This window comes from Psammomys obesus, unplaced genomic scaffold (assembly GCF_907164565.1).
Source record: "Psammomys obesus unplaced genomic scaffold, mPsaObe1.curated_primary_1811, whole genome shotgun sequence".
Lineage (NCBI taxonomy): Eukaryota > Metazoa > Chordata > Mammalia > Rodentia > Muridae > Psammomys > Psammomys obesus.
In genome coordinates, this window is record NW_026596088.1 from 7,930,277 (window position 1) to 8,074,455 (window position 144,179).

The following is a 144,179-nucleotide window of genomic DNA, read 5'->3' on the forward strand; positions in this document are numbered from 1 at the left end:
GGGCTGAAATCATGAGACGACACAGACCTTCCTGCCTTTAATTTGATGTTTCCACAACTACTGGCTACAGCAATGCAAGTCTAAAACTCAAAGCCCTGCGTGGATTCTGACAATGAAAGTCTGAAATTCAAGGCCCCACGTGGATTCTAAATTATCCATGTTTATGTAAATTACATGTTTATGTTTATGTAATTTAAAAAGGAAGTGAAATCTCTGCATGAGATTTTTTTAAATTAACCACACATAGATGTCATGATACAAAAGAAAAACCTTTCTATAACCCCACCACAGTAGTATATAGAAAGATTGTATGACCCGCCACCCCCAAAGAAACAGTCTAGACAGGAAGCCATTGAAGAGAACTCTTAAAAATTGTGATAGGTATCCTGAAGTGTAGCTCTGGTGGGGGTTTCGGAGGTGGGGGAGGACTCAGTTTTCTTTAAGAAGCTGGCCACTGAGAGTTTGACCATGTTCCTGTGAGTATATGGGCAACACAAATTGAACCTGATATGTTTTTTTCTTTTTCTTTTTTTCTTGGTGGGGGGGAAGCTCACGAGACTGTGTGAGTCTAGGAGGCGTTGGAAGTGAGTATGATCAGGGGTGCATTATGTGAAATTCCCGAATAATCAATAAGAATATTATGTTGAGGAAAAAAAAAAACTATCTAGGCAGAGCCAAGCCATATGAAGGTCTCCCGGGGGTGGAGATGTTGAGAGTCCCAACATCTTGCAGGAGAAATCAGGAATGTTGACCATGAGGATTGGGAGGCCCAGTTCACACATGCTCTGACATGGTGCGCTGAGGAAGACGTAACCATCCTTCCTGGGACTACAGTCAAATCCAGTTACTCTAAAGGAGAACTACAAAGAAAGACCCACAAGTCCAAAAATTGAGCTGTATTCTGCAAAACAACTGGCTTGCGTGTTTTGAAAATGCCGTTGCCACGCAGAAAGGTCCGAAACACTGCAGATTAAAGAAGATGGAGCAGGTCTGCTAACTCATACAATGCACGGTTCTCGATCGGATTTAAAGAGAAACTGGCTCTAAAGGATATTGTCTGGGCAATATCCTTGTGTATGAGTAACTATACACACGGATGCCAGCCTGTGTCATAACCTCGCTGTGAGTTTGTGAAGGGAACGTCTTGGGTTTTAGCAGATTTTTTTTTTTAATGTTCCTTTGCTCACAGGTACCTGTAGGTTTTGCAACATCCACCACAGATTCTGAGAGAAGGGATGTACTATGTTCAGGAGGCATGATACTGTGTTTAGGGCATGTTAGTAGTGGAGTGTTAGGGGAGGAGGAAGAAGGTGTGTGAATACATGTGACTGGGAGAAAGAGACAGCCTTGAAGGATGGGGAAGGGATGGGGAAGAGACAGTTTTGTCTCCATCCTGGTGGGGAGGGAGGGAGGCTTCCTCCGTGGTTCCAGCATAGAAGCCAAGGCTGGAGCCCCAGAGCTTCGTCTGTACCAAGCTGCGTCCACGGCACCTACCGCCCCTGAGCCTGATGGGCCGCATGTGAGTCACTGACCTGTTCGAAGGCAGCCTATTGTCACCAGCCACCACTCGGGCACTCGAGGCAGAATCAAGGCCAGGCGGTCTCCCTGCCGCAGGCCACAAGACTGCTCAAAGGCATTGGCAGCACGGCGGGTGACGTCCCTCAGATCTCTGAAGCTCCACTTTATCTCCTCTCCTTGGCCATTCACCCACCATAGGGCTGGACTTGGGCCTCTCTTGCCCTCCTAGTTAAGATAATATAGCAAGCATTACTCCTGCTTTCAAGGAAAGGACAACCCGTCTCCACAATCACATTCCAGTGAGTCTAGCGCTTGAGACGTTAACAGACTCCAGGGAAGAAGGGAATGGCTTGGGCACCACTCCCAATTCATGAGTGACCATGAATACTCTTCAAGCTTTCCCACTGAAGACAAACAATTCTGTTTCTCCCTTGGTCTGCTCTAGGTTCACATAGACAGTGAGTTTCTCTTTTCACTAAGTTTCCCCATCCCTGAAATGGGGACAACAATATTGCCTAAACAACAGTAAACTTTAGACAAATAATTCACATTGACAGTGTTTGGCACAAAGTAGTTGTTCAATGAAATAGCACCATAACAAAAGAAAAATAGTAGTGGCTGAATGTTTGGGTAACATTTTAAAATTCAGGAATTTCTAGTGGTTAGGATATGAAGACAGAATAGCGGGTAACCTGCAGGTTCTTCTTTCCTCACAGAGACATGGAACAAACAATGACAGAGTAACTCAAGTAGCTTTACGAGAACTCTAGAAACCAGCAAAGGGTCTGCAACATTGTAGCCGCTGCCCACGGCTACAGCCACACTCAGAAGGCAGGGCAATCCGTGCCACCCTTTCTTGCCCTTGCTCCCATGCACGTGAGGTGCTGCCGCGCTTGGCGGTGTGGCGGGGCGCAATCCAGGGGAAGCCATCCAATTCCCAGCTCATGGAAAAGACTGGCTCTTTTCTGCAGTGTCCTGTCCCGTTCGGGAGCCACTGGATGGACTGCTTTCTCTCCTGCCTGATTTGAAGGTCACAGGGAAGCAGCACCATAGTTTGACTCTCAGGTCGGATATTTCTGTGCTGCTGGCGGGAGAAGAAGCACGGGCAAAAAGGGGAATCAGGGTTAGTATCATCGGCCATGTGAATGTGAAGATTGGTACAGCTGAGAGGACACACAAAGAGGACCAGGGAAGGAAAAGCAAATGTCAGAAAGGCTTACGATGGCGTTAAGCCCTCTCCTGGCCACATTAGTGACAGTCTGCCCTTCCATGAGCTAGTCTGAATGACTGGGAAAAAAAAAATGAGCTTCTTCCCCACATGTCCATCTTTCAACCAATGACCACAGGGCATAGGAAAAAAACCAAAACAGAACAGAGAGATGCTGTCTATTCAAAGGGACAAAACAGATTCCCAGAAACAAGCTCCATGGACTTTGGTTATTAGATAAAGTTTTGTTGTTTTTTTTTTTTAATCTGTTAAATTTGCTGGAACAGCTAACAAAAGACACAAAGATCAAAAGGAGATCAGAAATGCTCCGAGTGAATCAAATGTCAATATCAACAGAGGGGCAACCTTCTAAAAGAGAGAAGTTAAGTTCTAGGACCAAAAGTAGAGCAATTGAAGGAGCATGTGCTAGAGAGTATAGAGAGAGTTTTGGTTTCCTCAAAAGCCCAGTTACGTTATGTGAATGTGCTTTTGTTTTAACCCCAGGCGTGGGATACAGGGATGCTTCAGTTTGTCCACAGCTGTTAACGATGATGGTCAACTGCTCTAGCAGCCCTGTGAGTTTGCCACCACAGAATTTGGAATTCTGGGGACTCTGGGGAGGGTGCTGGTGTGTGAACTCACTAACCAGAGCTTTATGAAGAAGGCACAGAACAAGCTGATACCACTTTCTTCTTATCACTAGGCTCTTCTTTCCCAACCCATCTCATGCTTCTGATGGTCTTAACTAGACTTAGGGTCTGGGCAATGAAGAAAGCCCGTTCATCATCTCTGAGGCAGAGGGGCTTTGGCCTCTCAGATGGTGACACTAGGCTAAATGTTGGACTGTAGAATCAGTCAGCCTGGATCCAAATCCTATTCTGTTTGTTAGATAGAGAGGAGATTCCAGCAGGTCACTTAAGCTCTCGGACCCCCAGTCTCCTCATCTGGAAAATGGGAAGAGCAGAAGATCAATGCAAAATGGCTGCCTTGGGACAGAAGCATGTTCTCCACGACAGGGCTGTGGTTTTATTTTTATTTTTGGCATTGTCGTGGAAGTTCTGAGGGAAGAGGGTAGCAGAGAGAGGAAGATGGGGAAGGAGGCAGTATGGACTGTGAGGCAGTGACCTAGGAGTACATGCTCATTTGGAACGTAACATTTACAGCTCCTCTCCAACTTCACTTCAGGTGAATTGTGTCTGTACAAAGATGGATTCTGGGTGAGTTTTCACACAGTAGCTCAAAATGTCACAACTGTGTACCGAAGCGCCCAGTGTCACTACTACTTTTCTATTCATCTACGTCTTGGGAAAAGGCAGACCAAGGTGGATTTCCTGCAGAGATGCCTGGTGCCTCGAAGGCCACAGAGACTACTTCTCTGGAAGAATCCTCTGGACGCCACCCTCAAGATGTAGCTGATCTGGAGGATCCAGGGGAGACCTGCCACCTTAATAAGATGACAGAAGAAGCTGTAGGCCCCTCTATCTCTCGAGAATCCATGCATCCCTCTGCACCTCCTTACCTAGTTAGAGTAAGATAAAGCCACTAGGCCACTCCAGTCCTCTCAGCTCCATCACCATGCCCTCTTACCTCCTCCATTTGAGCCCAGTCGTCCAGCACATCGCTTGCAAAGTTAAATTCCTCAGGCGAATCATAGTCATTCCATCTTTGTGTTCTAACTCCTGAAGAAGACCTGCTGTGCAGCCGGAGGGGGCTCAGGGAGAAGCTGTGGATGAATTTGCAGATGCCCCTGGAGATCTGGATTTTCATCAGCCACTGCATACTGAGGCGATCCTCCGGCACAAGACACGGAACCTTCAAGTCACTGCCTGCCTCGAGAAAAGGTGGTTTACAAGCCAATCAACCTGCAGGAACTGTCCCTGAACAGTGTTGCTCTGTGATCCTGATTTGTTGCCAGAATTACCTCTTGCTTCACATGAGGATTTCTCTACCCAGCTCAGGAACCACAAGGTGTACAAAGTGCCAGTGAATGGCTGCTATTGCTACATTAGATTGAGACACATGCTTGGAAGACTCTGGAAACTCCCTCTGGTTTGACCCAAGGGTGGTAGGCATGTGGCCATCCCTTTTGCAAATCCTCACCATGGGGCAAGTTGTCTCGAGTCTGGAATCCTTTCTTCCTGTCAAGCCTAGTCTTGAGGTTTCCATGGAAATTGTCATATCTTCATCTAAAACCTATCCCCCCAAATCTGAATAATCATCCCTGTGATGTTTAAACACAAGTTAGAGCTACCAAAATCCTCAAAATTGTGTGTATGTGTGTACACCCGTGTGCACATGTTTGTGTCTGTGTGTGTGTTCGGTAGCAAAGAATAGCTCACACTGTCTCCCGCTGGAACCACCATAAAGAGAAGAGTTGGGAAAGAGTCCTGAGGTTATTATTTCTATCATGTGAAATAAATGAAGCCGATGCCCAGAGACATGGAGATAAGGGTAGCAAGAGTCTTGGAGCTATTCAATCTGGCTAGCGCTGTTGCCAAGGCCCCTCTGCCCCTCTGCTATTACTGCCTCCCCCTGGGTTTTGTGGGCTTCTGTATGGATTCCTACAGCCATACACCCACGCTCAGATCAGACAGTGCTACTGTCTCAGCCTCTTCCTGCTGATGCTGTGTGGCCCCAAGATCCTCCCTAGGATGCGTTCCCCACCCACCAGAGTCAACACAGGGGATGGAGCACCACTGACATTTCAGTGAGATTATGAATGCAGGGACAGCCTAGATAATGAAACCAGTCCTAGAGCAAACAGTGCTACACAGCAGTATCCCCTCTCCAAGCAAAAAAAAAACAAAAAAAACAAAAAAAAAAACAAAAAAAACAAAAAACCAAAACAAAACAAAACAAAAAACAAAAAAAAACACCCCAAAAAACAAAGCCCAAAACAAACCCCAAAACAAATAACCCTGAATCTTGTATGGGAGAGATTACATAACTGGAGGTTGAGATTCAGTGTTCAAGACTGGATGGAGTAGTCTCAGCTGATGACTACACAAAGTTGTTGGTCTCTTGGGAACTGCAGCAGCCTTTCATCCACCCCCCACAGAAGTGAGGTGCGCTGCAGGTGCTGGGTGCAGTCTCCCATTGGCTGTTTTTATCTAAAATGGCTATATTGAGACATAGATGTCTGCACGACCTCTGGGTCTTCCTTAACTATTAACGGCTTTCCTCACAGGCAGGGCAAATGGCCACGTAAGAAGCAGCTCCGTGATGGGACACTTGTCTGCCCATGTGGCCATGAGTACTGTCGCTAGCACTGCAAAATAAATAGGCAAAAATATATAAGGAGTGGCTACTGACTTAAACAAAAGTGTGGGCTAGAGCAAGAAAATATAGGGACTATTTCTGTGCCCCCTTCCTGAAGGTGGGAGTACCGACCCCAATATTTCTCAGTATGACTATATTTTCAAAAAGCAACTGAGTTAAATATGAGACCATTGGAGCATAACCGAATACATTATGGTTGGTCTCCCTTTTCACAAAGGAAGTAGACATTGGTAGTGCACATCTTTAATCCTAGCACCCGGGAGGCAGAGGTGAGTGGATCTCTGTGAGTCTGAGGCCAGCCAGGGATACACAGTGAAACAGTGTAAAAAAAAAAAATTAAAAACGAGATTAGCATCCAGACACAAGGTGGAAGTGAATGCTGTATGAACATAGAAACAATCATCTCCAAAACCAAGAAAAGAGGCTTCAGACAAGTAACCTTCATCCTGGACTTTCAATATGCAGAGATTTGAGAAAACAAATTCTGTCAAGTCACTCTGTCTGTGATCATTTTCCATGGCAACCTTCTTGGTCAAATAAGAATAATGCTGGCACTATCTCACAAATAGTTTGCAGTTCCAATGTAATGTTTGACGTGTGAGTTGGCCAACACAAGGGTACCTGGACGAGGACAGCTGTGGTAGCTGAGAGGGCAGCCTTTAGAGATAAAACAGCACAGGTTCAAATTCCATTCACCCTTCGCTCACCATTTGTGCAACTGGGAGCAATTTACTTAACCTCTCTCTTAAACACAGATCGACTCACAGCCCCTATTGGCGCAAGCAAGAGTGGTGATGGACATTCTGCATTCTGCAAGAATATGCTGATGTTCTGCAAGACACAGCACAGGTAAGTACTCTAGAAACAGGAGCTATCGATGGCTAACTCTCTCTCAGAGAAATGGGGTAATTGAGCCGGGTGCAAAGAAATGGTGTCTTCACTTCTGCAGCAGGGTTAGAGGGACGATGTGGGGATTAGGGCCTGAAATAGATAGTTCGGGGCAGCTTATGCATGGATATATAAAGACACAGCACGCACGGCAGTGCGTGATACAGCTTTCAGAGACACCCACACCCTTGTTTCCGTCTGCCCTCCTGAGGTGCAGATCTCTCTCTAAAGCTGCATCTATTTCTACATATCAATATTCAAACTTTCATCTCTCTCTATCACTCTCTCGAGCTGTATATCTACATAGTAATAATTATACCAGTGCTATTCTCTGCACAGATGACTATCTAGCTTTGCATCACCGTGTTTGTTGATGGCCGCTAAGGATTCAACATAATGTTAGGTTCTTCTTTTGTCTTATTTAAAAAACAAAAACAAAAACAAACAAAACTAGGAGATGAAAGGTGGATGGAGAAAAAATCTATTGTGTCCAAAGAATGTCTGAATTACGGAACAATTTCTCTTTCATTTATGAAACACGTTATCAGGGTTCCGCATGTTCTTTTAGATTTTATCAGCTGGAGGAATGTCTACCCTCCTGGAGGATGTACTCTGAAGTCACGATGAAGTGATTTTAGAGCCCAGGATTTTGAAGTGTTTAAAAGTGCATTCTGGAAGCAATTTGGCCGTGTGTAGTGGAGGTCCAGGACTCTAAACTCATGCATGGAGTGCACTGAGAATTAAACCTGTTCAAGAAGCTGATGGACACAAAATGTTACTTAACAGACTGACACATTTAATGTGTTCTAGGGGAACCCACAGTCACGCGATCAGGATTTGATTGTTTTGCCTTTGCCTTTACCACCCACCAGTTCTGTGGTTTGGGGCCCTGGTTTTGAGGTTACAAGGATGACACCTCCCACCCTGAGCCCCATGATAAATGGCAGCATAATCACTATGCCAGCATTGAACCTAGAACAGACGAAGAACTTTTAAACGTTGAGGTACCTTTCAATTGCCAACAGTTCTGAATCTTTCTCTCTCCCTTCCTCCATCTCTTCTTCTTCCCCTTCCTCTCTCCATTCTCTCCCTCTCTTTTCCCTCTCCCCCCTCTCTGCGTTTGCATGCACACGCAGGTGGAGGTCAGAAAGCAACATCAGATATTTCCCTCAATACCTCTCTGCTTTAGGGATAACATGGTTTGCCTTTTTTTTTTTTTTTTTTTTTTCCTGTGATAAACACCAGGACCAAAAGCAGCTTGAAGAGAGAAATGTTCTGTTTGGCTTCTATGTTGTGATCATGCTCAGCCACTGAGGGAGGTCGGAGCAGGAACACAAACAGGAGCAGAGGCAAGAAATTTGAGGAATGCTGCTTTCTCATCTTGTTATTAGCACTGGCCAAGGTACCCAGGAGTGGAACCTCCCACAGTGAGTTGAGTCTTCCCACATCAATCATTAACCATGAAAATTATCTAGACTTGCCTTACTGGTTAGTCTGATAGAGGTGCTTTCTCAGTTGAGGTTCCTTGAGCTTGTGTCAAGGAAACACAGAAAACCAACAACTTAAGGCACAAGCCATGGAGTACGTTGCCTGGGCTTCTCTATGGGTGCTGGAGATCAAAGGCAGGTCCTCATGCTTGCCGGCAAGTGCTTCACAAGGGAAGACCTATTCGTTTTAAGGAATGTGTTGTTTTCTTTCAGTGACTCTCCTTCTGTCTCCGTCTTCTCTACTCATTCCCAAGCACATCAGTCCCTGTCTACGAGCCACTGTACCAAACACAGCTCATGTACATTTCCAGATGTTTCTCTCACCAACATGCTCATCATTAGATTGCAGTTAAAGAGAGGAAGTGTCAGAGAAGTTCAGTGGGTTGACCAAAGCCATACAATTCGTCAGTGGTGTTCCCAGAACTTAAAACTGGATTCTCAGGTTTAAGGCTTTTGAGAAAGAGTTAAACACACACAGACACACAGACACTCATGTGCACACACAGAGCTGGGGGTGAGGTGGGAGTGGGGGGGGGCTTTGTCTTACCTGGTACTGTGCAGGACAAAGGTAGGCTATGGCTAGGAGAGAAAGCGTGTAGGGTCTGTTCTCTGTGCGTAGTCCTTCCCAGGACTGGCAACACATCTGTGGAACTTGTCCCCTGGCTGAGGAAATGTTGAACAGATAACTTCAAGAATTGGATGCTGCTGCGTGGGGGTGGGGAGGAGGAGACAGGAGGGCAGAAAGCAGTGCCGGCTTCCAGATGGGCCAGTCAACTAGGGAAAAGGACTGTTGTAGAACCTTCCTGGTTTCCATAGGCTACTCAAAGCAGGACAGGATAAGAAAAGTGGAGTCTCCATAAGTTCTCTGCAGCTAAGCTGCTTCCCTTTCCTAGTCTGCATCCTTCATCATTGTCATCCATCTGCAGCTGAAGGGCCACACAGCTTCGTAGCTAAGAGCCATGCTCCAGGGCATAAAGATCTCAGTGCAAGCCTCAGCTCTGCCTTCAGCACGTGTCCCTTTCTGGTTGAGCCCTGTGCTCCATTCCTCACTTCATTTGTATAATAAAAATGATAAGTTCTAAGGAGGTTGTTTGCTTATTAGTGCAAGACTGCATAACTCCTGAGAGGCTTATAAAACACAGTGATAGGCTCTGTTGGCTGTTTAATTCTAATTAAACGAAACAGCTCTGTGTGCGGGCAGAAGGTGGGGTCTTTGCAGTTTCAAAGGTTTAGGCTTAACTCCTGGATCTGCCACTTGTAAGAGGAAACCCTGGGTAAGACATAAGGTCCTTGAATTGGGGCAGCTCATCACTAAATGCTGTTGAGGAAGTTTCTGTAAGCTTAGTTCTATGAGATCATGGAAAGGATTATGTTGGTCAGTAGAGAACCCCACCCAGACCACCATACACGGTACCTTTAGTAGCCTTTTCCTATCGCTCTGATTTTGGGGGGTATTGTTAGAGAGTGGATGAGCTCCAGGGTGATGGCCTGGATTTCCCAACATTCTTACCCTCCTAGTCTCAGTTGAACCTGGGACAGAAATGCCTTGGCTTAAAGTTAACACGAAAGAACACAGAGTGGAGGGTGAGCCTGCCCGGTTATGCTTTCCAGCTGATTGGTTTATGGTGAAAGTTTAAGCACAGGGCAGGCTATGCTTTGGGAAGAAGGCTTGGTGAGAGGGCAGAGTGAGGTGACTGGCCACAGTGAGCTACAAGTTAAATGTCAGAAGTGCCATAGTGCAAAAGTCCCCGAGAATGAGGTAGAAGGGGTGGTCATTTCTGCGCAGTGCAGCAGGACCAGGCAGTAGAACCCAAGAGGTGTATTCTGAACTCAGCAGGTGTCTGTTGAGCAACTAGTACATGGCCAAGAGGACAGGCCTTAGGGCCTGACAGTCTGAATATGACTCTATATTTCACCAATTAGCAGCTTAGTGGCACTGTGAAGGTTTCCGTCCCTCTGTTCCTCCATTACAAGAGGGTCTGGAGTGGAGAAAAGATTCTGAAGACTCCATGAAGACTGACTCCTCTTCCACACCAGCCTGCCTTAATGAAAGTTCTAGACAGCGAAATCCAGGGTGAACACAAGTCACGTATGTTCTTGGGCATAGAAGGGCGTACTCGCTAATCTGTACCCTCTTCTGATTCAGTCCTGCTTGGAGCCGCACAGAAACGTGGCATCATAAAGTGGTAGAGACGCTCTGAATCATCTTTTCTAGCCTTGTGTAGCGGATTCTCCATCCTGGATCTTCATACAGACTAACTTCCACATCCTATGACGAACTCCTGATTCACTCACTCGCCATTCGCTTCGTCACACACACTTACTGAGCATCTTTTAGGAGCAGGTGTGGCTTTGAATGTGCCAGACAAGAACTTTCCATGCCCTGTGATAGACAGGCCAAAGACAACCAGCAAACACCTCAGAGTTCTGTGTTTGGCAATGATATGCACAGTGGATCATGATTTATACACAGAGAAACAGATGCTGAGGCTCTTCTAGAGACATTCCCAGAGTCAAAAAGGACATTTTATACAACACAGGACAGGACTTTACTGTTTTTTTTTATTATTATTATCATTAATCTAAGCTAATTTTTCCTTCTCAGTTCTCTCAATAATATTCTGTTTCTATGGTGTCTGATGTGCCTCTGTTTCTGGTTCTAGTTTTATCACCTAGGGGATATATATGAGCTGGTTTACTGAAGTTCTTCTCCTGAGGAAATGTGTATTGGTTGGAAGGAAAGAAACTTTCATTGTCTGGTCATTCTTATCAACCATTTCTCGGGAAAATTGTCTGGAATGCTGCCAAATCTTCCTGTAGTTTAGCTTTTGTGGTCCCCGTAAGAAGGCATCAATGGCTTCCTCATTCACCTCAGAACGATGTGGAATAAGGTTTGGAAGACAAATCCCAACACCTAGCACAAAGCAAACACTTTTCCTTCTTTCTTCCTTCCTTTCTTTCTTCCATCTTTCCTTCCTCCCTTCCACTATCTGTCTGTCTGTCTGTCTATCTATCTATCTATCTATCTATCTATCTATCTATCTATCTATCCATCCATTTTTGGTTTTTAGAGACAGTTTTTTTTTTCTGTGTTTTTTGTGTAGCCTTGGCTGTCCTGGACTTGCTTTGTAGACCAGGTTGGCCTTGAACTCACAGAGATCCACCTGCCTCTGCCCTCCCCAAGTGCTGGGATTACAGGCGTGTGCCACCACAGCCTGCAGCAAGCATTTTCAAGTGGCAGTTCTCATTTTACTTCAAACCAGATGTACAGGGCTGCAGTCAGTGTTCTATATGGGTCCCCCGTGTTACTATGCAAGTGTTTCTATTTCCTTATTTGAAGATGTGAACAACAGAATAGATTCCCCATTATTGCTGCGGTAATTATCAGTTATATGTACACTACCTAGAGAAGTGTCTGGAGTGTGCTAAGCGTGCTGTTATTGTTAATTATTAGGAGAGAGGAATAGAAGAAAGAAGACATGGTTAATTCTTTTTATTTGTCTTTTTAGGTGTATTCGTGCAACAGAGGCAGATAGTTGACCTAAGATGCAGTAAGTATTACTCACATCAATATCTTTGATATAGAGATCTATGAGATTTAAGATTTTCATTATTTAAAATTTATTATTTTCTCTCTCTCTCTGTGTGCTCACAAGAGCACGCACGCATGCACACACACACACACACACACACACACACACACGTATGAGATGTGTGAGTGAGGGTGTGTGCATGCCAGATGACATCAGGAGTCGGTTCTCTCCTATTGAGTTAGGCTGAGTCTCTTGTTTCTGCTGGGCTGGTACTTCAGGATAACTCACCTCCAAGCTCTAGCAAATTCCCTTGTCTTTGCCGTCCATCTAGCCTTAAGAGTGTTGGAATTACAGATGCATGCCATCAAATCCTAAACTTTTTACATGGGTTCCAGGGATCAGACTCAGGTAATCAAGTTTGCGTGGCAAGTACTCTTACCCACTGAGCCACTTTGATGGCTCTGTATGGCTTTTTACATCCCCCCCCCGTCTTTCTTTTCTCAGTGCTGGAGACCGCTCAAGGTCTTGCAATTGTGCAATCAATCACTTCACCACTAAGCTGTATCCCCAGCCTGATTACTTCTGGAGGGCCTCTTGCCTCAACGAAATTGTAAACCCAGCCTTATTTAAACATGTAGCAAAGCCTCAGGTCATATGCTTTTTTCTTTTCATTGACTGTCTTATGTATGTATGTATGCATGTAAGACACCATGACCAAGGCAATTTATAAAAGAAAGCATTTAATTTGGAGCTCATAATTTCAGGCAATAGTAGAGTTTTTACCACCATGGTGGTGAGCATGGCAGCAGGTAGGCAGGCATGGTGCTGAGAGCTTATATTGGATCCACCAGGAAGAGGCAGAGAGAGGATTTGGAGGAGACTCTGGGCCTGATTTGTGCTTTTGAAACTTCCAAGCCCTACAGACACATCTGTTCCAACAAGGTCACACTCCCTGACTCTTCCCAGATAATTCTAGTCTACCAACTTGCGACCAAGCACTCAAATATATGTCTATGGGGGACATTTTCATTCAAACCATTAAAACCCTGTCTTAAAAACAAACATTCAAGCAAGCAAACAAGCAAGCAAAAGATCAACATTCCAACACATATCAATGATTAACCATTAATAAACTGTTTTTCTTGGTTAATATCAGAAGATACTAATGAGAAACTAAACCAAACAGAAATTAGTGTCATTTTCATGTGGAAAGAAAGAACAACATTAAGTAGATGTCTTATTGTATGGAGAAAACCCAGAAAGGAAGATTCAATTTCTGTGTATCATCTCATTGCCTATTTAAATAAGAAAAGAAGAGAGAGAGAGAGAGAGAAACAGAGATAGACAGAGACAGACAGAGATGCAGAGACACAGAGATTAATTCAGAAGAAGAAAATAAAACCTAAATTCTTCACTATGATGATAAGTTTCAGCACAAAATCCATAATTAAAATGGCTGAGTGTGTAGGAGAGTGTTTTCCCAGCACGTGCAAGGTCCTGGAGTCCATCTTACACACACACACACACACACACACACACACACACACACACACACACACTATAGATACACAGACATAGACACGCAGACACTAAAGACACACTACAGATATTTCAGAGTTGTTATTCAGGGGAATCAAAGAGATTCCAAGTAATGTAGGCTATTGCCAATGCCTTGATTGGCCCCACTCCACAAGGGCTTCAAAGTAAAACCCTATTGCTGAAGACACCACTTGTTTGAGACAAAAACTGAGACACAGGAACTGAGCCGGAACTGATCTGAAAGACTTCTCCCTGAGGACCAGCTCTCATGCTGTCTGAATCTATACAAACTTCCAAGGAAGGAAAGCATTCAATAGCCCTACCCAGCTGTAAACCTTGCAAACCACAACAATAACTAGCAAGATGATCCCAAGGGTGAAACAGTGGCGTTTATATCTTGGGGGCAACCACTAGCTGTCTAGTCGGACTTAAGGCCTACTCATTGGGAGTGAATTTGTGCTTAGTACTGTGAACCAGGCCCACTACCTGTGGGTGACATGCTCTTAGACTGTAGAGGAGAACCTACTTATGACACTTTCCTAAACGAGTATCACTTCTAATTACATGCTAAATACTTATCTCTGTGCTCAAAGATAAGTAGTCCTTACCCTTTATCAAAGAGGCTTCTATGGGAAGCAGATGGAGACCATTACAGAAATCCACAGCTTGTCAAACTGCGGAGAACAACTGACGGCGTGCCCAAGCCCCAGGTGATACACACGCAGCACAACTCTTACTCCTAAGGCTCAGGGAACGTTCCTGAGGAGGGGGATAGAAAGGTTTTAAGAGCAAGAGGCCCAAGCCATCTGCTGTGAGATGAGATCTTCTGTGTATGACGGGAAAAATCACATCCATGAAATCTCAAAGGTTGCCTAAACAAGACCCGTATAATGGAAACATCTGTTGACATGCCGGTGTGGGTGAGAGAATTCTTAGAGGGTCCTATTCCTAGACAAAGTACTGTAGACAAGTGCTGCTCAACCTATGGGTTGCTACGCCTTTGGGGGGTTGAACGACCCATTCACAGGGGCCCCTAAGTGGCAGAAGCCATGAAGGAAGAACGGCCGTGAACAAGCGAGCTTCCTGGGGATGGCTCACCATTTTGCATGGCTACGATGTGTTTATGTTGGAGGGGCACATCCCCAGGGATTTTGTCTCCAGGTTCTTCTTGCTGCTGCTGTGCCTTCCCATGCTTGTCATTTCTGTACTCCTCATGTATCTGGCACGGTATGGAGAGGCCCTCACTGCCTATTAGTTCCTCAGTATTTACCCACTCTGTTGGCCAATATGTACTTTCATAAAATAATGCTGTTTAGATGAACTGATGATTTTGTAATTCCTGATCATGATTTTATAGAATTCCTGATTTGATTCAAGTAACTCTAAGCCCCCTCCTGCAGATCAGCAAAGGCTGCAGAACGGAGTTCTGTGAACCTGCATATGTCACAAGCACAGAAATTGCACTAGGAAGAACAGGCTTGAGGCAAATCTATGGTCTAGGAAAACATTCATTCTTGATTAGGTCCAGAGATGGGATCATGGACCTCTGCATGCATCATGAAAACTAGTTTAAGCTATACAAGGCCTTAAAAATAAGACATAAGATAAATGGCCTCTTTCTTGGTTAAAAACCTTGCTAACCTATGACAAAAACAAACAAATAAAACAAAAACAAAAAAACAAAACAAAAACAGCCCATTGCTCTGAACTTATAATGATCTGTGGAATGAAAGACAGATAAAAATATCACTTTGAACTTGTAATGAACTTGTAGAGCTAAGAGATAGATAAAGAATGTTTTGTTAGGTGCAAGCCTTAATGGAAAGACATGTAAATGATTATCTTGTTGTAAATCCTTAAATCACGTTAACCTTAAACCTTATCAATCTATGATGCGAATAAATATTGCTGTGAACTTAAAATGAACTTATGGAATTAAGTGACAGATAAGATATATTTAGTTAGGCACAAGTAATCAATAATCTTGCTGTACGTCCCTCTGTGTAACTACTTTATCTGTTTCTGTGATAATTGCTGTTATGGCTATGTGCAATTTTTTTTCTCCTGACATAGAGATTTTTCCTTAGAAAGTATAAATGGAACTAAGAAATAATAAAAGCTGCTTTATCCACCAAGTGTGTGTGAGAATGTGTGTGCGTTTCCTCCCTTTTCTTTCCTTTCTCTATCAGCAGCTTACGCTAGAAGCCATCAGCTCTGGCTCTTCATGATCAGCAGAGACAATCAACAGGAGCTACCATCTCTGGCTGGCTGCTAAATAGTTGAGGGAGTTTAGAGTTTTTCACCAACCACAAACAGTGCTGGCTCCTTAGATGCCAGGAGCTACCTGCTTTTGGCTTCATTTGCACTCTCCGTCTCACCTTGGTTTACACTGTGTCAAAGCTGGCTTTCCATCTAAGACCATTGGAAAACACAAATATTTGCATCATGATTCATAACAGTAGAAAAAGTAGTTATGAAGTAGCAATAAAAATAATTCTATAGTTCAGGAGCACCACAACATAAGGAACTGTACTAAAGGGCTACAGCACTAGGAAGGTTGAGAACCACTGGGATAGACTAGTAATGGCTTGTGAGAGAGAGAGAATCAGAGCTGAGTTAGCTTATCTAATTCCCAGTGGTCATCTCTAAATACTTACACACAGGTCACACTAAATGGTCTCATATAAATATATCAGATAGTGTGTGAAAGAAGAATGAGGGGGTCATAAATTTGAGAGGGAGTGAGGGTGGGTGGGAAGAGTCAGAGGGGGGGGAGAAGGGGGAGAGGGGGGGAGAATGATATGAATTTAAAAAAGGAAAACATGACCCATTCTCAAGAAAAACAGGGCATCCGTGGGTAAAACTGATGACCAAGATTGGGATTACTAGATAATATCTTTATAAATGCCATAGAGCTGTTTAAGAGCTGAAGGAAAGTCTGCTAAAGAGAAACAAAACGATATTTAGCAGAGATGTATGATTTTCAATTGGTAATCATTAACTGAAAAACTTGTTCTTTTAAGTTAAAAATTAATTGATTGGACTTTCTAGTAAGGCCAATATGATCAAAGAAAGTCAGTGAACCTGAAATTGATTAAAAGAAACAGTCACTCAGAATACTAAAGAGAACTTTGAAACTGTAAGTGGAACATTGGCAGACCTTGGAATCAGTTAAGTGCCAGAAGAAAACAAACAAAGAAATAATAGCCCAAACTGTCTCTGATTTGGGTGGAAAACATAAGTTTACAGACTTTCAGAATAACAGAAAGAAGTATAAACAGAGGAAATAGAAGAAGAAAACCACTGAGGCATATAACCATATTTCTTCTTAATAAAAACTAGAGATGGAGCTGGAGAGATGGTGTGGCAGTTATGAATGTGCACTATGTTTTCAGAGACCAGATTTTGGTTCCTAATTTAAATGTTAAGGGCCTCATACAACTTGTAACTCCAGCTCCCAGGGATCTGATATCCTCTTCTGGCTTCTAAGGGCATCCCCCAAATGGAGAAAGGGTGGGGGAGGGAAAGTGAAGGAGGAGGTGGGAGAGGAAAGAAGAGAAGGGTAGAGAAAAGACGTAAAATGAACATTTTGAAAAGAGAGAAAAAGTTGTGAAAACAGACAAAGGAAAACAGCACAAGAAGACAATGTTTCTAATCACCAGGAACAGAAGGCTAGACCTTGGCAAGGTGGTTCAATAGATAGCCCTCCTTCACGTCTAACCTGTAGACAAAAGTGTGAGAGGCCCAGAAGCTCTGAGATCTAGAAGAGTGGCTTCAGTGCACACACCTGACTCCAGTGTCACACTGTGGTTCAGGTTCCAGACCTAGAAATGGCCCCATGTCCCTGTAGCCTTGGCTGAGGCCTTCTGTGGTTTTGGTTCTAACGCCAAATGCTCTGCGAAGGGCCCAGCAGTGAGTTCGCATACACTAGCACATTAGGAGACACGTCAGCTGCACTTAGTCTCAGCTGCTGATCCTGAACTGACACTCAAACATAGCCCAGCTCATTTCAGCTAGAGAGTGACACAGTCATTATTGCTCATAGGTACAGCGGGAAGTGAGCCCACATTGGTCTCCAGGGCATGCTTGTCAATTCCAGCACTGCAGTGACTCCTGAAAAGGCCTCGAAGCATGCCTCTACTCCAATAGTAAACCCCTCCTGCACAAAACTAGCTAAGACCTGCCTGGACAGATCTCTAGGGCTACTTTTACCAACTCTAGTCAAAACATAGACTCAAAGGACCCAGATCTCAAACCCTAAGCTGTGAGGTGAGAGCAGTTCTGCCATGCCAGAGCTGAGCAGAAGACATGTCTAGTTTATTTTTCAGGTCAGGATTGCTAATCTTAGTTCCTTAGTGGAACCTGGAATAGCCCAAAATCTTGGCTTCACTTTCTCTCAGATGCAAGTTGCCAGCAGATGTATGCCTCAGAGATGGGCTTAAAGACTTTGTCTCTGTAGTAGATCCCAAAGCAACCCTGCAGCTTGGTTACAGGTCCTCATAGCCTCGGATTGCATTGGTACTGTCTGACTCGGGACCCACAGAGTTTTCAGCAACAGTCCTGCTGGGAACCTTTATTAAAATCGAGGAAGAAAAGTTAAAGCGGCTGCTTCCCGAACCCATGTCTGCCAGAGTCCTTATGAGGTTCACAGAAAAAGAGATGTCGGCAAGCAGTCAGGGGACTGGTTGAACATTTGGCTGTGATCCCAAAGGCAACTCTACCATTTCAAAGACCTAAGAGAAGACCTTAAATGACTAAACACACTTTCTAAGGAATGGAAGAACTATTTGTTCCTTCAAAGGTACAGACTGATGCAACGATGAGTTGTACAAAAAAGAAATTAGACAAACAGAACACCATTAGAAAAAAAAAAAAAAAAACTAATGAAGCTGTAGCAGCCTATCACAGGAATTGTAGACCTGTGGGTTACTGGAAGGAGATTTCAAAATGCTCCTATTACAGAAGCTCAGCGAGGTGGAAGAGAACACACTTAAGAAGAAAAGTAAATGAAGTTGTGGGGAAAGTAAGACTGTTGATCATTAAATGAAATATAATAATTTTTCCAGAGACAGTCTTACAGGCAGAAATTATGAAGTGATCTAATTATTTGTGCAGAAATTAATTTATGAATTGAGAGTTAAAATTTATATATAATTTGAAAAATTATGTAGACAACTTCTGCCAATGAGCTGTCATCGTGCTGTAAATTTTACTGTACTCACATGATTCTGATAATTGGAAGGTATAGCAAAAAATAAAATTCATGAGAGTAATGAAAAAATGTATGAATACTTTCAAATCTCTATTCAATATAGTGAAGAAGTTCTGACCAAAACCAGCCAATTGAACACAGACACACTCAAATAAGAAATGATAAGTAAATGAACACTGAAGACAGTGGGATTTCTATAGAAAGCCCTGAAGACTCACCCAGCATACTTCTATAACTACTAATTTGATGACTATATAGGGTACATACTTAAACCATAAAGACTGGTGGTATTTCTACCCACTACCAACAAAATTACTTAAATAAAGCAAAGAAAGCCAAGAGAGAAGGAAACCAAAAACATAACTCCATTCATGGTAGTTTAAGAGTAAAATAAAAAACTTGAAAATCAATTTAACTACAGAGGTAGCAGACCTGTGTCCTACACACAATAAAATGTTGATGGATAAAACAGAAGAAGACACAGATATATAAAAATATATCCCGGGATCATGGATCTGAAAATTACTGTTAAAATTTTCATAGTACATACAGGGATCTGCAGATTCAATACAATACTTGTCAAAATTCCAAGTATTTGAATTGACTCATGTGACTCTGACTACCTAAAATGACCTTGAACAAAAAGAACAAAGCCAGAAGCCTTGTAGTACCAAACTTCAAAATATACTGCAGAACTTTAGTGATAAAACAACTGTGGTCCAGACTTGATAATAGATGCTTACATGAGTGGAAGAGAAGGAGATCTTAAAAATAAATCCACGTATTTGCGGTCAGTTTAGCCCAACTGACGAACCCAAAAAAAGACAATAGATCTGAAGTGCTTCAACACACACACACACATACACACACACGCACACACACACACACACACACACACGTGAGAAAGAGAGACTATGCAAAGTGATATATATGCTAATTAGCTTGATTGTGGTAGTCCACATTGTATATCTGTATCAAAACATATTGCATATACCATATATATATATATACACACACACACAATTGATCAATTTGTCTGTTATACTTCAATAACACCGAAAAGTTTCAAAGGAAGACCAATGCTAAATAAAAACTTTACTAAACCCAAACCTCTCAATAGCTTGCAAATGTAGGGTGGCCATTGTTGCAAATTCTGGGACCCATGTTCCACTTTTCACTGTCCTTGGTTGCTCTCCCAGTCCCTATATCTTGTTTTAAGTTGTGCTATATCAAAAGCGACGCAGGCTAAGAGGCTTAAACCACAGGATGTATTGTCTCACAGCTCTGAAGGTGAGCCACACCCAGCAGCTGTTGGCATGGATGGTTCCTTCTGAGGCTGGGAGGTCAGGCTCTGTCCCAGGCTCCTCTCAGTTGATGGATGTCATCTTCATGTCCACATGGACTTTTCTTGTATATGCCTATATCGGTGTTCAGATTCCTCTTCTTGGCTGAGACACCATTCATACTGGGTAAAGAAGCCCTCTTTTCTGTAGACCACTATAAGCATCAGGGAATGAAGCCCATTTCTGTGTTTCTCAGTGACCCATCTAACCATCAGTGGCCTCCTCAGTGTTCCCGCAAAGGGTAGGAAAGGTGGTAGAATTGGTTTTTGAGTGTCAGAAACAAGAAACCTGCCCAAATGCATGAAACCAGTTAATATGAGAAACCAAAGTCACTCTCATAAATACTACACATCTCATTGCCTGGAATACAGTAAGTTGGCAGTGTTTACAATCTTTGCTTAATCTTCTGCTGTCTGTTTCTCTTGACACCTACAGTTTAAATTCCATGGGGCAAAGAAACTTTATGTTATATAAAAGGTTGAGTTTATTATTAGTGACCCCCACCGCCAGTGTTCGGATACTTGTTACCATGGTGATGTGGACGTGGGTATCAAAGGACCACACTCTAGGCTTGGCTATCGCTTCCCACCTCCTTCAGGCAGGCTCTCACTTGTTTCTGCCCAGCAGCGTACTGCAGGCTAGCTGGCTGGTGCGCTTCAGGCCTATCCTCCTGACTCTTTTTCCCATCTTGTAAGAGGAGTACTGGAATTACAAATGTGCACTCCAGCCAGATTTTAGCTGCGATCCTGGGATCGCCATCAGGCTTACCCAGAAGGCATTTTTTTTTTTCAAATTACTGACCCATATCATATTGCCAACCTTATTTGTTAATCAGTACCCTCAAGATGCAAGACAATATCCAGAACTGAAAACTACTCATTGGCAGCTGAATAAATGAAAGAGAGGACTTGATCACTTGCCCTGTGGGTGGTCAGACTAGCTGTTAATCAATGTTCTTGAGCCTCACTTCCTTTCCCTCTGGGTTAGCCTGCTTTCAGCCAGAGAACCTCGCATGCCAAGAGCTATTGATTTGGGAGGAGTTCAGTAGGCATGTGGGCTTTCTGGAAGGTAATCTTGTATTTTGCAAGGTCTGTACTGTGACGCACCCCAAGAATTGCTTCCAGCCTCTGACATTCCTTCTCTTTAGGCTGCTGTATCTCTCAAATATCTGGCATGGTGTGAACCATCAGTTTCCGGGTATTAAACCCACTCTGGCTGAACAAACTTCCTACCAGATCTTTATGAAGATGCACTGCTGTTCAAATGAATAATCAATGATTGTGGAAGTCCAGATTCGATTCAAGCAAATTTAGAAGTTAAATTGTGTAAACAATATATACATTGTATAAATAATGATTATACATTGTGTAAACAATTGTATAAAATTGTATAAACAATTTTAGAAGTTTATAGCTGCAATAAATACTTTTGTGGACCTCCAGATGCCTCAGTAGGAGACAGGCTTGAGACAGATATGTGGCTTCAGATAAGCTCTAGGGGATGGCACTGCAAATCCTGATATGCACCATAAATATAGGCAAGTTGGTTTAAACTTCCCATGAACCCAAAATACAATGGGGCTACCTAAAAAATATCTAAATCAAGCATAAACCTTAACGTCAAAATATACAAACTGTTTCATTGTAATTCCTTAGACCTTGTCAGCTTATAGCATAAAATACTGTCATTCTAAATTTACTTTGTATCTTGGAATGAAAGATACAAAGATAAAATTATTGTCCTGAGCTCACTATAAACTAAGAGATAGCTGGAAAACATGTAGCTAGGTCAGTTCTAATTGAATAGATGTATATACCTTGTTGTAACTTCTTGGACCCTGTTAACCTTTAGGACTTGTCAATCTTTGTCATTCTAAACTCACTATGTACTTATGTAATAGATACATAGACAAGAAAGGCTTAGTTTTAATGAAGAAACATGTAACCGGTTGCATTTTCAGATTCATCTGTTTTTGTGATTAATTGCCTTTTTTTCACTCTGCAGTAATTCCTTTTTTGATGTAGAGAGTTTTGTCTCAGAAGAAGTATAAATTTATGACCAGACAATAAACATGGGTGGAAGTCTGCTGGCATTCACTTCAATCATGAGTTATAAATATGCAAATATGTATATAGACTTGTGTTTGCATGTGAACCCGCCCATCTCTCTGTGGTTTGTACATATGTTACGTGAATGTATGTCAGTTGTCTGTCTGTATGTAAGGAACTCCTTTTGTATCATTCATTGAATGTGTGTATGAATATGTACAGGTCTGTATGTCTGATCTTTTGTCAGTATGTATGTATGGTGGGGGGGGAGGGGGAGACCAGTTATAACAGCTGGTTGGGGAAGAGGTTTTCCCCAGGGCAGTCTGAACTTGCTGCAGTTTCTGCAGAGGAGGCACTAGCTGAAATCAATGTCATTGTCATACATAAGCTTAAGTTTGTTGACGTTTTTTAACTTCATCCACCTTTTCTTCTTGAATGCTTGTGTGTGTGAGTGGTCTATTTTCTGTCTCTCTTATTTCTTATTCCCCTGTTAATAGACTCAGGGCTTGCTGTCAACCCTCTCAGATAGCAGCAGACAGACTTTTGCCTCAGGGAGATCTCTGCAAAGAGGCCTATCTGCAGATGAAAGAGCCTTCTTTTACAACCCCTTGCAGTTTTGTCTAGAAGCTGCTTTTTTTTTTTTTTCCCAGCCCTGCCTGTAGGAAAAAAAAAAAAAAAGTAGTCAGTTTAAGTTTTCCTTGTTGGTGGCAGAGCAGCCTGCCCTGAGCTGCAGAGAGGAGCCCTTGTCTTCTTCCCTTACTGGCTGCCTCTTGTGGTCTCTAAATTTTTAAAGCTTTTGAATTTAGTTATAGAACTCGAGATAAAGACACCAGTCGAAATCTGATTGGCTTTGATTCACTGACCCTGCATTCACCTGCCTCAGTCTTTTCCTTCCCCAAATCAAGTCAAAGCCGGCTTTGACTTAACGATATTAACATTTGTGATAAACAGTGATAAGGCTGGTAACCAGAAATCAGACACACTTCTGCCCTGGACAACTGAAATCTTTGTCTGATGCAGGAAGAAATGGAGTACTTGGAAATCAGTAAGCTCACATAAACCAGACAAGTTACAAGACCAGAGCATTGAGGGAAACACTGATCTTTATGAAATTTTGCCTTCATCCCCAAACACCGAGCCCCAGCTTGAACCATCAGCTTGCTCTGGTGGGTGCACGGACCCCCTGGGGCCATGGTCTCGCAGCCGCCCATCGGTCCCCTCTGATTTCCCAGGCTGCTTCCCCTCTCCCCAGGCTTGGGTCCCTGTCCTACGGCGGGTGGCAGTGTCACTGAGAGGCACAGTGATGCAGGTCCGGTTCTGGCCGGCGACTGGAGATGCCCAGTGCAGCCCTGGAGGGACATGGCGAGGCTGCATGCGCGCGCCGGGGTGCATGGCGCTGTGCTGTCTGCGCGGTTTGGTAAGAGGGTAACCCGCTTTACCCGGGTCCCCTGGGGGGAGGCGAGCCAAAAAAAGAAAAAAAAAAGTGTGTTTGCTATTCCGCCGCCACCGCTGCCCACGCCGACAGCAAAACCCTGGCCAGCCAGCGCTCCGAGATGCGGAGACACACAGCGCAAAAATCAACTTTTCAAAACTTGGTAAAGAGTTTTTCGAAACTTTTAAATTTCCCGCGGGTCCCTGGCGGCCGCCATCTTGGCTTTGGGAGGAAATGGGCGGACCACGGCTTCACCATAGGCTTTCACGTAGCTGGCGCCATCTTTGGTTCGGGCAAAGAGGCCCTGCCTCCCGCACACCCAGCTGTCTCTCCATGAGCTCTCCCGCCCTTTCCCAAGCGGTTTTTCCATGCTTTTTTTCTCACTATTTCCAAGCTCTCTCTTCCTGATTTCTATACACTCTACTCTTATATTTTAAAATGCTTTAAATCCCTTATCTAATGCTTTATATAATTTTCTCATTGGGTTTTGCATTTATAAGTCTTAATCATAATTAACTGTTTATCTTATCTTTTAGACTTATCTTTAGACAACGAGCCTCATTTCAAGTTGGTATGGATTTTTATAAAAATTCAAAGTTACATTTTACTATCTTATTCAACCCTGCTTAAAATAAATTTTATATAATAATAACATTTCAAAGTTATGAATATCTATTCAAATTAAGTTGGTTTAAAATATGAGACTGTTACTGTCTTCTACTATATGTTACTCAAATATAATTTGAAAATTGCTTTATACTGTTCTGCTCAGGGGTTCATTATTACATACAAATTGTTTACCAATATTCTAAATTAAGATATATTAATTTTACAGGTATTTATGTTAAAACTGGATCAATTTGCTACATCTCTACTATCAAAAGGTTAAAATATACTTGGTTAATTTTAAATTTGGTTTATGCTGTTCTGCTAAATTGTTAATTTTAAATTTATAACTCAAGGGTTTGTTATATGTACAAATTGTTTACCAATATTCTAAATTAAGATCTATTAATTTTTAAAAAATATATTTATATTAAAACTGGATCAATTTACTATATATCTGCTATCAAAAGGTTAATGTAAGCTCAGGTGGCTCCCTGACTTAGCAACCTCCATAGCTCTTGCTCTGGTCTGTTTTTGACCTCAGAATGAGGTCCCATGGACATATTGCCAACTTCTGTGTTGGGAGACTTCAGGTGCCTTCCTAGCTCTCTTCATATGCAGGAGAACCAGGCCTTAAGCCTAAGTCCTAGAGCTGCTATTTTCAGGCCTAGACACAGTCCAGACCCAAGAAACAGGCCTAAATGAAACCTTTTACCATCCCTTTAGCTAAAGAACAATAAATGTTCATAGCAGTTTCAACTATGTCTCATGGTAGATAACTAAATACAAAGGTCCCTCTCAAAACATATTTGAGAGATATCTTAAGGTTAATAAATACAAGTTATACATGTTTGAGAGTCTAAAAATGTGTCTTAAGGTTGGTAATGCAACTTATAAATATTTGAGGGTTCTAAAAATGTTTTAAGGTTCAAAAATGCAAATTATAAAGGTTACAAGGTCTAAGGTGATTTAAGGTATCTTAAATAGGTAAAAAGGCTTAATATTTCTTCCTGTTGTTATGCTACTGTTGTATTGACTGTCCAGAGTTTTGACCTTTATTAATAGGGCTCTAGTTTATTAATCTAACTCTAATACAAAAACATTCCACTATACCACTATTCCACTATTATGGTCCTATGCTCAAGATTGTAAGCCTCCATAATGTGTATGCTTACACTAAAAGTTAAGACCAAGTGAGTTTCCCTTTACTTCATAAAAGGCTTTTGCATTTTCAGAGCTCACCTTAAAAAATACTTATGCTACTAACATAAATATGTATATCTACTGCTTTTTCTACAATGTATATTTCAATGCAGGGTACAATTGTGATACTAACATGTCTAAAGTTTTATCTCCTTCTTAAAACTTAAAAGTAATTCTTGTAAGCTGCAGAAAGTCCACCTAAATCCACTCTCAGGTCAATTGGACTCCAGATAAGTACTGCACTTATTGCCTATCTCAAAAGGTGGGACTCCTCCCCTTTCCCTGGTTTTGGGACTTCCTTTCCTGGCTACCAGACTGCTGTTTACTGCATGCAACCACTGGCTAGATTGGTGAGTTCACTCCATTTTCTCAGCATAAACGCCTCTCTTGGTAGGGGAAGCTTGACCGCAGAGCTCGGGCAACTTCCAACTATCTTTTGAGATGGAGGGACCCCCCCTCAGCTGTAGCCTTAACTGTCTAGGTTTGACCCTCTATGCTGACCTCCATTTTAGGGCCTCACTCTCCCTTGGGCGGTACGTCCCCTCTTGCACACGGTTCCTTCCCCTCCTTGCTCACTTGTGGGAAGACCTAGCACTAGGCAAACCGTCGTGCTCTGGCCGTGCCTCACTGGGCACCACGCCCCATCCCTGGCCAAGAGCTGATGAGCTCTTGGATAGGTAGCACCCCTCTTGCTCGGAGTCACAGCTTCCCATTGGGATGCCTCTGGAAAGTTGGTGACTTCTCTGCCCCCAATGGGAGATGCCCAGATGCTTGTGCTCCAGATAGGATCTCCTCTGGAGAATTTTAGGTTTCTACACCCAGTGCCAGCTGGCATCAGGGCCTCTAAGTTTACATGCTTCTGTAACCAAACCTTACCTCAATGACAGATCAAAAACAAAGCCTTCTTTAAATATTGCCAGTGATTGGGTAAGTAAAAGTCCCTCCAGGTAGACAGAGGTTCCCATGTATAAGCCTCATCGATCCAAACCTTTCAATGTATACCTACAGGGTTTTCTCCATACCAACTTTATCTTTTGCCTATATATGTGTTTCAGTGTCCTGCCAGACACAGATATTTCCTATAGCCACAACAGCGCCAAAGCAGCTACAGGTGTTCAACTCTGACCTCACAGACTTCCAACAAGCTGGACCTGCACCTTCCCTCCCAGCCATGGATGTTCTTGAAGACCCTGGAAAGCATCAAAGCAGCCTATTCTTCCTGGACTTGGCCAACATTTCAGCCTTTTGACCTCCCTACAGTGCCCCCAGTGTCAGCAGGAAGTAGCCAGAAGAGAATCCACACCCGTTATTCACTTGTTGTTAACAAAAGGCTGGAATGGTGTGCTTCAGGACCAGGACAAGCAGCTCCAGGTTTTCCCAGCATTCCCCAGTCCCTACCTGCTGCCTTGCATGGCTGGCAACTCTCTCTGTTGACAACCCTCTACCCTAAATTTTCCAGGGCAGAGACTTCCTTTACTCTTGACCTTGCAATCTGACCATTTTGTTGCTATAACTCTTCTCTCTCTCAACCTCTTGCGTGACAACCAAGAGCTGCTTCCAATGAGCCTAAATTTATATACTTTAACTTACCTTTTAAAAGGCAGCCCAAGTTCCCCATTTTTTAATTATAGAAAAATGGAGGAATGTTAGTATTTTGGAACACAACCTGCTTCTGGGTTGCCCAGCATCCTATGATGTCATCATATGTCGCCAGCCAAGTGGCCACACCTGGAAGGTGTGGTTATCGTGCCCCCTTAAAAGGGCCGATCCGACATGTGGTCTCTCTCTTACACCCTCTCTTTACACTCTTCTCTTTCTTCTCTTTCTCTCTCTCAGGGCACCCCTCTTTTTCCCTTCCCTTCCCTTTCCCCCTCTCTTCCCCCACCATGTCCCACTACCCACTTCCTCCATACCCCCCTAATAAATCTCTCACAGAGAATATATCAGTTGTCCCCCTGCTTCTTCTTATTTATGATTTTTAACAGTCACCATTCCTAGGTTGGCCCTGGAGCTGCACAGAACTAGCTTGTCAATGCATGGGATTTCTTGGGACCCTGTTCCATCCAGTTGCCAGGTACTGAAGAAATAATGAACTCTCTTGGAGGCTAGAGGGAGCTCCTATGGGGAGCTCATGAGTAGCATTTCCCACCAGTTTGCCTGCCACCAACTAGACCCACCCACACTCACCTCCCCGGTGATACTGTCAGAAAGAAACACCAAACATTAACATACTAATTTTAGGTGGCAAGAGCTCACAGTGGATGATGGCCTAAAATATTACTCTAGCTTCTGGAACATTCTTCATTGTAATATATTTGCAAAGGTAAATAAATGATAAAACAATGACACTGCCCCAAGAGTAGTGTCTTCTGGGAGTTCTTCGATAGTACAGACTTTAAGTATCACACTCCTCTATTGTTCCAGAGCTCAGCTTGCTAAAAGAACTGGATCTGTCAAATTGACAGTGGGCTGGGCACTTCTTCTCCTAGTCTATAGCTTTAGACGTTTCCAGTTGTCTTTTTTTAGGGCTTCTCTCTTTGTGGGCACCCCGCTCTTGTACAGAGCTTGACAATGAAAAGAGTTGGTAGGATGTGAACAGAAAGACTGGATCCTGGGGTCTATAAATCCTCCTTCTCTCCTGCCCATAGCTCCCATGTGCGAGCTTCCCCTTCAGCTCCCCTTTGCAGCAGACAGGCTCTTGTAGTGGGCAGAGCGAAGGAAGCCAACATGAGGCAGTTATTCTCTGAGCACAGCGCACACAACCTGTTAGCCACGGCTGGGTGAGGAAGCTTCCTGCTCTTCCTCGCCTGTCCCCTGCACACAGGTCTCTCACACATTTACTCCCTCCTGCTTGCTTACCTGAACCTATACAGGAACGTGCCACCTAGTTTTCACAGATGAGAAAACTGAGGGTCCAAGTGGGCAGCGTACCCTTCCTGGCAAAAGAACTAGGCGAGACGCTTACCTTCAGCTCTGCAAGTGAGAGGCTTTCCAAGAGGGCCCCGTCTGCTTCCTTTTAGGTAAGGTGATACCACATGCCCTGCCCTCTGAGCTCTTTTGGCTCTTCCTCCTTCCCAGATCTTTCTCGTTCCCTTGACCTGTTTTGACTCAAACGTTTCTTAAACTTTGGCTCAGCTGACTCACCTTTGCATTACTTCATGGTGCACGGTGCTCCTGATTCTTGCTTTACCTCTCTTCCTTTCTTTTTCCAGTGTTACAGATGGGAAGCAGATGGCTTGGTAGGGGAGCGATGTTCTAGCATCGGCTATTTCCCAGAACTCCCAACCTTTTCTTCGAAAAGGAAAGCAGTGTTAATTCAGCATAAAACCTTCTATCTCCACTCTCACTTAAAAGTGAGTTTTAAGTGCCATGAACAAACAAAACTGCATACTGTGAAAACGTTAGCATTTGTAAATCCTGTTAGGTCATGGTTTGCTGCGGAGCATTTAAGACTAGGTTTGTTAAGATGATTTTGGTCCTGCCGTAACTCTAGCCATAGTACTGGGCTCTCAGTGATTCTGATCAGACTTGTGTAGCAATGGGTGGTGGGGATGGGAAGCTGGAGAGAGAACTGAGAAATGGGGAGAACACATAGCAATTTGGAACTTTGCTCAAGCCCCTCCCCCCTTCATAACCTTGAATCTTTTTTAACTTTTGTCTTACACCATTTCCCATTCATATATATTGAAAGCACAGACAGCATTAGTGCCTTCTGTCCTTTTATGTGTCATGGCTCAGCCAACAATTATCAGTGTAACGATCCACCTGCTTAACTGAATGATGGCAAGGTGAGGGAGACAAGGGCCCGAATGTTCTGCCACCAAATGGAACGGGCCCTCTTCAGGTCTTGCTGTGGCTTTTCTCAGCGGTGAGTGCTGTGCAATTCTTTCAGGATCTTTTCCTTCCTTCCTTCTGATACTACTTTGGCATTCGTTCTCCTTAGTGTTGATGGAATCTCCCTTCTTTTTGTAACCTTTAAGCATTATTATGTCTCCTCAAGAACCTGTCTCAGTAACCTGCTATTTCTCTCATCATGTGTACCCTTCGCCCATCTCAGTAATTTCCTGGGTTGATAATTACCTAAACTTCACTTAAAGTCTTGATCTCTCTTGGAGCTTAAACTTATGTATCTGACTAATTATTTGGTTGTTGTATGTTACCATTAAATATTATTAATATTGAGCAACTAACACGGTTAACCTGAATGGGCATGGCCGCTGAGTGAAACTCAATATTCACACCTCCAAATATTCACACACCCTTCTCAGTAAGTGCTGAAACCATAGACCCCAGTTTGCTGGGCTAAACTCCCAGAAGTCATCTATCAGCACTCCCTTCCCTCCAACTCATCTCCCTTATTTAGTCACTAATTCACCAAACCCCACAAAGAAGAGTTTCTTTCAGCACTTCCCAGTTTACCCTTTAACATATTCTTTCCTCAGTCAGCAAGATAATAATTTCAAAATGCACAGTTGACTAGGTTTTTGCTCTGCATTAACTACTTTAATGATATTACTCTTCAGAACAAATCCAAATTCCTTAACACGTGATGCGGGGACCTCCTCTGTTACTGTACAAGTTGGCCATAGTTCTTAGGAAAGGTAGTCTCTGATGAGGTAATTCACCCTCTCCAGTTCTTAAGCTCATTCTCTCAGAGCACGTCTGTGACAAAACTCTGCTGCAGCTTGGCGTGGCTCTTGGCAGTCCTATTCGTCTCTCACATTGGAATTGTGCTGGGTTGCACTCTTGAGAGGAGGTGGAGCATAGAGGTGGCCAAATTCCATGCTTTTGGTTACCAGGGTCATGCTCACAGAGGGGTGTGAGATTCTGGCCTTCCTCCTTCCCTTTCTTCTCCATGGCTTGTGAGGTGACCATTTTGCTCTGTTATGTATGCTTGCCACAAGGTAGAGATGTTGCCTCACCACATGGCTGAAATAGTGAGTCGAACCTACCATGGACTGAGAACTCTGAAACTATGAGTCCAAACCAACCTTTTCTCTTGATAAGGTTAGTTCAGAGTCATTGTGGCAGTAAGGAAATTAAATGCAGCTCCAATCACAGTAGTGGAGCTGGGAAACCTAACACCACAGACACATATACAAGTGTATGCTCTTGCTTTGCCCCTGAAGCTCCTCTAGAGCCAAGGATAGAGCTTATCAATCGTTACTTGTTGACGCTGGGTATTAGTGGGCAAAACAAATATACTTTTCTACTTATTTTTAAAAGGCGTAGTTACTCTATTTTATGTGTATGAATGTTTTGCCGGCATGTGTATTCTGTGCACCACATACATCGTTGATACCTGAAGAAGTCAGAAGGAGGCATCAAGAGAAGGAATCCTAGTTGTCTGAGAAAGCGCCAGATTGATTTCCAGAGTGGTTGTACAAGTTTACATTCCCACCAGCAGTGGAGGAGGATTCCCCTTTCTCTACAACCTCTCCAGCATGTGTTGTCATTTGAGTTTTTGATCTTGGCCATTCTGGTGGGTGTAAGGTGAAATCTCAGGGTTGTTTTGATTTGCATTTCCCTCATGGCTGATGAGGTTGAGCATTTCTTTAAGTGTTTCTCTGACATTCGATATTCCTCTATCGAAAATTCTCTGCCTAGCTCTGTTCTCCATTTTTTAATTGGATTACTTGGTTTGTTGCTTTTCAGCTTCTTTAGTTCTTTATATATACTGGATATTAGCCCTCTGTCAGATAGAGGGTTGGTGAAGATTCTTTCCTAATCTGTAGGCATTCATTTTGTTTTGATGACGGTGTCCTTTGCTTTACAGAAGCTTTTCAGTTTAATGAGGTCCAATTTATTGATTGTTGCTCTTAGAGCCTGTGCTGTTGGTGTTTGTTCAGGAAGTTGTCTCTGTACCAATGAGTTCTAGGGTCTTCCCCTCTTTTTCTTCTAACGGATTTAATGTGTCTGGTTTTATGTTGAGGTCTTCCTCAAGATCTAGCTAGACCATTCCTAGGCATATACCCAAAAGAGGCTCAAGTACACAATAAGGACATTTGCTCAACCATGTTTGTAGCAGCTTTATTTGTAATAGCCAGAAGCTGGAAATAATCTAGATGCCCCTCAACTGAAGAATAGATACAGAAATTGTGGTACATCTACACAATGGAATATTATTCAGCAATGAAAAATAAGGAAATAATGAAATTTTCAGGTAAATTGTGGGAACTGGAAAGGATCATCCTGAGTGAGCTATCCCAGAAGCAGAAAGACACACACATTATATACTCACTCATACAGACATATAATATAGGATAAACCTACTAAAATCTGTACACCTAAAGAAACTAATCAAGAGGGAGGACTCTGGCTAAAATTCTCAATCCCCATCCCGAAAGGCAAAGAGGATGGACATCAGAAGAAGAAGAAAACAGGAAACAAGTTAGGAACCTGCCACAGAGGGCCTCTAAAAGGCTCTGCCCTGCAGATTATCAAAGCAGATGATGAGACTTATGGGCAACTGTTGGGCAGAGTGCATGGAATCTTATGAAAGAAGTGGGAAATAGTAAGATCTGGAGAGGACAAGAGCGCCACAAGGAGAGCAACAGAACCAAAAAATTTGAACACAGGGGTCTTTCCAGAGACTCATACTCCAACCAAGTACCATGCATGGAGATAACCTAGAACCCCTGCACAGATGTAGCCCATGGCAATTCAGTGTTCAAGTAGGTTCCATAGTAATGGGAAGAGGGACTGCCTCTGACATAAACTGATTGGCCTGCTCTTTGATCACCTCCTCCTGATGGGGGAGCAGCCTTACCAGGCCACAGAAGATGACAATGCAGCCACTCCTGATGAGATCTGATAGACTAGGATCAGAAGGAAGGAGAGGGGGACCTCCCCTATCAGTGGACTTGGGGAGGGGCATGCGTGGAGAAGGGGGAGGGAAGGTGAGATTAGAAGGGGAAGAGGGAGGGGCTTATGGGGGGATACAAAGTGAATAAAATGTAATTAATAAAAGTTTAAAAAAAGAGAGAAGGAATCCCAGGTAAGATTGGTTGTGAGCTACCATGTGGGTGCTGAGAACCAAACCCAGATCCTCTGAGCTCGCAGTGATGCTCTTAACTACAGTGTCATCTCTTTATCCCCAACACCAATGTTTTACTGATTTTTCCAGCATCTTGGGGAGATGTTAGAATGTTCTTCCCCACAGCAGTTTATTGTCTTTTTTTACCCAGAGAAGGAAGTCCTGCCGTGTGTGTGTGTGTGTGTGTGTGTGTGTGTGTGTGTGTGTTGGGGGTGTGTGTAATGTGAGAACCTTTCATCACCTTGATCGTCAGGAATGCTTTCACAGGTGGTTCAGTAGTCTGCCTGTTGGCTGTATTGTCCCCTGAAGTAACATCGAGGAGAGAGATATAGATGGTTGCTAAAATAACATGCTCCAAAGCACAGAAATTCAGTGGGGTAGGGGGCTGGCTCCTGGCCTTACTTTCCCATAGAGTCTGTGATCTGTCTAGCAGTTGTTGGTACTGTTACTCTCACAGACTGTTTGAAGGCTTCCTGTCTTATTTTACTAACTAGACCATTAATAGAAAAGCAAATTGTAACCTTGGCCTGTGTTGCTACCAAAGTGCAAACATAAAAGTACACTGAATAATGGCCTACTTCAGAAAATTTGGGAGAAAGCAATCACTTGACAAAAGCCAGGGATATTCCTTATATAGGTAAGGCAAGAACATCATAATCAAGAGACTGTAACTCAAAGTCATAATAAACCCTACTGAATTTAGGCATTGAGCTGGCCTTTCTCTCATCTTCACTCTCTCTCCTTTACATTCCCTTCTGCCTATTCCAGCTCTCTGAGCTTGCAAATCTTTCCTTTGATGATGTCACTGCCTCAGTGATGTAAGCCAGCAGTGTATCCTACGGTACTATGTTGCTGATTCATGGAGTAGGGCTCCCCTAAACACAGAATTAGACATTAATGCCTCAGAACATGACTATGCTGGGGGAAGGAGTACAGTATTAGTAGTTTTATAGCATGCCTTTAAGCTCTTTGACTCATTTCCCAGGGTGAAATAGAATTTATGTCCCTTCTAGAATCTGAGACAAGCTTAGTGGCTGGCTACTCATGTGGCCTTTGAGGGTAGGTCGTAAAAGGTGATTTAATCTTGTACATGAGCATGCAGAGGCTGGTGGAGGCTGGAAGAGAGCCTCTGTTGTAGTTACTCAAGTGCTGGAAGACAAGGTATGGCCAGGAGCTTGCCAACTAAGTTAGGCTGGCTGCCAATTAGTCCAAAGGGTCTGTCTGCCTCTGCTTCTTCCAGTGCTAGGGTAATTAACATGTTCAGTTTTCATTTTATGTAATATAGTGTTGTTATGCCTAGGTCAAGAGACCACCAGGAGCATGAGTCCAATGCAAAACACACAAAGGTCTTTATTCAAGCTCGAGCTTGGGTCTCAATCCCTCTCCACACAGCAGGTTGGGAAAGAGATCATCAGCTCCAAGGTTACAGGGTTTTTAAAGGGGAAATAGCAAACAGGGGCTTCCAAGCCTTAGTGTTATGTGATTGGACAAAGGGTAAAGGAATGAAATGCACTTTGACCTAGCTGGTTAATAGCACCTGGCCAAACCACAGAGAGGAACAGCTTGCCAAGACACTGCGACCCTGGGAACAACTTACATTTTCTTAACTGACCCCGTCTTTATTGGTCTGCCTCAGTTAGCTGCAGGCTGCTGAGAACATTCTGTGGTTTTTCTCAAAACTTAAGGGTGGGAACCAAGGTACTCTGGGGACAAGCTAACTTTGGATGGAGTCTGAGAAACAACATAGAGTTAGTTCTGCTAAGTTAACCCTTTTATTATTTGGGGATTACACTCAGACCCTCATGTTTGCAATGCAGATTCTTTGTCAATTGAGTAGCAATCCTACCATTATTTAATCTTAATTAACTATTGTCTTAGTTAGGGTTACTATTGCTGGGATGAAACATCATGACCAAAAAGCAAGTTGGGGAGAAAAAGGGTTTATTTAGTTCACACTTCCATATCGCTGTTCATTATTGAAGGAAGTCAGAGTAGGTTCCTGGAGGCAGGAGCTGATGCAGAGCCCATGGAAGTGTTCTGCTTACTAGCTTGCTCCCCTATGGCTTGCTCAGCCTGCTTTCTGCTAGAATCCAGAACCACCAACCCAGGGATGGCACCACTCACAATGGGCTGGGGCCTCTCCCACCAATCACTAATCAAGAAAATGCATTACAGCTGGGTCTCATGGAGGCATTTCCTTAACTGAGGCTCCTTCCTCTCTAATGACTCCAGCTTGTGTCAAGTTGACACAAAACAAGCCAGTACACTTAGGTATGAAGGCTGAGGCTACCTGTTGTGAGGAATTCTTACCTTATAAAAAGCACCCCCCCCTTGTTATTCAAGTCCAGTCAAGTTCCATGTAAGTGAAATTCCCCTAGAAACTCCTGAATGTATCAGTCAGCTCAGGTCACTGTACTCTTTATCACACAAGCTGAATACCAGACACTTATTTTTCACAGTTGTGAAGTCTGGGAAGTCCAACATGAAGGTGGTGACTGATTGGGTCCCTGTGAGAGCTCTTGTGCCAGGCAGACAGCTCTTTTCTTGTTGTGTGATGGGGAGAGAATGATCTCTTTCTCCCCTTTCTTACAAAGCCACTAAACCCACCACGAGGGAGCCACCATCATGACCTCCTCTTGGCCTGGATAAGAAGGCCCACTACAAATATAGTCAACGTATGAACTGGGGCACATAATCTCATCAATCAAATTCCTTCAACTTCCAAGTCATTCAACTAAATGGCCTAGATATATTGGAATACAGACATCAAAACAAAACAAAGACACCCCCCCCCCAAAAAAAATCCTCTATTCCTCTTCTTTCAAATTCTCAGCCTATAGCATTTGAAGCATAATGGAATGGTTGTGTTAATTTGTTATGCCACAGTGGGCAATCATGATAGGCTATGTGCTTGTGCATGTTGTGTGAGGGTTGTGGTTGATGTACCCTCTTTTGAGAAGTTGCTGTCAAGGCATTACTAGTAGAGAATGAAAAAGGATGGAAGGATGGGGGGGGGTCAAGCTCCATCATGTGCTGAAAAAGACAAGAGCTGGGACCTCTTCACAGCCACAGTAGACCGGTCTCTGTTAAATGTACAGGCTGCTATCAGTACTTCATCTAAGCCTTCTGCAGGAAGGATAGAGCAGAGTCAAGGAAGTCAGAGTCTAGACAGAGGGACAGCATAGATTCCTCTTAAAGGCGAAGGGCTTCCGTAATGCTCAACACCCAATGCAGAGCTCATCGGCTAGACTGAGTGTACTGGGATATAGTAAAAATCATTCTCAAGGTAGGAGTGACAGCGAAGTAAAGTGGTAGCATGTGCATGTAATTCCAGAGCTATCGAGGTGGAGACAGGAGGACCCCTGGGCCTCACTGACCAGCTAGTCTAGCCAAACTGGGGATCTCCAGGCCAGCAAGAATTCTTTCCCAAAAAATATGGATGGTGTTCCTGAAAGTGACACTCAAGATTTTCCTTTGGTGTTCACACACATGAACATTCATGTGCATGCAAACTTTCACACACACACACACACACACACACACACACACACACACACACACACCTGAATATGCATGAACATGCATCCATACACACAATCATTGTCACTACAGGATAATGGTAGTAGGCCACACGTTAAGAATGACCAGTCAGGATCAAGAGAAAAGGAGTATGGGACACAGTTAATTAGCATTGGTGTCACTCAACTGAAACTGCCCAGTGCCCTCCACTATGAGAGAGCTTTGGCTGCACAGAGATTTTTCTCTAGCCCCAGAGTTTTCATTGGATGAAGTCCTGAGCACAACCATTTAAGATCTAAGCCTTCAATCACAATTTAATGTGAGAACTGAGCAGAGAGCAAATGCACCAAGAAAAGACTTTAGAGGGAAGAGAGGCATTGAATCCTGTCCAAATGCACCTGCAAGCTTTGCAAGAGCTAGACAATCTGTGTGTAAATAGCAAGCTAACCTTAGAGGTGGACCAATGCCTCCTCTATTCTTTTTAATGATTTTATTGTATTTATTATACTTACTTATTTTAGTCTCATGTGTATGTGTATGTGTCTGTGCGCATGAGTGTGAGTGACTATGGATGTCAGAGGACGACATGCGGGTTGGTCATGCTCTCTTTCAACCATGTAGGTCACGGGGATTGAACTCAGGTCATCAGACTTGGTGGCAGGCCCCTTTTCTTCTTTCAGTTTTCTTCTAGTGCAACATGCTGGCTACCCGAAGCCATGTTTGAGTCACAAGAAGGTCAGACTCCATGTAAACAACTCACATCAGCCAATTGGATTTGATCCTCATAGACTTAAGTTGGTGACATTGACACTGGAGAATGAGGAAGCGCTCATGTTATGGTACCACTCTTAAGTTTTCACAGTGAGCAGAGAAGATGCAGACGCTCAGGTCAGGGGAAGAACAGATGTGACCATCTGCTCCTTTGCGCCCTTTACCTCCCTGTTGTTGGCTGTACCCCCATGAGTCCTGCCTGACAGTCCATGAAATGTCTCAGATCTTGAAACAGAGCACCTTTTCAAGTCTAATATGCTTATAAACTTTTGAACCCAGTGAAGCTTGATTAAGATAATAGTTACAGGAGTCCTGGACCAGGATTCATTTTTCAGATCTCACTGACTAATTCATAAGTTATTACTCTTGGTAATGTCATCTCCACAACCTTTCAGGACATGCCAGCCATTGTACGTCCCAAGTAAATGCATGAGCCCATCCTGCCTAACAGGCACACGATGTCACAGGCACACACCTCGGAGATGAACTCTCTTAAACTTAACTTCCCTTTAACACAAACATCTGGAGTTACTCAAACAATGTGTTGGGTTTTCATACTTCCTTTAGTGTGTGAGGGGGGAGGTGTTAGGTAGAGACCCTGTTTAACCTGGAAAATTCTGACCAGTACAGACTATAGAAGCTAGAGCAAGCACTCTGATGGAGTAAGGGAAGATGTTTAAAGCACGGGTGTTATTCAGACAGACCCTGTCTCTGCTATTTGTCTATTGTGTGACTAAGCTTTATTGTTTGAGCTCAGCAAGCATTGGTTTCCTCCTCTGTGACACTTAAAGAGTCAAAGGGTGATAGTGACCAGCAAGTCCTGGCAAGTGGTTTGGGAAGTAGTGTTCTGTTATCATCACTGAGTGTTCTCAAGAAGACTCACTGGCTCTTGAGGACCTTTGTTTTCATCTCGTGATTGCTCAGTTCTGCTAAGAACTCATTAACCCCAGGTCTCTAGGTTACAGGTGAGGCTTTGCCCCCTCAGCATCTCTCCTGGATCCATAGATCTGCTGATCGGTAGTCCTGGTAGCTGAACCTGTTGTTCATCACCGACAGCGTCGTCCATCAGTCTTCTAACGGTTCCCTGGTTCATGAGTTGCTGCAGATGCCCCTCCCCTCTGTCTTGCCCAAAGAGTTCCCTCGGAGTTTTGGATTTTAAAATGCTTGTATACTGATTCTAGGAAGCAGAGAGACAAACAAAGAACACGAACAACAGGAAGCAGCGTGTTTGGAGGTGCACAAGTCTAGCCTGCAGGTGTCACACAAATGAAGCAGGGTGGACCATCACCTGCGTAGGACAGTGCCTTGCGCACATGCTCCGCAAGCCATTTCCTCTGTCTTTGGACTTGACGTCCCTACGGATTGAGGCAACTTGGAGAAGATGTTATTGTCCTGCCCACACACTCCTCCCTTTTCATTTCTCTCCAGTTCCTTCTCTTCTCTTTTCTCCTCTCCTCATTCCACTTTCCCCTTCCTCCTTCCTCCCTTCCTGCCCACTTTTATTTGCAATTGCTTTCCCTTGCTGTTTTAGCCTTTTCTCACTTTACTTTTGTTATTTTCTTGCAAATCTCTCATTCCCTTTGTCTTTCTTCTTTTAGTATCGAACATATCATTGTTCTCTGACAATAACCAAGCAAAGACAGAAATCACATACATGCCCCTGCATGAATAATTTCATTTCTCCATAGGAAGACTGAGAAGTCACAGAAAATGAATGGGGAAGACAGAACCCCAGTGACAGCCTGGGGAATCTCAATGGGCTTGGGCTTGTCCCGATGTTTTTTTCCATTCTTTGGCTCGAAGCTTTGCTCGCTCAATTTTTCCTGTGATGGTCTTGGGCAGGTCTAAGACAAACTCCACCTGTTGTGAAAAATCAGATCAATGCAGGTCATTGATGACCACAGTGGCACTGGAGTCTTCAGAGGAACTGCTTTGAGTACCAGCTTTTAAGGCTGGAGGGCCCGGGTGAATGAAGACAATGCATGGGGATGTTCTAGGTTAGCTCTGTTTGCAGTAAGAACACTTATAAGGCCTCCTGAGACCAGAGCAGGAAAAAGATGTTTAGAACAGGGCAGAGAGGTTCAGAGCACTGGATTTTACAGCTGGTCATGAAGAGAGAAACAACAAAATGAACACGACGTGGCTCAGAGGCAGACATCTGAGCTCCGACATAAAACTCTGCATGCTTCAGTTTTTTACTGTCAACTTAGGCAGGTCCCGTGGCCTTCCCAGTACTCAGCTTAACCACTATGTAAGCTAAAGGACAATAACAGTGCTTTAAAGTTGTTGTGGAGATAATATGAGACTGCATGGAGTAGACAGCCATGAATATCAGCTGTGGCTATTCACCTGAACTAAAGGAGACAGCTAAAGTAGACATCAGAAAGCTGCGGAAATGGTTTTGAACTGCACCTCAATTCTTATGATCTGAATGAGTGAGTTAAACAGTCACTCTTTATCGTGGTTTGATTTTGGTGGGCTTTTATTACCTATGGTAAAAGACCTCTCCTGGTCTTTTCAGTCTACAACAATGGATGGAAAATTCTAGAAATAATTCATTAGTGTAAGTGAAGTTTTACCATTAGGTTGTTATGGTTGCTGTATTTCTGTTACTGTTAATTTCTTATTGTTTCTGCACTTTGAGCTGTATTGGTTAGAGATGTTCATGTTTAATGGTTCATCTTGTCAGCACAGATGATCTTTGTTGTAGTTACTCCAGTTTGCCCTTTAAATGCTAAGACACTAAGAGGCAATAGCATAGACCTTTCAATACAAGGCCCCTGGTGGACAAGAAACCACAGAGTGTTATAACAAGAGAAAGTTACAGACCACCATGAAAGCAAGCAGAGAGCAGACACACCTGACCAGACCCAGTCATACCAAAGCTGAGGACTGAAGGCTGAAATTCCCGAAACCACAAGCCAGCACAAATCCTTCCTGTACGGGGTGTTATCTAAGACATTTTGGTCATAGTTATGAGAAGCATAACTGATACAGTATACACAGGGGGAAAAACATAGCTTATAAAAAGTTTGCTTCTATTGAACTACCCAAAGAAGGTATGACTGGGGACTCCTCGCTTGATCTTACAAATGTCCAGTCACAATTCAAAATCCCTCATGTCTGGTTTGACTAAATGCCTTGCTTCTTTTTTAAAAGATGAAAAAAAGAATTTTTATTTTTATTATATGCATATGGGTTTATAATATTTTATTATATGCATATAGCCTGAGAAGTTAAGCAGACATGGTCTTCCTGCCACGGACTAAGGCAGTGTCCTTGCCTGAGTCCCCATAGTGAAAGCCTCTGAGATCTGAGAACCCTCTGTAGCCCATTTCTGCTACAAGAGTATCTTTTTTTTTTTTTACAATAACCTCCCATTTATCACACAAACCATATTTTGGACATGGGGAAGAACTCGCTCTCATCCTTCCTCTACTTTCTGCAAGACAACCACATGACTCAGAACTGGCCAATCAAGATAGCCCACTGTCCTGCTTTTATAGGATAGTTTAATAATGAGTACCTAAATTAGTCTAGCAAGAGATAACTTCAAGACTTGGTCATAAGTCTTTGGGGGCCGTGCATGCTACTTTTTTACTGCAGTTTGCCAAGTTGCCAAGAATGCACTTTGGAGTGAATGGCACCTCAGAGGGAGAGCATATGTCAACAATTGAAGCCAATACAGAAGGAGGGAGAGAAGAAATAAGATAGAACTCTCTGACCACATCATACACATGCCTGGAGCTAATCATAAAGAAGGTTGTGCCAACTTGTGGACTTGTCAATCATGCAAGCAACAAATTTTAAGTTATATTTCCCTCACTGCCACTGAACGCTGTATAGTTCTGAATAGTTTTGCAAAGCTCCACTGTGCAGAGGGTGAACAGAGGTCAGAAATGACTGGAACTCCCATGAAAGCATTTGGCTCTTAATTCGGAATGAGTCAAAGGCTGTGGCCATTTTTTTTTTTTTTTTTTTTTTTTTTTTTTTTATGCACCAAGACAGTGGCTGGATGGTCTCTGGGAGGTTTTTGGTCACTGCAGGGAGGACTTTCAAATGAGAGGCCTTGTCCTCGTGCCAAAAAAGAAAAACCTAACATCTGTTCATCTACAAGCATGGGGACGTGGGATGGTTGAGGCCTCACCTTCCTGGGGTACTTGTAGGGTGCTGTCACTGACTTCACGTGCTGCTGCAGCATCTTGGTGAGCTGATCTCGGTCCTGGGACAGGAACTCAGGGGCTAGGACTACAAATGCCTTCACCACCTACAGCAAAGACGGGAGCCAAGATGGACCAGAGAACCTACTCATCTCTTGGGATAAAAGCAGAATCAGTATCAAGATATCCACCGTGGCTATCACAACCAAAGACCTGTATTCATCCAAATATTAGGGCCAGGGGAAAGGAAAACATGGGAAGTGGGTAAGGACAGCCAACATTCCAACTTGTCTTCAACTGACTTTTTTTTTTTTTTTTTTTTTTTTTAATGACAAGTGAGGATAAGATACCCCAGGCTCACTTCATAACCCAGATGCTGAGAGCAAAGAAAGGAAAGCGACGACTGGGCATTCTTACTTTAAATGGCTTGTTTAACCTCTTCAAATTTGAGCTTACCCATCTGTAGGGTGGGATAAAACTTTCATATTTAAGTCGTGGGAAGTACAATAAAACCATCTACCATCCAGAGCTCAGTGGAAGTCGCCCTTTCGCTCTCTCAGTGACACTCAGTATTTCACATGCTGCATGCTCGATATTGTCAGACACAGACATCACTAAGCCTGTGCCATGCAGAAGTGCCCTGGGACTCTGATCCACCTACTCACTTAAGCCCTCTCCACACACACTAAGCTCTGCACAATCTCGCCACCCTGGAGGTACAGGGTCCTCCCTATTATTCACTCCACGGTTCAAGGGCTACATTTTCTAGACCAACTCCCTCTTCTTTCACTCTTGTCAAGAAACAGATCTTTACAGGTAGTGCTAAGCCTTGCCCCAAGCCCTTTGCAAATCTATAGCACATTTAAGGCTCATGACAATCCCTTATTTCCCAAACGGGGAAACTGAGGAAAATTGTGCTCAAGCATCTTGGTGAAGGTCATGCAGCCAATCAGCAGGTAGGGCCAATATTTAAGCCCAAGCTGAGCTGTCCAGCCTGTGAGTCTGTGTTCTTATCCGCCTTACAACACTGTCCCTGTGTTTCAATATGGCACTGTCACCTCTCCTCTGGTAGGGTCTGGGCTGCTGATCACAGCTGTCTCAGCCACAGCTGGGTGCTCCATCAATGCATTCTCCACCTCCGATGGTCCAATTCGGTACCTAAAAAAGCACATCCTTCAGGAAAGATGGGGCACATCCTTCAGGGAAGATGGGACACCCAACCTCTAGGACCTAGAACCAGGCAGAACAAAAATGCATAACATCCTCCCCGGTCCAGAAACTGTGCTCACCCACTGGAATTGATGATATCATCTGTCCGCCCCATGAAGTGGAAGTAACCTTCAGCATCCTTGATTCCCCGGTCTCCCAGAAGCCAAAAGTCTCCTCGAATATTGTCCTGTGTCTTCTTGGGATTGTCCTAGTGAGCACAGAAACTTGTCCCAGGCCTTGTATGAACAGTTACTTCTGCTTACCACTCGAGCAGCTCTACACTGTGTGGTGGGCCTGTCATGAATCTACCAACCTTGGTTTCCCCAGCCAGCCTGGACCTTCTCCATTTATTTCAGTCATTCCGCTGAGGGTCTCTCACTTACTCCCATAAATTAAAATCTTATAGATAATATCGACATAGTCATTGATCTGCTTATACGCTAGGGAGTTCCCCTCTCTATATTCCATTTTCCCTTCCAAAGACGGTTTAACCTCTGTTTACTCCACACCATCAGCCAAGGTTATTGAGTTCATTTGGCACTCCCCCCCACCCTACCCCACCCCTGCTCTTCCAAACAATGTCCATACTTCTGCCATGGCTGGGTCCTCTATTTACCTGAGCAACTAGCGTATAAGTAGGAAGGAGGCTTGAGGGCTACTCATTGTCTGGACATTTTTTATATTGTACTCAGGTATGGGGACATGGATTTTAGGTTGATGTCCAGTTACGAGGTTATCGCCATCATTTTGAATGTCCAGGGAAGTTCAGGGGGCTTGTCTGAAGCCAAACCTGATATTCTAGGTTGTAGACCTGATACCAGAAGCCAAATTTCTTAACCCCGGCTCAGAATTCTTATAGTCGTCACGCACCTTCTGCTGGCGTTACCACCATGGCCTTGAATAGATCTGCCAGCACCGCTGTACCTGTGGTGTTAGCACCCATGTCCTAGCTCCCTTGCGAACATGTGAGAACACATGGGAAAAGTGTGCAGGCAGTGTTTAGAGAAGAGTGTGATGTAGCTGTGTCCTGGTCACAGAGCCTCCGTTTCCCCTGCACAGTGGAGGTGATCATTTGGACCTGTCGTGGTCCCTTTATTTAGTACCCTTGTCTGCAGTGCCGTTCCAAGTGCTTCATAAATAACGTTATTTTTACATTCCTAATGTTATACAACATGGTACCCAAACTCACCTATGAGGAAGTGAAACAGGGGGATGAAGAGCTTGCTCCTGATCATCCAGCAACTATAGGAGTAGTGTTTGAACTTAAAGCTGGCTCTAAAATTTCACATGGTGTCTAGGGGCCTTAAATGCGTTTAAAGTATATCAGGAGTTTTAAAACAGTGCTTGCCTTAGAGTATTTACTCAATAAGCCAGCGGTTCTCAACCTTCCTGCTGCTGCTGCTCCTTAATACAGCTACTCATATTGTGGTGACCCCTAACCATCAAATTGTTTTGGTTGCTACTTTGTCACTGTGATTTTGCAGCCCACAGGTCGGGAAGCACTGCAATAAATGATGGGAAGGTCATTATTACTGTCCTTGCTCACTTATTTATCTTGGGCACAAGCCTTCAACACACATATCCAGAAACCGTGTATTTGGGGGTTGTCTCTTACGACTTCCCCAACAGCCGTGGATTTGACTGATAATGTCTGTTAGGACTATCCGACTAGTGAGAGAGCTGGCCCTACTCGGGTATTATCTGTGAGCGCCTTCCGGAGACCCAGACCCTGGATGCTGTCTGCAACACTGTGATTCTCTCCGTGGTGTGCCCAGCATGGCTCCAAATTTCCACAATGCCGTAAAGCCTGGGTCTATGCTTCCTGGGGAGAGCAGGGTGAATGCCACTGTGGGTAGCTCAGAGCTCTAACAATACTGGCATGATGTAGAAGGGTTTGTTGTTGCAAAGGCTCATGGGAAAAGGAGAGCTCACTAGTGGTTTTTTAAGTAATTGACTAAAGATGGCAAGGGAGAATAGTCTGGCTTTTCTCTTTATAAAGTACCCCTTCTTTTTTGTTCGAATTTAACACTATTGTTGGCTTCCATAGATTGAGGTGTTATCATGGAAAAGTGTAGTTCTTGAACCCTGATAACTCTGTGCATCTCATCAATAGTTTTGGGGGGTTTCATAACCTTGGACATCCCTCATCCTCTGCAGTCTAGCTCATCCTTACAGGGAACAGAGGGAGAGCATAGGTCCTCACCACATATCCAGAGAAGATGCCTATGGGCCGGATGGGCTTCACCCTGAGGGCTATGTCTCCTTCCTTGCCAGGGGGCAGGACATTGCAATGCTCATCAATCACCTGAAGGAAGAGGAAGATTGATGGATGACCTGCAGAAGAGGAGCTATCCTGAACACTGGTGTGACAGCAGAGGTGATCAAGTGCAGACCATTCTGCTCTCAACCAGAACTGGAAGTCAAGGAAAGCTGAGAGGCTTAAGCTCGGATTCCTGGTCCACCTGCCTGGCTTTGTGCCAGTAAAGCCTCTCAGTATGCCGGACCCGAGGAACCTGGGCGGGTTCAGGAGAAGTGTGTCTCCCGTTATCATCGCCAGCCTTGTGGACACAGAGACTAAAAATCAAAAGTTCTTGTTGTTCTTTTGGGTTTTCGAGACCTGATTTCTCTGTGTATCCGTGGCAGTCCTGGAATTCACTCTGCCTCCCAAATTCTGGGATTAAAGGAGTACATCATCAGTTGTTCGGCTACCTTGACCACTGACCTTCAGCTATGATGCACTAAGCCTGGACATTACTAGCTTCTCTGTAAAACAGAAACGCTTAGAGAGAACAAAGCAGAGTACTAAAAAAGCATTTCTGTAGAGCTACCATCATGAATGACTATGACCGTAGTGAACGACAGCTCATCATCACACGTGATTCAGAATTAGGGAAGTTGTCATACCTCTGAGAAACAGAATTCTACATGTAATCATAGACACATAAAGGTAAACTCTAGTTCTTAGAATTCAGCCCAAGTTAATAAAAACAGAAAAAAACTTTAGTTACAATGCAGTCACTATAATGCTAATAAAAATGAGCATCGTCATTGACAGACAATGCAGAGAGAGAGTGGTAAGTCTACGCTGTCCTATATATCACCGTGGTCCATGCTGCAATGAGTACCGAAAGATCCAGAAGAAATGGTGCCTACCTGTTAAGTTGTAAGCCCAAGTTAGGCCAAGTCACTTCTATTTTTCTTTCAAAATCACACTTAATTTTGTAACTATCCAGGCAATTTGCTAGATAAGTAAAGTGGCTCCTGCTTTCCTCCCTCTCTTCCTTCCCCTTTCCTTCCCTCCTTCCCTCCTTTTCTTTCTCTTTCTTTTCAAAATACAATTTAAAATATTACATTCATTCATGTGCACGTGTGTGTCTGTGTGTGTGCGTGCATGCATGCATGTATGTGTGTGTGTGTATACATGTAGCTCAGAGTTTGTTCTAGCCTTCTACCATGTGAGTCTCGGGGAATCAAACTCTTATACACAGAGCCATCACACTGGCTCCCCTCCTCCTTTGAAACGATTATTTTAATATATCAAGATTAAGTATTGATACTTTTAAGTTTAAATTTGTTATTTTTGAGAATTTAATACACTAGTATTTTATTTAAATCATTTCAATTCTTTCCAACTCCTCACATGTCCCCCTTCTAATCCATGACCTTTTCTTCTTTAACTCATGTTACATACATACATACATACATACATACATACATACATACATGTATGCATGCACCTGTAATAATCACACACATTCTCACACACCGTGCTGAGTCCATTTAGTGTTGCTCAAATATACTTGTGCTTAGGGTTGAGTATTTGGAATTGGATAACCAATTAGGAGGCCTGTCCCTGGAGAACACTGTTTCTCTCACTGCCAGTAGCCACTGATTTCTTCTACTTCTGCGTGTAGGTGTGGAGCCTGGCAAAATCTTCCCCATTTGCGTTGAGTAAGAGCTTATCTTGGCAACTCTATTGCTGAGATTTCTTGGGCACAGCTTCTGCTCTCACGTCTAGAAGATACTATCTCGCAGCATGAACCCTGGTCCCCTGGCCCTGTGTTCTCTTCTGACCCTTCCTTCATGATGCTTCCTATGGGGGTTTCATAAAGGATGTGTCAGCTGGGGTTGGCTACCCCACTGCCAGTTGCTCTCTGCTAACTTGTAGATCTCTGTTTATTGCAGAGAGACAGAGAGAGAGAGAGAGAGAGAGAGAGAGAGAGAGAGAGAGAGAGAGGCTTACCTATGGGTATTGAGATAAGTACTTAGACTGCAATAATGCAGTTAGAAATTATATTGGTTTAGGAAAATGGCAGTAGTAAATTCTCCTCTAGGATACATGTTCTGTCATATAAGCCAGCCATGAGTTTCCTCCTATCGTACCAGAAATGAATTTCCTTCTATCGAGCAGGCCATAAGTCTAATTCTATATTTATTGGTTACCTCTAAGATAAAGCTGTGATTTTTTGCACCATTGGGGATAGCTTGCTGGGCCAGTACTTGTACTTAGGCTTGACAGCCGAGTAGGACTATTGATTCCTTTTCTCCCTGCTCACTGTGCAGAGCACCTTCCAATACTGTGATATTTTCAGGTCATTTCCAGCTCAAAATCTCCAAGTCCTGTGTCCAAAGTATGTGATGCCTTCACCAATAGGGTCTTATCTTCAGGTCTTGGGAGACAACTAAGGGCAATGGCAATAGCTTATATTGTTTGGGGGAGTCTCTTAGAGCATCACCCACAATCAACAACTCTTAGGGAGGTTTGCCATGCCTGGCATTAGGATTTGGGGTTTTGTTAGTCTATATGGCTCCTGGAGGAAGCTTAACACCCATGTAATATAACTTCATTTAAACTATATATGTACACACACAAATACACATGCACACACTCACACACATTGTATGTAGTCTAAATGAACTTATGAAATATTGTGTTTCCCTTTGGCTTTTAAAAACATCCTTAGTATTATTTGTCTCTCTCTCTCTCTCTCTTTTTACCCTCTCTCTGTATGATCCTTCACTTTCCTCCCCATTTTTCTCTTTCCCTCTTCACATCACCCATGTGCTATTTCCCCATTTCCCTCTCTAGAATTTATTCTACCCCTCTGTCTGCATGATCTCTTTCTACCTTCCTGGTTTCTGTGGATACGCCATGCTATGTACTCAAACTGAAAAATTCAGAGCTGGAATCCTGAAATAAGAGAAAGCACAGCATTTGTGTTTCTGGGTCTGGGTGATCGCACTCAGCATACCATTATCTATCCATTTACCTGCAAAGGTCATGATTTCGTTTTTCTTTATAGCTGAAAACTATTTTATAAAGTACACATGTTCATTTTCATTGTCCATTCATCATTTGAAGGGCATTTGCGTTGTTTCCATCCCTGGCTGCTGTAATGAATGCGGCTGAGCAAGTATCTGTGGATGTTGGATCCTTTGTCACATGCCAAGAAGTAGTATAGCTGGGTCACATGACTGATTTACCTCTGTCTTTCTGTGAACTCTCCACCTTGATTTCCAGAGTAGATCACCATTTCACAGCCCTATGAACCATAAACGAGAGTCCCCCTCTCCTTGTGTCCTTTGACAACATTTGTTGCAAGTTCTTTGCTTGGTCCTGGCCATTCTGACTGGGGTGGGATGGCGGTGCAAAGTAGTTTTCGTTTTGTATTTCTCTAATTGCTAAGGGAAGATGAACACCTTTAAATGTTTCTTAGCCATTTTATCGTTTTTTCTTTTGAGAACTCTCTGTTCATATCCGTATGACTTTTAAGATTTTTTTCTATTTCTGTGGAAAATTGGACTGTGTTGCATCTATGAACTGATTTTAGTAGAATGGTCATTTTTACAATATTAATTCTACCAATCCACAAATATAGAAAGTCTTTCCATCTTCTAGTGTCTTCCCCAATTTATTTCTTCACAAATTTAAAGTCTTCGCTGTAGATGATGTTTACTCTTTGGTTGGGTTTATTTCTAGATGTGTCTTTGAGGCTATTGTGAATGGTAGTGCACCCATGATCTCTTTCAGAATGTTCTTTGTACAAAAATATAAGTTGATTTTTGGATCCCCACACTTCACTGAGGTGAAGCTTTCTGGTGAAATTTTGGGGATCTCTTATGTGTAATATATCACCTGAAAATAGGGATAATATGACTCCTCTTTCTATTTGATTTCTTTCTCCTGCTTTATCACTCCAGCTAATGCTTCTAGTTCTCTACGGGCTAGGAATAGAGAGAGTGAACAGCCCTGTCTCATTCCTGATTTTAACCTGACTTCTTCAGATTTGTTTTCACTTAGGATGATTTTCACTGTGGGTTTCCCATACACAACATTCTTTATATTGAGCTTTGCTCCCTCCAGCCCTGTTCTCTACAGAACTTTTACCTTGCAGCTGGGTTGGATTTTGTCAAAGGCTTTTTATGTATTATTGAGGCAATCATGTGATTTTTGTCTTCAGATTAAGTTATATCATTTATTGTATCTATTTAAAGACATACCTGCATGTCTAAAATTAAGACAACTTGATCATTGTGGATGATCTTTCTTATATGTGCCCACATTGAGTTTACAAGTATTTTATTGGGAATTTTGCATTTCTGTTTATCAGGGGGAGTGTTTTTTATTTGTTTGTTTGCTTTTTTGGACCATAAGGATCTGGAGCGTTCACCTGGCATAAGTGATATTAGTTGAACTTAATAAAAACGTAAAAAATAAATACAATTCCACTCACTAACCTCCCCCCCCCCATGGCCCTTAGCAAACCTGTACATCATAATGAGGAATGGCTGTTCCCAGGTAGCCCGGTTTGACCGTCATCGTCCTGGAAACTCTGCAGGTGAGTCCCTGTGGAGAGGTACAGACAGAGCAGCAGGCCTCAGGAAGAACTGCACAGTCAAGGGAAGAAAGGGTTCAAGCAGGTCTCACTCTCCTGCCTTAAGCTGCTCACACCCTCTTTCATCCACCCCCATACCCTGGCTCTCTCCCTTTCTCTGGAACCCCAATCTTAGTGGTGTTACCAAACTGTCCAGGAGACAATCTGGTTACTCCCAAGGGAGAGAATGATTCAATTCTGAAATGAACCTTGCCCTTGGAGAGACTCTGATGCCGAGAAGCCCGCTCTGCGCATGTCCTTCTCTGGGTGGATGGGCCCTTGCTAGGCATGCTTTACAGACCCTGTGCTCCTCACTTGGATTTGCAAGCTCTTCCCAACTGCTCCACATCACTGCCTTCAGCCTGCTGGGGGAACGCTAACGAGGGTGTCCAGAGAAGGAAGACAGGTGAGAGGGCAGAGGGGAGAAAAACACTGAGGGTCACGGGAGTCAGACACTCAGAAGAGGATCAAGTTGAGTTCCAGGCGGTTCTGACGAGTTGCACCGAACACTGCAGATAGAGGCTGTGACATGCTATCCAACTCCAACACCTGTAGGCAGGGATTTGCTGGCTTCTCCCTGCCCCTTGCTTTTGTTTGAGCAGCTGTGTGCCCAGCGCCTGACAGACACATCTGAGAGTTGCAGTTTTCTGCTAACGTTCGACTCCATCACAGAGAAATTCTATGATCGTCTTGTTTGAATGAACAGTTGCTGTGCTTTGGTTGCCATGTTGGTGGTGTTTGAAGGTGGAGCCTCTAAGGAGCCATTAAATTAATACCCTTCTGGTATGGCTGAGTGGTGGCTCTCTTAAGACTGTCAGTCATACAAGGGTAGGTTTCCACTAAGCAAGACTATCCCTGTGTTAGTTTGTTTTGCCACATTTCATTATGAGTTGAAGCAGCATGGGTGTGAGTAGATGCTGACATCCCATCTTAGATTTTCCAGCCCTGAGAGCCACGAGACAAAGTAGCTACTTTTCTTCATAAATCACCTAGCCTCAGGCATTGTTATAGCAACACAGAGCAGACTAAGCCTCTAGCTCTGGACTACTTTTCTTCACAGCTCTTTTCATGGCATCCATTTCTTGATTTTTGTCTTCCACCCCCACCAGAATGCAATCCCCATGAAATCAGGAACACACTGTTATTATCATTTTGTTCCCATAGAGGATCCTCAGTAAGTGTTTCTCAACTAGAACAGTGATACACTATTTCACAATAACCCACTTATTAAACAGAATTTGAAGTCTGGCAGGTGCACTCAGCCCATGGTGCCAGGGAAAGCAGATACCGTTTCTGTCTGGCCATAAAATTCTCTGATCTCCAGTCCCGTCTTGGCTTTCCAGTTCTCCAGAGTCTCTGGCAGAAGGCTCTCCCCTCCACTGAAGCAGCTATGCAGATGTGGGAACTTGTAACTAGAGAGGAGAGTTTATTTTCCTTTAGTTTCATTGGAACTGAAGTCTACCCAAGCTTGGGGTTGAGTTCAGGGTGCTCTGATGATGTCCCTGGTTTTATATAGGCTAAGCATGTCCATCTAAATAGGCATGGGGATGGGTCTAGAGGCTCCTATCAGTCCCCTAAAGGTCTATCACCTGGAAAGATCCTGTTGTAGCAACATCCGGTAAATGAGGGGGGCACCGACCAAGCTGTTGATAGGGTATCTGGAAAGCACCTGTGGGAAGAGAGTCTTCTGAGACACTGCTCATTAGGGCAGATGCCAAACTCACTAACACACATTACCATGACAGACACAACTTCTCAAGTTTTAGTCATCCAGACTAAATTCCTAGCCTGTCGTGTTTGCTTGAGACTGAACACAGGTGATTCTCATGTGTCTGTAAGACACAACAGAAGAACGAATGCAGGTAGAAGAAGATCCAGGATTCACTTGGAACACTTGTCCAAACGTGGCTGGCTCCCCCCACTCAGTTTAGGACTCATCCTTTTAACCCCTCACCCCACCCTACCAATGGGTACCCCTCAGTCATTGGTGGTAGGGAGGATAGACCAGATGCTTTGGCAAATGATCTTGGGTCAGTGCCTTCACCTTCTGGAGCCAGGTTTATTATAGGCCGTTTCCTCGAAAATAACTGTGAGAGACTACAGTGGTCAAAAGTGGCTGCAAGCACCTCTCAACATTTCCAAAGCCGTGTTCGAGGAAGGCCCGGATGTGAATGCCAACTCTGGACCTGAGCCTTGCAGGGTTAAGTGGACTGCACGCATGTGTTGGCCACATGACAGGCAACACTGTTTCTCTCACTGCACTTGTTTTGTGCGGAACTGAGCAGTGATTTAAGCAAAAGTCTAGGGGGAGAAAAGAACATGAAAGTCTCACACAATAGTTTCCTGCATGTGTAACTCTAGCTACTCCTGTATTATAGCTTTGCAAACAAAATGAAAACATATTTGTTGCTTGTGACTATGCGGTAATAAGCAGCTATAGCATGTGGATTTTTCTTACTCTACAGGAAAACAAAAAAAATCTTATTTTCTCTTTAGAATTCCTCCCAGGTAAATTCCCCAAACTGGACATAAACCAAACACACTTCCATAATATGATAAGAAAGAAATGATATCACATTCTTAGGATGGGATACCTGTAGGGCAATTTAAAAAACAAACTTCATACACATGAAAAAAAAATATGGGTTACCCTCATAGAGAAATTCACTGAGTGAGAAACAAGACACTAAAGATAATACATCCTACACTTGAATTAAAAAAAAGACAAGAGGTGAAATTTAAGCTGGTAGAAGTTAAAAGAGATTTTAACTTCTGAGGCTAGGCGATGACCAGGGGAGGCGTGGGCACCTCCTACAGCTATGGAGATGTTGGAAGCTTCCGTGTGGTGACGACGGTGTGTCTGATATTAACCACACATTCCACATGCTGGATGGACCCATAGGATAGATCTCTAACCCTCATGTGGTTGAATTTGAAGATAATGATGACAAAGTAATGAAAAGGTTCACCAGTAACACCTTAGTTATTACCATAAAGAAGGGACTAGACTGTGCATCCTCCTCCCCTCCTCCTTCCCCCTCTTCTCTCCCCCTCTTTCTCCTTTACCTCTCTCCCTTCTTCCCTCCCTCTTCCCCTACCCACTCCCCTTCCCTTATAGCCATAGGTGATAGCAAGAAGGTGATGCCTACAAGGTAGCAGGAGATTACTTGATAAGTAGGTAACCCTCTTGGCACCCTGATCACCTTGGATTTCACCCTTCAGAACCGTGCAACACACCTGCTGTGTGAGTGTTCCAGGCTTCGGAATTTCTGTGCTGTAGCCTAAACTGACCGAGGCACCGTCCGACCCAAGGGAATTATTTACCAACTGTACATTAGAATAGCAGCATTCCATACATTGTAACCATCATCTTGCAAGTAAATGAGGAAATAAGACATACACACTCACAGGCACACATACTCACATAGGCATAGATGCACACACGCATACGCATAGACACACATGCATGCCCTCAGACACACACACACATACATGCATCAGCCCTTTATCTGAGATCTGATGGCTAGAGGAGTGCCTCTTAGTTGAGAGAACACCCACTGAGTCCCGCCTCCTGAACACATATGCCATTCATCAATGGACGTGTCCATCTTTCTCCCTAGACCATGAGCTTTGTTACATGGGTGCAGACTTCCATCTTGCTTCCCGAAGTCTGCTGCTCACCCATGTGGCTGGGCTTAAGCAGAAGTTTTATGAGGGGAAACTAACTGGAAGAACCTAGAGTGTGCAGACTCAGAGCTGACTCTGACCAACCAATGAGAATGGTCCTGTCTTACCTTTAGAACAGTTTGTGGATCAAACTCTGGCAAAAGATGGACAAATATGCATGCTCCCAAAGTCCAAGGTTCCAGAAGCGAGGTTAAAATGTTCACTATCCAACCTGTGTCTGAGATGGTCCATACTGTGTCAGAGACATCCAGGCCTGTCCAGGTGCTGAGAACACAGAACATTGGCACACAGAGCTGTGTACACTGGAGGTATAGTGCTGGAGGGGCTGTGTGAGGGAAGGGTTAGGTGTGGGCATGCAACGTGTGTGAAGAGGTGGCAGTGCTTTAGAAAGCGTGACCCTGGAAGACACAATAGACAGCTAGGTTTCACTCTCACCTTATTCCCAATGCTAGGACAGTGGCTGATGGGTGGAATCACCCAGGAAAAGCTTACTAACAAAAGGCATCAAAGTGAACATTCTGGCCTGTATGTGTTTGTGTTGATGTGTGCATGAGTGTAAATGTGAGTGTGAAGGTGTCCTTATCCATCACTCCCCACCTTGTTCTTTGAGTCAGAGTCTCTCAGGGAACCTGAGGCTTGCCGATTGGCTAGACTGGCTGGCCAATGAGCTCCAGAGAGGCCCTCTTGGCTGTGGTCCTCTAGTACTGGCTTTACAGTTATGCACTACCACTGGCTTCTATGTGGGTGCTGGGGAATCTGAGCCCAGATCCTCACACTTGTACCAGCATTTTGCCCACTAAGCCATCTCCCCAATCTCTAAGTCTACATGCTGACAGCCTTGTCAGGTTCAAGCTTGGCTGAGCAAAAAGGCCACTGGTTCTCTTTGCTTCAAGTATCATGGACTGCCTGAGCGCAGCTACAGTTATTCCTGTACAGGAAAAAACGCATTTCCTTTCACACTCCAGGGAAGACACATCCACCCTATGTTAAAGCAAAGATGTTGTAGGATAGACAGAAAGGACACACAAGCATACACACACACACACACACACACACAGATACTGAAGATGATTGATCTCTTTAGGAAATTAATTATATTGGGACAAAATTGGGATGGTGGTAGTGAAAAATAAAATCTTAGTTTTATTACATGTTCTTTTAGAATTTGTACTTTATTACAGCCTATCTATTACTTTACTTTGAGTGTGATTATGTTCATGTCTGTGCATGTGTATGTTCATGGGAAGAGGTCACACATGTTTCTCGAGGCCAGAGGGGAACATCAGGTGTTGTACACAGGTCCCATCTACCTTGGAGGTTTCCAACCAGTCTAAGCTTGCCAGCCTCTGAGTCTCAGGAGCCACCAATCTCCACCTCCAGGATTTAGCATTCACTTGTGGGCCACCAAACTCTACTTTTTAAAATCTGAGTTCTGGGAACCATGCTCAAGTTCTCTTGCTTGTGTGACAAGGACTTTAAGAAGCTATACTCCTCACTTTCAGTTTGACCAGCTTAGTTTTCTGATACAGTTTCAGAGGCAGGACACTTACGCTTTAAAAAAGTTTTTAACACTGCAATATTTCTCATTCTAATAATAAAACTGCCATCGCAGGAAGGATCTATGGGAAAAGAACACAAAGATCTTAAGCTAATAGTTCATTGAGACCTTGGCATTGTGCCTTCTGATTCCACAGGTCATAGTGATCTAGTAATGAAATCAGTGCTGTTTTGAGTCCTGTGTTTGAAACTCCACTAACTCAGTTCCATTTCATCCCTCTAATGATACTTTTCATACAAATGAATTTGCAATGTAATTTGTTGCTGACAAAAATAAAAAATGTCTTCCTGGATGTCATCAAAGCAAATTGCCAGAACCCCAGAGACAAGGTATAGAGCATTTGGGAAGAGGACACCTGTACCCCGTTGCTATTCAGTCATCCTAGTGGTGAGGCTTGAAACAAGAAAGAGGTTTTGAGACCTTGTGTTGTCCGAAACAGAGACGTCACACTGTCTTGCCTTTTTAGCCTCCCTCCTCAGTTGTCTCTCTCAACATCTCCAGGGCAAATCAGACCTGACTCCAGGACGGTTGTCATGAATCCATAGAAGGAAAAGGCTCAGCTTACCCAGCGTCCATCTTGGCCTTGATGCCCAGGCTGGAATGGGAGTGTTCTGCCATCTTGGGAGGGCCGCTGGTCCCACTGGTGAAGTAAATGGCAGCTGCCTCATGGCTTCCAGTCTCCACACAGTGATGAGTGGTGGATGCATCCCTACGGAGACCAGAAAGTCAGCGTCTCAGTTCTAGCCTGGATACTGATGATCCTGTGGCCCATCCTCCCTCCCTAGCCCTCAAGCTGACAAGGGCAAGTCGGATGACCTGTCTCTGAAGGGAAGCTCTTGAGTGGTGAAATTCATGGATTCCTGAATGATTCAAAGTTAGCACTTTGTTAAAGAGTTGAGTTTCTGCAAGTTACTTAACTTCTGCACATCTCACTTTCCACGTCTGTGAAACGGGGTCAAGAAAACCTAACTCAGGGAATTAAAAAAAAAAAAAAGGTAACCCTACAATAAAGAAAGCAAGAACATGCTTAGCAGAGACTTAATATTAATACAGTTGTTGTTGGGCCCCAGCCTGATACAGAAGTTGAGCAGCTAGTTTTCCAAGTGATTAAAAAAAATGATTATTTATTTTTATTTTATGTGATGGGTGTTTTGCCTGCATGGATGTATATGTACAACTTGTGTATGTCTACCGTGGAGGACAGAAGAGGGCATCAGATCCCCTGGACCTGGAGCTATAGACAATTTGAGGCCACCATGCAGGTGCTGGGAGCAAAAGCCACATCCTCTCCAAGAGCAGAGCCAATCCACATGATTTCTTAACACCCACTTTTTTTTTCCTCGGGAAGAATCTAAAAGTCTCAGGCAATTTCTTTAGTGTCTTCAACTGGAATCTCTAAAAGCTGGTATTTTATTGTTTGCTTTTATTGAAACTATTTTAAAGATCGTGACAGTAGAAAGGAAATTAAAAAGAAAAAAGACTTTATGTTCTCCCTAAATGTTTCCTAAGGCACATGTCTCCAATGGAAGAATTTCAGGTACATGGCAGGAATCCCACTTATCCAGTCAGTCTTGCTATGAAAGACTTTGGCCCTGGACCTTCTGGAAGGACCACTGTTCTGAAAAGCATCTCTTAGGGATATAGAATGCGCAAAGAAGAGCACATCAGACATCTCTTAGGGATTGCCTCGTGTACTCTTGGATTCACCTATGGCTGTGTTGAATAGCTTGTTGTTGTTTCTAGGTGCAAGGGATTCACTTTAACCCCAGGATATGTGTGTGTGTGTGTGTGTGTGTGTGTGTGTGTGTGATGTATTCATCTGAGTGTTGCTAAATATACAAATGCAGGTGAATACTCAAAGGCCAAAGCAGGGAGTCAGGTGTCTCTCTCTATTGCTCTCCACAATGTTGTTTTGAGGCAGGGTCTCTCAATGACCTTGACTGTTCGCTTTTAGGCAATGATAGCCTGGCCTGTGAACTTTTGGGCTCTGTCTGTCCTTACCTCCCGGGGATGGGAGTTACAACTATATGCAGCCAAGCTGGCTTTTTACGTGGGTGTTGGGGATTCAAACTTGTGTATCATGCTTGCATAGAAAGTATTCTTATCTACCAAGCCTTGTCCTCAGACCCTTAGTCTCCTAGAGTTTTTATTTTATTTTATTTTAATGCTGCATGGCATGGCACTCTGGGCCTGCAAATGTAAAAGCCCAGAAGTGTGCGGTAGATAATGCCCCTTAAAACCATCAACAAATGAAGATGCCAGTCCTATGTTAGAAATCCTGGGGGCATTCTATGTGCTCTGAGAAGGTTTCCACATGCTGGCCCCACCTGCCTTTGGAATGAGTCTATGCTAAACACTCCCACTTGCTCTTCTTTCATCTCTCTCTCTCTCTCTCTCTCTCTCCCCCTTAGTCTTACACTGGACACAACACTGTACAACAACTACTAGGTTGGATTTCCACTTTGGATGCAAACCCAGGCTGAGGCGGAAGATACTCACTTTAGCAATGCCTTGAAGTTTAGCCATCCTTCTCGCTTTTTTTCAGACACCAGCAACTTGATTTTCAGAAAAGAGCAGTCAGGGGCCACAGCGTCCACTTCCTGGGCCACCTCGTCCCCAGCCACAATAGCCCTGGCCTTGGATGACTGCAGCCTGTAGAGTATATCTGTGGCTCTCATCTGTATGGTTCCAGGCATGAAAACAAGGCCTGGAGAAACCAAATGGTTTAAAGAGCGCTAGGAAGGGAACTGTCACCTTCCCCAGAGACGAGCTGTGGATAGCCATGAAGGCTAACAGGAAGCGCAAGGAGGATGTAAACAGCTAGGGTGCCCAACAGAGAAGAGCAAGTCAAACGTGCACAGCTGTGAGGACCAACAGGGAAGGGCAGATCGGCTGTGAACAGGCATGGGGGCCAGCAGGAAGGGCAGGTGGGATGGACACATCTATGAGAACCAACAGAAAGGGCAGGTGGTGTGTGAGGACCAGTGGGTAGTAACGACAGAGTGTTCTTTGGGGGTTTCCTCCAGGAGAAGAGGCTGCAGTTCTCTGCCCTCCATTTCCTTCATAAGCGAGGGTGCCCAGCCAGTGTGGACAGTTACTAACCAGTCCTCATGCAGCCCAGGGTCACCAGCCACCACTCCGGGACTCGGGGAAGCACCACGGCCACGCGGTCGCCACGCTGCAGGCCACAAGCCCCTGAGAGAACATTGGCTGCCTGTTGGCTGACTTCGCTCAGTTCTCTGAAGTTCCACTTTAGTTCTTCCCCACTGCCGCTCACCCACCATAGGGCTGGACCTGGGGGCCTCTTGCCAGCCTGAAGAAAGAGAAGGCCCATGTGGACACAGCATGCAGGGCACAGGGACATGGCAAATAAAACAAACTGCAAGTCTTGAGGGGTAGGCTTGTTGATCCACACACTATTTAAAAGTGTTGAAACAACCTCCCACCCACAGTTTATTTTAATGTGGGTTAGGTGTATCAGTAGTATCTTAAAACAGAGACTTTAATATGCGTGTTTGAAAAGGTAACAGCTAAAACACATATATTACTGCGAGAGGTAATTTTGATCGGTGGCTGGATTAGCTTGAGGATGCTCAAGAGATGAGTAGGGTCTACCTCTTGGGTATGCCTGTGCGCTTCCAGAGCTGGGCAGATGGTGTGGGCTCTGAGATCATCAATGGACTAATGGCTTGGTGGATTCCGAATGTGGTACCGGGAGATGGTGAAAAGCAAGAATTGGGTCCTGGGTGGAGGGAGGGAGCTGGGAGATTCCTTGCGGGAGGAGTCTTGCCCAGGACTTTTTCACTGTCATGACTTTCATTGTTTCCCCCTTGATTATTATTAGTTTCCATTTTGCTTGTTTATTTTTTTTTATTTATTTTTATTGAGAAAGAATTTCTCTGTGTAGTCTTGGCTGTCCTGGTCTCACTCTGTAGACCAGGCTGGCCTCGAACTCACAGAGATCCACCTGCCTCTGTCTCACCGAGTGCTGGGATCACAGGCGTGTGCCACCCATACCTGGCTTGTTTGTTTATTTACTTATTTCTTTCATTGATTACAAATTGAGAATCGTAATGGTAAGATCTTCCCTCAGTCTTCCAAGGAGGAAAAACTAAAAAAACATCAAAGAACCAGCTGAGGAGACCATTCTGTCAATAAAGTATTAGTCTCGCAAACTGTAGGACCTGAACACTCCCCAGAACACAAGGTAACAAAATGCCAGTTGTGGTGACACACCCCTGCACTGGAAAGGTGGAGACAGGCAAGATCCCCGAGGCTTACTGTCCAGTCAGTTGAGTGCACTTGATGAGCTTGTGGTCTGTGAGAGACCCTGCCTCAAAAACCAAAGTGATGGAGCTGAGGAAGGGCACCTGAGGTTGACCTCTGCCCTCGACTTGTACTTGCACAGATAAACTTGTGCACGGAAATGTGCGTTAGTGCAGACAGGTGCAAAAATACACACAAAGACAAAGAGACTTCTGTTGTTACTGTTAATCCTCACCCTTGTCGCACAGTTCCTCCCTCTGGATTAGAACAGTCTCTTTGTGGATGGACAGGAGGGATTCAGGGGGTCATGAAACTAACAAAATGAACCATGAAGCCCAAGCCTGCAAGATGCACAAGGCAATGAGAATCTTAAAAAAAAAAAAAAAAAAAAAAAAAAAAAAAAAAAAAAAAAAAAAACAACAACAACAACAACCAGTCCGGGTTGCTATAGTTGTTATATATGTAGTAAATGGGTGGGTGCTGCAGTTGCCTAAAATTGTGTAAGGAGAAGCAATGATAGTGCTGAGGAGTGCTTCTCAGTACCTTATGCTCCTGTAACTCTTTACCTACAGCCCTGTAACTAACCCTGACAGGAGCATTGCTCTACCAACCTTGACTTGGGTCTCATCAATTCCTTGGTCTGTTATTACACTGTTTGTCTGTAAGAGTTCCACCTTCGACATAGAGAACGATAAAATCCCCATGCTGAGGTTGTGTCACAGTGCCAGGACCTCAGAACGACAACCCTGGATAACCCTGTTTGATGCCCTTGCTGGTTAAGTCCAGACTTTCTGCGGCCTTAGCCCAGATGAGCCAGTCTATCCTCTAGAACCATGTTTCACATGAAGGCGGTGGTGGGCTGGTAGCAAATGAAACTCGTAGATGGATAAGAAACTCGGAGGTTTCTGTGTCTCTATCCCCACACTCCCACATCTCTTATCCTGAGGCCCTGTTTATACTTTCATACCTTACTAGCACATCGGAGGCAGAGGCATGAGGCCTAGAGAGGACTGGCTCAATCTTGACTTGTTGATTTCCTCCTGCGATCATGCTAATCATATTGGCCAAACATCTTAGTATTTCTCTTAGATACTGGCTTCAGCCACTATCTCTTGGTTCCACTGACTCTGAGCTTGTGGTGACCCAGGGCATCACAACAGCTGAAGTGTGTGACAGAGGCTACACACTTTGTGACCCACAGGAAGCAAAAAGGGAAGCAGGGACCACAGACTAAACAAACATCAAAGTTATGTCCTGCTGTCCTATTTCCTTAATCCCATGATTTAAAGCCTCTACCACCTCCCAAACCATCGTCACCAGCTGGAGACCAGTCTTTAAACTGAGCCTGTGGGGGCACTACTGTAACGGAGGCTAAGACTTCAGTAGGTCCTCAGACCTTAGCACAGTTGACTCCATGATAGAAGTGCCAATTAGGCTGTAAATCTCAGCATGTAGACAGAGCCACCTGCAGCAACTAAAACAAAGGCCTAATCCATCCAAAGCCCATACAGTTCTGGGAACGTCTCAAAATATACTAACCTTACATTTTAGCTTCTGTAGCTCCTCTTCTGGCTGACTGTTCTTGGTAACTGAAGTATGTCAACATAGAACATGATTTGTGTATGTAAAAGCTCACCCTGAGAAAGGCTCAGTGCTACCCTGGCATCTCAACCACCCAGTGTGGTTGCGGCTGGCTAATAAAGACTTTCTCTTGGCTTAAACCCAGCCGAACAGTCTTCTCTGGTGAATACCCCACAACATTTCTGAAAGCCCCAGGGAAATCCCAGAGACCAGACCTTAGGGGTCTCAGAGCATCTCAGAGTAAGGAAGAGTGCTGTTTCAGAAGACTCCTGCGGCTGAGTATTCAGCCTGAGATGTTTCAGGTCCCCAGAGCTCCATTTGATCCATTGCTGCCTATCGCTTCAGAGGAGTCTGACACCTTCACTGCCCCCCCCCCACACACACACAAAGAAACAAACTGGAAAATCACCTGCTCTGCCACCTCCAGAGGCAAGTCTGGTTAAGGCTTCTTCTGTTTGGACACATAGGAGAGGGCTGGGATCCATCTGACATCACTGGATTCTCTTGTTTGATCAGGTGTATGAGTGTGTAGTGGCCACCCCTGGTTGTCTTGCATTTGTGTGTGTGTGTGTGTGTGTGTGTGTGTGTGTGTGCAGGCGCGTGTGTGTGCATGTCTCTGTGTTTCTGTCAGTTTGCTCCCCTGTGGTGACCAGTGGCTTTCTCTGGTGTGAGAACCCCTTGCCTCAAGAACTGTGCCCCATCCTTTTGGGGAGCCAAATTCTTTGGGCTCTGCCAGGTCACTCAGAGAAACTGCCCAAACCCTCTGCCTGTCCCACTCTGGGGGCAGGAGTCCTCGCTTGTTTTGTAACCTGGACTCCTGCCCACAGTCAGGGTTGGTCCCTGTATGGAGGTGGGGAGAGGCCAGGCCTCTCACCCAGGGGCCCCTGCCACTTAAGTGAATGCATGCAAGGAGGGGGGGAGCTCCCTCAGGTGAGCACGCACTCTGCTCTGTGCCTGCTCTAGAGAAAAGTTCCCCTGGGCTGAGTTAGAAGGAAAACAGAAAGACCCATTCCTTGTTTATGATTTGTATCTCTTTTTAACCAATGATCTGTAAAACCCACCATTCTCTAAAAACAAACAACAAACAAAAACACCACTACCCCCCCCCCCAAATGTCTCTGGGTTTGGCAAGGGGATCGCTGCTAGACAACACAGCTTGGACAAAATGGATTTTTCCTTCTGTCTAACACAGACCAAGGAAATTTTAAGCAAATTTTAATAGGACCTTTTTAAAAGATTAAAGACAGCTGCTAAAAAGATCTCCTTTGTCATCCATGTATCTCCAGATGTTAAAAAAAATTTAAACCCATGGGCAGGTCCTAGTTGCTGAAGGTAGCTTAAAGGATGTTCAACAGCAGCGAACTGATTGGGACAAGACCTTTTGCGTAAACGCAAAGCCACCATCACCTTCTCTGATGATGAGACGCAGCTAGACTTACAGATGCCAAGCAAAATTTTAGTGTCTCACTCTCACCCGAGGGATTAAAGAAACCGATCGCTCAAGACTGGCCCAACACCAAGCTCCTAGAATTGTTCAGCCGCTTCTGTCCAGACTGAACAATACCTGGTGACCCATAAACAAAAGGGCAAATTGCAGCTCATATTGCTTAACTTGAAGAGACAGGCATCCTGGTGCCCAGCCAGCCAGACACCTTGGAATATGTCTCTCCTGCCTCTGAAGACACCTGATACCTCTGGTTCTCATGAGTCTGTTACTTCCAGGGAAATTGCCTTGGACCTGAGAGGTGTGTTTCTCAGCCTCCCGTTGGCAGAGGGGAGTTAACCCACCTTTGCTTTTAAATGGACAGACCTGGTGGGAGGTTATGGTGGGTAATGTACCTGGACCAGGTTGCTCCAGGATTTAAAGACACTGAATGAAGACTTCCTGCCATTCTGTCAGAAGTTTCCTGAGAAAACAGATTATAAAAGGGCCACTGAGGGATGGCTGCCAGAGCTGAAGACCTTGGGCTACAGAATGTCAGCTAAGAAAGCTCAGGTTTGCTCATCAGAAGCTGCCCATCTTTGCTACCAGCTGAGGGGAAGCAAAAGGAAGCTGTCTCAGAGTGGCGCTGTTGCCATTCTTCAGATCCCAACTCCAAAGACTAAGAGACAAGTTCAAGAGTTCCTAGACACAGCTAGATACTGTTCCCTCTGTATGCCACAGTCTGTGGAAAGAACAAGACCTTTATACACCGACACAAAGGAGGAACGCTAAAACTGCCAATCTGGACTGAGACTAAACAAAAGACACTTGACGCTTTAAAAATAGCTCTGGCCTCTGCTCCAGCCCTAACATTTCCAGACAAAGGGGGTTTTAAACTTTGGGGCTATAGAAATGCCCTGTGATGACTAGATCCTGCAGCCACAGGACTGCCCACCTGTTTAAGAACTGTGGCGGCTACTGCTAGTTTAATAAAAGAAAGCAGACAAGGTAACTCTGGGTCGAGAGCTTATGCTCACAACACCCCACGCATGGTTGAGGCCCTCCTCTGAGGAGCACCTGCTGGCTGTCTAGTGACGTTGTGACCCAGTACCAGGCCCTTCTCCTGGTCCACCCTCAAGCCCAGTTTGAGAAACTCAGCACCATCAATTCTTCTGTTCTCTTGCCTGATGACAGAGGTGCTCATCCGTGACTGCCAGGAGATGAAAGATAAAACCAGGTATGTGAGAGCTACTATAGTTACTTTAACTGAAATGATGTGGGCCCAAGCCAGGTACCTCAGAGAGCAGGTACCCAGAGAGCAGAACTGGTTGATCTGACTCAGGTTCACAGATGGGGAAAAGAAAAGTGCACCACCGTATACACAGACCGTCAGTCAGTATGCCTTTAGTACCAGTCATGTCCACCGTGTGACGTATGTATGTATGTATGTATGTATGTATGTATGTATGTATGTATGTATTAGTATTAGTATTATGGGCTTCTCACTGCTGGACAAAAGGATACTGAAGAATCTTGCCACCTTGCCTCCCTCCAGAGGCTATCTGGCTTCCTCTAGAAATTGCTGTCCACCACTGTCAGGATGCTGACCTGGCTACCTGACAAATAGCTCTAAGATCAGTGGGGCCTATTAGTGTTCTGGTGACATATCATGCCCCGGTGCTGCCCGAGGCTCTATGGCAAAGAAGAAGTGGACAGCTCAAACCCACAGGTTGATGGAAGACACCAGAGGGAAAGATCATTCTCCCAGAAACAACTGGCAGGACTCTGGTTAACTGACCTTCACCAGGCTACTCATCTGGGGTCCACAAAACTTTCTGAGTCACTCAGACCAAGGCATGTCATAACTAGACGAGACAGCCTAGTGTGGGATGTCTCAGCCAGATGCCAGTTTTATAGTCAAGTAAATTCAAAACAGAGAGCCCTTGCCCAGGAACGGGTCCAGATGAGAGACCAACATCCTGATGGACTCTGGAAAAACTGACCTCACCAAGACCTGGACTGCTGGGGAGGATAAAAATACTTGGTAATTTTTAAAAGCACCTTTTAGGGTGAGTAGAAGTGTTCCTCACCTGGACTAAAACTGTTTAAATACTAGCAAAAGAACTTCTCCAGGAACTGCTCACCAGATTTGGCCTCTCCCTAGCAAGGCAGTCCAGATGAGGCCTGTTTTTCGTAGCCGAAACCTCTTAGTTAATGGCTAAAGCTTTAGAAATATATTAAAAACTTCATTGTACATATAAACCTCAGAGTTCTGGCCAGTTAAAAATTAAGCAGAGCATTAAAAGAAACTTTAACAGAATTCTCACTAGATACCAGCAATGGATGGACAGGCCTCCTTCCTTTGCTTTGCTTTGGCCTGCTGCATCCCCATATAGGGAGGAATTTACTTCCCTATAGATTACATTTGGAAGGCCTCCCTCTCTGCTTCCCAGGCTCTGAGACAAACAGTTGGAGGAACTCTCTAACCATTCCTTTCTCAAGTCGCTATAGGCGTCCCAGTTCTCCATGCAGGCTATTTATTAGACTATCGGAGAGAGCCAGCCAACCTCTGAGTCTACCACCATGCTGTCTGGGTCACGCAGGCAGGCAAAGGGGCACTCAAACCACCTTGGAAAGTTGGAAAGGACCTTACAGGGTGATTCTCTCCCCTCCTGTGGCTGTGAAGATAGCTGATATTCCACCATGGATCCACCTCAACCAGGTCAAGAAAGTGAAAACCAAAGATGCTACTGCCAAACAGACTGTCTCCGTACTTCAATGGGTCTCTGGGCCCTTCCACTCCCTGCCTCTCTCTATCTCTTTCTGAGACTTGTGTTTGGTATAAATACAGGGTTATGGCCCAACCCCTACAGCCCTCAGGCCTGGCCCTGGGAACTGAGGAAAACACATACAGGGAAGATAGCTGGTTATGCGTCAACACCCAGCCCCTGTACTGTACAGCAATGGGAACTAACAAGACAGTCAGCTTATTGACTGTGGGTGGTCCAAATTAATGTTACAGGACTTATAAGGGACTAAAACTTGTCTAATATCCAAAGCCTTTTACCTAGCCACGTTCCCTTATTCTGATGGCTGTTATTCTACCCTACGGGTTAATTTGTATGGAAAATAATAATATCACTGGGCCTCTGAGACTACTTGACGGGCATGTACAAATGGTTTGACTAAATGTGCCTCTTCTGATGTTTTTCAAAGAAAGTATACAGGTTGGTGAAGACCTAGAGTTATTAAAAGTTTCAGTTTCTGAATTAAAATAGAAGTTAGATTCCCTTGCAGAAATGGTCCCACAAGATTGGAGAGGCTTAGACATCTCATGAGATAAAGAAAATTGTGTCTGGCTTTGAGAGAAACCTGTCATAGCTGTGCTAATTGATCAGGGGTAATCAGAGAAAAATCTTGGTTGGAAAAATAATTGGTACCAGTCTTTCTTCTCTTGGTCTCCCTGACCAACTACTCTGCCATCAGCACTGGCTGGGCCTTTAATTCTTGTTCTGATTAACTTCAAGGCCCTGCATCTTAAACTAAAACAGGATGAGTCTATGTTTTGACTCATTCACTAAGACCAGTGGGGGATGTAATAGTGCCTCAGACCTTAGCACAACTGACTCCATGATGGAAGAATGTAAAACTTGGCACATAGACAGAACTGCCTGCCAAAAGTAAAACAGTGGCCCAATCTATTAGAGTCCATATAGTTCTGGGAGAGTCTCAAAATGTACTTGATCTTTACAATTCCATACATGCCTTATGGCTGGGCCCTGGTTGCCAAAAACAAGGGCATTTAAAAGATTCTGGCATTTAGAAACAGCGAAAACCCAGGGAGTCAGACTCTATTGTATTTTTTAGCTTCTGGAGTTCTGCTTCTGACTAACTGTTCTTGTTAACTGAAGTATGTCAACCCAAAACATGGGTGTTGTGCTCAGATGTTCACTTTGAGAAAGGCTTAAGTGTTACACTGGGATCCCAAACACCCAGTGCAGTCGCTGGCTGGCTAATACAGACTCTTTATTGACTACTCTTGTCTGAGTAGTCTTCTCTGGTGAATGCCCTACACCACATGTGCAGTCAGTCAATACGAGTTCACCCACCCATTCCATCTATGCCCCAGCACACTGCTCTTCCTTTCATGCTGGGAGGTCTCAGCAGAGCATGTGTTTGTTTGGGGTTACTAGTTTCTCCACCATGTGCTATGTGCCCCTGACCCTCTTTTAAAAAATATTTGTAGTAGCATGTATTAATCATGCACAACCAAAGGTTTTTATTACAACATTTTCAGTCATGTTCACCCTCAACTCATCTTCTCCTGTTTCCCTTCACCACTTGCCACTTCTCTTGATATCCTTCTTCCTCCCAACTGCTTCCTCTTCTACCTTTATGGTGTGTGTGTGTGTGTGTGTGTGTGTGTGTGTGTGTGTCCTAGTATGTTTTTAGGCATATGAGGAAAGGTTTGTTTATAGGCAAAGGGGCACATTGCTGGTGGCTACACTACTGAACAAAATGTCTCTCCATCCTTCATTAACGTTTAACTGACTACAAATCCTCTGCAAGAGGTGGGGCTCCTTAAGCTGCTCCCTATTCCATGCAACCTAGCACAGGTAATTACAGTTGCTGTGGATTCCAGAGGGCAACAGCCATCTCATGCCCAGAAATTACATTTTCCACACACCCACCTCTTACATTCTTTCTGTCCCTTCTCCCACTCTATTCTCACGGGGGGGGGGTGTTTGAAATGTCTTATTTAGGGATGAACATTCAACGACCACATATTCTCAGCACGTTGACCAGTTGTGAGTCTCTGCAGTTACCACTGACCACTGCAAGAAGACGATTTTCTGATAGAAGGCCGCAGCTCTTCTATCTTTCTTCCACCCTATGCTGCTTCAAGAAAGCTGAACATCCTGCTCACGGCTTCTTATGGTATCAGAGACATAGTAAGCATGCAGTAAGTTTCTACTGAACAGATTGATAAATGAAGTTGTTCAAACTGTGCCATTCTGTCTCCCGTTACCTTCTCCAAGTTGGCCCAGTGATCTATCACATCACTAGCGAAGTTGTACTTGGCAGGCACTTCCTGGTGGCCCCACTGTATGGGCATTAGTTTCTTGACATTAATATGGAAAGTACGGCTGGACCTCTCACTACCCCAGAGGGTGAAAAGTCTTGGAATTTTCCATAGCCAATGCATGGTCGGAGCTGTGAAGGAAAGGAGGAGATATAGGTGAGCTCTACTTTACTAGAGTGTGACACTCATCATCAGATAGTGCGGAGAGCTGTCTCTGGCTTCCAGGGTTGATTGGTTGTGTTTGTGCATGAATTAACTTGATACTGAATGCCTGGTTCAGTCTCCTTCTATGAGCCAATCTCCTGAATTATCCCCCCACCAGCTCCTGCAACAGTTCTGGGAATGTCCAATCCCAGGTGATGTATCATTTTAGCCCAAGGCATGAGTGGTAAGTTGTTTTGTCACTACGATTACTCGATTTTTTTCCCTGTGGTAGGCTCGTATCACCCCCTCCCTGCCACGTGCCTTTGCAGTGCAGAGAGAAGGATATAGGGAGAGCCTGTATTCCCCCGGAAGGACTTTAGCTTTCTGGTGAGATATGTTCTGGTTAGTAAGATGAGTGTGGGCCAGTCAGATTTGCATTTCCCCCTCCACAGTGTGTGGGTGTACATTCATGTCGTATACACGTGCATGCACAGGCGTACCCACGAGCGCGTCCGTGAGTCCGTGCGGAGGCCAGGGGAAGACACTGAGTGACCTGCTCTATGTCCTGTCCCCCTGTGACAGGGTCTCTTAATTGGATCTAGAGCTTGCCATCTCTCAGCTAGGCTTGTTGACCAGAGAGTCCCAGTGATACTTTTGTCTCTGCTGCCCTAGCGCTGGGCTCACAGATGCACAAAGGTTTTCACATGGGCGCTGGACTTCTGAACTCAGCTTCTCATGCTACTGAAGCAAGTGCTCTTACTCATCTCCCTAGCACCATGTTGGGGGCTTTCTATGAGAACTACATATCTCGGAGAAGAACTAACCTTCTTCCTGGGTCTCAGAATGATGATGTAAGGAACTAAGCTAAGGCCAACCTGTCCATTTCCAACCTACAGCTTTTTTTTTTTTTAACTAAGCTTTGTAGACACTTCTTAGATCAAGGTTTAGAGCTATGAAATGCTTGGGATGTTTCTTAGTACACCAGCTTCTGACTAATACACTAATTCTTTGGAGTGAGCTCTGATTGACATACCTTAAAATCTATGCTCATATGGTATAAGATCTCACACAAGCAATCACTTACAGGATTATAGCTGTTGTAATTATTGTTTTCAGATTCATTGGCTCTAGGGAAAGGTGTTCCAAGGCTGTATACACTGGTCTTTGAATTCTGTCATATGCTTTTGGATGAGACAGCAGATTTTTTAAGCCTAATGACCTTTGAGCTAGGGAATCCAGCCAGCAATCTATCCCATTGGCTGGATTCCGAGCCCCCTTGGTCCAGACAGAGGCCATTAGAATGCTTATCTGCGGCACTTACATGTTTTCTCCTGATTTCTCAAAGAAGAAGAGAAGAGAATTTCCTTCCCAAGCCTGGCCATCAGTGTCTAGTGCTCCTATGGTTGCTGGTCTCTTTATCCTTCAGTGGCTGACTCTTCCTTATCTTCTGGCCTCACCTCTTCAGTAGCCACATACTCCTTCACCAGCAGCGAACTCTTGGCTTCTTCTGTCTACACTTCTGTCCATCTCTCTAGTCTCTCACTCTATCCACTACTGTCCCCTCCTTAAGACCTGTGACACTCCCTTTGTCTTCTTTGGGAACTTTCACTGCCCTTGCTATCCATTACCCCTCATGACTGGCCAGTGTCGTCACGATGCACGACCCCACCTTTCTCTTGCATAAACACTTACCTGACAGGCCACCGCTAGAACTCTCTCTGGAGGTAGCTTGGTCTACTTTCCTCTTGGGAAGTAGTTCTAGGGTTCCCGAAGCCCTGGAAGAGAGAACAGCACTGAAGCGGACAGTTACCTGATCAAACCTGAGCAGTCTCCAAAGGCTCAGCTAATCATTAATGGTGCCTAATTCTGAGGTGATATTACTCCTCCTAGTCAAGTTTATGTGCAGCACAGTCTTTGAGTCTGTGGTGAGGTGTCAACTGAACTGCTTGTTAACTCAAGGGGTCAAAATGAGGTTTGTTCCCATGATTGGCAGTGAGCTTTTACTCCAATCATGGAAAAAGAATGGAGCCTCAGAATCTCCATGCACTGTCTCGCTACCTTTAATCTTCTCATTCGTTTGGCCTCCACCAAGGGTCTCTTTTCATGCTGTTTGTGACACTCACTCCTCCACTGCCACAGCGTGGATCCAGGCCTCTTGCCAGTGACCCCACAAGTGTGTCTCTTGGCTAGCTCTCTTTCTTGCTGCTCATCTATTTGATGTCTCCCCTTGGATATAGCACAGGTTTTTAGGAACAGATTCAGATGGTGCCAGGCATTCTAGCTCTAACCGATGCTACTGCATCTGTGGCCTTTACCAGCAAATGGCAAAGGGAAGGGATTTTTATGTTTCATGATTCTTATTTTCCAAAGCCCTAAAGCAGCTTCAGGTGGCTATCCAGTAAACATAGTAAATGTATGTTGAATACATTGTCCTTCATCCTCAAAATAACCGACCTTTAATTCTAGCACTAGGGAGAGCGGGGCAAGATGGCGGCGCCGGGAGGACTCTCATTCTGAGGAGCAGCACAGCAGGATTGGCACAGTGACCAGCAATCAGAACTCGCGGCCATAAAACACAAGTGGTTGTGTTTCTCAGGTGAGAGGATACCCCACGGTGGGGGATTCGATCAGCTTTAACTCACCCGGCTAAACCGGGGAAGAGATCCCTGTTCCGCCAGGCGCTTAGTCGCCAGCCCAGAGCTACCCACCAGCGCGATCTGGTCACGGTCCCAGACTGAACTGTGGGCCCACAACACCATAGACTGGATTTCCCAGTCGAGAGATAACCCCACGGAGCAGGAAACAATTGGGACCGACCCCAGGTTACCCAGACATCCCCTGGAAAAGACTCGGGTTCCGCGGGTGCCCCAGGAGCCAGCCCGGACCCAGAGCCGGGACAAAGGCGCCTGCACAGAGCCCTGCCTGCGCGCGTAATTCGCCGCCTCAGATAGAACTGTGGGCACCAGGGCACCAGACTGCATGTCTCTGGCAGGAGGAAACCCCCAGTGGAGGGGGTCAGCAGCTCTAACGCTTAGGACACCCAACACCAAAACACTTCCTGGACTCACGCAGACTCTAGTGCAGGCAGAAGCACTGTGCTCTGCCGCCATTGTTGTGTTCCCCTGGGGCATTGGGACACACAGCTGCATCCTCGGACCTGCAGGAGCCGAAGAGCCATTACAGCAGCCCTCAGATACTGTGCCAGGGATCGGCCAGTTGTCCCTGGCTGGACTGCCAAAACTGTGGGAATCCCTGATCCTTCAGGGGGGCTGCACCCACAGCGTCTGGACCAGAGCGGTGCCTACAGCCGCCATCCCAGACAGAGACACACAGCTTCTGGTCCAGAGTGAGGCACCCAGCCTCCAGACCAGAACAGTGCCCCCAGGCGACAACTCAACCTAGGTGCACATTCTCCAGGTCCAGAGCAGAGCAATCAGCCTTTGGCCCAGAGACTTGCTGAGTGCACCTCCCACTTTCTCAGACAGAACTGTGCGCCCCAGGATAACAGACTGAGTTTCCCTGTTGGGAGAAAACCCCACAGCTAGGGAATCAGCAGGTTCTTCAAGAGGACTGTACATGGAAATTTAGTGAGCAGCAGCACACTAAATTTATAACAAGAAACCCAGCAGTGGGGCAGCTGTCTTGAGAAATTTTATGGGTAAGAGGAGATTCCCCCCCTGCCTAACATAGATCACAGCTACTACTCAGGGCTATAAACCTGAGGTGAGCAGTGGCAACTCTGGAGAAACACTGGCCATACAGTGACCATAACCAAAAAGCAGAGAAGGACTCCTTCAGAAAAAATCATCTTCCGGCCAAGGGGATACTTCCTACCTCAGGACTCCAGGAAGCACAGAAACTAACAGCCAAAACCTAAATCAGCCCAATGGGTAGAGGTCAGCGTAAAGGCTCAAACAACAAAAGACAGAGCAATATGGCATCTCCAGAACCCAGCCATCCAGGGCGAACAGCCCTGAACAATGCAGCATAATAGAAAATCAAGAAGATGACCTTACATCTATGTTGATGAAGAGAATAATAGAGGAAACAGATAAAATACGTAAAGAATTAGAGGAAGATAAAACCAAACAGATCATGGCTATCCGTAAAGAAATGGAGGAAGATAAAGACAAGCAAATTAGGGCCATCCGTGAAGAAATACGGGAAGATGCAGCCAAACAGCTTGTGGCCTTCAGAGAAGAAATAATTAAATCACTGAAAGAAATCGAAGAGACAGAGTTGAAGGAACTAAAAGAAAAAGAGGAAAATACAAGCAGACAGGTGAAGGAAGTAAACAAAACAACTCAAGACCTGAAGATAAAACTAGAAAAATTAAAGAAAACACAAATGGAGGAAATAATGGAGAGGAAAAATTTAGGGAAGAAAACAGGAACTACAGAGGTAAGCATAACCAACAGAATACAAGAAATGGAAGAAAGAATCTCAGGTGTAGAAGATACAATGGAAGAAATCGATGTATCTGTCAAAGAAAATGTTAAATCCAAAAAATTCCTGACACAGACCGTCCAAGAAATCCAAGACAATATGAAAAGACAAAACCTAAGAATAATAGGAATAGAGGAAAAAGAAGACTCCCTTCTCCAAGGCCCAGAAAATATTTTCAACAAAATCATTGAAGAAAATTTCCCCACGTTAAAGGAGAAGCCAATAAGGATACATGAGGCCTACAGAACACCCAACAAATTTGACCAGAAAAGAAAATCCTCCCGCCACATAATAATCAAAACAGTAAGTATACAGAACAAAGAAAAAATACTAAAAGCTGCAAGGGAAAAAGGCCAAGTAACATATAACGGCAAACCCATTAGAATCACACCTGACTTTTCAACAGAAACTATGAAAGCCAGAAGGGCCTGGACAGATATCATGCAGACCCTAAGAGAACACAGATGTCAGCCCAGGCTACTATACCCTGCAAAACTCTCAGTCCTCATAGACGGAGAAAACAAGATATTCAATGACAAAAACAAATTTCAACAATACCTACACACAAATCCAACATTACAGAAGACACTGGAAGGGAAAATACAACCCAAGAAAATTAGCTTCTGTCAAGAAAACACAGGAAATAATTAACCTTACTACAGCAAAACAAAAAGCAACCAAGCACACAAACTTATGAACACAGCCAACATCAAAATCAAAGGATCTAACAGCCACTGGTCATTAATCTCTCTCAACATCAATGGACTCAACTCTCCAGTAAAAAGACACAGATTAACAGAATGGATACGTAAACAAAACCCAGCAATCTGTTGCATACAAGAAACACACCTAAGACACAAAGATAGACATTACCTGAGGGTAAAAGGTTGGAAGACGACTTTCCAATCAAATGGACCCAAGAAACAAGCAGGAGTAGCCATTCTAATATCTGATAAAATAGACTTTCAACCAAAATTAATAAAAAGAGATGAGGAAGGACACTTCATACTCATCAAGGGAAAATTCCACCAGGAAGACATCACAATCCTGAACATCTATGCCCCAAATACAAGAGCACCCACATTTGTAAAAGAAACATTGATAAAATTTAAACCACATATAGATCCCCACACATTAATAGTGGGAGACTTCAACACCCCACTCTCAACAAAGGACAGGTCAACAAAACAGAAATTAAACAAAGAAACAATATCTCTGACAGAGGTCATGAATCAAATGGACCTCACAGACATCTACAGAACTTTACACCCAAACACAAAGGAATTTACCTTCTTCTCAGCACCTCATGGAACCTTCTCCAAAATAGATCATATAGTTGGTCACAAAGCAAGCATCAACAGATACAAGAAGACTGAAATAATCCCTTGTATCCTGTCTGATCACCATGGAATAAAGCTGGACTTCAACAACAACAGAAATAGCAAAAAGCCTACACACTCATGGAAACTGAACAACTTGTTACTAAATGACAGCTGGGTCAGGGAAGAAATAAAGAAAGAAATTAAAGCCTTTCTAGAACTCAATGAAAATGAAGACACAACATACCCTAACTTGTGGGACACAATGAAAGCAGTGCTAAGAGGAAAGTTCATAGCACTAAGTGCCTTCAAGAAGAAATTCGAGACAGCTCATTCAAGCAACTTAATGGCCCACTTAAAAACCCTAGAAAAAGAAGAAGCAGACACACCAAAAAGGAGTAGACGGCTGGAAATAATCAAACTCAGGGCTGAAATCAATCAATTAGAAACAAATAAAACAATTCAAAGAATCAATGATACCAAGAGCTGGTTCTTTGAGAAAATCAACAATATCGACAAACCCTTAGCCAAGCTAACTAAAAGGCAGAGAGACACCACCCAAATCAACAAAATCAGAAATGAAAGGGGGGACATAACTACAGACACTGAGGAAATCCAAACAATCATTAGGACTTACTTCAAAAGTCTATATGCCACAAAATTTGAAAATCTAAATGAAATGGACAATTTTCTTGATCGATTTGACTCACCAAAGCTGAATCAGGACCAGGTAAATCAATTAAATAGCCCTATATCCCCCAAAGAAATAGAAGCAGTCATCAAAAGTCTCCCATCCAAAAAAAGCCCAGGACCAGATGGCTTCAGCGCAGAATTCTACCAGACCTTCAAAGAAGAGCTAACTCCAATTCTCTTCAAACTATTCCACAAAATAGAAACAGAAGGAACATTACCAAACTCATTCTATGAAGCCACAATCACCTTGGTACCTAAACCTCACAAAGACTCAACAAAGAAAGAGAATTTCAGGCCAATCTCCCTTATGAACATTGATGCAAAAATACTTAACAAAATACTTGCAAACTGGATCCAAGAACACATCAAAGATATTATCCACTATGACCAAGTAGGCTTCATCCCAGGTATGCAGGGGTGGTTCAATATACAGAAATCCATCAATGTGATCCACCATATTAACAAACTGAAAGAAAAAAAACCACATGATAATCTCCCTAGATGCTGAAAAAACATTTGACAAAATCCAACATCCATTCATGTTTAAAGTACTGGAGAGATCAGGGGGACAAGGCACATATCTAAACATAGTAAAGGCGATATACAGCAAGCCTATAGCCAATATCAAACTGAACGGAGAGAAACTTAAAGCAATCCCACTGAAATCAGGGACAAGACAAGGCTGCCCACTGTCTCCATATCTCTTCAACATAGTGCTGGAAGTCCTTGCTAGAGCAATAAGACAGTCGAAGGAGATCAAAGGGATACAGATGGGAAAGGAAGAAGTCAAATCATCACTATTTGCAGATGATATGATAGTATATATGAGTGACCCCAAAAACTCTACCAGGGAACTCCTACAGCTGATAAACACCTTCAGCAAAGTGGCCAGATACAAAATTAACTCAAAAAAATCAGTAGCACTCCTGTATACAAAAGACAAAAGGGCTGAGAAAGAAATTAGAGAAACAACACCCTTCACAATAGCCACAAATGACATAAAGTACCTTGGTGTAACCCTAACCAAGCAAGTCAAAGACTTGTATGAAAAAAATTTCAAGTCTCTGAAGAAAGAATTAGAGGAAGATATGAGAAGATGGAAAGATCTCCCATGCTCATGGCTTGGCAGGATTAACATAGTAAAAATGGCCATCTTACCAAAAGCAATCTACAGATTTAATGCAATTCCCATCAAATTGCCAACACAATTCTTTACAGACCTGGAAAGAACAATTCTCAACTTCGTATGGAATAACAAGAAACCGAGAATTGCTAAAACAATCCTCTACAATAAAAGATCTTCTGGAGGTATCTCCATCCCTGATCTCAAGCTGTACTATAGAGCAACAGTTATAAAAACTGCATGGTACTGGCATAGAAACAGAATGGTGGATCAATGGAATCGAACAGAAGACCCAGAAATAAACCCACACACTTACGGACACCTGATTTTTGACAAAGATGCCAAAACCATACAATGGAAAAAAGATAGCATCTTCAACAAATGGTGCTGGTCCAACTGGATGTCTACATGTAGAAAAATGAAAATAGATCCATACTTATCACCCTGCACAAAACTGAAGTCCAAGTGGATCAAAGACCTCAACATAAAACGAGACACATTAAATCGGCTAGAAAAAAAAGTGGGGAATACCCTAGAACTCATTGGTACAGGAGAAAACTTCCTGAACAGAACACCAACAGCACAGGCTCTAAGAGCAACAATCAATAAATGGGACCTCATGAAATTGAAAAGCTTCTGTAAAGCAAAGGACACCGTCATCAAAACAAAGCGACTGCCTACAGATTGGGAAAGAATCATCACCAACCCTTTATCTGACAGAGGACTCATATCCAATATATATAAAGAACTAAACAAGCTGAAAAGCAACAAACCAAGTAATCCACTTAAAAAATGGGGAACAGAGCTAAAGAGAGAATTCTCTGTAGAGGAATATCGAATGGCAGAGAAGCACTTAAAGAAATGCTCAACCTCATTAGCCATTAGGGAAATGCAAATCAAAACAACCCTGAGATTTCACCTTACACCCATCAGAATGGCCAAGATGAAAATCTCAAGGGACAACACATGCTGGAGAGGTTGTGGAGAAAGGAGAACCCTTCTCCACTGCTGGTGGGAATGTAAACTGGTACAACCACTCTGGAAATCAATCTGGCGCTTTCTCAGACAACTAGGAATAGTGCTTCCTCAAGATCCAGCCATACCACTCCTAGGTGTATACCCAAAAGAGGCGCAAGTACACAAAAAGGACATTTGCTCAACCATGTTTGTAGCAGCTTTATTTGTAATAGCCAGAAGCTGGAAACAACCCAGATGCCCCTCAACTGAAGAATGGATGCAGAAACTGTGGTACATCTATACAATGGAGTATTACTCAGCAATGAAAAATAAGGAAATCATGAAATTTGCAGGTAAATGGTGGGACCTGGAAAGGATCATCCTGAGTGAGTTGTCCCAGAAGCAAAAAGACACTCACGGTATATACTCACTCATATAAACATACAATATAGAATAAACCCACTAAAATCTGTACATCTAAACAAACTAAGCAAAAGAGAGGACCCTAACTAAAATGTTCAATCCCCATCCTGAAAGGCAAAGAGGATGGACATCAGAAGAAAAAGAAAATAGGAAACAACCTAGGAACCTGCTACAGAGGGCCTCTGAAAGCCAGAAGAAAACAGGAAACAACCTTGAAACCTGCCACAGAGGGCCTCTGAAAGCTTCTGCAGTATAGACTGTCAAAGCAGATGCTGAGCCTGATGGCCAACTGATGGGCAGAGTGAATGGAATTTTATGTAAGAAGTGGGAAATAGTAAGAGCTGGAGGGGACGGGAACTCCACAAGCAGAGCAACAGAACAAGATAATTTGAACACAGGGAACTTCCCAGAGACTCATACTCCAACCAAGGACTATTCGTGGAGATGACCTGGAACCCCTGCACAGATGTAGCCCATGGCAGTTCAGTGTCCAAGTGGGTTACATAGTAATGGGAAGAGGGATTGCCTCTGACATAATCTGATTGGCCTGCTCGTTGATCACTTCCCCCTGAGGGGGGAGCAGCCTTACCAGGCCACAGTAGAGGACAATGCAGCCACTTTTGATGAGAACTGATAGACTAAGATCAGAAAGAAGAGGAGAACCTCCCCTATCAGTGGACTTGGGGAGTGGCATGCATGCAGAAAGGGGAGGGAGGGTGGGATCGGGAGGGGAGGAGGGAGGGGCTTATGGGGGGATACAAAATGAATAAAGTGTAATTAATAAAAAATTTAAAAAAAAAGAAAAAAAATAACCCTGTGAACTCTCCCAAAGTCTTATGTGTATGTGCACACACATAAACACACATGTTAACATCTTTAATCCTTTTTCACAATTTATACATACACACACATACATATGTACATACGTACATACATATATACAGTATATTATGATCATACTCACCCCCTTCCCCTCTCTGCCTTCTCCCATACCTGTTGACTGCCTTTTGCACCTTTTTTTTTTTAATTGTGGGGAGGAGGGCTTGGTTTTGACTCATTCACTTTAATCATGGTTTCTTGTATGTATATGCATAGAGCAATTCATCAATGTCTACACTGCTAAAAAAAAAAAAAAAAGACACCTACCTGGGATTGGTGCCAGGTAGTCTCTAGCCCAGATGACATGGCCACATTGACTATGAGGCAGAGGCAAAGAAGAGTTCAGAAAGGGTTGAGAAAGATCAAACAGGGAGACAGAGAGAAATAGGTGGAAACTCAGATGGTCACATAGATTTTAGCTGTTTCTCATATGGCTTGGGGGATGAAGGTCGATGTCTTCAGAACTCAGCTTCCTTGTTTAACCAGAGGGGATAAAAGTAGCTCCTGTTTACCCTTCCCTTCCTCTCCAGAGCACCTTGGCAATTTTTCAGTGGTCTGAAGTGCATTCTTGTGCCGTCCTGTTTCCGATAACTGTGAGAAATTCAGAGTGGGCATGCTTTCTAGTCTTTGAGAGTCACTGATCATTCAAGCTTTCGTTTCTCTTTCTTTTGGGTAGGTTAACAGTGACATCTCCGAGTCTGTGAGAAAGAAGATGTGCTGAAATGATTCTTACAGAGCATGATAAAGAAGATACCTGGAAGCTTTTACTGCTGCTCTGTTTGGCTTGTTCATAAAGTCAGAAGCGCAAAAGTGGGGCTGGGGAGGTGGCTCAGTGGGTAGGAGTACATGTGACACATGCCTGAGATGTGGGGTAACATGTATGATCCCAGCACTACTAAGATAAGAGGCAAGGCAGATACAGGAGAATCATCTGGGAGCTTGCAGCCTGGAGTATGCTGCACAGTAGCAGAAGCAAAAGAGGTCCTGTTCATCAAGGTGTAAGAATTGATGCTTGCAAACTGTCTTCTGAGATCCGGGCCCATCCCGTGGCGTATGGGTACCAATCCTGAAGATGTCTATCTTTTTCCTTTTAGACTTCCATTGCAGATATTCCTGATTGCCTTAGAATCGTGTAGCCATGAGCTCTCCCTTGCTCTTCTGGAAAGTTCTCTTTAAGTCTCTTTTGTCATTGCTTCTCAGGGCCACTCACCATCTGTCCACAGCAAGACTTTAGAACATCAAGAAGGTGAAGTTCACTGGTCTGTTCTCTGTCTTTTTTTTTTTTTCCTTTGGTGCTGTTAGCCCATATCAAGGATTGAAATTTAAGCCTGAGTTGCTGTTCTCCTGTATGGCTCATGTTGGGGCTTTAAATAAATAGTAGGATTTGCTTGGCAAGGGGGAAGACGTTTTTCTGAAGGAATTAGGAAAGATTTACTTCCTGGGTTAGTGCTTAGAAATCCCCTGAGGTTTCCTGTTCTCACTTGAAATCCAGATTGACAGTCTACCCTTCCCATTGCTTTTTTTTTTTCTTCCTCATTTATAGGTGCAGTTTCTCCATCTTAGGTACTTATCAGAGGCATTAAAGCTATTCACCTTTGCTGGATGTGACGTCTTTTCCTGGAGACGAAGCTGGCATAGATTTCACCTCACCTTTCCTGCTCATGGATGCTTTCAACACCTCATGTGCCCACTCCTCAGTCTGGATTCATGTCTTCTTCTTTTTTTTTTAAGATAATATATTTATTCCTTCAAATTTTCATGTGTGTGTATGTGTGTGTGTGTGTGTGTGCATGTGTGCACGTGTCTGTGTGTGTAACATGAGGACTATGACTCTGCCCATCTCAGCAACCATTAGCTGCTTACAGTTTCTCAGGAGGAAGGCCTTATGAACCTCTCCACCACCCTCAAGGGAATGTCGATGCATCCAATATGGTGAAGATAACCACCACTGTTGTGAGTTCATGGTGTACCTGGAAGGCAGCGTTTCAGACCAAACCTGTTCTATTCCCCAGCTTACATTCTTTTCTTTTGCCCTGTTTTCAATGTTCCCTGAGCTTTGGAAGTATTAAAAAAAATTCATGGGTATACAAGTAAATATTTACAAGACAAATGGACACCATCTTCATTTAGCAAAACAGCTGTCGTAGGTGCCTACCCCTTCCTCCAGAGACCATGGCCTCTCCAGCCATGGTATTTCAACCAGGTTTACACTAACATTTGTGAATTTTCTCCTGCGGAACAAGCCTCAAATCCAACCAAAAAGTCACTGGTTATCTTCATAACGGTCATACCACTCTTTTACCAGCGGACATGTCTAGCTCGGTTAATTAATAGTGTAGACAGGATGACTTTTTCCCTCTACAGGCTGTTTAGCACCTCCCAGCACTCTGAGAACTAGTGAGCAAAGATGACACTTCCGTTTTAGTGCTTGACTTCTCTATGACTTCTGACCACCATGTGTGATGTCTTCAGCAAGGGGGCCATATCATCTGTTTGGGTGAATAACTAAGAACAAGGGCAACAGTTTGTATTGTCTGAGGGACTCTAAAGCCTACATGACCAACATCTAATTGGGTGGTAACCCATGCTGTGTGCTGGGGTTTTCATTTGACAACTTATGCCTCCTGGGACCACCAATGTAGACTTGGTTTGTGTTTTCTCGTGCACCAGCCCATACCTCCTTGATTCTAGGCAACCCACTCTTATCACTCCCAGGCTCCCATCAGATTCCTAGTTGTCAGTATCCTTACTCACAACTCTACGGTAGGAAAGAAACTTTCCATGAAATTCTAAAGGTCTAAAGTTCGGTTGTCTAGATTTGAATTCAGATCCCTCACTCCTGAGCTGAATGCACATGGAGAGGTGATTTCATTCCCTCTGAACTTTGGCATTCTTGTCTAGAAAGAGGGGTAATTCTAGCACACCTCTAGAAAGGAGAGCATTGAACTCAGTGACACATATCAAACACACAGCCATAAAGATGTTGAGAATAGTACTCTTGTGACAATTCCAAGATGGCTGGGCACACACTCAGGGGCAGAATGTGGTTGGCATTTGTGGGACCTTGGCTTCCATCCTCAGCATAACAAAACAAATGAACAAACAAACCTAGAAACAAACCAAGACAGCCAAACTCAGTTGCTTCTGGAGAGGTGAGATACTTGAAGTTTGATTGAAGTTAAAGTATTTCTTTTCTTAAAACTTAACTATTCAAGCTCACGTTATTTATTTATGTAAACCATAAATAAAGAATACAATAATGCATCAATCACTGTAAACACTGATGAATTGAAGCCAGTACAGTTTGGAACAGGAGATTTGGAAGGGAATCTTGAATCAAATCAAAACTCCCACATAGATGCAAGGTCTGGGGATCACAGGGCTATTTATTTCTGCTAATTAGTCAGTAAATACTATTCAAAAAGTCAAAGATGTGATCAAAACACATCCCTTATAGTTTGGAGAGAGAACAGATAATGAGATGTAAAACGATGACTTAGTTAATTTTAGATACTATTAATCACAAATAAGAATTCAGCTCATGTCACATTTCCATTTAGAACCAGTGACCCTTGCCTTGACATAAAATAGGAATCCAAGTTTTGCCATCATCATAAAAGGGCCATATAACTATCACAGTCACTTCTGGCAACCCGCCTCTTCACACCTCTTCTTACTCTCTTTCCATCAGCCACACTGCTTCCCTCCTGCTCCTTGAAGGCACACCCTGCCTAGCCTTTGCACAATCAGCTCTCTTATTTGATTGCTTTTCTCTAGATTTCTACTTGACTAGCTTCCTCTAATCTTCCAAATCATTGGTAGATTTTTCCTTTGTCATCATTCCAATCCTCTCAGTAAAGCTTACCTTAATCATCTACTTGCCTAAAATTGTGAGCCACTCCAGACTGGTTCTCCTTCCTTCCCTTCCTGTCCATTACCAAACTTCATGATCCTTAGCCCTAATCACTTTTAACATTATAGAAACCAATTTTAAACTTTTTTTTTCCTTCTGTCTCTTTTTCTTATAACTTAGCTTTGTTAAGGCAGAGAGATGCTTGCCTGTCTGGTTTGTTGAGTTAGCTAAAGAACATAGGATAGACTATCTCAGAATATCCTCTGAATTCCTGGGTATATAAATCAACATCACAAGGAAAAGAAGACATTTTGCTATTATCATGAGTGGGGCTGTCTGAAGTGTGTAGCTGCATGAATGGCTGCTTCTGCATATCTGTGTGTATGCTTGTGCATGTTTGCGTTTACAACTGTTACGGCTGTTGGGATGTCCAGTTCCATGTATGAGTGCACAGATCTCTGTGTGTGTGATTGCTTGTGTGAATTTATGTGTGTGTTTGTGTATGTGAGAGAGAGAGAGTGAGAGAGAGAGAAAGGAGGAGAGAAAGAAGAAGAGAAAGAAGACAAGGAGAAGGAGAAGAAGAAGAAAAAGAAGAGGAGGAGAGAGGATTTGGAGTTGCTAAGAGACACACCTTTGGGTATACCTGTCAAGGTGGTTCCAGAGAGCTTTACTAAGGAGGGAAAATTCTCTTCCACACAGGCAATAACACACTGCGTTCATCTGGCTGTGCTTCCTGACTGTGCACATGTGAGCAGACTCATGCTCCTGCCACACACTTTCCCCGCCGCGATGAGCGGTGCTCCTCAAGCCATTCCTTCTTTAGGCTGCTTTGATCTTTTTTCTTTTCCTCTTTTCCTTCCTTAAGTTGCTTTGCTCTCAGTCAGAGCACTAGGACTGTGTTAGATCGTAACTAGTAAGCCTGCAAGGCGAATTTAGGCGCATGGTCTCACATTCATTGTTATTTCGACATGCGTTAAAAAAAGGTGACAGCATTTCAGATGTCTTTCAAGGGGTATTCTATCAACTAACGTGAATTTATTTTTAAAGTGAGTTGATGAATGGCGCAAATGCTATAAATTTAGACCTATAATCATAACGGTGCTGAGGGAATCAGGAAAAGCTGAGAAAAACCTAGGTAGCTGATGCTGGGCATAACATTCTCAGCGAGTGATGGAGGTAACAGCAGTCATCACTGAGATGACCTCTAGGACTGGTGGGGAAAGCGGCTACAAGCGTGGTGAAGTCTGGTTCCTAAGGGCAACGCGGTGGCAGAGAATTCTGTCCTTTTCCTTTGGGAGCTGAGTCGGGCTTAGATCACTTGAGAGAAAACTAGCTGGAGAATAAGTGTCAGTCGGGAGATCCAAAGATTAAACATTAGGACAACAATCTATTTTTAAAAATGAGACGTGAAACTAAACAGAGGTATCAAAAAGATGAATTACAAATGGCTGAGAAATCTTTTAAGAGGTGTTCAACATCCATAGCTAGCAGGGGAATGCGAAACTAAAATGACTTTGAGATTTCATCTTACCTCAGTCAGAATAACTGACTTTTTAACAGTGAGGACAAAGGCTGGCATGGATGTGGTGGAAAAGGGAACATTTATTTACTGCTGATGGGAGCGCAGACTGGTGCAGCCACTACTGACATCAGTGTGGGAGGCCCTCAAAAACCCAGAAATAGATTTACCACATGGTCCAGCTATACTACTAGTAACAGAACTTACATAATGAATCTCTCTATATATACATACACACTATATATATATGTATATATACATACACTCCTATATGGCTACATATATATGTATGTATCTATCTATATATCTATACATATACATATATATGCATGAGATTTATTAGAATAACTTACAGGCTGTGATTCATCTCGTCCAATAATGACTGCCTATGAATGGATGGTCCAAGAATCCAGTAGCTGTTCAGTTCACAAAACGGAATGTCTCAGTTGGTCTTCAGTATACGCTGGAATTCCTAAGAAGTAGGGCCTACTGCCAGTGAAGGAATGGAGTTGCTGGCAAGGGCAGGAGCAAGCAGGCAAAGAGATAGGGTTTTCTTCTTCCACGTCCTTTATATAGGCTGCCAGCAGAAGGTCCACATGAAAGTCTTATCTTCCCACCTCAAAGATCTGGACTAGAGGTGGAACTTCCCACTTCAAATTATTAAGAACAAAAAATCCTTTACAGGTATGTTCCAGTCATTTGAGATTTTCTTAATTATAGGTGTAGTCAAGTTGACAATCAAGAATAGTTGTCACAAGTCCACCCCTTGTCAACTTGACAGAATCATATCTCCTTATGCCATGCTGGTCTGTGTTAGGATTACTATTGCTGTGATGAAATACCATGATAAAAACTAGCTGGCTAGAAAAGGGTTTATTTAAAACTTCCACATCAATAAAGAAGGTCAGGACAGGTGCTCAAACTGGACAGGAACTTGGAGGCAGGAGCCGATGCAGAGGACATGGAGGAGTGCTGCTTACTGACTTGCTCCTCTTGGCTTGCTCAGCCTGCTTTGTTATAGGACCCAGGACTCACAATAGGCTGGGCCTTCCCCATCAATCACTAACTAAGAAAATGGGCTATAGCCCTATATTTTAGAGGCATTTTCTCAATTGAGGCTTTCTTGTTTGAGATAACTTTAGCTTGTGCCAAGTTGGCATAAAACTAGACAGCAATTTTCAAATGAAAACAACAGTCAGCTTATAATTACACCTAGGCATTTTATACCTATCCCAGCTACAATCACAAATATTTAATCAGCTCATAATTATTCCTAATGTGATATAACTGCCCCTCATACAACCACAAACACTATAAATTAAGAATAGGTGGCAATGTCCCATGAGGGACATTCTTTTAGTATCTTAAGCTTGAATATGATACCAACTGATATTCTCTTAACTGATGTTACATCACATGATAAAGAAATTGAGGAAAGAAAACACAAATATCTGTACAAGCACATTCTTAACAACATACGACAGAAACGCTCATGTCAATTATAATCCTCTTTTCTGCAGCTGGTCATGTGGCCTTAGTTGGTATTTATAACTACCTTTCTCTATTACTCATTTTGTATTTCCTCCACCCTTAGCAAACAGTTCATCAGGTCTTGGCTCTTTTCCTGGAGGAGTGACCCATACTTTTATCTCTGAAGGGATTGTGCCCTTTCTCGTCTTGCCTGGATGAGGGTGTTGTAGTTTCCCATTGAGAGAAAGAAGATTTATTAGAATGGCTTGTGTGCTCTGGTTCAGCTAATGGCCTATGAATGGAAAGTCCAAGAATCCAGGAATTGTTAGGTCCACAAGGCTGGATATCTCAGCTGGTCTTCAGTATAGGCTGGAATCCTAAAGAAGTAGGCCCCTAATGCTGTTGAAATAACGGGCTTTCTTCTTCCATGTCCTTCATATAGGCTACCAGCAGAAGGCGTGGTCCACATGAAAAGTGGACATCTTCTCACCTCAGAGATCCAGATTAGATGTGGGACTTTCCACTCCAAATGATTAAGAAAAAAAAAATCCCTCACAGCTACGCCTCGTCATTTGGTTTTAGTGAATTCCAGATGTAGTTACGTTGACAACCAAGAATAGCCACCACAGGCATGTACCCAAAATAGTCCGTATCTTATCAAGGAGATGCTTGCTTACCCGTGTTCCTTACTCATCAACTTGTGAATAGATAATGAAAATGTGTTACGTTCATACAATGAAAATCATTCAGAGGTTTAAAAATGAAATTTAAAAAATAAATTAAAAAAAAAAAGAAAAAATGAAGTTACTCTCGTGTGTCAGTAGGTAGCAGAGAGGAGAGAGGGCATGTCTGCTCAGTGTTCTGACCAGTGGACATGTGAATGCTTAGTAGCCTAAGACTCCTTAAAAAGAATCAAGCCTGAAACAAGCACTATTTTGGTGCTACATTGGCCTAGGGGACCAGCCCATGCCTGAGATGACACCTGTCCAGTGCCCTAAAGCATGAGCAGGGCATAACACTCCTAAGACCACTTCTGAGATGACCCTAAATCCTCAGAGACCCTTGGCACCACTAAGAAGAGCAAGTAAGTGGTGCAAAAGCGGAAGAGAAAGAGAAACAGAAGGATGTGGGCACAATGAAGAGAGGCAGTACAGGAGACCCGAGGGTAGCGAGGAACAGGTTGATATGAGTAGCTGGCGATGCCACCTGGGATCATGATGGGCTTCTGGCCTGTGTTGCCATCAGGGGTCACATCTGAGACTGTGGCCCCTCAGGAGCCACAGATGTCTTTTACCACCAAATGCCAGTCAGATGTCCATGATCTGGGCAGCCACCTGGGGACATGTTAATGTCTGAGGCTGTGCAGTCCTGGCCCCACCCCTCAAGCTGAGAGCACTGTGGGAGAGATGGCCCTGGGGGTGTGACAGTAGGAGAGCTGTCCCTGCCCCTCACCAGCTGCAGCACTTGGGAGAGCAAGCCCTGCATCTTGCCTGGGCATCACAGTAGAGCAGACCCTGGTGTTGTGGGTTCAGGTGAGCCGGCCCTGTGTGTGTGAGCTGACCCCTCAATTTGTATGTCATGTGGCCGCATGGGTAAGGGAAAGATGCCCTCCTCCCTCCCTTGTCCGTCCTCACCTCTGGCAGCTGGAGAAGCTGGTCCTGGGTTGTGAGAGTGGGGTAAACTGGCCCTGTCCATCATCAGCTGCAACACTTGGGAGACTGGGCCTTGCGCCTTGCTTGGACAGCAGGGTAGAGCTGCCTCTGGTGGTGGGGTTGCTGGTGAGTAGGCAGCCCCAAGGCGTGACAGTGGGACATTGTAGACAGAAGGGTCTATATACTGTGGGACACACTGTGACACACTGCAGCTTCACAATGAGGTTTGTTTTTTTTTTTTCCTATGTTGTGGGGGAGGTTGCAAGGGTGGAAGGAGGGCATAACAGGAGGAGCAGATGATTGGGATTTGAGTCCATGATGTAAAATTCACAAAGAACCAATAAAAAGTTTATAAAAGGAAAAAAAGAAAGAAAGAAAGAAAAAGGAAAATGATAAAATCTTTCATGTAAATGAATCATTTTTACAATGATCAAGAAACAATCATTCTGGGTGAAGTAACTCAGACCCCAGAAGACAAATGTCACATTTTCTCTCATTTCTGCATCAGTTTTGAATCCTCAGATGTATGTGTTTATTGGGGAAACACATACAGATCAGGGAACTAGTAAGGAATCATGATGGGGGGTTTTTACAGTAAGAGAGGTAGACTGCAGTGATATAAAAGGGGAAGGGTTAAACTGGGTAGGGAATGTGAGGGTGAGGCAGAGGAAGGAATACCGGGCAGGATGACTAACCTTAGAGACCTTATAAAAGAAAAACTTAAATTGAAACCTAGGCCTATCAATACTTCTTGAAACATAGGCATACAAAACTAGTTTAAATGGAGTTACCCTGTAAAAGGTTGATAGTGCCCTTAGGAAGAACTTCTAGCTGCCAAATAAAAAGCCCAGTGCCAGGAATGAGTTCCTCTTTCGGAGCTGTTGGCCAGGGTGGTCCTGTAGATGCCCTAACATTACAGGCTGCTGCTATTGTTCTTTGTTACCTCCAGAACTTGATGGTAAGACCTTATCCTGAAGGCATCACGTGGTTGAGTCACGGAACATGCAGAAGCCAAGCTGCTACTGGCCTGGATGCCTCATCCCTACTCGCTGCCTTCATAGTGCTGGAAGGTGCTTAGGTACTCTACTGAAGGAGGAAAGTAACCACTCATCTTTGTTATCTGTTAACCCTGTGGGCTACAATAATGATTGGCCTTGCAAGACCTGCCCACCAGTACATGCACAAGACCTGGGCAAGCTCAAGATGGACTCAACATGGAGTGGGCGTGGGGGAAAGGTGGACACGACGCTCTACCCTTAGCTGAGGAGCTGCTGGATCTTGAAAGCTGCTGAGAGAAAGAGTGTCAGTTTTCTTTAAGGACATGGCCACCCTGCAGGTAGGTGGCACTCCAGGGGATGGCCTCTCGCCTGCGAGTATACGGACAGCCCAAATTGGACTTGCTAGGTTTAAAACAAAAACAAACAAACAAACAAAAAATTGAGCCAAGGTTGGGTGGGTAGAGAAAGAGGAGATGGATCTAGGAGGAGTCTAGATGGAGCGGAGAGTGAATGTGATCAAAATGCATTGTAGGTAATACTTAGATAATTAACATAGTAAAAATAAGTTAATTAAGCCAATGGTGGTTCATTCCTGTAGTTTCAGTACCCATAAGGCTTACGTAGGTGGTTCTAGAGTTCAAAGACAGTCCAGGCTACATAGTAAGACAAAGGAAAAAAAAATAAACTTCTTTAATAAGTATGGTATTTTACATTGCTTTGAGATTTCACTTTCTAAAGGGGAATCTACACTTCCAGTGTGTGCAAAGATCCAACACCTAAGTGAAGCCAACTGAATTATTCATGAGGGCGAAGCAATGGCCAGTTGACCTAGTTCTGGGAGGTGACAGCTGTGTGGATTTCAACACGATGCTGGGCCTGTCAGTCCATACATGAAGTAGGATAGTATCAGTGTCTGCTCATGTGAGGGCACAGGCGAAGGCCCTGTGAATCGCGTGGGTGTGCCTGGCTCTAGCTGCATGTGCAGCGTTTCTTCTACCTCCCCACGGGGCCCTTGCACAACCTGTGTTCTTTGTCTGGAGGCCCCACTCCCTCATCTCTTTACCTATGTCCGTGTTTCCCTCGGTCCCGGCTCACCAGAGCCTTCTCTCCCCGGCCCCACTCTCATGGGTGTACCCGTCATCTGCATATGTGTATGCATGCTTTGGCACATTTGTGAGTAGGCGTGCATGAATGCGGGTGTGCGCGGGTTTTTGTGTGAGGCTATACATCGGGGAGCAGGCCTTGCACACGCATGTGGAGGCCTGGATTTGACACCAGGAACCATCCTCCATTGTCCTCCCACCTTAGGTGTCGGAGCAGGACCCCACACTCAAACTCCAGAGTTTACTGATATGTCTCGTCTCTCAAGTCAGCTTTCTTCCGGGATCTCATATCTCTGCTTTCCAGGGCTGGACCACCATACTCACTGAACATTTACACGAGTTTCTGGGGATCTGAACTCTGGTCATCATGCTGTACAGCAAGCCCTTTAACCGCTAGGACATCTCCCAAGCTCCCCTGGAGACTGCTTACACAAACCTACACACATTCCAAGTTCCCCAGGCCTGCCAGTCACTGTGTGCTTCATGGCACTTATCGAGGTCATATCTTTATTGCTATTGCTTCATGAGAAATAGTATCAGCCTCTCCAAAAGACTAAACTTTCGTAAGCAGTGTTATGGGTTGAATTTATTTGTTGAGATCCCAGTTCCTAGAACCTTAGAATGTCTCTGCTGGATTTGGAAACAGGATTTTGGTTGCCTGCTTATTCACTTGCTTTTGTGTTATTGGGGATTTGAACCCAGGGCCTTACACATGTTGGGTGAATGCTCAACTACTGGCTACATCTCCAACCCCTTCTTTTTACCGGCTTGGTTTTGAGACAGGGTCTCATCAAGTCATCCAAGCTGGCATTGAATTTACCCTGTGTCCCAGGCAGCCCCTGGAGCTTGCAACCTCCAGCCCCTTACTCAAGGTCAAAGTTTTTAAAGAAGTGGTAAAATTAAGGTAGGTCATGAGCATCCAAATGTCCTCCTGTAGTAGGAGGTGACAAGTGTCCTTAAAAGACGAGGAAGTTGAGATGCAAGTGTACACACATCTTTTGCCTGTGTGGGAGAAGAGCACTTGAGGCATAGGGCCAACACAATACTTGCAATGTGAGGAGTAGCCTCTGGATGGAGCCAGCTTGCCAACACTTTGCTGTTAGAGTCGCACCCTGGAACTGAGGGAAACAGTCACCCCATCCTGGGACTTGCCTGTAGCAGACTTGGCAAGCATACAGGTTGACTTTGCCTGTCATCATCTCCACAGGCCCCAGCACTAGTAGATGCCCAGTAAATACATATTAACCAATGAAGAGAAATGCTGGGGTTTGGGTAGAGGTCACAGGCATGCTGTGGGTTTCCACCAGCTTCTCCTTTTTGTGCTTAGTCTCAGTCATCGAGAGCCACGCTTTCCAGATTCAGGGCCTAGAAGAACGTGGCTTCTCACTGCTGTGCTCTGGGATATTTACTGCTCTAGAATGAGCACTGATTTATGAGCAGAGAGCTACGTATGAGACATGGGGGCGGTCTTGGGAGATTGGTTCCTTTTGGGGGACTGCATATGTGTGTACAGACATATATTGTATGCGCACGTGTTCATGGGTGTGCGCATGCATGCTGGGGCCAGTAGTCAGTGGATTCATAGCTCACTGATTGGCTAGACTGGCTGGCCAGCGAGACTGGGGATCCTCTGGTCTTCCCCTCCCCCTACAGTTAAGGTCCCTGATGTACGCAACCACAGCTGACTTTCACATGGCTATGAGAGATCTGGAAATCGGGTGCTCACACTTACACCGGAGCCACTTTTTGATCAGCACCCTCTCTCACGTCTGGAAGATCTCTCTCTGAAATAACTTGTCCATCGAAACAATCATTTCTATTTCTTAAGAAAACCTGGGAGATGGTAAGTGTCTAAGGGAAGGGCCTGGTGGTTTCTCCAGTGTGTTTCTTTGCAGCCGCTTCCCAGTGGCAGTTTTCCCCTTTAAACTTGAATATAACTCAAGTCCCCTTCCACCTCAGGACATGAGCTGTGCTTAAGAACTTGTTACATAAATTGCAAACAAGCTAGCGTGAATTGATTTAATCACGTTTTGGCATTTGTGCGTGTTTTCAGTTTAAAACAATGCGTCCCTGAATATCTTTGTCTATCAAATACTTTATGCATTCTGAATCTCTTCTTTTATAGTCCCAACGGTGTGATTCCTAAATGGAAGGGTATGGCCCCTTGTTATAGCGTAGATGCTGTGACCGAATGGCTTCATCCAACGGTCACATTTTACATTCCCACTGGCATAGTGAGACCGCAGATGCTCTAAGGTTGTGGTGATCCACATGCTTCAGGAACAGCAAGATTCTCTTAGTAAAACCGATGGACAGATGCTGAGGATGACTCTAGAGAGGGACATTAAATCATGGACATTTGCTAAACTGGACAGTGGCTGTGAGCCCTGGACCAGGGGTGCTCTCAAATTTTTCAGCATCGCCCCGTAATGCCCATTTGGAAGCTGACTGTCTTCACGCCTATTCTTTGAAGGCATAGTGTTCCAAGGAGGGGCTGGCCAACCCCAGCTCCTTCTTTCAGAATCTTCAGAGCATCACATAGATTGAACCTCATCTCCCCCATTCTTGGTTTCTCAATTTGCTCCTTTGGATCTTTCCAGAAACTGTCTTTGGCAGTTCCGAAATGAAAGCCACCTGGTGACCAAACAAACAGACACAATCATGCTTAGAAACCATCATTTCCCAGAAGGACTGCTGTCTTCAGTCATCACTTTTACTACTTCTTTGGAAAGTACCCACCGTTCAGGGTTTCCCTCATGTGACAACAGTTGAAACTGCTAGTGCTTGGAGCACGTGGGTGTTCACCTCTCATCCGAACCTTTGCTTCTCATCTACAGGTCAGCTCCCACAGTAAGAACATAGTGTGCTTTGGGCAGGACCCAGTGAAGAAAGACAAATAAGGCTGAAGCAGAAACTGGCAGATGCATATCTCCAGCAGAGATCCTGGCCCTGGGAGGCCAGGCCAGGGAGCGGGGACCCGTCTGGTTCCCCAGATTATGTCTCGGGACCCTGGGCGTTTACCTTTCTCGGGTACTTGTATGGAGCAGTTACTGTCTTCACATGTTCCTGGAGTTCCTTCGTCAGGGCGTCAGGGTCGTGAGCCACATAGGCTGGAGAAAGGACTATAAATGCCTTCACCACCTGCAGGGAAGGGACACCAGAAAGGATCAGCCCTTCAGGAATGATGCTTTATTCCTCGAGCTAGCCTTGCACATGTGTGGCCACTTAAACTCAAACGCGAGGGTTCTGCTAGTTCCTTGAGCACACAGAGTGATGTGATCAACACTGTTTTTCCTAATGCGTTCCTGTTCATGAGAAACTACTGAAGCGTTGACTTTTATGGAATCATTTTAGAGCCTCACTTTTCCATGCCACTCCCTAAATTTGTAATAGCTCCATTTGGAGCCAGCATGAATTCTCTTAAGACGCAAAGGCAGTAGAGGAAATAGCTTCCCAATGGCAATGGCCATTTACTTCCAAGTTTTCCTGCAGGAGAATAGAGAAGCAAGGGTTGTCCAGGCAGGGCTAAGGAAAACACAGCCCTGTTCAGGAGGCCTCTGGGTCTCTGAGTGTGAAGCATGTAAGTGTCCCATCAGCAAACATGGAGCCACACCATTTCTGCTTCAGTCATTTCAAGAGACGTTATGCACCTTGGCTTTGACTGCCCATGTTTCTCCTACAATTTTCGTCCTGATAAAGAGGGAACAATTGTTCAAAACATAATTTCTAGGATGGTGAGGTGGCTCAGAGGGTATGTGCATTTGAGGCTGAGCTTGGCAACCTGAGCTCACTCCTTGGAGGCTACATGGTTTGACTCTTAGAAACTGTCCTCCTCTGACCTCCACACATGTGCTGTGAGACGTGTGCATAATTATTCACACACACAAACATAAATAAACACACTTAAAACTACCTTCAAACTGTGTCTCCTAGTAATGTCAGAAACTATACCCATGAAGTCTTACCAACATGACTACCTCGGTGTGAGCTGAACAAGGACAACACCAACAAGGACAACACCAATACAAATGCCAGAGTACACAGGGGAAAGCCCACAGGTGTCAACGGTACACAAAGAATTACAGGCAACTGGGGAATGCAGGGAATGGGACAGAGAGTCTTTCCCAGGGAGGAGTCCACCAACGGAATATCCAATATCAAGTGGTCAGTCCTGAAAACATATATATAAGGAGGATTATAAGGACTGAGCAGGTAATATTTAGGAATGTATATGGATATGCACATACATTTATACATGCAATAACAATTAATGATAAAAGAGGCCACAAATTTGAAAGAGAGCAAGAAGGGGTATATGGGAGGGATTGGAAGGAGGGAAGGGATAAATGTAATATAGTATAATCTTAAAATGAAATTTAAAAAGTTTCTAATAGCAATGGAAGAGCTTACAAGGCCACTTGGTTGCAGGTCTACACCAACATTAAACTCTGCTAACTCCCTTTTGTTAAGGGGTGGTTGTCCTTGCACGCTAGCCTTCCCAAAGGTGTGAGCTCGCTATCATTTCATACTCAGGCAGACCTGGCTTTTAGGAAGCTCTGCCTCTTCCCATGATTACTATTAAACATTTGCTGAGCACCTATTATGTGCCAGGCTGTGTTTCAAGTAGCGTCACACTTCCTTCTTCTTATGTCTAACTCAGGTTTTAGCTGGGAGTCATTTGGCAAAGGGGTTCAGGCCAAAGCTGGTGTTCTGGACCCTCTCCACAATCAATCTGATTCACCAAACCTGACTTGAAGTGTACAAACCTGTGTTTTAAATAGGAACTTCAATGAGGCAGCCACAAATCATCCTTTGGCCCCAGTGCTTCTGAGAACACAGACTGATATCACTCCAACTTTTACAGAGGAACTGCTTTGTGCTTTAGGATCAGGCTGGAGCTGTGGCTTACATCTGAATCTGAAATGTCTGCCGTACACACAGTTTGAAAGCTTATTCCTCAGCTGGTGGCACTGCTTGGGGAGGTTCTGAAAACTTTGGGCAGTGGGACCTCATTAGTAGAGGTAGGTCTCTGGTGGTGGGTCTTTGACAGTTACATAGGGTCCTTGGTTACTGTCTCTCGTCTACTTCCCGGCCTGCTACGATGTAAACGTGCTTACGCCCCATCCCCAGTCAAACCATGAGCCTCATTACTCTCTCTGCCTTCCTTTTCTCACCACAAAAGACTAAACCCTTGACACTGTGAACCAGAGAAGTCTCCCTTCCTTTGGGTTGTTACTGCCTAGGAGCTGCTCTTTCCTTCCTCTTGGGGCCCACAAAAGAGGGGTTCACCTTTGCCTGCTGAAAGTACATTAAATTTGGCTCATCTTTCTAGTATGTTAAAGCCATGTAGAAGCACTCTGTCATCCCTCAAGTTGGCTATCCCTTCCAGCTACAACTCCCATAGGTCATGTCTGGTGGGCTTGCTAGGTTCTCACCTGAAAACAGAAAAAGGCTTTAAAAAAAAAAAAACCCAAAACTGGAGAGGATTAATGACAATCTGTGTCCTCCACTGAGGTCTCCTCCCCCAATGGGCAGCCTTATTTGGATTGTTTGGATTGTCTGCTGTCCAAGTAAAACTAAACTTTGTATTTTCCCATCTTGTCTTTGTAGCATGTACTTATGATTCTGAAGAAGGTTAATCAGAAGGAATGTGTGACCAAGGGTGAACTTTTGGCTTTGTGGTACTAGGGGTGAGGCCGAGACCAAAGGAGGGTTCTGGCATTCCTGCGTGTTCCTTTGGGTGTTAATATCTAGAGAACAAGGAGGTTGTGCTCCTGCCTGACTGCTCACCTCTCCCCGGATGGGGTCTGGACTGCTGACCACGGCGCACTCAAGGACAGCCGGGTGCTCAGCAAGCACACTCTCCACCTCAACAGGCCCAATCCGGTAGCTGAAAGAGAAAAGTCAACTTTTCCACATGGCTCCCCTAGCGCTACAGACCCTCAAAGACAGGAAGAGCAAACCACCTGACCTTGAGGAGTTGATTACATCGTCATTTCTCCCCAAGAACCAAAAGTAGCCATCTTCGTCCATACGGGCTTGGTCCCCAGTGATGTAAAAGTCTCCCTGTTCCGATGCAGCTGTCTTCTCAGGATTGTCCTAGAGGACAAGGGAAGACCATGGAGGATCATTTGGGCACAACTGCTTAGGCCAGCCCCTGTTTGGAGAGCCCACCCAGTGTCCATCCACTCTTCAACAGGTAGTCTCAAGGCTCAAGCTGTCTGGAATTTCCTAGAGGGCTGGACCCCTACAGATTTGTGATTTCCCTTCTTTTGGCTGGATGAGAGTTGCCGGGTGGGATGTGGAGCAACTGCCCCCAGAGTATCCTTAGAAGAGTTGAACTCCGGGGGGTACGCACAGGGCATTGGCTCTGGATAAGGGAATACACTGAGAGTAGTAGAAAGTAAAGGGTTGGCTTGAAACCCTATTGATAGGGTAGAGTAAAGAAAAATGCAAGCTATGACTCAAAAAATTACTTGTCTGTGTGGGGGGCATGCACAGGCACACACACTCACACATACACACATCAGTGTGTTTGAATGTGGACACATGAATGCCATTAGTGGAAGTCAGAAACAGATTCAGACGGCAGTTCTTTCCTTCTGCTTTGTGCAGATGAGTCTTTCATTGTTTATGTGCACTAGCTGGCCTGTGCGCTTCGGGGACTCTCCTGTCTCCATCTCCTCTTCGGCGCTAGGGTTTCAGATGTTCATGCTACTGTGTAGAGCTTTAGGTGGTTTCTGAGAATCCAGACTCAGGTCCTTACACTTGAATGGCAAGTGTTTTACTCCCAAAGCTAACTCCCCAGCCCAATTTCAAAAATTATAAAGAAGACGTTACTATTTAATAGAAAAAAGTTACTAGTGCATGAAAAAATATGGGTGACTGGCAAATAAATTATCCTGAGTCTAAGATATAAAAAAAAAAATGGATCTTGTATGACTCCATGTATAGTTCTTAGAAAGAAAACAAAATTGCTATATAGTAACAACGGTTTTCCAGTGGCCTGGCGTGTGAGGTAAAGAGTGTTGAATGTGAGGTAGCTCGTGGAGTGCTTAGGCGTGAGGACAGTGTCTGTATCTTAACTCAGTGGTGGCTACATAGATACACACATTGGTCAAAAGTCATTGGACTGCACATTTGCCATGGGTACATTCTTTTTCACAAGTAAGTTTATCTACATTCAAAAAGTTTGAGTTATTTTGAGGAAAAAGCTACGCTATTAATGAATATCTAAAAGGTTTCTCTTACCGAAAGTCTATAAGGTCGAGGTACAGAACTCTTACTGGTCTACAGAATATATAAACAAGTGGAAAGACTTTTAAAAACATGAAGAGGAGATGGATCGCTGGGTAAATGTGCTTGCGATCAAGACTGATGCTCTCAGTTCAATTCACAAACCCACATGGTACAAGGACAGAACTGATGAAAGGAGAGAACTGACTTCCACAAGTTGTCCTTTGACCTCCACACATATGCCCTAGCATAAGCATGTACTCCTCCCCCACACACACTTAATTAAGAAAAAGAAAAAGTATGGGTGAAATGTCACCTTTTTCTGGGTTGATTTATACATGTAATGCAAAATCTAACTAAATTGCTAACAAATGTTTTCATGGGTCTTGATAAGTTGACTGCACAATGCACAATTGGCTTAGGATATGAATGACAGCGTGTCTGTGACAAGTGTTTCTCAGTCCTTGGCTGCACCTTTGAATTAGGCAGGGGCCCAATCCTCATCATTCCAAAGTTCAGTTGATCTGGTTCAAGTGGTGTGTGAGCATCAGTAATAGTTGCAGTTCCCTGGGTGTTTCTGATGCATTTCTATGTCTGAGAGCTTTATAGAGAAGAGTCTGAAGAGACTCTAGCCAAAGCATGTCTAGAGAACAGATCATTACTGTCTTAATTTGGAACCTTGGACTGAAACCCCAGGGTACAAGTCCAGCCAGCAAACGAGAAACAAACACCCTGAAAACAAACAAACAAACACACTGTGGCAGTCACACAAATTTGCCTAGTGTTTCCTGTTCTTTTTACTCGAGACAAAGTTGTCATGTGTTTGTGCCCTCAACACACTCTTGTATAAACCTCTGGAGTTGCATATTAGTTATGTGATACTGGATAAGCAATTCCGATGTGGTAGCTTCTTCATCCACAACAGTGCTCCTGACCAATAGCAATAATAACCAGCTCCAGGCAGGCACTGCAGGGGTTACACTACAGATATTTACCAAATGTGCCTCTCAAGGCTTGGCATGCAGTGACTGCCGTGACTCCTCACAGCTGTTCCCACCTCTTACCAGATAACAGTTGAAGACACAGAATGGTCTGGTAGGTTTGATGCGGACAGCAATATTCCCCTCTTTTCCTGGAGGCAGGACATTGCCCTCCTCATCTACAATCTGATAGAGAGACCACAGCATGAGCATCCCTTACACAGCCATGGTACCCGCTAGCCCAGCCTGTACTCCCAGCACATAGATTGCTCCATGCACTGTCAACAGAGGCTGCCTACCTGCACATCATAAGGCGGGCTGGCTTTCCCCATTGATCCAGACTTGATTGTCGAGCCTCTTGAATTGCCACAGATGACGACCTGGAGAGAAACCAGTGTCATTGAAGGGAAGCCTCATCCACTTTATTTCCTGACCTATGCTTGCTCTCACCTGCTATCTGATTCTTCCTTCTCCTCTTTCTTCTGCCATCTTTCTCTCCCTCACTTTCATACTCTTTTCTTCCTTTCCCTTAAAATTTCTTTATCTCCCTTTTCCACGGCCAGCAAACCTCCTCATATGAAGTACTCTAATTATGTTCATGGTTGGAGAGCTATATTGTATCATTAAGCTCAAAGACTCACTCACCCCCACATCTTGTCAAGATGACTGCAGGGTTCACTGTTGAAGAGTTTACTAAAAACACACTGCCAGCTATTCTAGGGTCACAACTTCCTTGAGCAATTATAAGTATTAATCTTCATTGTCAACTGGACTGAACTTAGAATCATCTAGAAGGCAGTGCATCTCTGAGATGGGTGGCATGATAGAACCTCTTCCATCGTTAGCCTGCACTGCACAGTGTTCTCCAAGCTCAAGGGACCAAGTGACCATGCCTGGGCCCTAGAAAATGATAAACCAAAATAAGTTTTTTCTCTCTGTTTCTTCCAGATATTTTGTCATAGCTACAAAAAAAAAAAAAAAAAAAGTAATGATGGTATCTGGAAAGCTACTTTGCAGCCCATGGTGTATGTGGAATTTCTTGACACTGCCCAAAGGAAGAATGGCTAACGGAGCTTCACTGCCAGTCTTCCCTAGGGCCAGGGCGGTTTCCTGTAGGTATTGCAGGTCAGTGATCGTCTGTGATGGGTTGTGGGCTTGGATGAGGTGGCCTGGGATACCCACTCACTGTTTCAGACTGTCCGTAGCCTTCATGGAGCTCCAGGCCTGTCTGGCTCTTCCACTTGTCCCTCACATCAGGGTTGAGGGCCTCTCCTCCAGTCAAACAGTGCCTCAGGCTTTGAAACTTGTACCTTTCTCAAGCAGGAAGACAAGGCCATCTTTGTGATAAACATTCTCACCTACCCTCTAGCATTGCTAGAGGTCCAGAGCCCCAAAGTCCCTGGAAGATAAACTCCCTTCTGTTCCAGGATCTGCTCCATGTAGTGCAGCCTTTCTCTGCAGCTATGGTCCACAGATACAAACCATTAAATCAGATCAATACTATCTGATTTGAGGTTAAAATCAGATTCCTATGGTAGGTTTGGGCATAACAGCGGATTGTCCAAATTAATTTACCTACAAACAAACCGATTGATAATAAAATCAATTGATGCAATGATCTGATTGAAAACAAGAAATTGATCAAATTTTAATAGATTAAAAATAGCCTTCCAAAAATTCCCCAATTCTGAAAACTTGACATAAAATTTCCAGAGATATGAAATAACTAGAAAATCTGTCTCTGTTTAAAAATTATCCTAAATATAAATACATTTTCAATCATTTTTATCTCCTGCTTTTATTCCACTGATTCAATTGCATTACTCAGTATTGCTAAGCAGTATCTAATTGGTTTTGAATTACCCAGGGACTGCTTCCAGGCAAAATTAAAATGTGGAGTTATTCACAAGAAAGGAATGAATGGGATGGATTCTTGTATTTAAAGAAATACATTCAAAATCACGCAGGTGCTCTTTTCTTAGGAGTATTTCATGGCCAGCAAGTGTGATATAGGAAGATGAGTACATGGGAAGGCAGCGCCTTGGGACAGGATAGAAGAGGGAAACATGGATTAGGCTCACTAAGTTACTGAATGATGTCATTCCCCCAATATCCCCACACATAGCCCAGCCCAACTAGTGGGCATTGCTTTGGATTTGCCCAGGATAAGAGCTATCCACAGAGTGCTGTCACATTCTTTTGGGTGTCCCAAGATAAACACCCAAGAATGGCTGGCTTGGGTTAATTTGGGCTGGGAGATACAGTGTATAATGTGGTGAGCTTGTTGGGGTAAGCAAATGAAAGACCCTTGGCTACCAACCCCATTCTATAGATGGTGGGTGGAAATCCAGTGATTTCTGTGATAGAAGCCACAGAAAATGCTTAGGAACTAGCCTGTGGGTATGATATCTAGTGGTGATACAGTTTACCTCAAGAGTTAAGTTTTGGATTGCCTTAAGTCTTCTTTTGTTTTCTCTGGGTATGAATTCCGAGGGTACACAAATCATCTTTAAAAGCGTGATGTAAGATATATAGGAGTGTGTTTGTGTAAAACATGGCAGGTAGCGACAAAGAGAGACATGAAGACATAGAGACAAGGTGAGGCAAGAATGTCATAGGAAGACAAAAGCAGAGAAACAGGGAGAACAAGAGTTGGTTTGAAAGGTGGATTTCCACGTAGGTCCTCATAGGAGGGCCCCATGAGTGTCAAGCAGAGGCGGTACCTTGTCAAATCCTCTTGTACAAGCATCCGGAAGAGGGTTGGAACACAGCAAAGGGTAGTTATTGGGAACTTGCAGAGCGTCTAAATGAAACAGGAGGTGAACAGTTTTCTTAGAGACCCTCAGGTGTGATGGAATGGGTAAAATGGCTCTTCACAGTCTCATTGACAAAGCAGATGAGCAGAAAACTAAGAATGGCACCTGTCAAGGTGACCTCTGTGATCTCTACCTTCTGGCATTTGTCTCCTCTTACACTATCTGAAGGTTAGCCTGTGGGACCAATAGCATCCTGTAGACCTGGTGGGAGTCCCCTGAGATTAGATTATAGGAAGAAGACAGCTTCTGTCTCAGATGTTTTTACCTCCTTCCCTCTCTTGAGTGACCCAGTCTGGGAAGATAAGGTACCAGGTTGCACCTTGGGATAGCTGTCCTTGGGATAAGGACCCACAATGAGGAAATGATGCCTCTGGCCAGTATTCAGTGCACAACTGATAAAACTACAATGCAGAATTTAAACAGATTTACCCAGGCCTAACCGTACCCTGAAATGACTGCATTCCTAGATGTTAGGCTTTGTAAAAATTATTATTGGAGATCATGGGAGATGCCTCAACTAGTGTAAACATAAGAGTCTGAGTTTGGTCCCAAAATCCAACCCATAAGAAAAAGATTCAGGTGTGGCTGAATATGTTTATAAACTAGGCACTACAGTGGCAGAGTCAGGTAGATTCCCTCAGGCTCACTGGCCAGCATTCTAGCTCAATAAGCAAGCTCCAGGCCAAAAGCAAGGTGGTGCTACCTGAGGAATGACATTTGAAGTTAACCACAGGACCACACACATAAATTTACAAGCCTATACACACTTACACACATTCATTTACCTGAATTCATGTGAACACACAGAAATGTAAATTATCCCTACATGTGTATGTCACACATTTTCCTGCTGCACTCACTTTAAGGTGTTTTTACACCGTGGCACCGCCCATCTTCAGAATTATTTCATCATTCTAAAGTGGGTCTGTGTACTCATTATGTAGTAAATTCCTGGTATCTTTTTCCTAGGCTCATGGTAACTGCCATTCTGTTCTGTCTTCATGGACATGACTATTCTAGGTAACTTATATAAATGAAGTCATGTAGTGTATGTCTTTTGATGCCTAGCTTCTTTTCACTTAACATGAGGTCCTCCAGATTCATATTGCAGAGTATCAGAATTTGCTTGCTCTTAAAGGATGACGTGTGTGTGTGTGTGTGTGTGTGTGTGTGTGTGTGTGGTTTACACTGTCAGTTTCTGATGAATGCTTGGGTTAGTCCTGCCTTTTAGTTACTGTGAACAGAATACTGTGAATGCTGCTATTAGTATGAGTGTACTTTGGTGACTACCTGGCAGCAACCTTACAAGGATTCTTTTCTCCAAAATCACCTGGTAAAGTTGCTCCCAGATTCCTTACCATGGGAAGTTGTGAGATAATAATCCTTTGCATTAAAGCTGCTGATTTTAATACACAGTATAGCAATAGCTCATAAATATAGTGCCACGGCTGAGGACAGGGAAGAGAAAAGCAACACAAGTGGCTGACAAGTCCTACATGAACAGCGATGATGGGAAGTGAATAACAACTAATGTATTAGGAACCTGGTATCTTTCAGTTCTCGTGACAACTTAGAAAGCGAGACTCAAAGAAGTCAGGAGATGAGGATGAGAGTCCGAGTTTGACCAATGGTGAAGCCCATACTTCTAGCCATATCTAACCCAGCTTGTCCCATAGAAATGGGTATGGGGAGATAGGCTTATTGATGGCTCAAGAAATGCCATTTAGAAGACAGAACAAAGGCACTCAGTGTCCTCACTGGGGCTGTCCATCCCCCTACATCATGATTAGACAGGAGGTATTGGGCCTAAAGTTGGGTGAAACATTAATAATAAGGTCCAGAGACAGCAGCACACGCTGACCACTAGAATTTGAATTTTACCTAAAATTTGTCAAAACAAACAGGTTTTGACAAATAGCTTGTGTTTTGGCAAGAGCACAAGGAAGAAGATGGTGGAAAGAGAGGCACAGAATGCAACAGAAGGTTTTGCTAAAGTTTTGAGAGAGAAAATGCTTCTGTGCCTGGGGATCTACTTTGAGCACAAGTAATGACTAAAGGTTTCTAGGTGGACAGAAAGTAGATTAAGGAAGGCTCTGAGATTATTTGTCATTAAATTCATGCATTTTTCTTGTTCCACCTTAAAACATGTCTTCCACTCATCTCCTTCACACCCAAGACACAAGAGGTGTTTCAGAGGTCGGCCTGGTGGCACACGCTTGTCACCTCAACTGTTGGGACTCCAGTGCGGAACACCTCCGGTTCAAGGTTATCCTGAGTTATGTAGTTTGACTCTGTTTATAAACAAGGGCTGGAGAGACAGCTTAGTGGTAGGGCATTTCCCCAAAGGTGTGCAAAGCTCAGATCCCTAGCACTGGGTTCTCCACCCCCCCCCTTACATTTAGAATTGTTTTGGCATCAACTCGAGGCAGCTCATGCACAAAAATGCAAGCTCCGTTGGCCCAGGCAGAGAAGAGGGTCCAGGCTGCCTTCACCCAACCTGTGTCAGTTGTGTTCCAGAATATGTCAGATTCAGTCAAGGCCATCCACCTCCTGCCAAAAATGAGGGAAAGTCAGAGCACCCTCGTCAATGTCACCGCCTTTAGAGTGGATTACATTACTCCCATCGCATTATTTGGAGCTCACAGCACAGGAGGTGCCGCGTAAACTTGTCAATCTAGACAAGATCCATCAACTCAACCACTGTCTCAATGAGCACACTTGTGTCATTGGTAAGAAGACAAAACTGAAAGAACAGGTCCTGTGCTTCCTCAAAGTAAAGCCCTCCAGACCCCACCTGTCTTACCCTCTTCTTGCTCTCTGACCTCCATTTCCACCTCTTGCTCCTTCACTCTCCCCCCACCTTCTGGACAAGCTGTCCCAGTACCTTCCACTGGCCACAAATCCCAATCCATAGCTGCACTGGGAATGTTCCACCATCTTGGGGGCCCCTGTGGTTCCACTGGTGAAGTAGATGGACACAGAATCTCGACTCCTGGTTCTCACACAGCTGTGCTCTGTAGACGCCTCCCTGGAAAGTGCAAGCACACGAGGTGACACCAACAACCAAACACACCAACAACCAAAAACCAAGCGGTACCAAAGATACAACAGGGGCAGGCTAAGGCTTCAACACGTCATGTAGGGGGTGCCAGGTGGAGGGCTATGTTAGCTTAATAGATAGGTACTATCTCTCCAACCATTCTGTAGCCAAGGAAATTGAAGCCCCAAATGCCCGAATGACTTATTGGTGAGAGGTTGGGTAGATAGCTCAGCCAGTGCAGTGTGAGGGAGAAGACTTGAGGTTTAGATCCTCAGCACATTCATAAACGCTGCTTGCATCTGTGATTCCAGGCTTAGAGATGCAGAGACAGGAAGATCCCTGGAGATCCCTGGGCAGCCATTCTACCTAGTTGGTGAGCTCCAGGCTCAGTGAGTCTCAAAAAGTAAGGTGGTGGACAGTGATAGAGCAAAACACCTGACGTTAGCCTCTGGCTTGCACATCCATACACGAACAAGTACGCACACACATACCACATACGCACACCACACACACAAACATGCACACACATACCCACACGGACCACATACAGATAGCACACCTGCAAACATGCACACACACACCAAATACACACACAAACATGCACACATGCACACAGGTACACACACACACACATACACACACACACACACACACACACACACACACACACACACACACACGAAGATCCCTACCTACTTTTTTGAATGGGGCTGAGGACTTTGTATTGGGACACACTCATTCTCATGTGTATAATTCTGTTTACTTGTGAACAGCCCCATCCCCAACTCAGTTCTCAATGTAGAGACATTTGTTTAAATGGTTTCTCAAAAATTAAGGGTTTGAGATTGCATAATTTCCCAAATTCTGGAATTTGAAGACTCAGCTAGCTCATGGTTCTCAGCCATGGCTGTGTCTTGGATCTCAGAGTTAATGTTTAAGAGAAATTCCATTACTTTTGCTCTGCCTTGGACAAAATGAAATCAGAATGTTGATGTTTTTTGGGGTTGGGTCATTTTAAAGACAACTGAAATGTAAAAGGATATATCTAAGTTAATCTGACAACTCACCAAAATACCATGGACTGAGCTTTAGCTAAGGGTGAGGACTCCTAGGGCTGTGGTTCACGTATGCCTGGCTAAGGAGGTCAGATGCTGAAACACACACAATTGGTATTTGTTCAGGCACATCTGTTCTCTGAGGTGACACTCCAGTCCTCAGAGTCCAGCATTCCAGGGCCTGTTTTAGAATCTTTCTTCCTTCTTTGTTTTTTTTTTTAATTATTTATTTTGTTTTGTGACAGGGTCTGGCCTTATTGTTCAGACTGTCCTCAAACTCACAATCCTGGGTGTTAGGGTGTCAGGTATGAGCCACCAGGATAGGCATTCCTGTCAGGCATTCCATGACAAAATCTCAAATTCCCAGATAAATGCCTGCCACATCCTTGTTACAAGGCAAAGTTTCTTTGACTGTGCCTTAATTGTGACTTTATTCCTTTTTGGCATTTTACGTGAGTCACTTCACTTTTCCAAGACTGTTTTCTCGCCTGTAAAAGTAAAGTTAATCTTTCAAAGGAGGATTAAGCAAGACAATTTCTTCCTTATTGTAGTGTTCTGAGCACCCGAAGACAATGCCAGCCACAGAGTAGCTGTCATTACATCTTTCCTGCACCAATGAATGCAGGATGTTTAGTTAGCACAGATCCTGGCATGCAGCAAGCCCCAATGTAAGGCCGCTCTTTCACTATTGACAGCTTTCTGTGAACTAAACGTGTCACAGCTTTTAGCTCATATGCTCTGGCTAACAATCTTTGCCACCACTTTAGAGGACATTGGGAGACAATGACACATCCAGTGACTCAGTGACCTTGAACATTGAGGGGTTCACAGGATGCTGTGCCTATCTGGTTCAGCCTTCCCATGCTCAAAGCCTAGCTCGCTGCAACTCTCCTGGAGGGTCCCAATTTACCTCAGGAGTTCCCGGAAATTGATCCAGCCTGGACGACTGGTGTCAGATACCAGAAGCTTGGTTTGGAGGGAGGGACAGTCAGCATTGATGGCATCCACTTGTGGAGCTAGGGACTCACTAGTGACGATAGACTTGGCCCTGGCTGCCTTCAGCCTGTACTTGAGATCCTTTGCTGTCAGCTGGGAGACACCTGGGATTATGACCACACCTGGGGTCACACAGAGAAGGGAGGTTGTTAGGAGAGAAGGAGGATCCTAATGTAGAGGCCAGTGACACAGGAACTGAAGAGGGAACAATGAAATCCAAAAGATGTGGAGCATGTGTCCATGGTAAGAACGTCCCAGGCATTCTTCACTTAGTTTCCACGATGCACAGAAATGAGTGCCGTTGTGCTGAACACACCATCCATTTTTAAAGCGTCTGCCTCTTTAGGCCTTCATGCCTTCCCTAAACCAAATGGCTTACCCAAGAGTACATTGCTAATGTGTAATACTGCTGGAATTGCGGAGCTAAAGCAGTGTTAATACTGCCTGTCCTGACTGGTTTTGTGTCACCTTGACACAAACTAGAATCATCTGAATGGAGGGAACCCCAGTTGAGAAAGCGCCTTCGTAAGATCCAGCTGTAGGGCATTTTCTTAATTAGTGATTGACATGGGCGGGTCCAGCCCATTATGGGTGGTGCCGTACCTGGGCTGGTGGTCCTACCTTCTCTAAGAAAGCAGGCTGAGCAAGCCATGATGGGCAAGCCAGTAAGCAGTAAGCAGAATTCCTTGATGGCCTTTGAATGAGCTCCTGCCCCCAGGTTCCACCCCTGCTTGAGTTCCTGTCCTGACTTCCATTCAGTGATGGAAATGTAACTCAAATAAACCTTTTCCTCCCAAAGTTGCTTTGGGTCATGGTGTTCCGTCACAGTAATCGCAACCCTGACTGACTAAGACACTGGGAGTCCATGGTCTTGAATATATTATATTGCATTGCCTTAGCAACTCCTTGGTTCAATAGCTTTTCATGCCTTTGCAGTAAACCTGTGTGTTGTATGTGGATCACTTGCTCATGATGGAGGTATAGTAGGCAGGGATTTCAGAACGCCCACATAGCTTCAGCCAAAGCTATGTAAAGTTTGGCAGATTCCATCCACCTTCAAGGAGGAGGAATAAGGACCTGGGAGCAAACCCGACATTTGAAAACCCTCAGTATGTCAGATTATTGTATTATATATCAGAATGCAGATTATTAGTATTTTTCCTAGATGCTAACACATTCATTCACAGAGGAAAACATCTAGTGAGAGCAAGAAGCAGAGGGAAAGGTCAGCTCAGAACAATAAAAAAAGAGCCAAGCTCATGCTCTCACTACCCTTTGCCCCGTCTCCCAAACTCTTGCACAATTTAGTACCCAGTGTGAACACTCTGAGTTGAACGGTGTTCTTCTTTTATGCAAGTATGTGTGTGTGTGGGGGGGGGGGAGTTTGCTGTGTGTGTGTGTGTGTGTGTGTGTGTGTGTGTGTGTGTGTGTGTAGGAGGTCAGGAGGCAATCTCAGGTATTAATCACTCTTCAATCACCATCTACCTTGTTTTTGAGACAGGATCTCCTATTGGCCTGGCACTTGCCATATGGACCAAGCTGGGTATCTGTCAGGCTCCAGAGATCCGCCTGTCCCTGCCTCCCCACGGCTGAGATTTGTTATGCTTTAGGCCTGTGTTCAGGTCTGAGAACACAGAGCTGTCACTAAGAGAAAGTCACGTGAAAGAAAATGTAGGGATGCAGGGCTATGCTGGCATCAGCTTTGCTATTTTCTGCAGTGTTGGAGTGGAGGCACCACCTCTGATGATAATGTGAAATGTGGTTGTAGGTTATTTTTATCTGAGTATCCGTAAAACTACAGAGTAGGCAAAAGTGAGATATTTGGTAGCAAAATAAAATAACACCCTGACCAAAGTTTTATCATGGAAAATCTCTTAACACAGTTCCCAGCACATAGTAGGTGCTTAAAAATCTTCAGGGACTCCTTACACTTCCACCCTTACTAAGCAGTTGGCTTTTAATTATCATATTATTGTCTGACCTCTGCATGCAATCAGGTTTGTGATTGCTGGGCAAAGGGAAAGTGAACCCCATATGGGGTTCTCTTTGTTCCATCTTCCAAATGTTGAGAGAACTGCAAAGTTCTGGTAGGCAGTGTCAGTCCTACCAAGGAGCCCCAAGCTTACTCACTGACCTGTTCGCATACAAGCCACACTGATCAGCCACCAATCTGGGAGTCGAGGAAGCACCAGCAACATTCTGTCTCCAGGCTGCAGGCCGCACACACCCTTTAAGACATTGGCTGCCTTCCTGGACTGCTTCCCCAGCTCCTCAAATGTCCACTTGACTTCTTTTCCTGAGCCATTCACCCACCAGAATGCAGGATTTGGGGGCCGGTGTCCTGCCTAGACAGTGGGTGCAGCCAGGAGAAAAAAAGAAGCCATTGTTGAGTGGCTTGTTCATTTGTTTTTTAAGAGAAACATGTTTATAGTGGTTATGTGTTCACAGAGTTCAACACTCAAAATGATGGGCTTAGGGTTTGAGTCTGTTGATGCACAAAGCCCCAGGTTCAGCCCCCAGCACAAAATAAACCAGCTGCTGTGTAGCATGCCTGTAACCCAAGATCATCTCTTACTACATAGTGAGTTTAGGGCTAGCCTTGTCTAAATGAGACCATCTTTCATAAAACTGAAAGTCAACCAGCCAAACACAAACCCAAAGGCTTGCTCCCTCTTTGTGCTTCAGAGAGTGGTCAGTTTTATTTGTTTCTTACGTTTCTTTCTTCCTGTATCTAGCGATGGCAGAATCAACAAGGTTAAGAATAACACAGATAAGGTAGGAACAGTGGATTAGGCCTGTAATCACTGAGGTCTGAGGCATTGCATTGAAGTCAAGGCTAACTTGGGCTACAAGTTGGCTATAGTTCCAGGCCAGCTAGAGTTTCAGAATGAGTCTATCTCAAAAATGAGGAAATACACTTAGGAGGCCAGCAGATAAATCTCTTTGAGTTCAAGGCTGACTTGGTCTATTAAACAAGTTACAGGCCAGTCAGGGCTACATAGACCCATTTTTGTTGTTGTTTGTTTTTTGTTGTTGTTTGGTTTTGCTCCTTTCTGTTTTTATTTGGAGCAAGCAAACAAAAGTAACAATAGTAAAATTTCTTTGGAATCAAAATTATACCCTTTTATTATCAATAAATTGTTAGTATCAAGTATAACACAGAGAGATATACACAATAGACACGCAGAAGGGAAAGTAAGAAAGTGTGTGCAGACAAGACTCACAACAAAATCAGGATTTTTGTTTGTTTTTGCTCACGTCTCAGTGAAAAACTTTGGCCCTGAGCCCCCATTTCTCCTACCCAGAAGGGAAGTGTGTGAGAGCGAGAGACGACAGAATGCAACCAAAACAGAGCCGAGTCTGCTTATCGGATCCATCAGAGGAGGATGAAGGGGCAGGGCACAGCTATCCGGTGTGATTTGGGCTCAGGAATGGGTGACACTTTAAGCACTGTGCAAATTATATACCACCTGTGTATAATTTGCGCCCCCCTCAGGGCTTGCCACAGTGTTGAAACGCGCATGTCTTACAGTCTTGAGTCTCCTCGCAGCATCTGAGGGACCTCGGATGCCCACGTGGGACACCACGGCAGGGTGGGCCTCACCTTTTCCAGCTGAGTCCACACGTCCAGCACATCATGGGCGAAGTTGAAGTACTCGGGCACCGGCTGCCTCCCCAGGTTGATGGCCTCCCACGTGGCCACCTCAGGGATAGGGGGAGGTGGCGGCTGCGTGTGAATCCTGCAGACTCTCCAGGAACTCCTCAGGGCCTGGCCGACCAGGCCTCTCAGCCATAGAGAGAGAGCCATGCCTCCTGCCTGTCAGCAAAGGGGAGAGACTGTAACCTTGAATTCTGGGATCTGGGTTGACGGGGGAGTCTGTGGACAGCCCTGAGGGTGGCGTAGCTCAGACTGACTGTGAGACACACGGGTGGCCTCATTCGGCTGTGACATTGGTAGTAACTCTTCTGAACCGGAGGTCCTCTCCTACCTCTCCCTGAACATATGTGGGATCAGCATGTATCAGAGGCCATCCTTTCAGAGCCAACTTCTTAAACTCAGGCCTTCAAAGGGATCCCCCAATAACAGTAATTTTGCTACAGTATTAAAAATAACCTTTAACATGGGTCATGATTGTGCGTTTATGTGAATATGTGTGTTTATGCTGTTGTTCTTTAGAACTGCCTTTTTTTTTTTTGAGACCAAGTCTCTCCATTGGTTTATATCTCGTCAGTTAGGCTAGGCTGGCTGGCCAGCACCCTCCAGGAATCCACCTGTCTCCAGCTCTTCCATCTAGGTTCTGGAGATAGACTTAGGCCCTCATACTTGGGGGACGAGGATTGCATGGACTGAATTATCTCCCTCTCCCCTTGACGCACATTTTTACTGTTTTAATTGACACATAATTACATAGATTTAGAGCGTACACTGTGACCTCTCAGCTAAGGTGTATAGTGTGTGATGGTCAGGTCAGCGTAAGTAACACAGCTAGAACATCAAACAGCTCAACTCTGCCCAGCCGAGACAAGATACTAACCACACACGCAACTCACACCTTTATTGCACCGAGATGCAGACAAGAAAGGAACCATGTGGCATTAATTAAAATAATACATCTAATGCAACCAGGCATGCGAATAACCTCATCGCTTCGGCAGAGCATCCCTGTGAGAAGAGGTCATTTAGGAGAGGCTTGTGTTTTTATACCAAGACTGCAAACGCAATGCCCGCTTTGCACTAACATGCACAGCAAAGTTCGCCAAGTGCCAGGAGCTGCCAGTGGTCAGCATGAGCAGAGCAGGGCTGTTTTAGGTCCTTGCTGCTCAGGGTATGGGCCTTGGCGCATGAGTAGTCCCCAGAGCTGTGACAGGTGCAGAGCCTCAGCTTCCACCTATGAGGGTGACTCTGTATGTTTACAGGATCCCTGATATGTCTGTGGCCTGGGGACACTCCCCGTTTCAGTCTCAGTCACTTGGGCCAAGGTCCTCTGGTGATTACAGGACAAGCAACAGTAAAACAATGATAACGTGTTCGAACAACAGAGAGCCTGTTCCCACCACCACTGAAGGCTGGCTGAGCACAGAGCATTTTGAAGAGAGAGAAAAAAAAAACTTTATAAACATTATTTTCCACCAATAAATTACGCATGCTGCTGGAACTAACTCTTCATGCTCCTGGAAGCAACCCCATTTAAGCTCATTGCGTTCCAGAAATAATAACTTAAAAGGACAAAAGTGTTGAGAAGAGGGGGATCTGTGAGAGCAGAAAGGGACAGAAGGTGTCCACGGGGATGATGATGATGAAAGAGCATTTTATGCTTGTCTGAAAAAGCCATACCAAAACCCATTATTATGTATAACAACATATGCTTAATCAACAGTAAAAATTATAAACAAAACAAAACAAAAAGTTTTTCATTAAGCCTTATAACAACTCTGTTGCAAATACTACTTTCCTCTTTAGAGAAGGGGGTTTAGAAGGGAAAAGCTTCTTCCAAGTCTCACTTTCCAGAAAAGCCTGTGGTCAGACACTAACCCTGGGCATGGGGCCTCAGACATCCCCACATCTGTATTCTGCCCCATGCTCTTCCCTTTGACTCTTCCCTCTTTGATGGCTGACCTCTGCAGTCCTCAGGCCTTTCCCCACACTCCCTAAGGTCATGCCTATCCTTGATTTAATCCCCAAAGATCTCTGGGTAGGTGACACCTGTCAGGGGAGGATTTCTGGCTCAGTTACCTTGTTTTAAAATCCCAGGCACCCGAAAGACATTTGTGTTCAGCTTCAGCAGCAGAGCACACCCAAAAGCTCCTGGGAAGCTTTCCACAGGCTGGCGAAGGCAGGATTCTGACAGCGAGCTTTAGCCCCAAGCAGAGGCTGGAGAGAGCAGAGTTACAAGTCTACAAGTCTGCTTTGGGTCAGGACACTGTGAGCTAGTGAAAGTGGCTCCCTCCCAGGGTTTCGCTGGCTGCCCAGTGCCTGTGAGATTAAACCCTGGCCTGGAGTCAGCCTTCTCAGGAAGGTCCCCTGGAATTCAGGTCAGCAACTTGAAACTGGACTGAGAACTTTGCTTTAACAGAAAGGCCATTAAAGCCGGATCTGGATGTTTCCCACGTGAACATCCTCCCTCCCCCGCCCCAGGGCTTAAAGATAGAAAGTGAATGTGCAGCTTGGCTAAGGAAGAGCAAGGGATTCTTTGAGTTAATGAGATGGCTCTTGGATGGGGGCCAAGGCAGCACAATTACATACATTTACTGGGAAAAAAAAGAAAAAAAAAAAAGAACTTTGGCTCTTATCTAAATAAAGCTATTAAAATTAGATTAAAAAGCTTTCTAATGTTCCCTATTTCTGCCAGGGTTGAAGCCAAAGTTGTTCCATGGCTGCACATTGGGCCGCTTCTTTAAAAGCAGGAAAAAAAAAAAAAAAGAAAATCTGATCCCATCTATCGCATGGCTGTTGGGATGCAGAACCTGCTTGCTCGTGCCCCTGCCCTCCCCCTGAACTGGTTCCGGCACAGCCCTGCTGCATGCCTGTGCCTTCCTGTCCAGCTGCCCCTTCAATGCGGTTTCCTACCTTCAAGGTCTCACTCATTTGGAATGCCACTTTCTAACACTGTATGTTTTTAGTTAATTCATGCTGTTCCTCCCCTTCACACACGCACACGGGGAACATGAGCTCCTTGTGGCTCCAGATTTGCACACCCACCTCCCCACACTTAGAACAGTCGTGCCTTTGGGAGAGTTCATGATTATTTGTTGAGTCCTCTAGTAGCAACAGCAAAGATTCATTCAGTAGTTTTTCACTGCCAGATATTGTGCTGCGGAGCTTTCCATAGGTCATAGGTTCCAACTGATTTCTGACGTTGTAGGTATGAAGGGGGGGAGGTGTTGCTTGTATTTGTTTGTTTGGTTTTTTTGTTTTGGTTTGTTTGTTTTGACAAAATCTAACCTGGTACAGTCTGACTTTAGAACATCTTTCTTAACACTGAAAGTGGATGAGAAAATGCTCAGCCTCACACAGACTGTCTAATACTCATGGTGCCATGTTTCTGGTTTCATCTCCCAGTCAGATCATGCTGGCCCATTTCTACATAGACAGTTTTTCTTTCTCCCTAGCTAACTTGGCCACAGTTGTTTTGTTTGTTTGTTTGTTTGTTTGTTTGTTTTTTACCAGGTCCTAGGCAATAAATGAATTGCATGCCTGAATTTGCAGCAATTTTTAGAGATATGATCTTCAGGTCCAGGTATATGGACAAATGATCTTCAGGTGATCTCACTATCCCTATGTCTGTCTGTATTTGAGAAGAGCTGGGACAGTAGGGAGCCCAAAGCTGAAGACTCTGTCCATAACAATGGCATGTTAATAATACAAACAGCTTTTATTTAATAAGTATTTCCTGGGTGCCAAGTATATGCTAAGGCAAAGGGAATGGCATGTAACTTAGGAGGTGATTAAGGCCCAAGGTGGGGGTGAGGCTGTCATTTTACACAAAGTGACCGGGAAAGGGCTGAGGGGACTTGAAGAGAATGGGTCAAGGATTCCTGAGTAGAGAGCTTCCTGACGGAGAAGAATGCGGGTGCAAAGGCCCTGAGATAGGAGCATGGACATTGTATTTGTGGAAGAAGAAGGGGCTTGATATGCTGGAAGACAGCCAAGGAAAGGCTCTAAGAAGGCCTGGGGTGTAGCTCTTGGTGCAAAGCCCCGGGTTCAATTCCCTGTGCTTGGAAAGAGAAAGTAAGGGAAGGAAGGAAGGGAAGGGAAGGCTGAGTGATGGGCAGTGGAGGAGATGGGAGAGTTTACTATCTTCCATATACTCAGCTGCTCATTTTGCACCTGTCAGTTCAACTCTTTCCATACCCAGTGAATTCTACATCATTAAACAGAAGAGGACACCAAACCTCAGAAAGAGTAAACGTGTTTAAGATCACACTGGTTAGGACTGTGCTGGGGCTCAAACTCCAGTCCACAGGCCAGCTCCCCTACAGCCAGGCTCCAGAGAAACTCTGGTCCCTAGCGTTCATGGGTACATGCTTTCAGCAGGGCTTCTGGGCTGGGCCCCTCTTACTCAACAATGGCCCATTCTTCTCCAGCCCCCAGCCTGGCCCTCTAGAATCCCAGAACTCAGAACATTGTTTCAGAGGCAGCTGTGGTCTCCATGAGCTCAAGTAGGAACTTCATTTCTGCCCCTGGATTTCTTGGGGACACCCATTAGCAGACAGGTCCTGCTCTCATCAAAAGGGGTTAACTTAAAGCCTGCTCCTCAGACCCCGGCATCTCCTCTGAGTGCCACAGAGCTGATTGCCCCAGCTGAACGTGGCCTGACAGCCCCGAAATTAATCCAGCTGCTTGCAGGTATGAGCATGCCAAATAAGACCAATCTGATTGACAGGTCCTGCCTTGGTGACCTTCCTTCTATCAAGTGTATCATACATTTAAAACGTCAATACATCAGGGTTAGTACAATGACTTTATAGGCTTAGCATAACCATACCCGACCTATTAAATCAGAACCTGCTGGGTTTGGACTCAAGCATTAGTATTTGTTAAAAGAAAGAAAAAGAGAGCAAGATGGAGGGAGAGAGAGAGAGAAAGAGAGAGAGAATGCACTAAAATAGGCCATAGTGTTTGTTGTGAGAATTAATGAGGCTATTTACTCACTCACTTTTCACCAAGCATCAAAAGCACTTCCAGACACGGTTCTAGGAGGCACTATGAACACTGCTATTCATTTATATTTAACAACTTTGAAGATCCAGACAAGGTGGTACATTATCTGAAATCTCTGCTCTTGGGAAGTTGAGGTGGGAAGACCACAGCTCAGGCTATACTTGGGCTACATAGTGAGTTCCAGACCAGCCTCAGGTACTTAGAGTGTCTTTGTCTCTTAAGAGGAAGTTCAAAAATGAAACATAAAGAACTCAGACAAAACAAAAAGAGACTGAAATACAAAATAAACAAAATAACCAGTGCCTGGGCGGCCAGGATGTTTAGGTGGAGGTGAATGAGGCCAAGAGGCTTGGGCAGCCTTCCCACCTCATATCTGGTGTCTGAGCATCTGGCCTCTGGTGTCCACTGGTGAATACTCTCAGCTTCTAAGCAGGAATCTGGGTGACCATGAGATTCCCAGAAGGTAAAATAAACAAGTTATAGGCAGAGGCAAAGTCCTAGGGTGGAGTTGGGAAGGGACCAAGGTCACAGGGCAGTAAGGACAAGGTCCAGAGACATGGGACCAGACAGACTAACACATGTTTTAGATGATTCATGCTGGCAGATCACAGGAACTGTGAGATCACAGATCTCTTCCCAGAAAGAGAAGCAACTTGGTCTAGTTCATATTAAAAATGGTGATCTCTGACTGCTGTGTGTGTCAGAAGATTGAGGAACACAAAGGATAGAAGACCGTCACCATCGAGAGATCATCGCAGTCTGGATAAGAGCCAATGGTGGTTGGGATCTGGGGGTCTTGGTGAAACCTAGTGGACAAAATCCCACAAGAGAGCTGCTTGGGAACACCCCTTAGTGTCTGCTCTTCTTGACAAGGAAGGGTCCCACTTCAGTCACTTTTCCTGAACTGGGGACTGACATTGAATCTGAGCTTAGAACTTTTAGAACTGAGCACCGTCCAGATGAGAGGGCCCCAGACGGGATGGCAAAGGATGCTGGTAGGCGCATAAAGAATGAGGGACGTTCCTAGGTAACAAGTGGGCTAGGCACAGGCAGAGGATAGCAGAGGGCACAGTGCCAGCATGGGTCCAGTTTGAAGGTCTCCCAGAGATGATGTAGAGGCAAGCCTAAGTTTCAGGGGACTGACTCTCAGTAGAAAGAGCAGGAGGGGCATGGGGGTGATGGCTGGGAGGAGGGATTACTTCCCTTCCACTCCTGAAGAATGTAGCAGTTCATTTTTTTTGCTTGCATCAGCCACATGTTCCCTGAACAAAGCTTCCTGTCGTCAACCTTGCTTTAAAACTGTCCCCTTCCTCCACCATTTTTCAATCTTTATTATCTGCTCTTGTCCCTCAGCCCTTGCCCCAGCATCTTCCTTTTTTTTTTTTTTTTTTTTTTTGTCTCATCTTCTTGTTTCCCAGCAGAACACAAAGATTCTAGTCTGTTTTGTTTACTTCCGTGTCTTCCTTGCCTAGAAGGGAGGACAGCATGTGTCATGATGTAAAAAATATCGAGTGAATAAACGAATGAGTGAATGTGATAGTTTGAGATAAAAATGGTCCTCATGGGCACATAGGGAATGATACTACTCAGGAGGTGTGGCCTTGTTGGAGGAAGTGTGTCACTGAGGTGGGCTTTGGGGTTTCAGGAGCTCAAGCCCAGCCCAGTGTTTCACTCTTTCTTCCTGCTGCCTGAGGATCTGGATGTAGAACTCTCAGCTATCTCTGCAGTACCATGTCTGCCATGCTCCCTGCTATGATAATGATAGACAAATATCTCTAAAACTGTAAGCCAGCCCAAATTAAATGTTTTCCTTTATAAGAGTTGCTGTGGTCATGGCGTCTCTTCACAGCAACAGAAATCCTAACTAAGACAGTGAATAAAGGAATGAATGAGTGAATGAATGAATGAATGAATGAATGAATGAATGAATGAAATAGTAAGATTGGTATGGTGAAGGCTGATGGTTGAGTGTGGTGGTTTGGGTAAGAATGGTCCTCATAGGCTCATAGATTTGAATGCTTGGTCACCAGGAAGCGGCCCAATTTGAAAGGATTAGAAGGTGTGGTCTTGTTGGAGAAAGTATGTCACTGAGGGTGGGTGTTGAGATTTCAGAAGCACAAACCAGGCCCAGAGTGTCTCTCTTCGTGCTGCCTGTGGATCTGGATATAGAACTCTCAATTTCTCCAGCATCATGCCTGCCTGGAAGCTGCCGTGCTCCCACCATGATGATAATGGACTAAACCTCTGAAACTGTAAGCCAGCCTCGATTAAATGCTTTCCTTCATAAAAGTCGCAGTGGCCATGAGGTCTCCTTACAGCAAGCGTCTTATCAGCTGGTGGGGTCTGTTTTCAATGCTGCAGACCTGGGGCTTGGGAATCAGACATTTAGGGCACATGGCCTTAAGCAAGTAGAAAGTGGGAAATGACACCTGAGGTTGTGTCTCTGACCTTCACACGCACGTTGTCACTCACACAGACATAAACACACATATCATATACACATACTGTACACACACAAATTTATGAGACTGTCAGGAAAATTTATATGCTGCCTAGGCAGTTGATACAAAGGTGTTACTGTTTCATCAGATATTATAATGGTGGTTTCTATACTCTTAGAAATTCCCCATCACTTAGCAGTTCATCTTGACATATTCATAAATGACATGTGGACCGCTTGAGCGATAAACTGCCACGATAACTCAGTGGAGAGATTATGAGACTATGGAATAATGTATGGTTCTATGTGCTTTTGAGATGGGTGCCTTATAGATAGATACACAGTGCCATTTCCCCATCTGTACGTGTTCAAAATGTCCCAAGTGGAGAGATAAAGCAACAACAAGTGAAGAATTATCTGGGAGCCTTTGACGTGCATAGATGTACTGGATAGCTTTATGTCAACTTGACACAAGCGAGAGTCACTGGAGAGAAGGGATCCTCCACTGAGAAAACACCTTCATAAGACTGAGCTATAGGCAAGCCTGTAGGGCATTTAGTAATTGATGGGGGGGGGGGGCTCAGCCTATTGTAGGTAGTGCCATCTATGGGCTAGAGGTCCAGGGTCCCATAAGAAAGACTGAGCCAGCCACGGAGAGCAAGCCAGTGAGCAGCACCCCTCAATGGCGTCTGCATGAACTGCCTCCAGGTTCCTGCCCCGTTTTACCTCCTGCTCTGACCTCCTTTGATTAATGAACAGTGTTATGGAAGTGTAAGCTCAATAAACCCTTTCCTTAACAACCTGCTGGTTTTGGTCATGGTGTTTCATCAGAACAGTAACTAAGACAGGTCCCATCCGGAGTAATTCTGAATTAACCTGAATTTGGCTGAGGTAGGATATCAGTCATGTTCTTTAAATTCTCCAGAGGATCCAGGGTTAGGAAAAGAAAATGGAACGCTCAACAATCTGTATAATCTGATTGCTGTTTATGGTTTAAAATATGCATATAGGAATATTCAACATTAGTGTGGATTCATTATGGATGATCAGCTTCCTCCACAGTGAGATCATGGGAGAGATCTTTATTTTTTTTTACCTGACAGTTTGAGCTCTTGTTGCTATTTGCATATCTGAGACAATATCACATCTCGTAGCCCAGGCTGGCTTGGAACTCACTGTATAGTTCAGGCTGACCTCAGTCTTGTTTTATACCCTTGTGTCCTTACACCTAGATTGACATATTTTTGTTTTATTGTTTACAAGTGTGTGTTGTGGCTATGACTTTTTAGAACATTTACTCTTAAGAACATTGCAAAGATCCAGTACAGCATAATGCAGGGAAGTGGGCTGGCCAGAGTTGAAGGAGCAGGAAACAGCATCGGTACTGGTAAAATGGGATGGTGGGAAGGGACCAATCAGAGAATCACTTTAGGATTCTGGCTTGGGACTCATCTCTGCAAAATTTTCTCCAAGTGAGTGGAAACTAGTGGGCTCCAAAGGCTTGTTTGATTCCAGGCCTTCATGAATGGGAGCTGTTTTAGCTTCCCTTCGAGTTGGCCAGACAACTTTGTCTTTTGCTGTAGGGCTGTCGCCAAGCTGTGTGTATTGCTGAGGTTCTGTGAGCCCTGCTAGCTCCAAGTTACCCACAAGGCCTTAAGGAAGGGAGTGGGTTCAAAGGGTTTGAGTGCTGTTTCCTCTGCTGCCCCCTGCAGGCCAGGCATGGAACTGCTCTGGACGCCACTGCTGCTGATGTCGGCTTGCCTCTCTGAGGTCCTTGGCTCACCAGAGATAGACGGCGACATCAACATTTCCCGGCCTGTGCACATCCTGGAGGATCATAACTTGATGGTGCTGACTCCTGCAGGCTTCACGCAGGCACTGAATGACACTCGCTTCCTAATGGTGATTTTCCGTGAGTATCCGGCTCTGGCAATGAAGCGTGATGCCTGTCTCATTGATTTTGGGGGTCACAGGAATGCCATATACTATCATGCATTGAAAATACTGCAGATGCTCACATCTGGGAAAGGCCTGTCCCCGTAAAAACGCAAGCTTCCACTCACTACTAGCTGTTTTATCACAGAGGGACGCTAAGGTAATCTGTTTTCTTGAACCCTCTACGGCTGATAAAAGCCCTCAGCTTCTGGCATCACATTTTTTAATTAGCTTGATAGCAACCAATATGAACACTTCGACGTATCTGAATACTTCCCTTCACACCAGCACAGATTTTTGTCATATAAAAGAGACACTCAATTAAACTCATTAAGTTTCCATCATTGATTCCGTCAATACATAATTCAAAATGAGTTTTTGAAAACTGGTAGACCTTTTAAGGTGACCTTTGGGAAAATCATTTTGAGGAAAGATTATAAATGTTTTCCTCAAAGGTAAATGGGATTTGTATACAGGAGAGTTTTGGGGGATCTCAGTGGTTTTCAAATTTTTGGTCAGTCATCTTTCTGAAGATCACTGAACTCAAGGTCAATGCTTGGCAGAACCTTTCTTTCTCGGGCCTCAAATGTTGCCTGTGTCTAAAACAAACTTCAGTACTTTGGATTTGGTTCTGAACAGCAGTTTCTTCTAACAGCCTGTGTGAACTGAGGGCACTGCAATGCTCCCATGTCAAAATCAGAAACTCCTAGGTCATCCCCAACTTTGCTGTGTCTAGAATGTATCTCCACACCCTGTGAGGTCTCCATCAAACTCTGTGGTCCCCAGCTCTCTCCTCTGTCACTGCCGGCTTCATTCTCACCGCTACCTACCTGAGACCCGAAGTAGACTTCTTTATGAATTACAGGCCCCTTCCAAATGCGTTCTCTGGAAAGCACCCAGAGAAAATGGTTTCTTGAATGCAGCTCTAGTTGTCAGAACTGAATATTCTGGCTCAGGCCCCTGGATCTTTTGCCATGGACTTTGTTCTGTAGCATATTTCTTCCTTCAGTTTTGCACCTGGATTGTGAGGTTTAAGCTTCTCGCGAGGGAACTCTTTCCATACTCATTTAGGCTGGGTAGGAATCTTTCCCAGTCTTGTTAGCCTTCTTTCTGGTAGCATTTGTCACGTCGTATCAAAAGCACTTCTAAACATGTGTGTACCATGGGTCAGGGGAACCAGCCGTACCCATCTCTTGATCCCTAGATCTGCCACTATTGGAACATGGTAGGTCTCCATACTTTTCAGGCGAGTGAATGAATGAATGAATGATATTTTCTTTGTATCCTCATTTTCGCTGTGATAACTAACTTGAATGGGTCAAAGAGAGAGGGAAAGGCAACTTTTTGGTGGAAAGGACAGAAGAAAAGATTTGGAAGTAGTTGTTATTAGGGCCATTTACCACTTGTCCCTAAGACAAAGGTGGCAAGAATCTGTCTTGGGATTATAGTGGATACTGATGGTGATGATGATGAAGATGGTAATTGGATTGGGATAATGGTGATACTTGATAATGAGGAGATAATAGTAACAACAAAGGTGAGAATGATAGATGTGATAATGGCAATGGTGATAATTGCCCAGGTTAGCCTCGATTGCCAACCTGACATAGCCTAGAGTCATCTGAGAGGAGAAGCTCAATGGTGAAATTGCTTACAGCATATTCTGAGGGCATGTCTATGAGCTGTTGTATTGATTATTAATTGATATAGGAGGGCTTGAACTACGGTGGAATGCTTCATCATTGCTTGGGCAGGTGGTCCTCGGCAAGGCTGTAAGCAGCATTTCTCCGTGGTTTATGACTTGGTTCCTGTTTCAGTTCCTGCTCTGACTTCCCTCAGTGAAGGATTTATGGCCCAGAAGTATAACACAAATAAACTGATTTTCTCCCCAAGTTGCTTCTGGTTAGATCATTTTTAGTGTAGTAGGAGAGAGGGTAGAGGAATAGGGAGAGGGAGGGAGGGAGGGAGAAATAGAGAGAGAGAGAGAAACTAATACAGAATATAAATGGTAATGTTGAGGGAGATGATGATGATGATCATAATGGAGATGATGGTAATGATGGCAGAGTTCATGACAATGGTGACAGAAATGGTGATAATGATGTAGACGATGGTGGTGGTGATAGTAATAGTTGTGGAGATGCTGATGGCAATGAAGACTGTGGTGATGGAAAGGTATAGATGATGATAGCTGTCACGGTTATAACCATGGCAATGACGACTCTAACGGACATCTATCAAGCACCTTCACTGTGAGTACTGCGCTCAGTACCATGGTCCCATCCTACCCATGAAACGAGCTTCGAAAAGGTTAGAGTCACACAGCTTGTCTCAGTTTAAAGCCCAGTCTCCCACCCAAACTACTGCTCAATCCATCCCATAGCACTGCACTGATCTTCGGAAGATGTACTTTATTTACTGTAAGTATTTATTGAATGCTGGGTTGCCCAGACCTATTCTCAGCACTGAGAAATGAACGGTGAGCCACACTGCCTTCCCGGAACTCACAGCCAGGAGAGGGGAGACAAATGCTAAGTAGCTTCAGAAGTGAATTATGTGGCGTGTCTGTGGCCACAGGGTCTCCCTTCCCTCCATTTCAGACACTCCAGGGCTGTGTGCGGAACCTCTAAATGCTCCACCATTTGGCAAGTATCCCGATGCTTCCCTTGCCTTGTACTCTTACACAACCAGGAGCCCAGCATGGCCAGGTCCAGGTGGAAGTTGGGAGAGTTCCCTGGAGCAGAGCCACCAGCAAAGAGGCCAGAGTTTGCTGCTGGTGATGGATGGGTGTAATGAAGGTAGTGATGATGATGAAGCAGACAGGAGAAGCAGCAGTCTGTGAGAGAGGCAGAAAGTCTCTGCTTCCCATCCACATGTGGGGAGTTTAATGAGAATGATCACTCACAGGCAGGCTCCATCGCTGAGCCAGTAACTGGCAGCTGGGCCAGTGCCAGCTGTCCTAAGGCCCAGCTTCCCCAGCCTTGCTTTATGAAACATCTGTCAGATGTGGCCTTGCCCACAGCTAGGAGGTGACTTGTACATTCTCCAAGGGCTCCAGATGGACAAGAGGTTTGGAAAAGACAGAATAGTGTGACTTAAAGGGAATCGATTTTCCCCCAATCCTGACTCAGAATGCCAGTCCCACACATGTGGCAGCGGGGACCTGAACTCTCTCAATGTCCTCAGGAGGTCTGCCATTTCATCTCCTCTCACGCCAGCTAGGACAGCCCACCCATGACCAAGGTTAGGTCCCTGAGGCTGTTTTTACTAAAGAGCCCCTACCTCACCTCACTGCCCAGCGACGCGAACAACCAAGGATTTCAGAATCTCAGATACTGTAAGAGAGTACCTGGTCCCTTAGGCTTACTCCTTCCCAAGGTGGGATCAGAGAGGGGAATGAATACATAGGGCTTCTCACACCCCACTTGCCTTTGTATGAGAGCTCCCAGACAATGATTGCTTAGTTCCAAGATATTCCACCAGGTGGTGCAAATGAGCTACTTCTAGCGCCCTTAATTTCTGACCAAAGAAAAATTTGCAGTTAATAACAGTAGTGATCAAAATGCATTATATCCTTATTATGTGCCAGGAATTAATTTAAGTGCCTAGTGAAAGTTAAAAAAAAATTGAGTTCTGTAGCCAGCTTAAGTATGCCCTGGTATCAGGGCCTTGATCAAGTATGTGGGCTTTTTTGTGCCTCAGTTTCCTCATCTATAAAACTGAGATAATAATAATAACAACCACATATACCTCATAAGATCATTGAGGGGGCAACAGCCTTTAGTGCCTTTAAAACCCTTAGAAGAATACTAAGCACCATGTAACAAATCGTTAAATTATTTTCATTTGATTCTGATAATCTCCCAAATTGTCCCATTTTATGACCCATTTGCCTCACCTTCTGTCAGGTTTCTGAAGCCCACTCCTTAGCTGTGAACACAGGAGAAGCCAGGGGCTGCTAGGATAAACAAGAGCAGGAAGTGGGGCTGGAGCAGGAAGCTGTTATCTATCTTCACACCGGTTCTTTCAGACAATCCATCCTTGAAGCAGTCCAGGAAGCTGGCCGAGGAGCTGGGTAAAGCTGTGGAAATCTTTGGCAAGGGCAAGAACGGCTTGGGCTTTGGCAAAGTGGACATCACCGTGGAGACGGAGCTTAAGCAGGAGTTTGACATCAAGCAAGCCCCGGAGTTGAAGCTGTTTTACGAGGGCAACAGGTCAGAGCCCATCAGCTGCAAAGGTAATGGCAGTTGGGGATTAGGTTGATTCCAAGCTCATGGAAAGCCTGCTTGGCAGTTTGAGGCAGGATGTGAGAGGCTCTGGTCCACATGATCTTTCAGTGACCCAGGCCCTTTTTTCTCTTTGAGCCGTGAAGCCACCTGCTCTTTCCTCAGTATCCAGAGGCAGGAGCTCGCCACTGGTAGTGGGCATGGCTGGAGAGTGGCAGAGTCACTCCTGTTGGCGATTCACAGAGTGGAATTCTGATCCATAACCCCATTCCAATGCCAGAAGGCTAAGAAACGTGGCTCAGCTCTGTGTCTAGAAGGAAATGGGAACATTCGGCTGCAACATCCCCATCACAGCATCTTCGCTAAGGAGGAACAGGAAGTTTTATACTACCAGACCAGAGGTTCTTTCTAAGCCCACTCTTGTAGCATAGAGGATTTTGACAGGGAAACACTGCTGGGCCAAAGGGGAGGTGGCGAGGGGCTGGGGATATAGCTTCAACAGTAGAGTGCTTGCAAAGGATGGGGGCTTGATGCCCAGAACTCCTGTGAAGAAGTACCAGGCATGGTGGTGCCTTCTTGCAGTCCCAGAGCTGGGGGAATGGAAATGGGCAAATGACCGGGTATGGCAAGCCAGTGAGGCTAGCCTATTTGGTAAGTTCTAGACCAACGAGAGGCCCCATCTGAAAAAAAGAAATGGTGCCTACAGAATATCCATGGTTGAACTGTGGGCCTCTAAATGTGAGCATGCACAGGCGAGCATGTACACACACACACACACACACACACACACACACACACACACACAACTGTGTGCATACATACACAGAAACAAATTAGAGAGACTGGGGGTAGCAGAACAAAATCTAGAGGCAGGGTGTCTCCCCAGCACTTTCCTTCACAGCATCATTCATTGGCTTGTTTGCTGACCAAACTCTTCACACACCCACTCACTGACAGCTTCCCGTGCTGTTGAAGATGTCTGGAGAGTTACACATCTCAGTGTGTGACATGGCCGATCCTAATTTGCAAGTGTAAACAGACGTGGGATGTGTGTAAACAGATATGGGATAGACAGGGGCTGGCAAGTCTATGGATGGATGGATTTATGGCTGGGCTGAAGAATGGATGGATGTTACAAAGCTGGCGAAGCCTAAAGGGGCTCGGGAGGGGGGCTGAGATGGCTTGGTGGGTGAAGTCATTTGCTTTCAAGACTGAACCTGAGTTCAGCTCCTGCAGCCCACATGGTGGAAGGTGGCAGCCTGTGCCTCTGTGTTGTTCCCTGACCTCCGCAGGCGAGCTGCGGCACACAGCCTTGATAATTAATCCACAAATAAACGTAACAAAAGAGACTAGCCCATCCTCTCGAATGCTGACGGAATGGTGCCATGGTATACATGTTGAGTGGCAGAATCAGAAGACAGGCATGACCTTTTGCGGGCGTTGGCATTTCTGAAGCTTTCTTCTGGGCAGGGAGCACATGAAAACCCTGGGAGCTAAACGGGACAAGCGAAGGACCCAGTCCACCTTGTGAGACCGAGAGCAAGTAGAGGTTTTGGCTTTGAACGAACCTGATGAACTATTGCCAACGGGTTGGAAAGAGACTCTGTGAGGGAGGGATGCAGTCATCAGGATGCTCAAAAGAGTGGGAACGGGAGAGAGACTGGACAGGCAGGCTGGGTAAGCTCTTCAGAGGGAGAACTGTCTAGAACAGACCAGGCAGGGCTTCAGTGGAGAGTAGTGTGTGAAAGCCAGAGGAGAGATGGGGATCCGATTGCTAGGATCCTGAAGAATGATCCTCAACAGTAGGGAGGATCCATCTAACCCATGAAAGGGGTCCTTGATGATGTGCTGGCTTCTGGGAGGACCATGAAGAAAGAAGCAGGCCTGAGGTGCTTGGTGCAGGCTCACGCCTGGTCATGGCATGGCTCAGGTGCTGGCTTGCCCATCCTTGCTGAAGGAACACTGAGCCCCGATTCCATCAAGAGATGACAAGATGACTGTGTGCCAGTTCTACACGCCACGTGAGCTTGGCAGAGACTCAAGGACTCTGGAGTTTTGCTGGTGGCCACGAGTGGCTGAGACCTCCTCTGCCACTCAGGAAGCGTCTGTCTCCTCCTCCAGGAAGTCTGCCCCTGCTCAGGGTGTGCAGCCTGCTCCCCAGCCGTGTCCCCACGATATCTGTGCATCCTGATCAAGAGGCTGCCTCACAGAACGTCATCTGCTACTTAGTGTCTTCAAAGAGCACCACAGGGCATGGGCTAGCCTCCACCCAGTCTCTGCACCCAAGTCCTCACCGCCTGCCTCGGGAGCAGCCAATCCCTCTTTCCCAGCCTCAGTTTCCTCATCTGAAAATGGGGCCTGTAGAAGCTCTACCGCCCTGGGCTGCCGGGAAGATGAAGCAATGCTTGCAAGGCGCGGGGCCTGACAGATCCCTGGAGCCAGCGCTGACTCCCAGGTGCTTCTCCAGGTGCTGCTCAACAGCGTGGCAATTATTTTACAGCTGGAACTCTACAAAGCGCTACACTGCATCCTAGCTGGGGCTGGCAAAATGACTCAGCTGGTGAAGGTGCCTGCTGCCAAGCCTGGCAACCTGAGTTTGATCCCTGGAACCCACACACGCTGGACTCCAACAAGCTACCCTCTGATCTTCACACATGCTCCATGGTAACAGCACAGCCCTATACATAAATTGAATTTTTTTTTCTTTTTTTACAGAAACAGTACTTCAGCTAGTAAACAGTGAAGTCAGGGATTTTTTTTTTTTTTTTCTGGAAAGGGATTCATAATACGTGCTTTAGCCCCATGAAGCAGAACACCTGTCACAGCTACCCACTCTGTGAACAGGAATGTCTGTAATTCCAATAAAGTTTTATTTATAAAATCAAACAGTGGGCCGGATTTGGTATAGTTTGTTGAACTCTGCCCTACATTGTGCAATGTATTAAAGAAATAGAAGTGTTTACTATTAACTATTATTTTTTTAAGCCTAGTCCAGTGCTTGGAATGATTATGTTCTTAATAGTTGTTGAGTTTGAGCAAAATGAATTACAAGAGCTCACTTCAGGGAGACACACACAAGAAGACAACACATATTTCTGAGCTTGCTCATCTCCCTCTTCTTAATTGTTGCTTCCCAAGCAGAGAAAGGGGGAAATGGGGTGCCAGGATGGACTCTGGGCCTCAGGATCGGCTGTGAGCGCTTGAATGAAGAAGCTGGGGACCTTCGGCTTACTCATGCTCATTCTAGGCAGAATGAATAACGCCTACTCGACAGGGCTCTTTGGAGTTCCAAGAGGAGACACTGCTCTGCACGCCACCTGCAACCTGACTAATAGGAAGCCTTACTCAGGATGGAGGTGGATTTAGTTCTTGCTGGGTCAAAGCCCAGTCCTGTTCTCCTCTAATAGCCAAGGACTGGCACTGGGAGACTTGGCTGTGTCTGCCTCCCCGGAGGAAGGAGACTCAAATGGCCTCTGGGGCCTCTTTTAGTGAAGTATTCACAGCTTGTGCTTGGAAATATGCAGCCAGGCTCAGGCCCAGTCAATCATTGACACAGCGTTCACACCTGACTTGCCACTGTGTCCTCTGGCAGAGAGTCAAGAGCCGGGGAGGCACCGTGCCTGGCAAGGGCAGTGCCCAAGCTGCAGGCACTTGGGAACAAGACGTTGGTCAAGCTCAGGACTACCTGAAATCCACAGGGCCCGCCAGGGCCAGCAGAGGCCTGGGAAGCAGCTTCTCACGCTGGCTGTCCCGGTGGTCCATTCCCTTCATTCCCTCCTTCTGTAGTGACTGCTTTTTGTTTTGTCTTTTTGAGCATCAAGTACATACCTGGCAGCTCACAATGAAGACATTTACTCCAAATCATAACAACGGTTTGAGAAAGTGATAGGCTTAACAGAAGAAAATAGAAGTCTTAAGATAACGTCCAGGGCAGGGGAAGGATTGGTAAGACAGAGAATGACCAGGGCAGGGAAGGGATGGTAAGAGAGAGAATGACTGGGGGCAGGGAGGAGATGGGCCATAAAAGGGCTTGGCACGGGGAAAAACCGAGGCTGCAGCCGTGGGTCTAATGGCCTGAAGGTGGTTAAGTTTATTTGGAGTTTACTTTCTTGATTATTTCCTTTCTGTGTGTGCTTTGTTTGATATGGGGTCACCGTGTAGCTCAGGCTGGCCTTGGCTTCTCCTGCTTCAATCCTAATTGTATCTACCAAAGCTGAGCCTGGCATCTCCTGTGCCCTGATATGCTAATGATAGGCAGTCACTGTGCCCCAGGTAAACACATACCCTAGGACTCCAGCTGTAGGAGGTAAGGAACAGGTAAACAAATGCATGCTGTTAGAGGTTAAGAATACCATTACTTCCAGGTGAGGGGGGGCTTTGGTGGGGCACTCAGCATTCACACTTATTTGTGTGGCTGTCTCTCTCACCGTACTACAACTCTGAAGGGCTGGCCAGGACCACGCCCTGCATCTTTACCTGGGTGGCAGTTACAGGCGCATCTTTACTTTATGAAAAGGCATCACGTGTACATTATTATTTACTCCTGCCTAGAACATGGTTAAGTATGTTCCCTCCCACCGGATCGCAACCCCTTTAGCAAAATTACCATTGTGAAGCAGCAGCGAAAATAATTTTATGCTTGGGGGCCACCACAGTACGCAGAACTGCCTTCAAGAGTCGGAGCATTAGGAAGGTTAAGAACTGCTGTCCTTGGGAGTTGTGATGGCTAGTGCTGTCTGTCATCTTGACGGGGATCTAGAATCAGTCGGCAGACGGGGCTCTGGGCACACCTGTGGGGAGGGTTATCTTCGCCGGGCTAACTGACGTGGGACGACCCAAGTTAACTACAGGCAGGGCCCTCTTCCCTGGGCACGTACTAGAGTATGAGAACTGGAGACAGCGAGCTGAGCACCGGCTGTTCCCTGTCTTTTATTTTTGATGCCGTGTGACCTGCTGCTTCCAGATCCTGGGTGCCACCTTGACTTCCCTGCAGTTATGGACTAGGCTTTGAACTCTGACCCCAAACAAACACTCCCCCCTTACATTGCTTTTGCCAGAGTGTTTTGTCATAGCAGCAGAGCAGTAACTAAGACAAAAATATAAACAGTGATACCAAGAGTCTTTTTCAGTTGCCCCTGCAATTCTGAGTGGACCAGCCAATCATTATGAGGCTTTTTGCTCTATCTTGGAGGGCCTTCTTTGATGCCTCCTGCTTACCTCCTGAACAATTTCCAGATTTCAGATCCGATGTCATTGTCCCTAGGAAACCCTTCTTGACCTTGGATTCTAGGTCAGGCATTTTTGCTATAGGCTTATATAACTTTGGTTTGGATATGATTATATACTTGTTTGTGCCATTATTTGATTATTGTGTCAGCATACAGGACCTTCAAAAGCTGTGGCTATGTGCTTCTTTTCTACTCATCATGATATTGGCAAAGCTACGTATGGCACCTTATTACAATGAGGAGAAGTCAATACACATATGCCCAGTAAATGAAGAGCTAAAGGAATTGAGTCACAACTGATGGTCTGATTGCATCCCAAAGCTACTCAAAAATAAATCTTGATTATTTAAAAAAAAATATTTAAAAAATTCTCTCCCACCCTATACAGTAGACATTGACATAAACAAGAGCTTACATTATTCTCTGTCTTATGGAATTGATGTTCCTATTAAAGGCACGTCTGTTTGTACACAGCTCTGTGTCCATTCTGATATAATGTCTTTCCAGACATATTAGAAATACATGTCCTCATTTTAGAGGCTAGGAATTCTACACTTGTCTCCTCCCATTTGGCAGATGAGGAATGGAAGTTGGGATTCTGAAACCTTACAGGATATTTGGGTCCCAGTGAAAGCATTAGAAGCAGAAAATGGGATGTTCTCCAAATGTACAGAAATATATGATTTTTGACTTATATTTTAAGAAAAGCAATTTCTTTTCCTATCGCCTTAGAAAAGGCTGGGGATGCTTCCTCTCAGGTTAGATTCCCAGGTGGGCTGGTGAACTGGCTGTTGGCAAGAGGAACCTTGCTTTCCTCATCTGTAGAATGAGAAGAATAAGAACAAAATCCTCCATTCATTAGAGCTGCTGGGAAGGTTTTGTATAAGCATAATATTCAGTACAGGGTCTTGGCTGTGGAGAAAGGTTAGTGGCATATAGCTTCTCTTCATACGTCCATGACTTGGATTTCAGGAGAAAAAGAAGTTCTGATGGGATTCATTTGCTTGCCTTTCTTCAGATGTGGTTGAATCTACAGCTTTGGTTGTTTGGTTGAGAAGACAAATAAGCAAGAAAGCACTTTTGTTCAACAACAGTGAGGAAGTGACAGCTTTTGTCAATTCCAGGCCCTTGGTCATTGTTGGCTTCTTCCAGGTACCTGGGTGAAGAGGTGGGAGGTTATTTTCATGTGGTTGAGTACTATGTGTGGGAAGGTTTCAGGGTAAGGAAAGTTTCTAAAATGGGTCCTTGCTCAATTTTCCCAACCACTGAGCTGGTGTTCCTGGGAGCTCCTGGATTCAAATGAAGAAAGAGAACACGCAAGTTGAAATGTTAGAAGTTAGAGGATGGGAAGAAACATAGAAAATAAGAGGAGATTGGCATCCATATTTATTTGGTTTTAATAGTAAAACTGATCTTTGGGGTATCTATTTGGAATATCAGACACTAAGAGGGTGACTTTGTCTTCTGGCTTGAGGACAGTTCTAATAGGCGTCTGTTAGTCTGCTTACGATAAGCGAGTCTCTACCCATAAACTCTTTCCCAGCCTCCACATGAAACAATCAACGCTGTACACATGCATCCATTTAAGGATGGATCAATCCTCATCCAGAACTAGTGTGGGAGATGCTTGGAAGAAGCCCATAAACAATTTGAGCGTGACTATCAGACGAACACTTTCTACTGATTTTATTCTTTATCCTTATAAATGTTACCGAGTGTGTTTGCTTGTAGAAAATGAGTTTTTCGTTTGCCTTGACTGATCTGCTTTAGGTTGACAACACGTCACCTCTCAATAGATGTCAGTCTTTGCTATCATAGTCATACACGAGGAGAGTGCATAGCTCTTCCCTTTCTGCTTCCGGAAGAATATTTTTGTCCTGAATATTCTTTCATCCTGAAGGCTGAATCTCAAAGGCCAAGAGTGTGACTGCATCTATACAATAGTTCACATTTGGTGTTATGTGCAGAAAAAAAAAATCAATGGCTTCTTCTGAAAGTGATTCTGAAATTAATTTTAGAAACATTCTCGATTCATGGGCCAGAACAACCGTTATTTTAATAATAGGAAAAAAAAAGTGAAGCTACATAGTTATCTCTATTGATCTCTATGAATTTTCCTGTGTGGGTTCAGTCATAGCTAGAGGAAACATCCATAAAAGAGGGCTTAGACCACCCAGCAAAACCCCAGGATTTAGAAAAACAAAGGCACAGATGGGCACTTCTTTCCCACCTTCCCCTCAAATAAGCCAGGCACGGTTGCCTCCTCCAGAGAATTATGAAGCATGCTTTCCCAAACAGGACTTAGAGGAAGAAGTGGCAGAATTGTTTTATGACACAATCAAGGATTTCCCAGAACTAACATTTGGAGCAATACCAATAAAAAATTCCTATGGGCATTTTCACGTGATCCTTGACAGCGTCCTGGTGTTCAAAAAGGTAGGTTTTGATCCTATTGATCATGATGTCCTTTCATTTCATAGCAAGTGATGGCATTTGGGGACAGGCTCTGGCTCCAGTAGCTGTGAGTTAAGTGTCACTGGACTAGTTGACTTGTGAGAAATCTGTTTCCTGGGCCCCCTGCCTTTCCAGCTTCTCTGCCTTTGCCAGTATTTGTCATACACAGGATTTGGGAAGTCCCTTCACAAAGCATGGACAAACCCTTTTAGGCTCCTGTTAAATGTATACTGTCTACAAATCTAAAGTTCCGCAGAATAAATCAATAAAAAAATCAAAAGCCAAATAACAATTATGGAAAATACATTGTAGGTATGTTTGTATATTTTAATGCTGAATACATTTATTAAGTACTTGGATTCTGTATTATACCTACAAGCAGATAGGTATATTTTACGTACTAATTTTATTATAATGATTTCATTTTTGAAATTGTAATTATGTAATTTACTCCTTTCCTTTTCCCCCTCCAACTTCTCCCATGATTTTTCTTTCTCAAAATCATGACTTTTTTTTTTAGTTGTACATATACACATATATACATAACTAAGACATAAATACAAGCTTCTCAGCCCATATAATGTTATAAGAATGTATATCCTAAAAGCTAGGAATATGAGCCCTATGGTTAGACTGCCTAGTTTTAAATGCTGGCTCCAGGTTTAGGGTGTGATTCAATGGTAGAGCACATGCTTAGTACATGTGAATCTCCGGGCTCAATACTAGCAGTAACTAGATAATTGGCTAACTCCTGGTTCCATCTCTTACTAACTTAGCAATCTCGCATAGGTTATTTCACTTCTCTGTGCCATAATTTCCTCACGTGGAAAGCAGGAGGGTTATGAATACAACAAAGAAACAGAGACAAAGAGGAAGAAGAAAAGGGAAAAGGCGGGAGGGCAATAGTAGCATCCGACTGTTGGGAGATACTTTGAGTTTGCCAATGTGTACACCATGTTTGGAACGGAGGCTGGCGCAGCTCATGCTCCCTAACGAGTATTAAGGGACTGCTGCTATGACCAGAAAAAAGCTGGAGCCTTATTCAGAGGACAACTTGGGGCTATAACACGCTGAAGCAAGAAAACAAGGAGAAGAATCAAATTTGTGTCCTAAGGACATCGGGCTGGTGTGTGTGTCGGGGAGGAGAAAGTTGGAAGGAAGCAGGGGAGAGGACTATTCACAGACTACACAATCATACTGTCCCTATGTTTATCCAGATCCTTCTGGGGAGCGGTTACGTAGCAGGGTTAGATATGCCAATTGTTCATAAGGCGAAAAGCACAGTGGTGAGGAACTGAGAGAGCCAGCAGGCCTTCATGAAGGTGTGACCCTGTGCAGTCAGGAAGGCTGACAGACCGGCTTTAACTGCCGGAAGTTGGCCAGAGTTTCCTCTCAGGGAAGTTCCTGATCTCCCTGATCTAGGTTTGCCTTGGTATCCCTTGTAGCCATTGTTTGACGGTATGTGGCCGTGGTGTTCAGCCTTAGTAAAAGTATTTTGGTTGGGTTTCAGAGCACAGCATCTGGGACTGTCATTCAGTCACAGTCCCTGTCATGCACGCACATTTCACACAGATGGATTTGCTCGGTGCTCAGGTTTAAGTACTTGGGTTATGTACTACACTTCTGAGTATCCTTAGTGTTTCGCTTTCATGGGTGGGAGGACTGTGCTATTTACATTTGTTAGGTGTATATATTATGAAAGCTATTGCCCTCTAATAGGCTTTCTCTTTGGCTCAAGGGAAAAATTGTAAAACGCCAAGAGCTCATTAATGACAGTACGAACAAAGATATTCTCAATCATATCATAAAACAGGAGCTCACAGATCTTGTGATTGAATTCAACTCTGAGGTCAGTGGACAAAGGGGTCCTGGGAGGATGGAGGGTGCCCTTGTGTATACAGTGAATGACACGGTTTCCTTGCAATTGCAGAATAAGGAACTGATTTATGAACTGAACATCTTGAATCACATGTTGCTTTTTATCTCCAAAAACTCGGAGCCCTACAGCACCATCATCCATCATTACAGACTGGTTTCAAAGGAATTCCAGAACAAGGTTTGTGCAACCACCCATTGCTGTTGGAGGGTCTTTCACGGCACCCGAGAGCAGCACACTCTTGAGGGGTAGTTGTCTTTTCTACTCATTACACATTAATTCAGAAAGCACTTGCATATAATTTGCATATATCTTTCATGAGTTATATACCAGTGCTATATACTGGTTGCTATTTTCTTTTAGATGAATGCGTTCCATTCTTCCTTTGGGGGAAGGCAAACCTGTGGTCCTTTGAAGTCTGTGTTCTACATAGACTCTGACTTCAATGTTGAAAGTTCACACTCAAAGCAATGAAATGTAAAGCACATTTCCTGATGCCTGTAACTGGCATCATCAGTAATAAAAAGGAATCATCTACGGTATCTTACACCTAGTGTAATGCACTTGCTAGCATCTGGACCAGAAAAGATGTTTTTCATTTAAAGTTATTCTGAATGATAATGATAATGATAATGTTGAAACATAAACGCGTAAGCAGCAAAGATCCTGGAGTATAAACACACTTAACAAGTGTATTGTGACCAGACACACCAGTTTTCAGAAAGATGTTTCCAATCTCAGATACCTCGTGCAAATATTAATCTTGCTTTTCAGTGTTAGATTTTCAGATATTTAATGTGACTGACTGTGACATGATGGCTCTTTTGACTTCTCACAGCTATAATAGTCAACACTTAACTATGTTTAATTTTTAAAAATTAAAAATGGACATATGTACATGTATGTGTGTATGTGTATGTATGTACATGGACACATGTATTCTACAATATGTGTGTGAAGGTCGTGGGACATCTGTATCGAGTCTGTTCTTTCTTTCTACCACATAGGTCCTGGAAACTGAACTCCCAATTGTCAGGTTTGGCCGCAGGTATCTGAGCTAGCTTGCTGGCTCTCAACTCTATTGCTTCATTTTTTATTTTTATTTTTATGTTTTTGCCTTAACTCTTTTTTAGATAGCTTGAATTTATTTTGGGACAGATCAGGAGATGAAGGTCTAAATTTTTGTTGCTACAACCAGAAAGCACCCCAAACGTCATTAATGAGCTACAAAGAAAGAGTGACTGATAATGTCCTATTAACTCTTTCTTCAAGTCCACCTAACTGCCTGGAAAAAAAAAAAAAAAAAAAAAAATATATATATATATATATATATAATAAGTAACAGCTGTTTCTATAACCCAGGTGATTACATATATACATATATACATATATACATATATACATATATACATATATACATATATACATATATACATATATACATATATACATATATACATATATACATATATTAGGTGTGTTCAAGACATATTAATAGTCTATTCTGTTTTGTTTTCAGTTTTGCTCTTTTGTTTGTTTGATTGTTTGTTTAGTTTTGATAGTTTCCATGGCACCCAGAATGATTTCATCCCCCATGATGCTCTGCGTCATGGCACTCATGTCTCACTGGCCTTTCCTTTCCAGAATATTCTGATCTCTATGCTCTTTGGGCTACTAGAGCTTTCATTTGCATTGCGTTTCTACTTGATGGACCAGAGTTCCCTGCTTGCTAATACAGGCTTTTCTCCTGGCACCCTAACTTTACCTCATCTGCGTGGTTACTTGACACATCACTCTGCTGTGCTTTCTGACCTTCACTTGTCATTATCTAAACATACTTCATATCCATCTCCTCCACCAGGACATAAGTTACACAGGGCAGAGATTCCCTCTTCCCTGTAGAGCCCTCTGTGTCCAGTGACATCTTTAATATGCACTTGGTACTCTATGAACATTTGCTGTGTGAATGAGTTAATACATGGGTTATGGGTTTCCTTCCTAGAGTAATGTTGAATTGACACTTGGGAAACATTCTTCCACCTGCCATTCACCAGATCAGGCCTTTGCATGCATTCTTAAGGCAATCCTCTAAAGCAATTATGATTAGAATTACCATTTTACAGACAAGGAAACCAAGACATGGAGCAAGAATAGATGCTCAGGACTTGCTCGTTTCCTGAAGCTGTGAAGATTATGTACAACATAGAAGTCGGGCGGGGGAGGCTGCCTGTCTGCCCGTGGGCGCAGGAGTGAACCTGCTTGGAGGTGCTCCCTAGACCTTGCTATTTGAGTTCTCTTAGTTCCTAGCTTTTCAGTGGTTCCCTTCCCTTGATCTGAGGGGTCCAGAGCCACAAGAAGCTTTTGTTGACTTGCAGATCCTTTTCATCCTTGTGAATTTGGATGAACCCAAAAACAAACACATCTTCGAGTACTTCCGGGTCTCAAGAGTCAACGTCCCCTCGGTTCAAATCTTGAACTTAAGCTCCGATGCCAGGTACAAAATGCCCACAGATGACATAACCTTTGGAAGCCTCAGGAAATTCTGCCTCAGCTTCCTCAGCAAAACTGCCAAGGTAAGCTTGCTCTCAGGTAAGTCGTGGCTAGAACCTCAGGACCTCCCTACAGTTTTTCTGGTTTCATTCATCCATAGGAAGAGACAGAAGAACAAAGACCACCGAGGTTCAACGTGACTCAGTCTCTTCATTTCCCGAGTTGAATCACTGCAGCTTGTGGCCTCTTCTGAGGTGGAGATAGGCCGCTGGTTCTTTAGTTATAAAATAAATTCCCAGAAGAACCGACTTGTCCTCTGAAGGAGGATTTCATTCTTCTTGCAGCTGCTTCTTAGAGGATCCCCTTGACCTAGGGTTAGAGGAGAAGGAGATGGAGCAAGTAGCAGCCAGGGTTTAGTCTCAGAGCTTCAGAGCCCTTTTGATTGTATGGGGCAGAGAGTCATCCTCCATGTTTCCTAAAGGGTAGTTTCCGGGAGTTAACCATAAACGCTCCTGCAGAGTAACAATGTTCATTTTACAAACCAAAATATCTTTGAGTAAATGGAGAATCCTTTTGACTGTTTTAGATAATGTTAGGAGTATGTAGAGAGTCTTCAGGTAACAGTATCTGCGGAGAACTTAGCTCTAACTGCTTCCATTCCCTTCTGTCTATTTCCACGGAGACCTCGCCTCCTCTGCAGCCTTCTCAAGGGGAAGCTCTTCTCTGACTCACGTGACCGTGATGTCAAATGTTAAACTTGTGTCCTTCCAGATACTCCCACACCATTTCTCCTTCTGTCATCTAAAACCCAACACTCTTTGCCTTTCATGCTTTTGGCATCACACCACTTACTTTTGTTGCCATCCTCTGACCATCTCCCTTTCTCTGAGGATGCCGGCTCCTCAGTGCAGGCTACCTCCATGCCGCTTTACCATCATTCCTAGACGTTAACATCCAGCATGCTCATCTCTGTTCCCCATGAATTGGAATGCCCATGCCATCTCAGCCAACCTGTTCACATGCTCATGGTTCAGAGCTGGAAGTTCCTCCAAAGGCCTCATGTCAAGTTTCTCCTCTTAGTTCACTTCCCCACTGACCGACCACACTGCTACAGAGCCTCACCTCACCCATGACCCTTAGTCTTTGGATCCTATTTCAACCTCTTTGGTGCCATTCTCCATGAACTTCAGTTCTATGGTTTTGTGTTTTTAAACTCTGATAACTTCCTCATCATCTCCGTGTTCTACTTCTATACCCTGAAAGTATAGAAGGTATGTATACCTCCAGGCAAAAATCCAACTCCTGTTGAGCCTACTTAAGTTTTATTACACTTCCATTGTAATGTTGGAAAAGAACAACTTCACCATTAGACTGACTGACCTTGTGGACACACCAACCAAACTTCCCTCTACCAAGAAATGCCCCAACATCTCTATATAAATTCCTCTGAGGTGTTTATCTCTTTATGTTTAGATCAATCTCTTTTCCAGTACCATTCCTACCTTCATTCTTAGCTCAGCACTCTACCCATATATCATCAAGGAGAGAAGTCTTTCATTATCATATCCATAATGTACCTGAGACTCTCCTTGGCTTCTAGCTTCTTTCCACTTAGATGTAAGATGTTTTCCTACTCTTCAAAGGCCAACACGTTCTCTTCTGCTCCTGGAACACAGATAGACATCCTCTGCCTGTCTGATGATCTCTATCTGATCTGTCTATTCCTAATTCCTCCTTGCTTGCATCATTGCTCGCCTTCCATGTCGAGGCTCCCACCACCTTTATGCTTCCAGTGAGCGCCTTCAAGAGGAGGGATAGCACCACTAAGAAAAAACCTAAAGGGTTTGACAGAAGCCAGACAACAAGAACTTCATAAGCACAGTACAGATTTGGCATCCCATATACCAGGAGAAATCACATCTCCATGATAGAAATAAAGCCTTAATTGTAGAAAACAAAGACACCATGAAATTTTGGATGAGATAAAGGGGGAATCGATGTAAGAAGCATGGGCTATCAAGACTAGGGTAATCACAGGGAGAATGGAAAAGAAGGTATAGACTGAAGAGATATCCAGGAGTCAGTGATTGTATTGAAAAATATGTCCTAAGATTTTTAAAACTTTCTTTAAACAAAAATAGCCACTGAATGGAATTCATTCTTTCTGTCATTCATTTGAAAATTCTTTGCTGGGGTCTTTAGGTGTACAGACACTTGATGAGAGATGAGAAAAAGTCCATTACGGCATACCATCTAGTGTGGCAGAAAAAGAGAAAAATAAGTGATAATATTTTGAAAGTAACACACAGGGACATTTTAAAGAACTTATGGTAACAGGAGCTCATATAACTTGGGAAATCAAAAAATAATTCCCCAAAGCTCATCTTGAAGGATAAATTTGTGTTAACTGGCTAGAGGGAGGAGGGGTAAGCCTTGGAGAAGGCTTTCCCGGTGATGGAAAGAACATAACAGCCTCAGGTGGGGTTAGGCTCTAGGACAACTGATGACCAGTATCGCTGAAGAAAACCAAAAGGGAAATAGCGATGCACTTGAGAGAAGCTGGCACAGAAATGCCTTGGTCTTGACCCTCACAGCCATCGTTTTCAGACAGTCTAGTTGAGAGGCCAACGACACAATTCCCACAGTGATCTGAGAATCCCAGGAGTCCTGTATGTGCAGCCCAGAGCTCTGCTCTGACTGACCCCAGTCTGCCCTGGACAGTGCAGAACGGACGCTGAGTTAGTGACTCTCTCAACATTTCAAATCCTTTCAAGAGTTTGTCTCTCCATGACAAAGCCTTTCACTGTTTGTAATGGAGGGTGGGGGGGGACTCCAGCTTGCTTGTTCTTTTCTGGAGCGGAGCATATTAGATCTTTTGAATTTGCTTCCTAGAAACACGCATCCAGCGAAGAGATCCCCCAGTATTGGGACCAAGGGTCTGTGAAGAAGCTCGTGGGGAAGAACTTCAATGTGGTTGTCTTTGACAAGGAGAAGGACGTGTTTGTGATGTTCTGTAAGTAGCTTTAGAGAAGCGACGAGAGAGGGGCTAAGCCCTCCCCACCCCAACCCTTTCCCCATTATTACTTTTCAAGCATTGCTTCTGAATTCTTGGGCAGTGCAGTCTCTAACCAATAATCTCTCAAACCGTGCTGAGGATTATCTCTCGACTCTCAAAAGGATTAGCTTAAGATGCCAGTAGCCTCGGGCAACTTGGCACCCCAAGTTAATTCTTCACATGTATGAATGTTTCCCCAACATAATCCAGGCTTGTGGCAATTTGTAACCATAACGAGGGTGACTGACATGGTTTTGTTGCATGCGACAGTATGTTAGGACTCAGGCTTGAGTCCCATGTCATTGAATTCCCCACCACATCCTCTTGAAAGCAGCTGCCGTCACACCTCCCATGTATGGGTCACTCAACGGAATCTCAACAAAGGAACATTCCCAGCATCGTTCAGTGAGTGTTGGAAATTGCATTTGAACATTTTCAGTCAGGCTCCAGCAGTACATTCATACTGTCATCCAGAAATGCCCTGCTTTGGGCCTTACATGATTCATCCAATGGCCCCTGTGAGGTAGGGGTGCAAATGTTTCGTGACGATGACTCTCTAGAGCAAATGAGATGTTGCAAGCACTTCGCAAATGATGACTGCTGTCTCTTCTATCATGATTATTTCCACTGCTGTCTAAGGACTGCGGCCCCTTTCCATCATCTGTGGTTTATATGTGAGCCTCCCCAAACTAGAGCCTTCTTTCCATGAGACAGTGCAGAAGGTGACTCCAAAGCTACCTCAGAAAAGCAAAGGTATCATTTAGTGAGCTTGTGCACTGAGCCAAGCTTGAGTCTGGCCTCTGGTATGTTACAACACCATCTCGAGGAAGGCACAGTGGCCTTCTCCATGACACAGGTCGAGGTCGCACGGTAAGTAATAAGACCCAGAGTGAAGCCATCATGCGCTGATTCCATTGTACATCCTTTCACAATGAAGCAGACACTTGCCCGCTGACAGTGCTTCTGAGAGTGAGTCATAGCAATCTGTTCCCTTTCATCGCAGAGCTGGGGCAGCCTTTCTCTACTTACTTGAGACACGGAGTTCCGAGAACACTCATTTCCTTCTGATGAAAGACAAGACCAGCCTCATTTTCTTGGAAGCAGGGCTGTTGGAGTGCACCCTGGGGCTTCGGCCATTAGAGTCTCCCATGTTCCTAGCCAGGGCCCATCAGGCTCCAGGGGCTCTCTGGGTGCTGCAGGCAGGAGGTCTAATCACAGGGCCCACTTGGTTGGTAAGTGGATAGATGAGCCTGCAAAAGTGTAATGTCAGGGCCTCTGAGGCCATTCTTCCCATAGAACAAAACTCTTGAGTTCTGAGCTTCAAATGCAGGTGAAACCAGTGAGGTCTGGCTTTTCCAGTTTTTGGATCTCTACTCTGGTCTCCTTCCAAAGGGCCAGCTGTCTGGGCCACTCAAAGCCCAAGGAACTTTCCACAAGAAAGGCCAGTGTCCCCTGCCAAAGGAAGTCATCACAGTCTTAGGGCATACCTGTTCAGCTTCCTGGAAATGTTCTCTTCCAAGGGACTGAAAGGTGCACTATATCATTATGTAATGATAATATTATGTAACTTTGCACTCTGCCACAATCAAGCCCAAGCGACCTGACTTCAAATTCTATTCCCTTTGCTTAATTTTGTGGATGACTCTGGGCTGGTAGCTTAACTTCTGTCCTACAAACACACCATGTTCTCAGACATAACAATAGCATAAATCTTTTTCTTGGTTTTCTCTTCAGCTGCAGTGGAACACTATATTAGAAGAAAAGTTTTTGTTTTGTTTTGTCGTTGTTTTAAAGAAAATATTAATGCATGGAAAATGTTAGTGCCCAGGAGAAACGGGATTAGGCTTAATTTTTATTTTGATTTACTTAATAGTAATCATGTACTGATATGTAAGAGCAAGCTGTGGCATGAGGGTGAGGCTTGCTCAGCAGAGGCATGGTAAGAAGAGGACAGTGGTGCTGTGTGGCATCAGCTTTCAGAGTCCTGGACAGCAGGAGCTGAGAAAGACCTTTCTTTTCCAGATGCGCCCTGGTCTGAAAAGTGCAGGGCACTATTAGAACTGCTGGAAGAGTTGGGCCTGAAGTATCAAAACCACTCCACAGTCATCATCGCCAAGATTGATATTACAGCAAACGACATCCAGCTGGAAAAGCCAGAACAGTACCCATTCTTCAGGCTTTTCCCTACGGACTCACAAGAGGTGAGGGGCTCTTGGGACCACATAGCTGAAAATGTTATGTCGCCATCAAGAACTTGGCTCTTCTCCAGCTCAGCATTCTGCTGAACATTCTCAGCTCTAGTCCCTAGGGTGTGGTCATATTCAAGGTCAGAGTATTTTTCAGCATATTCTGCACAAGTTCTAAGATTCGTTCTAATTGTACACACTTGAGTCCATTGCTTATTGTTGACCAATCACTGTGTCAAATGGACGTGGATGTTTTATTTGGATACAGTGATACAGTTTCCTGTAGTAGTGAGGCTGAACTCTCTGTAGTTTATACTACAGAGAATAAAGGGTCCTTCTATATTGGAGTGGAATACTACCAGATAAAAGAATTTGTGCCACATGTCAATAATCCTCTTTTCATCTGGGAATTCTAGTTCTTAACCTGCCATCACCAGGGCTGGTGGAATATATTATCTATGGAACTTTGGTAGTTGGGGAAGGGTATTACTCAAAGAGGCATAAGCCAAGGGCCTTGTTCCACAGAAGAGTGGCTGAGTGAGAGAAAAAGTCACAATGGCATGGGTCCATCTATATATGCAACGAGAGGGCAGCTATGACTAAAGTCTTCATGCAGACTTGGGACTCTGGAGAATGGTGGGGATTTAAATTAGACTAAAGGACTCTATAGGTAGACTGTGTATCATGAGTGTCAAGGTGGGCAGGAGGGCTGAGCACCATGAGTGTGATGCCATCCCACTGAGGAAGCTGCCTGTGGAGAAGCTGTAGAAATGAGGTTAGATAGACAGGAGAGGAGTCACAAATTTTAAGTTACATGGCAAAAAGCCTAACCAACCAGTGGGTAGCTTTCTAACCCCCTTAAAGATTCACAAAGGAAAGGGAACTATTTTGAATTCATGCTGACCACCATTTTCATTATTGTTACAATGCCACTAATACCAGACAGACACTCTTACCATAAGCCAAGCACTGCTTCAAGCACATTTCTTACATTAGCTCATTTAGTCCAACACACTACAGGGAAACTCCTGGAATTAATACCATATGAGGAAACTGAGTCACAGAAGTTCAGTAAGCAGACCACACAGGTAGGTGATACAGCCAGGAGTTACACCTATATAAAGCATGGCTTTTGTAGCTCATATATGGCACATTCCTCATGTCCTTCGATGGGAGAGGTTTTATCCTTACTTCAGAGCCATGCAAAAGGAGGCTCACAGAGGTGAAGGTATTTTTGGTAGGTCCAGATTGCTAGGAATTTAATCCTAAATTTAGTCTTATAGAATAATGCCCCGACCTGTGGGGCTTCAATGTGGGTTCCTAAAGGAGGAGAGTGGAAGGAATGGGAGGGGACGAGAAGCACAAGGAAGGAAGCCAAGTCTGTTTGTCTGATCAAGGCTTCATTTATTAGAAATTTTTACCCAACTTATATAGGGAGAAGGCAGGAAAAGGGGGAAGGTAATTAGCTGCTGCAGGAGACAGGAAGAGTGCTTTCATGTGTTAAATAGGGTACCTGCAAGATACCATAGGGATGTTTTCTCACGGATGCTCTAACAAACGGATGTCCTCACCCATGAGTTAGGGTCCTAGATAACTTTCACTAAATAGCTTTAGGTTTCCACTAAATGACCTTTGCTCACTATTTGGCTTTGGCTTAGTAAACACCTTTTGTCTCCACTAGATAGCTTTGACTCACTAATTGACTTTGGCTTCAGTAGATAACTTTGGCTCCACTAGATAGCTTTGACTTTGGCTTCAGTAGAGTTTGGCTCCTGGCAGAATAATATATGAGCAACTTATAGGAAGAGGCTCCATTTTAATTCTGCTCTGTTGTCTTTCTAGGCTGTCATGTATAAAGGAGAACACACCATGAAGGGCTTTAGTGACTTCCTGGAAAGCCATGTCAAGCTTAGGGTTGAGGAAGAGGAGGAGGTAAGGGGCAAAGCTTACAAGATGGGTTTTCTCTCCCACACACAATTACCAGGAAGCCAATGGCCCATATAAAAATTATGCCACAATGAGTTCCATCTGTCATTCCATTCTCTCTGGAGACGGTGTTGAGGCTGCATGAACAAGTGTCCACTTGCCTGGTTATTTTAAGGGAACTTGCCACAAGGAAGCAGAAATGGCGGCCATTAGAAAACAGACTCAGAAGTAGCAGGAAGCCTTCAAAGCAGCCTGCTTGTCCCTTTCCTGAGATGGCAACCAAACATTTTGATGAGGGTCTGTCCTCCGGCATTGCTTGTCCTGATGGTTGTGACCACAGTCTGTCTCCCCCTTCTCTAAACCATGCCACAGTGAGCCACCTCCTAGAAGGTGCTGTGTGAATCAGTTAGGATGTTCCTGTTGCTAATATCAAAGACACTCCCTGCCTGCTTCAGCAGCAATGGGTGTGTACCCATTTTCCTGGTAGGACATTTGGCACAGCTGCTTTCTGCCTTTCCATCTGTTATCTCTGTCTTGGCAGTCTTCTCAAGCAGTCGCTTCCCCATAGCTGTAAATATCACACCGTGACTTCAAACTCACCTCCCCTTGGCTAGAAAGCAAAGGCCCACTTCTCAGTAGTTTGCAACATGTATGCTAGAGGGAGACCTCATTTTTAAATTTCAGTTTATTATCTTTACATCCCAAGGGTGTCCCGTCCCTCCTCTCTACCCAACCCCCTCCCGTCCTTTTCCCTTGCCTTCTGCCCAGAAAAGGGCAGCTACCTCCTCCTTCATCAACCCTCCTCAGCACACCAAGTCACACCATCCTCATCTCCCCCCCCCCAGGCCAAGCAAGGCAGCCCCACCATGGGGATGCAATCTAAAAGCACTCACAGAGTCAAAGAAACAGCACCCCTCCACTCAACAGGCAACCCACATAAAGACATATGTGCAGGGGGCCTAGCTCCAGACCACGCATGCTCTCTAGTTGATGTCCCAGTGGGTCTGGGTTAGTTGTCTCTGCTGATCTTCCTGTGAGGGTCCTGCCCCCTCCAGGTCCTTTATCTTTCCCCCAACACTTCCACAGGACACCTGGAGCTCCTACCCATGCTTGGCTGCTAGTCCTAGCATCAGTCTTGATTTGTTGCTGGCTGGAGCCTTACAGATAACAATCAAGTTAGCCTCCTGTCTTCAAGCACAGCAGCCAGAGCATCATTAATAGTGTCAGGGGCTATAGCTCTCTACCGTGGGTCTCAGGTTGGGCCACTTATTGGTTGGATATTCTCTCAATCTTTGTTCCCTATTCATCCCTCCACTTCTTGTAGGCAGGGTAATTTTTAGATCAAAGGTTTTGTCGGTGGGTTGTTGTTCCCCTTCGTCTACTAACCCTGCCTGGCTAGGAGGTTGTCACTTCAGTCTTCATGTCCCTCCTTTAGGATTCTCAACTAGAGTCACACCCATATCCTCCCATTAGACCACTCTGTCCCAGGCCTCCAGCTTGACCAAGAGCTGCTCCCACCAGTTTCCCTTCCTGTTCCCAGCCCTGTCATCTCCCCCTCTCCCATTCTCCCCACATCTGGTCCCCACCTTTGTTTCCCTCCCCTTTCCATCTTCTGCCCAGTTCCCTCTCTTCATCCACTTTTGCTGTCTATCCTAGTTCCCCTTCTAAGTGACATTCGGGCACCCTCCCTTGGGTCCTCCTTATTGAGAGAGAGAGACCTCATTACCTAAGTGAAAGTCACCTGCTCTGTCCTGGAGTTAGGGGCTAGGCAGCCATACCGGCAGGAGTGTGCCACCTGCCAAAGAGGTCAAAACCGTAGTTGGCACTTTGTCATCTCACTGTATCTTCGAGGACAGACTTAAGCCGAAGAGGATTCTTTCCGGCCTCATCAAGGACAGCTTTACCAATCATCACTACAATGATCACACCTATTTCTTTTCTTTATTCTTCCCCTCCTTTTCTCTCTTGCTCTCATATTTTCTTTGCCAGCTGTTGTCCATTGAGCAAGATGAAGTGATAGAGGAGCAAGAGTTGGCTAAGCCAGAGACACATGTCATGGAGGAGTTGCCTAAGCAGCCGTCGCTCAAGCCAGAGGGCACAACCAAACAAGACAGGCCCTCGAAAGAGCCACCTGCCCCAAGGAACATAAGCAAGCCAGAGGAGCCAGCGAGCAGGAAGGAAGCTGCTGAGAAGGCGGAGGAGGAGGCTCAGCCAAAGCAAGGGCCACAACCAGAGAGGAAAATCAAAGCCAGAGAAGAACTTTAGATTCTCTGAAGCCGGGGGCGGGGGAAGGAGCCCAATTCCAGGTCCTGACATCAGTTTCTGAGTGCATCTACTCTGACATTGCCATGGATCAAGTGGAAGGTTGGGTGGGGGCTAGACAATAAAGCCCGTGCGTGTCTTTGATCTTGTTTGCTCATGTCCTCTTTTGCCCTAGCTAATTGAAATTGTGCTCATTGAAAGGGCCGCTTGGCATGGAATTCAGCCAGGGCTGCAAGGGGAGCCACGATGCGATGCCAATACTGACTGGGTTTTTACAACTCCCCAGGCCTTCACTTACTTCTGGAGCATAACTACAAGCCAGTTTCATTGTTCCCATTTCAGATGAACAAATGGAGGCACAAGGAGATGAGTACCAGTCAGAATCACTCAGCTGGAGAACTGGTGGGAGTCAAATCTCTTCTGTTACTCTAGAGCTCACCTATTTAGCCACTCTGTATGCGACTTCCCACTAGTTGTGCCCTCAGGAAGTCTGGCTAAGTCTTGCAAATCAGGTGTTCGACAGGCTTATGGTGCAATTTGGCACCCTAAGAGATCCAACTCCAAGCTTGTCTCTAGATGTCTACAAGCCAGGGAGTAACCCACCATCAAATAGTCAGGCCAGAATAATCCCCTGTGTGTTTTTTCCCTATTACTATAAACTTGACAATCCACATGCGTTTACCCATTTCCCTCCCTGTGACTCCATTCTCCTTCCACGGACTCCACCTACTTCCTCTGTGACTCCAGCTGCTTCCTTCCACGTGATCCACCTGTTCTTTCTAGGTGACTCTACTCGCTTCCCTCCACATGACCCCACCTACTTCTCTGCTTTGCTGAGAGTCACCCCACTGTTTCTTGGGAGCCGAAGACTCAGAACTGGTCTGTCTCCCAATAATCTACAGGTCCTCTTTCCACTCCCTTCCTAGATTCCCAGAGCTGCAGAGATGATTCCAAACACCGCAGCTCTCAGTGCTCACTGTATCTGTTCTGTCTCCACCCTGCCGCTGGCATCTTCATGACATTTAGAATATTTCCAGTCTGTTTCTGCAAAGTCTAGACAGCTCTGTGGATCTCCATTTCTCCCCAGTTCTCTGAGTTCCTATGCACCAATCACACTTATGTATTCCTTGAACAAAACACGTTTCTCTCTGTGGGGTTGTTCTCTCTATCCAAACTCAAGCCTCCAGAAAACTCACCCCCACACCATCTTCACCCAGCTGCTCTTTCATCATTTAGATTTCAAATGTTGCCATTTCTAAAAGGCCCTTCAAGACACTAATACCTGAGAGCATTTTGCTATTCCATCAAGCGATTGAACAGTGCAGTCCTGTTCCCACCAGGACCAGCCTCATGAATACAGAGAGAGACGCTGCTTTCTTAGTGCCTGCTGCGTATTCTGCATGGTACATTGTAGAAGCTCAGGAAATGTCCTTGGAGCAAACAAAATCAGGCAACACCCGCTCCCTGGAGACATGATTTCATGGTCATCACCAAGGGAAGAGGTGAGGACATTGTTCCAGGTTCAGGATTCATTGATTGTTTCAAACACAGAATTAATGGCTTAAAACAACATCGACTTAGTCTCACATTGTTTGAGAAGCCAGAAATTATACATCAGTTTCATGGGTTAGGCTTGGTACACAGCTATAATTCCAGTGCTCAGGCAGATGCAGGGGGATTATGAGCTGCCTAGTGAAATCCTGTCTCAGTTTTTTTTCACATTGGATTAAAAGTCAAGGTTCATGAGGGTTGGTGCATTCCGGAAGGAACCTTTGCCTTGCAGTCTCCTGGGAGATGCCTGCTTGTGTTTTGTCCTGGAATCACTGTGACCTTATGTCTCATCCTCACATTTCCTCTGCATTCATCTTCTACTGTGGTGGTTGTATTCAACCTTTAGGATTCCCCCCACCTCATATCTCTCGCCTTGACTTAATCACACCTATACAGTCCTTTTCATTCTGCAAGTTCCAGGAAATAGGATGTGTATTTTTGGGGGCCATTATTCAGTGCTTCATAGTTATACTGCTTTTCTTATTCATCTCATCAGGGGCTATGGGACTTCTGAGAAGGGAAGGGTATTATTACAGGGATTTTGCTCCCTAAATTCCCTGAGGGCTTCTGTACTTTCCACCCATTACACATGTAAAGGCTATTTGTGTCTTTAGACCCGCAGAAGCAATTCCTCCACCACCACCACCACCTCCAATAATCTGCTCATATCCGGGTGAAACAGGGAGCAGCCTGCAGCCCTGGAACTCACTGGTGCCAGATGCC

At 44.5% G+C, this 144,179-nt stretch overlaps 4 protein-coding genes and 1 pseudogene across 5 annotated transcripts in view; 2 read left to right on the plus strand and 3 right to left on the minus strand.

Moving 5' to 3' along the window:
• The window catches only part of LOC129691344 (acyl-coenzyme A synthetase ACSM4, mitochondrial), a 46,988-nt gene extending 42,275 nt beyond the window's left edge, over window positions 1-4,713 (minus strand). Inside the window, exons 1-3 of one of the 2 annotated variants that reach the window (XM_055627440.1) lie at window positions 4,647-4,713; window positions 4,313-4,551; window positions 1,533-1,743 (exon numbers count right to left, since the gene is read on the minus strand). In XM_055627440.1, coding sequence (XP_055483415.1) covers window positions 1,533-1,743; window positions 4,313-4,504 — 403 coding nt within the window. In that variant the 5' untranslated portion in view covers window positions 4,505-4,551; window positions 4,647-4,713. The other variant, XM_055627442.1, reaches the window with a different exon arrangement.
• Window positions 4,714-38,267: 33,554 nt separating this feature from the next.
• LOC129691409 (acyl-coenzyme A synthetase ACSM2, mitochondrial) lies at window positions 38,268-68,434 on the minus strand. The gene is made up of 14 exons (XM_055627539.1): window positions 68,300-68,434; window positions 66,410-66,594; window positions 57,213-57,423; window positions 56,610-56,817; window positions 54,676-54,819; window positions 52,660-52,816; window positions 50,455-50,534; window positions 50,154-50,277; window positions 48,757-48,837; window positions 44,194-44,295; window positions 42,071-42,198; window positions 41,840-41,939; window positions 40,769-40,888; window positions 38,268-38,481 (listed from the first exon to the last, which is right to left on the minus strand). The coding sequence occupies exons 2-14, from the start codon at window positions 66,584-66,586 to the stop codon at window positions 38,374-38,376; spliced, it is 1,740 nt and encodes a 579-aa protein (XP_055483514.1). The 5' UTR covers window positions 66,587-66,594; window positions 68,300-68,434; the 3' UTR covers window positions 38,268-38,373.
• Window positions 68,435-84,092: 15,658 nt separating this feature from the next.
• Window positions 84,093-84,189, plus strand: LOC129691557 (small nucleolar RNA SNORA17; annotated as a pseudogene).
• Window positions 84,190-89,047: 4,858 nt separating this feature from the next.
• Window positions 89,048-109,152, minus strand: Acsm5 (acyl-CoA synthetase medium chain family member 5). The gene is made up of 14 exons (XM_055627437.1): window positions 108,900-109,152; window positions 106,770-106,982; window positions 105,300-105,510; window positions 103,080-103,287; window positions 100,959-101,102; window positions 100,471-100,624; window positions 97,982-98,061; window positions 96,445-96,568; window positions 95,558-95,638; window positions 95,343-95,444; window positions 93,014-93,141; window positions 92,833-92,932; window positions 90,064-90,183; window positions 89,048-89,676 (listed from the first exon to the last, which is right to left on the minus strand). The coding sequence occupies exons 2-14, from the start codon at window positions 106,971-106,973 to the stop codon at window positions 89,593-89,595; spliced, it is 1,740 nt and encodes a 579-aa protein (XP_055483412.1). The 5' UTR covers window positions 106,974-106,982; window positions 108,900-109,152; the 3' UTR covers window positions 89,048-89,592.
• Window positions 109,153-113,827: 4,675 nt separating this feature from the next.
• On the plus strand, window positions 113,828-141,928 carry Pdilt (protein disulfide isomerase like, testis expressed). Its single transcript, XM_055627594.1, has 12 exons — window positions 113,828-114,079; window positions 115,980-116,179; window positions 120,233-120,439; window positions 126,675-126,808; window positions 127,955-128,092; window positions 129,849-129,959; window positions 130,041-130,166; window positions 132,362-132,559; window positions 135,369-135,489; window positions 137,554-137,732; window positions 139,560-139,649; window positions 141,633-141,928. Exons 2-12 carry the CDS (start codon window positions 115,987-115,989, stop codon window positions 141,906-141,908), a joined length of 1,773 nt encoding a protein of 590 aa, XP_055483569.1. The 5' UTR covers window positions 113,828-114,079; window positions 115,980-115,986; the 3' UTR covers window positions 141,909-141,928.
• The last annotated feature ends 2,251 nt before the right edge of the window (window positions 141,929-144,179 follow it).

Coding starts and splice junctions, on each gene's coding strand:
- LOC129691409 (XM_055627539.1), bottom strand. CDS start 66,586: ATGCATTGGCTATGGAAAATTCCAAGACTTTTCACCCTCTGGGGTAGT. Junction 50,535..52,659: donor ATCCACAAACTGTTCTAAAG/GTAAGACAGGAC, acceptor CTCTTCCCACAG/GTGCTTTCCAGATACCCTAT. Junction 41,940..42,070: donor GATATCATCAATTCCAGTGG/GTGAGCACAGTT, acceptor GTGCTTTTTTAG/GTACCGAATTGGACCATCGG.
- Acsm5 (XM_055627437.1), bottom strand. CDS start 106,973: ATGGCTCTCTCTCTATGGCTGAGAGGCCTGGTCGGCCAGGCCCTGAGG. Junction 96,569..97,981: donor GTACAAGAGGATTTGACAAG/GTACCGCCTCTG, acceptor TGCTTGAGAAAG/GTACAAGTTTCAAAGCCTGA. Junction 93,142..95,342: donor GTGTCTTCAACTGTTATCTG/GTAAGAGGTGGG, acceptor CTTGTCCTCTAG/GACAATCCTGAGAAGACAGC.
- Pdilt (XM_055627594.1), top strand. CDS start 115,987: ATGGAACTGCTCTGGACGCCACTGCTGCTGATGTCGGCTTGCCTCTCT. Junction 126,809..127,954: donor TCATTGTTGGCTTCTTCCAG/GTACCTGGGTGA, acceptor TTTCCCAAACAG/GACTTAGAGGAAGAAGTGGC. Junction 128,093..129,848: donor GCGTCCTGGTGTTCAAAAAG/GTAGGTTTTGAT, acceptor CTTTGGCTCAAG/GGAAAAATTGTAAAACGCCA.